General features: G+C 30.3%; 3 protein-coding genes across 3 annotated transcripts; 2 read left to right on the forward strand and 1 right to left on the reverse strand.

Moving 5' to 3' along the window:
- Positions 1–3,124: 3,124 nt before the first annotated feature.
- On the forward strand, positions 3,125–31,766 carry LOC145313504 (prolyl 4-hydroxylase subunit alpha-1-like). Its single transcript, XM_080152941.1, has 19 exons — positions 3,125–3,246; positions 9,953–10,074; positions 10,655–10,734; positions 12,055–12,144; positions 12,487–12,563; positions 15,487–15,585; positions 17,549–17,665; positions 18,039–18,077; positions 22,078–22,199; positions 22,881–22,965; positions 23,677–23,751; positions 24,615–24,710; positions 25,384–25,493; positions 25,824–25,896; positions 26,308–26,382; positions 26,843–26,911; positions 27,240–27,316; positions 27,620–27,699; positions 29,940–31,766. The coding sequence occupies exons 1-19, from the start codon at positions 3,196–3,198 to the stop codon at positions 30,023–30,025; spliced, it is 1,623 nt and encodes a 540-aa protein (XP_080009067.1). The 5' UTR covers positions 3,125–3,195; the 3' UTR covers positions 30,026–31,766.
- A 1,012-nt stretch (positions 31,767–32,778) lies between these two features.
- On the reverse strand, positions 32,779–74,362 carry LOC145313503 (mitogen-activated protein kinase kinase kinase 1-like). Its single transcript, XM_080152940.1, has 28 exons — positions 74,050–74,362; positions 54,429–55,034; positions 53,632–53,901; positions 53,241–53,303; positions 52,700–52,771; positions 52,196–52,281; positions 50,568–50,664; positions 50,053–50,253; positions 49,553–49,643; positions 48,724–48,806; positions 48,070–48,548; positions 47,248–47,418; positions 46,876–46,951; positions 46,704–46,757; positions 42,485–42,559; positions 41,612–41,716; positions 41,149–41,294; positions 40,642–40,776; positions 40,275–40,436; positions 40,027–40,108; positions 39,735–39,825; positions 39,399–39,478; positions 37,518–37,601; positions 37,010–37,099; positions 36,603–36,684; positions 33,953–34,045; positions 33,344–33,525; positions 32,779–33,039 (listed from the first exon to the last, which is right to left on the reverse strand). The coding sequence occupies exons 1-28, from the start codon at positions 74,206–74,208 to the stop codon at positions 32,887–32,889; spliced, it is 4,068 nt and encodes a 1,355-aa protein (XP_080009066.1). The 5' UTR covers positions 74,209–74,362; the 3' UTR covers positions 32,779–32,886.
- A 9,321-nt stretch (positions 74,363–83,683) lies between these two features.
- Positions 83,684–102,258, forward strand: LOC145313505 (uncharacterized). Its single transcript, XM_080152942.1, has 4 exons — positions 83,684–83,914; positions 94,245–94,398; positions 99,268–99,426; positions 99,903–102,258. Exons 1-4 carry the CDS (start codon positions 83,769–83,771, stop codon positions 101,517–101,519), a joined length of 2,076 nt encoding a protein of 691 aa, XP_080009068.1. The 5' UTR covers positions 83,684–83,768; the 3' UTR covers positions 101,520–102,258.
- Positions 102,259–108,161: the final 5,903 nt, after the last annotated feature.

Raw genomic sequence — 108,161 nt, forward strand, 5'->3', positions numbered from 1 at the left:
TTTAATATATTTTCATTCAAATAGATTGTTTAGTTTTATCTTATTTTGGTACATTAATTTACTTTTTGATTACACAGGTTTATGTTTGTTTACAACAGCGCAATTTGCCGCGGATTCATTCTGTAGTAAAATGTCGTCTTAGTTTTGCAAGTAAATTATCGAAAACATTCTTGCATATAAAAAATTGATAATATAATATAAATAATGTGATCTATTTCAATACTGTCCAAAAATATAAGTTGCTTACTTGTTAGCAAATGTGTTACTTTTAATATAAAAAATACAAATGCTCTCTATTATTCTAAAATAGAATTTCTATTTGTATAACTAGTAAGTCGCCCAAAGTGTGAGTTTCTCATCACATTTAATCTTTGTTTAAAATAAAAATATTTGGGAGGAAGGGGAGAATTGTTTCCTGTAGTTGTTGAGTCCCATCCCTTATATAAATAATGTATATGCATTGTTTGATTAATAGGTATATTGCCTGAAAAGTTGAGCTTTTATAGTACGTGGTATACAGAGATTTTACGCTTCACAATTTGCCGTGTTCATCTTTCTGCAAATTTTGAATATCTCTAAAACAGCTAAAAACAGGTGGTTAAGATTTTAATCTCATAGGAGAAAATTCGATGATATATTTTTTCAATTTTAAACAGAAAGTTCGGGTCATGTAAAGGATACGAAGTTGCGGGTTACGTCATATTTTCACAGTAGCTTTTCTCCTATTTCTAACCCCTGCAAGGGGGCCCTAACCCTGCGGGGCTAATTGCCTAACCTAACCAAAAATAACCTTTCAAAAGCTACTGCAAAAATACGACAAAACCCGCAACTTCGTTTCCTTCACATGACCCTAAAGTTCTTCTGAATGAGAAAAGGATTTGTTTCACATAAAACGCATTACTTTAAAAAAAATACAATAGACATCTAAAGCTAGGTATAGAAAATCATCAAACATAAAGGAAATAAACTAAATAGATTATAAAAGAAATGTTTAAATAAATATTCAAATGATACCACCATATTAACCTTTATAAAAATCTTGTATAATCTTTATCTACAATCTATAGAATGACAATTTAAAAGTTGAAGCAAGTCTTAATAATCCGTTTAAAGACGGATTTCAGGCAGTTATTTCAAAGAGGTTATTATAGGTGTTTACACAATACTGTCAAAAAATAAAAATTAGCCAAATTGTCATTTATATAGTTTAGGGCATGTAATCGTATTAACTATCAAAATAAAAACAGTTTTGCCTCAAAATGTTTTGCAATTAAATTAAATACAATGCATTGTTTGTTGATATTTATTATGTCATACCTGATACAATGTTCAGAAAACACATTTCAAAAAACATTGAAAATAATATAAGTAGAAATATCGAGGATAATATAGTTTTTCGTTTCTATTCTCTCAATTGTAAGTCATGATCCATGAAAATAAACTTTAATAAAAATATTTAAAAATGTGATGATGGGTAATTTAACATTAATTCATTTTTTAAAATCTTTTCTCAAATATTTTTTTTAGACTGTAAATAAATAAATATGAAATCATAAAATTCCTACTTATGTTGGTTTTGTCAGAAAACCGAATTTGTCCACACATGAGAAAGGGTAGCGATAGAGGAGACTAAACAGGAAGGGGGGTCAAAGCACCTGTAACAGCTAATATGCAAGTATAGGGGAAGGCACCATGATAAGCGAAATTTTCTCTTGGTTGTGAGGGAGAGATACATACTAGGATATACAATATTAACAGTAAGTTGTTGACAGTCGGTCGCAACGTTAACTTAGAACCAAGATGAAATTGCTAATTTAGTGAAGAAAGTTTTAAAACAGTTATATTGATATACAAGTGTAATTTTAAGATGTTTTTTTCTTTATTAACCATTAAAAAAGTTTACATTTTTGGAAAGAAAACTGTTAGGCTAATAAATAATGTTTTTCTTCTACTGATTTTGTCTGCTTTCTATATTGAAAGTGATTATCTTGGTGAAAGCATATTATTGATACATGATACTTTTAGAATTTAGAAATCTAGATCATTTGTCTTTTATATCGTGACATTAATTAAGTTTTAATGTTTTATCTTTCTTAATGTTTAAAACATTATCAAAATAGCTATGTTTTTTTTTCTAAAATATTTACATTTTTTTTTCAAGCGCAATAGAAATTCATAGCTCGACCGATTTGTTTGAAAAGAAATCTTCGTAATGATTTTGGTGGATATTTTTTGGCTGTTTCTCCTGAAATCGAGTTTTTATTTAATCAAGATTCTCTAAAACACTTAATTATTTTGCTAGTGCTCTGGAAAACTGGTATGTCTTAAGCTATTTAAATATTAATAGAGATATGGAGGGTTTATGCCCCTGTCTCAGTTTTAAAGCAATCCCATATATCTTCTGACAAAGAAATTATGATTTCTAATTTAATTATACCAAGAATAAGGTTAAGAAAATTCTAGGAAGTAAAAAATATAAATATAATTAGTTGGACTTTGTGTTTATTATGATGAATGAAATGGAAAGTAATTCAACAGACCATACAGTTTTAATCACACAACCCTGTAGGAAACCAAGTATATAAAGTGCAGTTACAATTTTGATTTAGAATTAAAGGCAGGTCAGATAAAATGCATTTTAATTGGTCTTATTTTTTGTATTTCACAAAAATATTATATCGAGGTAAAAAATGACCTACTTTTATGTAAGTCAGTGACCTCATATGAAAGAAAATAATAAATTGTGTTTCACAAAAATAGTATTCCTTGGTTAAAAATTGCCTACTTTTTGTTTAAGTCAGTGACCTCATATGAAAAAAATGATAAAATTGTGTTTCACAAAGATAATATAGCTAGGTTAAAAATTGCCTACGTTTAGTTAAGTCAGTGACCTTACATGGAAAAAATTATTATAATTGTATTTCACAAAAATAAAACCTTAGGTTGGAAATTACCTACTATTTGTGTGAGTCAGTGTCCTTGTATGAAAAAAATAATAAAAATGTTTCACAAAAATAACAAACTTAGGTTCAATATGACCTACTTTTTGTTTAAGAAATGAAAATAAAATTCCATGTTGTTTCTAAAATTGAATCATATTCCATAACTTATTTACATTAATTTCAGATATGACCTGTGAATTTAATGATATAAAATTATAGTAATATAAATCAAAATAAAGAAAGTATAAAAAAAATGATGAAAATGTTAATTCCTATATTTTTAATAGTGATAGTTGGAACCACACAGGAAAATTAATCATACTTCTTTTAATATTTTCACAACAAAAATTACCTTGATGCAGAGATTGAATGGATAAGACAATGGACGATAAATTGATGTATTGTACATCCCTAATGATAATACACAAAATTATAATTTAGTGTTTTTAAACTGTTTTTAACCTATTTTTAAAACATATATCAAAAATATACTATGACACCAGTAGAATTAAACTGCAGAGCCTAAATTTGAATTAAGTCCCCAATAAACTTTTTTGAGGGGATTTTAAAATTAATTTTACTGTTGCTGTGGTCTTTTTTGATCAGAGCAAAAGGTCTTTTTTTATTTGGGTAAAATTCGTAGCTTTTAGAGTGTTTTGCTTCATATATATAGTATTCTGGTATAGAGTAAAATTAGGCCTTTTGATTTCATCTAAATTAATTCATTAAAAACTTAATTCTTTACAATATATCAATGAATTAACTTTATCGTGCTTGTTTTCCATCACTTATTTAAAACACAAAAAAATTGGCTCTAAAGGGTTAAATAGTGAAAGATGACAACAAACGTTTACGCAATACAACAAATTTTTTTTTGTCACATATACAAATATGATAAAATATAGGATTATTTAAACTTATTTTTTTAAATATTTTTAAAAAGCATGTATCTTTTATGTGTATAGTTTTCATTCTTTTCATTTTAATTAAATAAAAATTATTTAACTACATTGGAAATAAGTCACTTTGTGAAAACACTCTTTTTTGAATTGTAAAAAACTGAAATGAAACAAGACTTTTAATTGGTTCAGACTTCAGAATAAAATGTTTTATTTTAATGTTAAATTTCTTCTATATAAATTATTGTTTTAGAAAAAAATTATTTGCATTGAACAGAGTAGAGTTTTTATTTTTGTATTGATATAATCTGAATCACATCAAATTGTTCTGTAAGAAACAATTTAACCCTAAACTAAAAAATGCTTTTGCTTCTATCAAAATGATCACAGCAACATATAAAATTGATTTTTAAATCCCCAAAAAAAAGTTTATTGGGGACTTAATTCAAATTTGGGCTCTGCAGTCTGATTCTACTGGTGTCATAGTATATTTTTGATATATGATAAAAAAATAGGTTAAAAACAGTTTAACACCAATCAAAATTCAATAACAATCCCTAAAGTTTTTAAACCTACAAATAAGAAAACATTAAATTATAAAAATTTGGGGAGTAGTGTAATAAAAAGCCCACTGTGCCCTCCCTCCATGACCTAAGTAGCATGATGTGCATGTGTATGTGTTTGTATAAAAAAAAACCTTTGAAATAGTAGGACCAACATGTTAACAATTGTCATGGAAGCTTAAAACTGGTTCATCCAGGGCATGTTTAAGTATATTTCTCCAGCAAGTCAATCTTATCAAAGTAATTTTATTTTTCAACTAAAAAAATATGTAAGGAAAAGTTTAACTAAGATTACAAATGCAAATTAGAAAAACTTTACAGCTTAAACATAAAAATACATTTTTTTGCTAATATCGTATGAAATAAGCTAATTACATGCAATTTTTAACAGATTATGATTAAATAAGTTACTCACAAGATTTTTATTTTATAAGGTGTCTTTCCAATATTACCATTATTTCAGTATTAAAAAATAAATTCCTTCAAGCCTACAACCATATTTTATATTGAAATATTTTACATTCATAATTTTTCTAAGTTTAGAAAAGCAGGGCTTCTACTTAACTAGGGGCTTTCCGTGAACAGATTTGATATATATGGTAATGTATAACAGTTGCCTGAACTTTTTGTTCATAACAAAATAATGACGACTTTAGTTCTATGAAGTTTATATAATCTTGAATATTTTATTATGCCTAAAATTAAAAATATTTAACGCTAATATTGCAATTGATGAAATTTTGAAGAAGAAAATATACTTTGCTGTTTATATGCATAAACACTAATATTCAGTACGCAGGCAATGATTTGCAGTTTTATACAAATTTAAATTTTTATAAAATGATTTATGTTTTTGGAATGAAGCAATTTTTGGTAATTTTTTAACATATTTGTGATTTTAAAAAAACTTAGCAATAATTATTGAATGACAAGTTTTAAAATAATTAAATTGTATAATGTAAAAGTAGAATTGAATTCGTTACTTTTGTTTTGTGCGTTATTCCTACACTTTTGTACTCATCTAGCAAAGAATCTTCAATGTACTTTAGAAATAGACCCTTAATGTACTTTTCTTCCATAAGTTACTAATTATTATTTCTATACCTATGGAAAAAACTGAGGTTTTATCAAAATAATATAAAAACACTTGATTTTTTCATGTTTTTTTGTTGGAAAATGTAAATATATTGACTATTCCCATGGAAACGACCTACAATTATAATTATTCAATAAATTCAATGTCAATAGAAATTGCGTACTATTTTCTAAAATAACTTCAAAAACTTAAATAGGATATAAATTTATGACAATTAAATGTAAAATTGATCGTGCCCAACAAAAAATTGTATATTTGAGTAAAAGAAATCGTATTAATCTTAGGCAGAGCCAAACGGTGGACGTTCAAAGTTGTATAATAAATACATTAGGGGAATATTCACAAGAAATTTAGGGATCCTGTAATGACAAACAATTTTTCAGAATGGCTGTTCCTTAAACTGATTTAGGTTGGAAAAAATAAACAGTTCTGATGCCAATAATGCTATCAATCTACTACAAAATGTGAACACAGTAATAGTGTCTGACTGATTGTGATGTAACAAAAAAAAAATTAGCCAATGAGAGGCCGTTATTGACCAATGGTAAAATTTATAGTGGCCTCTCATTGGCTAATTTTTTTTGTTACGTCATAATCAGTCAGACACTATTACTGTGTTCCAAAATGTCAATATAACAATTTTATCAACAATAATTTACATAAAGTAGGATAAAAATTATCGGGTATAAACCCATTCGTGACAACGCCTGTTAAGGGGCGTTTTGTCGTATTTTCACAGTACAAATGATAGCAAATCAATCCGCTAAAAAATTTCTTGCAATTTAAACGGCAACAAATTTTCTTATCTTTTAGACAATTTTAAATAGGACAGTTTTAGCTATTTTGTCATTGGCCTAAAAAGCCATGGGCTTATAATTTAAAAGGCTTGCTAAACTTAAGAAATACTTTCCATAAAAGTGTAACTTATTTCATTTTAAAAATTATTTTTAACTTCTTTTGCCAATTATTAACTATGGCAAAAATGCAAATTTCCTAAAAAGAAAATATGTTTATGTGGTTTGTTAAATTAGTATTTAGATAATTACTAAAACCATAGCGCACATGAACTATGTTTATGGAGTAAATTAAAGATGGCCATAAAGTCAACCTAACACACTTTTTAAAAGAACAAAAACATTATCATTGAGTGAAATGCTACTGTCAAATTACATTAAATAATTTGAAGGAAACAGTCCTAATAAGAAAATAGTTGCACAATTTTGTAACAATATGGTTTCTTTCAATTGTTCTCATCTAAACTTCATTTAGATTAAATTTTATATAGACAATGACAATATTTGAATCGATCAAGATATCTTACAAAAACAATTATCGATTATAAAATTGTGCTATATTGGTAAAATTGTCCGATTGATTTAAACTTTCATTTAAAATTTACCTGAAATTAAAGAACATGACAAGAAGATGGTTCACATATGATTGACTCCTATCCTTATAATAAAGTAACAGGATATGTGTCTGTCTTTGTGTGTGTACCGAAGGATCTCGCTATTCATTGAACCGATATGGTTCTCTTTTACAGGGTAGCCTATAACTATTATTAAAGGTTTATAACTATTTTTAAGAGGGTACCACCATCCTCACAAGAGAAATCGTCAAAAGAAATAATGACCCCACCCCACCAAAAAAGTTTTAAACTATTTCTTTTTAAAACTACAATTGAAAGTTGCGATCGACCTCCCCCCTTCCCAAGGACCCCTAGAGAGACCCCTAGAGCCGCTAGTTATATAAGAAATAAGATGGTTGGTTGAAAAGGTGAATCAATCGACCATTGCCTTTAATGTAATCCATGCATTGCTTTATGCAAAGGGACACATTTATAGTTATTAAATAAAGCTGGAAAGATAATGATTTTATGCGTGATATTTTTAGAAGTATTTATGCTTGTGTGATATTTCTAAAAATAAAATAAACGAGATAAAGAAGTTGTATCAACTTTTTTGCTTTTTATTTAAGATAGCTAGCCGGTTCTTTTAGTAAGTAGTAGATGTAAAATTTTTCATAGAATTCAGATATGCAATCGGTTTTTTTGTAGACCTCTTAATTTTAAAGTAATTTAAGTTTTTTAAAAAAATAATTAAGTCAGTTTTAAGGTACTTAAACGCAACAAAATAAAAGAAGAAAATGGCCAGTATGAACAAAAATAGTAAGATCTTTAATTTGACACCTTACTTTTAAAATTCTGTTGAGTAATTATTGAAAAAATCTATTTTTTTAACCTCGGTTTAATAAAAACTTTAGACCTAAATATTTTCTCAAACAGACATAAAAAACATGGGTTCATATATACCTTTAGAATCAGAAAAATATTACAAATTTATTCTAAGCAAGATTGAAAAAGTTTTATAAAACTATAATAAAAAAAATAAGTTTATTTTAAGAATCATAATTTTCGGCTTTAAAGGGTTAGCTTGAACCAAACCTGAACAGAACCTAAACAAAAGACAATGCAATGTAGCAGATATTTTTTAAACACAAAAAACAATAATGTATTTTTAACTGCATTGTTTTGAAGTTTATATACAGACTGATGCATATTTGTTCATAATTTTTCATTATTTACATGTTCTTTAATATCACTATATTTATTGTAGTATCTATTGTATATATTGTATGAACGTTCTCCTTTTTTTCTGGCAATTCTATAGGTTAATTTTAAAGTTTAAGTTTCCTGATTCGTCAATTTTTGCGATTTGTGATTGGCTAGTTTAGTAGTTACAATTCTTAAAATAAACTTTTTATTTTTTCTATTTTTTATTACAATTTTTTTAAACTTTTTCAATTTTGCTTAGAATGAATTCATATTATTTTTCTCATTCTAATGGTATATATGAACCCATATTTTTATGTCTGTATGAGAAAATATTTAGGTTTAATGTTTTGATTAAACCGAGGTTAAAAAAATAGATTTTTTCAACAATTACTCAACAGAATTTTAAAAGTAAGGTGTCAAATTAAAGATCTTACTATTTTTGTTCATACTGGCTATTTTCTTCTTTTATTTTGTTGCGTTTTAGTACCTTAAAACCGACTTAATTATTTTTTTAAAAAACTTAAATTACTTTAAAAATAAGAGGTCTACAAAAAAACCGATTGCATATCTGAATTCTATGAAACATTTTACATCTACTACTTACTAAAAGAACCGGCTAGCTATCTTAAATAAAAAGCAAAAAAGTTGATACAACTTCTTTAGGGATAAAAATAATAATTTGTGTAATTTATTTACTTCTCACGAGATCACATAATATTTCAAACAAAATATTATGATATAATAAGAATAAGGATTTCTTTAATTGCGAAGCTAACTCTTAAGTTTTAACAAAATACAATTACGTTCAATTGGGAGATCGACCATAAGATGTAACGTTTTTTTTAAACCTTAAAATACAAAGAGTTATAAATAGCTTCAAGCAAATTTTAATGTAGAAATGCACTTTAATTTAAACTTTTAAGACATAATTACAATTAATAATTTTGTCCTTGGAATTATATAATAATTATCTTTCTTTCTCTCTCTCTATGTAGATAATTATTATCTGATGTTCACCATAATTATCTAAAAGAATAATTAAACAAAAACTAGCAGATGCTTTTACATTACTATACAATTATTACAACATCTAAAAGTTTCTTACAGATAGACATAGAGACATGCAGATATAAATATTTGCTTTTCATTTATTTTTCTTTCATATACAGTGTGTTATTATTAAAAGGGAAAAATATTACTTGATTTAACCCACTTACCATTGACTGAAATCAATAATCGATAGTTATTTTTATTTCTTCATTGGCTTGGGGCATTTTGTATCAGAAGACCAAGTTGTGTGAAAATGAAAAATAAATTTTCTGATTCAAAATTCGATTCCCTACTAGTGTCTACATATATTTAATAGATTAACTCGTACTTGTTTGCCTAATTATATCATCTTTATTGTTTGTCCTGAACAGTCTTTGTCCACATATGCCGCTGTCTTCCAAAATTGTCCTCAATGTGCACTTGAGACAGGGAGGGCATTCGAGCCTCCACTTTACATTTATTTGTTTTAAAGAGAAAAAGTAAAAACATTAGGTGGGTGGGGGTTGGGGTTGGAGGGGGGGGGGGGAGGTTCTAAGGGCGATGGGTACCATAGACTTATAAGAAACTACACTGTAAAGGAGAACCACATAAGTGCAGAGATTAACGAGATTCTTTAGCACACACAGATAAACAGACACACAGAGATCCTGTTACTTTTAAATAATGACTAATATCCTTGTTTTTTTCATGTCTTTCTAAGATTCTTTTTACAGTACACATTGCTTGTCTTTGTATAGTTTTGTTTGTTTTGATCTATATTCTATTTTCAATTGATCCTTTAAACTTGCTTACATCTCTTTTTCTTTCTATGACACAAAGGAAAATATTAGAAGTATGAATTAATTTGTCAGGGTGAGGTGTATAGTTCAGTATCAGATATGACCCGAGTATTTCAGCTAGAGAGAGATCTCGTTACTGTTATGCTACAGTTCAAACAAAAAACTGAACAAAAATTAAATAGAATTAAAAAGTAAGTAATTTTATAATTTTAGTAAAAAAAGAACGACTGGCTTGCTTGCGATTTTGGCTTTAGCTGCTTTGAACAAAGTTATAGACAGTTACAATCGAGTTGTTGTCTTAAATTCTTATTTTTTGTCAGCGGCAGAAGAAAATTTAATGCTGTTGTACTTTCAGTGCCATAATACTGACTCACTCTTCTCTTTCTCTCTCTCTCTCTCTCTCATTAATTTTACTATTTTCTACTTCTCAACCATCTTTAAAAACATTAATGATCTATTATACTTGTTGACAAAAGCTTAATAGATTTAAGTACACAATGTATTTTTTTCTTACAAGATTAAGGACAAAAGACAATAAGTAGTCTATTGTCGTCATTATTGTGTTTTCTGGCTATCTTACGAAATAGGATAATTCATAATTCAATTTTTTACAATTTTTATTATAAAATGGCCTTGTTTTTTACTTTTTCTTATGAAAATATAATCAATTAATTATCCTCCATATTTTGACTTTTAATAAGCTAAGCTACTCTACAACTATATCTTTATTTTCCCTTTTTAATCAAAATATATTCATTTTCTTTTATTTAGGTATTTAAGTGAGTATTCATCAGTAACACAAGAACTATCAGATAAAACTTCTATAGATGAAAGGATAGAGGCATTGGCAGGTATCATCAATCAATTGTTTCAAATTACAAGGACGATTTTATCAAAAGTATAGTACGTTTTGTTAAGCGTCCTTTAAACTTTTCAGAGTTTTAATTTCTCTCTTCAAACAGAAAAGCACATTTTTAGATTTCTAATTTAATTACATATCAAGTAAACCGAGAATATTCCAAAGTTAAAAGTACAAAGCATATTATATACTATACAAAATCTGACCATTAATTATGCTATGAACAAATTACGCAACAAATAAGAGATATAAAGGATTCTATCAGACCAACTTCTTCACAAGAAAACAATGATGACAACATCAATAAAAGCGAAGTTCTGAAACGGTCCGTGGGACAAACGGACATTAACACTTGTATAGTGCCAGAACTGAATAATCAGAATGTATATAAATAAGAGTGAAAGCAAAATTGTGAGTAAATTTGTTGAAAAACTTCTTAATACAGAATAATGTTTATGGGCAAACTTACATTATAAGACTTGATTATAGAGTTGCTTTGCTTATAATATTGTATTTTGTTGTCCCAGGAATCAGAATACCAAAAATCAGAACATTTGTAAAAATAGATCACAAAAAATTTGTTTATAAAAAAAAATCAACATGTTTAAAATTGACGTACGGACATTCTGGTAATGATTATAGAGTTGCTACGCTCTCCAAATCTTACCTAACTACTGCAGGAATCACCATGCAAAGTTTGAAATTGATAGGACAATTCTAACATGCCTAAATTAACGAAAATAGCTATCCGTCTTGGACGTACAAACGGACGGACTGACCCTAATGATAAAAAAGCTTCGCTTTCAGAAGTGTATATTAAAATGAATTTTGGAATATATGTATTTAGTGATTTAAACCGGTGAAAGAACAGTATCGTTTCAAAAAAATCTAAAAGTCTTTCTTTCAGTCTTTTGATCTTTGATTGCATTATCAATTAGTCCTTTTTATTACCGAAGCTACTCTATAATTCAATATGTACGTCCGTCTGGCCTTCCGTCTACCCGTCTGTCTGTTAGAAACGGCGTGTTGGGGATAATTTTCTGATATTTTGTGAAAATTCTATTTTCTGATAAACATCCAGTATATAACTTACTTGGTCCGTCGGTCTGTCAGTCCTGCTGTAAACGATCAATACATATTTTATACAAAAGTTTTCGAGTTTTTTACTTTACAAATATATATTTTTCATGACAATAAATACCTGCTCTTAACACATATTGTCCGTTGGTCAATCTGCAATTTTGTGCTTATTTAAATATTGATGTTATCATCCTTGTACAAGATCTATTTTAATTTTTAATTTATTTTTTAGGAAACCCAGTGCATACATATAATGTAGTAAAGAGGCTTTCAGTAGATTTCAAGAGTATAGAGAAAGAGCTTAAAAATGATTTTTGGCAGGGTAAGTTTTTAACCTTTTTGGAAGCATTAGAAATCAACAATTTTTCTCTTTAGTAAGTTCAAAACACATAATTGATCTCAGGTCAAAAATGAATAATATCGGAAACAAACCTGATGCTTCTGTTTGATTAATCTGTGGCGCAGTTTTCTCATAACCCATTTGGACCAAAAACGTGTTTTTTCTCTCAAAAAGATTGTTAGTAGTAGGGGGGAAGGGGGGGGGTGGTTGAGGTATTTATAAAAAGTAGGTTTGAGTAAGGGTATATTGTATATTTAGCTCAAATGATGGCGATAGCCTTTAACAGTTTTTTTATCCTGTATTAACTTTAATAAAATTTTTAAGAGACTGAACGAGAAGTAGAAAGATTAAGATTGGATGGAGTAGTACCCAAAGAAAAAGATTTACATGGAGCCGCACAGGTGAACACTAACAGCTACAAACATTTAATGACAATACTTACCAAACCTCTCTGTAATTCTACCGAGTTGTTTAAGATGTTTAAATTATTTTGATCAATCCTTTCCAATTATTCCATATAGCCATTCAGTGTAGGTACCCCTCTTTTGAACATTTTTGTACTTAGATTGTTAAATATAACAGATTTGTTTTCCTCTTTGTGTAATAATGGTTGCTTCGCTTCTATCCTCTAGAAGGGGGAGGGGCGAGAGGGGGCGATGACTAAAATAGCCTAAAACCACCCTAAGTCTTCTCAGAAATGTACAACCAATTTGGACTGGTATTTTCCGAGATCTTTAGCTTCAGAAAAAAAACTTTCTTCTTTATATTATACTAGAGTTGGCTCGATATAATTATCTCCCTATTGGCTAGTTTTCTATATGCATATCTATTTCTCAATAAATCTATTTTCCTCACCCGGCATTACTATCTAAAAGAAAGTAAATATTTAATAATCTAAATGATTTTAAAAAGATTTTTTAAATTATATTTTTTTCTTTACATTACCATCACCAAAGGGTTAATGATGATGATTACAATTTTAGTTTAATATTTGAACACACAAAGTGTCGCCACAATCGAATTCTTTTAAAACAGAGTTTTCTTAAATTTATTATATTATAAATCTAAATTTTCTTTTTTTATGATTAGAAATTAAATACATTGATATAAGGTAAATAGCAACATGAAATTAAAAAAAAGAATTTATTTTTAATAAAGTAAAATAATGGGTCTTATCGTTCTGGGCAATGAGAGTTTATTATGGATTATTGGAGCACTATGAGTTTTAAACAAATATTCCTTGGAAAACTTGAGCTCGTTTATAGACATTTATTTCCTATATAGATCTGACATGGATCTTGAAGCCAGTGGCGTGCGAACCGAAGGGGGCATTTGGGGCAATCGCCCCCCCCTAGCGACCAAAACGCCCCCCCCTGCCCCCCCCTAGCAACCGCCCCCCCTGCCCCCCCCTAAATGTTAAAAAATGCCCCATTTTGCCCCCCCCTGGTCAACAAAAATGCCCCTTTTTGCCCCCTACCCTACAAAAAGCAAAACTATCCCAGTTTCCAAAAAAAAAGATCAAGAAATACTCCAAAAAAAAATTTTTGGCGAGTTACTATTCATTTAACCTTACCAAATTTTTTACTTAGTGTAGAAATTAGGTTATAATCTTTTTTCACTGAACATAACAAAACAGGTTATAGGAAGTATTTTATTTTGTATAATATAAACTTTTTACCAAAGAAATTTTGTACATCCCCAATGATGATACACAAAATTACCCCTTATATAGATTACAATTAGTGGATGAAATGTATGGAAACTCGACTTAATTAACCAACCAATCAAAATTCCATTAAAGTCCCCAAAGTTGTTGAGCCAACGAATAAGAAAATTTTATATGAAATTTGGGGACTAGTGTAATAAATAGCCCAAAAACCCCTTCCTCCCTGCATATTTGAAGAAAAAAATTTGCGCTTCGCGCTCTTCCAAATGGTTTCTGCTATAAAATATTGGGGACTAGTGTAATAAATAGCCCAAAAACCCCTTCCTCCCTGCATATTTGAAGAAAAAAATTTGCGCTTTGCTCACTTCCAAATGGTTTCTGCTATGAAATATTGGGGACTAGTGTAATAAATAGCCCAAAAACCCCTCCCTCCCTGCATATTTGAAGAAAAAAATTTGCGCTTTGCTCACTTCCAAATGGTTTCTGCTATGAAATATTGGGGACTAGTGTAATAAATAGCCCAAAAACCCCTCCCTCCCTGCATATTTGAAGAAAAAAATTTGCGCTTCGCGCCCTTCTAAATGGTTTCTGCTATGAAATATTGGGGACTAGTGTAATAAATAGCCCAAAAACCCCTCCCTTCCTGCATATTTGAAGAAAAAAATTTGCGCTTCGCGCCCTTCCAAATGGTTTCTGCTTTTTATCACAATGAAAGGACAAGTAATTTTTTTTATTTTTTACACAGTTCATTATATCTTTGGTTTTTATGGTACGATAAATTTTTTTGTGGATTATAATATTAAAAAAAAAAAATTTCTCGCTGTTTCGAGCATCCAGTATGTAATTTACTTTGACTGTCATCACACAACATACAGAAAAAAGGATTTGTGACTTTTCTACCTAAAATATATATTTATTTCAACAGATGCTCTTTAAATCTACTTGTCTGTATTCATATCAATGATTTTTTGTGCTTTGCTACTTAAAGATGTTGTCATCCTTGTTGTCAAACAATAAAGAAACATTTAATATAATTTTTTCATATTAGGTTAATTTTTGGTAAATTATTTCCGAAATGAGTGTTTTTATCTCCTCCCACCCAATTTTTTTTAATGGGGTTATTCATCCTTCCTGCTGAGATTTTATAACATCCCCTTCCACCCATTAAAAATGTTTTGTGGTGGAGGGGGGGGGGGAAGGTTAATTTATCTTCTGTACTATTTTTTCGAAGATGCTTTCAAGCTCCCTTCCCTTCGGTCATTACAGGGTGGGGAGAAGGGATGGGGGAGAAGAGATTGGGGGGGGGGAAGAGGTGGGGGATATAAATGGGAAATAGGGATGGGGGAAGGGATGGGGAAGAAGGGATAAGGACTAGGAGGCCCATAATCAAAGTATAAACGCCCTTATTTAAAATTAGTATATATAATCAAAATGCCCCCCCCTAAAGCAAAGTGCCCCCCCGGGGCACTTTGATTTAGGGGGGGGCAAAATTTTACAAAATCTTCAAAATGCCCCCCCCTAGACAAAGTGCTTCGCACGCCACTGCTTGAAGCAATTAAGCAGGCCGTTTTGTACATGTTAAAAATTGGAAGATTTCATTAAATAAAAGTTATCGCAAATATACTTAGTAAATGATATATTAATTAGGTGTTTTTTAGGCGTTAATCCGCCTGCAAGAAATCTACGAGCTTGACATATCAGAATTAGCTGAAGGAAATGTGGGCAACAGGAAAACTACGGCCAGATTAAATGCTCAGGTTAGAATAATTATTTACTTTCCGCGGATAGAAAAATGAAAAAATTATAAGATTAATTCCAGTTTGCTCCAAGGAGCCGTATACCAAGGTCAACAAAACTAGTATCAATTTAATGATATTTTAGAAGCGAAGCTACCCTATAAATCACTTTGTTTGTCTGTCTGTTCGTCCATCCAAGTAACGCAACTATAATGATAAACATATCACATAGAATAACAGCCAGCAAAGTTTGACTGGGTTATCAAAACTACATACAAGTACAATACAATGTACATTTTGTATAAGATTTTATTTTCTCGTATTCATTCGAATCCGGTGGATAGGAACCGGTTCTCATCCATACGAAAAAACTATGTCTAGCATCGTATTATATCCAGCTTTCTACGAATATAAAAATGTACAATCATAAGATTAAAACTAGTTTTTTTAGCCGGTGCCTTCGGCACCTCGGGGCTAAAAAAACTAGTTTTAATCTCATGAGTGTACATTCTATATCCGCGGAAAGCCATTTGTAATACGATACGAGAAATAACTATTATAGGCAACATTTTAGAGAAAAAAATAATTTATGACTTTTCTTGCAAATTTTATGTCTTATCATTGTATATACAATACATGCATTTTATATTAAAACAGGGACCATAAAACTATATGAAGTAATTCACAAAAAGTTATTTAGATATGGAATAATTACGGCTTACATTTTTTCTATGGTCGCCTATTTATTTTTTTTAAATTGATTATATTCAACTCGTATGCTTTTATTATTTGGCCAATCATAAAAATACAGACAGAACATAATGTAGAAAAGCATGTTAAAACATATATGTAGAACAACATTTTAATTACATACGAAGATTTTAATACAAATATTTTTTTTATTTCCGCATTTTTGTTGGTCTCTTATTTACTCATCCATGGAGATGTTTTTTGTTCTATCAAAACATTAAAAATGTGATTTTGGTTAACAGCTGCATCATCTGCAGAATATAAGCTGTTTGTCTAACTGCTTAATTAAGCTTGAAATCCAAAGCCCAAGCCGCGAAAAACCACAGCTAATCATAGATGAAAAATAAAAAAAGCAACTTCAGTCAAGAATTTAACTATCTACTAAATAGGCTTTTTGACAATTCTTGATTATAAGTTGCAATAAAATAAATTTTCTTCTGGCCCCCGGGTAAAAGATTATTAAACATTTATTTAAAATTAATCCTCTTTTTTCAACCAAAAAATATTAAGCATTACAAGAACGCAAATGCACTTGAAAAAATATATTGTATAGATTTTTTATGGTTATTAATTATCAGTTTTATAACCCTTGTCAAAATTGCAACAATAATTAAACCAAATGGCAATTTATTAGTATTGAAGCTACTCTATAGTTAGGTTATGTCTGTCCAATCAATTAAATGGCAATGAACAACAATACACCAACTTCTTTGTTCTTCGCAATCACAACACACAAACACTAAGCTTTGATGTAACTTGATATACTTTGTTTTAACGTTACAATTACTAATTATTCAACATTTTGTACAACTTAACTGTTCGCGTTTTGATTAAATACGTTAGCTTCGAGCTTTGCTATTTAAAAACTTGTATTTTATGAAAAGATAATAAAGAATGCGTTATATAAATTGCAATTTATTAAAGATGATTATTTTACTAAATTATTTAACGGATAAATTGTAAATGGTAGTTATGGTGCATTATTTTGTGTCATACAATTTCAACCAATTAGACAACATTATAAAATCAACCAATACTTTGATTGCACGACATGTCTGCGAGTCTAAAATGTAAAGACAGTGGGTTACACCTCCATGACAGCCATGGCATTCCAACTAATCTAACTAATAATGTCATACTTGTGACATATGAAGTGAAGAATGAATTTGGTTTTTTACTGTTTACTTTCTAAATACTTCAATAATATACTAAGAAAAAATTTGTATTTATTTAGGATTGTTTGTTTATTGGGAAGCATTGCTTTAACGCGGGAATTTTGTCCCGCAGCATAGAATGGTTTGAAGAGGCATGGCATTTGGCGGGAGAAGAAAATAATTCTACAGTTTCACAGGTATGTTTCTTATCATTGTATTTTTTTATACTTTCAAGATCTTCTTTGATATATTTATTAGTCTCTTTGATATATTTAGAAGTCTCTATTGAAAAAGGCACAAAAAAGATCAATCAATTATGACTTCAATTACAAATGTGATCTTATGTTGTATGTGTGTAATTGAAGGTAAGGGATTTGATAATGAAAGATAATTTGATATCGGCCCCAACCTAGAATACAAGTACATTAATTTTCTATACATACATTTTAAATTTTATCTTTTCACAAAGCAATTATTGAAAAAAAATTACAGCTTTTAATATAACAACGCATTTTAGTTCTTCTTAATTCAAAATTCACAAATACTGTTTATCATAAAAATCTCTTTCAGGATCAAGTTCGCCAATTTTTAGATCATGCAGCAAAAGAGGTAATTTATTATTTTATTTTTGTAGGCATACTCGGATAAAATTGGTGGTAAGGTAGATTTTCATCATTTGAAATATCCCCTCCCCCCTGATTATGCATCGAAAATGATATATATTTTGTTTACAGAAATATAATTTTCGCCATACTTTTTGCACATTAACTTTTTCTCCAAATAAGGTGAAAGTATATATATGTACTAGCATATTTGTCCGTCATTGCCAGCAAGAGAATGACATTATACAGAAAAAGATATTTATTAATGTTCATAGATAAATCCAAGATAAAAATCAATATTTCTGCCAAAATTTCGTCCAAACCGCATCCGCTGGTAATTTTTTATATGTATCTAAATCTGCAATGCTATTTTTTTTTGACAATCAGTAGTCACAAAATTCAACTGATACACCATTTGCTAGACACTCTGCAACCGACACACCTCAACTGCCGAGCCCTTGTAAATAAAAGCAGGTTTATAGTCAAGTCAGAGAATATTTTTCTTCTAAATATCTTTCCCTATTATTATTATTTTACAGCAACCCTGCAAATTATAATTATCTGCACATTCGATGCTTATAACAACAAGGATGATTGTGTTCAAAACTTCTGCAAAAAGTTGCTTTCACGTTTTCATGTTTTTCTTTGAAAAGATTATCCATATGGTTTGTTCAATTTCGGAAAACATTAAGTCATATACAGTGGTTCTATGCCATTTTTTCTCTCTCATCCCTTAGAACATTTTGATGTTTTGAATTATAAATTGATTTTACCTTAAGTAAATTTTGATTTTATATGTTTTAAATTATCAATTGATTTTACCGTAAAATTATTTTTCTCCTTGTTTTTAGTAGCGAAGCTACTCTATAATTCACTTTGTCCGTCCGTCAGTCCGTCAGTCCGTCAGTCCGTCAGTCAGTCCGTAACGCTATGGGGGAAATGGGATTTACTCAGCTCCTATAAATGATAGAATGCTGAAATTTTTTGACAACATTCCCATCATTAAGGAGCACAATTGATTATAAAACATCATTTGCGGTCGGACCGATTTTTAGCAGGTTTTAGGCTATTTTTATATTCTTCACATTTTTCTCCATATCTTCAGTGTTTATGGTCCGATTTTCAAAATTTTTTCAGTTACAGATATCAAAATTAAATTTCCCGTCGTTTAAAGGAACAACCATGAAGGCCAGACTGCCTTTTTAGCAGGTTTTAGGCTATTTTTATATTTTTCACATTTTTCTCCATATCTTTAGTGTTTATGGTCCGATTTTCAAATTTTTTTCAGTTATAGATATCAAAATTAAATTTCCCGTCTTTTAAAGAAAACAATCTTGACGGCCAGACTGCCTCTTTAGCAGGTTTTAGGCTGTTTTTTTTATATATATAACATTTTTCTCCATATCTTCAGTGTTTATAGTCCGATTTTCAAAGTTTTTCAGTTGTAGATATCAAAATTAAATTTCCCGTCTTTTAAACAAAATAAGCATAACGGCCAGACTGCCTTTTTGGCAGGTTTTAGGCTATTTTTATATTTTTAACACTTTTTTCCATATCTTCAGTGTATATGGTCCGATTTTCCAAATTTTTTAAGTTCAGGATTTAAAAATTAATTTTTTTGTCGTTTTAATAAAACAACCATGACGGCCAGACTGCCTTTTATCAGGTTTTTGGCTATTTTATATGTTTTACATATTTCCCCATATCTTTGTTTATTTTGATGCAATTTTCAAACTTTTATGGGATATCAGTATCAAAATAATTTTTCCCATTATTATGAGCATCTTAAATATAATTTACTTTGACCATCGTCATCATGCAAAATAAAACAAGGTTTCATGTTTATTTTATTCAATAAATCTATTCTTGATTTTAGTAAAAACCTTTGAAATCTACCTATACGTATTCCCATCGACGATTTTTTGTGCTTCGCTACTTATGGATGTTGTCATCCTTGTTACTATTTATTATTCAATTTCCTTGAACGATATGGGTAATTATGGAGTAGCTTCGCTAAGTGGCTGAAATGCAAAGAATTATAATTCCCGCAAGTCATTTTCTTGAATGCATAGCTGAATAAGAAAACCACGGATGTTGGGAAAGAACAATCGATGATAATAGTTATTTCTCGCATCGTATTATAAACAGCTTTCCGCGGATATAGAATGTACAATTATAAGATTAAAACTAGTTTTTTTTAGCCCCGAGGTACTGAAGACACCGGCTTAAAAAACTGGTTTAATCTTATGATTGTACAATTTTATATTCGTAGAAAGCTGGATATAATACGATGCTAGACATATTTTTTTCGTATGGATGAGAACCGGTTCCTATTCACCGGATTCGAATGCATACGAGAAATTGAATTAATTCCTTCATTTTATATGCCTCTAGATGCTTCTAGGAGCTTGCTCTTATTGAATGTGGAAAGAATGGGCTGTAGATTAAAAGTTCTTTCCTTCCCTTCAGAAAATATAATTTAGATTTACTCATTTGTTATGATTAATAAATTCTACACAAACAAAGTAGTTAATTTACGTATTCGCGGACAACTATCTGTAACATCAAGAGTTAAATATAGCAAATATTCATATTCTTCGGATTCTTTATAATTTTTACCCTTTTTTTAACTTTTTTTAAAATTATTTTCATTTACACAAGACCCCCCAAAATGGCAGAATGAAAACATACAACTGTCGGAAAGTCAACCCTACGAAACATTGACAATATTAGTGGTGGCCACTGTTGGCTTAAGCGTGTGTGCTAAATAATCCACAATTATTGCAAAAATTTGGCAGAAAAATTGAATTATCGGTTATTTTATTATCTTAACCATCATATTTCAATACACCATCATATGGCCTTCAATTTAAATTTATTTTAATCATTTTAGTGCATTGCAAAGTTTTGTTATATTTTACAGCATATTAAGAAATTAAAGAAAATTTTTTATATAAAAGTGCGCTGTAATTTTTAACCTAAGATTGAGCCAACATAACCCTCCCCTTTTTATTTGATTTCTAAAATAATGTTTCTATTCCTGAGAAACTTAATTCAGTTTGTCATTTAAAAACATTCTTGAAAATAAAAGATTAATGCCAAAGGTCCAATGGTTGTTTACCAATTATTAGGTATTCTTATAGATTCAAGATAAACGCAAATGTCCTAAATTTTTTTTTAAAAGTGCAGTGTCACTAAAAAGACAATTTGAAGGTTGAAAGTTTTAATGTTCTATGTCTTTATAGTAAAAGTTTTTAGAAATATTTGGGAATGGGGAAATCAATCTAATCACTAATTCCCGATAAAAAAAAAACAATTAAATATTTGTTGTTTAATTTAACTATTTAAGAATTTAAGAATTTTTTGTGATATTAAATTCATATCACTGTTCACTCTAGTAGCGCAGCTACTATACAAAAAAATATGAAGTACATTGAACTGTTAATAAAGAAATAATCATACCAATACATTTAAAAACTATTGGAATTACTAAAAGTTATAAGTTCTTGTAGAATATGTAGGTTTTATTGGCTCTGTATTTTAAATGGAAGGATGAGTGGCGATAGATTTGGATTCGCCCCTAGCCTCTGGCGGAGGGTATTAAGGGTCAGCAAAATTAAGTAAAACGAGCCAAATAAAAATCAATTATCAAAAAAATCAAATATTAACTGTATATCGTCTTTTTACAAAATATTAAGAAAGTTATAAGGATAATATTTAACAAAAGGAGGAGGGGAGCAGAATGTTACATAATCCAAAGATATTTAAAATTAAAAAGCCAAAATACAGTGATAATATGACAAAAAGTAAAATATCTATTTTGTCGTTTTTTCAATTTTTTTTTACATTTCACAATGTGGCATAGTTAGGGTGATAAAACATTTTTGCGGGTCGTCGCCATCTAGGAACTTTTTGGCTTACCATATACATAATTCATTAACATTTAACATAGGCCTGTTTATTAATATTTGCCCCACTGTTCATTGATATTATTATTCTTGTTTTAGCACGATGAAAGAGTTGTGCGGGGAGAGAAAGGAGAATATTTATTTCCACGCCCAGTTTATGAAGAGGCCCCGCAGGAACAGAGAAATAAATTGTATTCTACTAGGAAATCTAAAGTAGTCAGGTATATAGCATGTCTTTGTATTACATCAGTTAGTAGGATCGTGTGGTACAGAACAGACTCTGAGGGGGCGGGGTGGAGTTGACCCACCACTTTCAACTTTAGTTTTAAAAGAAAACGAGAAAAAATATTCAGGGGAGTTGTTTCTAGTTAAAAACTTTTTCTAGCCCTTGAGGAAGCTTTACGGTAGATAGGAATCATATTGGTTCATCGGTTTGCGAATCTTTTTTTAAACACAATTAGACAACCGGTTACTTTTAAAGGACATTAATTAAGGCCTGTCCCTTTATTTATCACATCAATAAATTAGGTTTAGTGAGTTTTTTAAGAAATAAATTTCTAACTCACTTTAGTGTTTTTAAAGACCTTCAGAAATTTGGTCAAATTATACACTAGACTTTTATAAATAAAATTGGTATAAAATTGAACTTACTATAACTGTATTTTCCGCAAACAAAAGAGATTATTAAGAGTAATTATTTGAAATTTATCTTCGAAGAAGCTTTACAAATAACTCTCCTTAAGGAGTTACAACTATTCAATAATAATAAAATACTTTGGTTATGTTTTTTTTAAATAGTTAAGAAGCATTTTTACAACCTTTACTGATGAACGTATTAACAAACGCTCTAGTGAGGACAGAACTTTTTTCCTCATAACTCTAGTGTATAATATCAATTTTAGAAACCAGACTGACTTGGCAAAATTCGGAGGGGATGATGATTCTTTCAATTTTGCGGCTCTCTGCAGAGGAGAGGAACTGAGACAGGTAGGCAAACATTTCAATATATTGTTAAGTATGCATTGCTATTAAGAAAAACCTAACCTACCTTTTTAAACATACATTTTAGATATTTCAATCACTTGTAAGTTTCTAAAATTTAAAATAAGGGGGGGGGGTTAATGCAACAATCTCGTAATCAATGTATAAATGGCACTTAGAATTCGAATTTTGATCTAAAATTCTGCATGAGTAATCCTTGGTAGGTCCATTTTCCCTAAATCGAACAAAAAATTGGAAAAATAACGGCTAACAGCTGGCGGCTCAGCAGTTTAGCCATTTTTTGGGCTATTCAATGCAAATCACTACGAAACCTATCTCCACATAATACTATTTTCTGCTCCAAAATGTTTTCAAACGGTTCTAGCCGGTAGTTGCTGGTACTAGAAATCTGAAAATGTTGTTTTTGTATCATTTCACATGATTTAAAGCAAAAATATGTTTCAAAAAGTTGATTTCTACGTAATTTATGACAGATTTGCCCTTAAAATAGCCAAAAAACGGCTAAACGGCTGAGCCGTTAGCCGTTACTTTTTCAACGTTTTTGTTCGATTTAGGCAAAATAGACCTACCAAGGATTACTCATGCAGAATTTTAGATCAAAATTCGAATTTTAAGTGCCATTTATACATTGATTACGAGATGGTTGCATTAAACCCCCCCCCCCCCCACTTTTATGAACCTTTATTCTTTTTTTAGGATGCTGTTGTGAAGAATCTGAAATGTTCCTATACCCACAGAGATGAACCATTTCTATATCTTCAACCAGTCAAGGTATTAGAATTTTTAGACAGTGACTTTATAATATAATTTTTATGCCTTTATAATACTCGATAGCTATAGGCTAAAGGCATAAAAAATGTTACCTACTTCCGCTTTGTCAACCAATAGGTCAACATATTAACTTTAAAGATATGGTATTCATAATATTGGCATGCAACGAAAGGGTTGTATAAAAACAAGGATGACAACATCCATAAAAGCGAAGCACTAAAACGGTAGGACAAACGGACATTAACACTTGTATAGTGTCAGAACGGAATAATCATAATATAAATTTATAAGAGTCAAAGCAAAATTGTAAGTAAATTTGTTGAAAAACTGCTTGATTCAGGATAATGTTTATGGACATACTTACATTTTTAGAACTTGATTATAGAGTTGCTTCACTTATTACATTATACTTTGTCGTCCCAGAAATCAATATACCAAAAATGAGATCAATTTAAAAGAATCACCATGCAAAATTTGAAATCGATAGGACAATTCTAACATGCCTAAATTAACGAAAAAAGCTATACGTGACGGACGGACGGACGTACGGACGGGCCGACCCTTATTATAGAAAAGCTTCGCTTTTAAAAATATATCTAACTGTATACCTAACACAACACATATGGACCTATGTGTATCTCAAATAAGCCTTTCTTCCTGAAAGGCTAATAATATGATATTTATATTCTAGATGGAGGTTGTTCATAATTATCTAGAAATATTATTATTTTATGAAGTTATTACTAAACCATTATCATAATAATATTGATATTCTAGATGGAGGTTGTTCATGATTATCCAGAAATGTTATTATTTCATAAAATTGTTACTGAACCATTGTGATAATGATATTAATATTTTAGATGGAGGTTGTTCATGATTATCCAGAAATATTATTATTCCATGAAATTGTTACTGAACCAGAATTGGAAGAAATTAAAACCCAAGCTAAACCTTATGTAAGTATCAGTGTTTTGATAGTTATTTATCGCAACGTAATATAGTCACCTTTCCACGGATATCAAAATCAAAACTGGTTTTAATTTTATGATTTATATTTTAATATTCGTGGAAGTGTGTTTAATACAATGCAATACATAATTTGTCAGTATGGCTGAGAACCGGTACTAACCCAGTGTATATCAATCGGTTTCAAAGCCACACTAGAAAACAAATTACTATGGTATACAGAAATTCTACCACAATATATTATTTTGTCGGAAATTTACGTCAACATTATGACCAAAATTATGCATTAAAAGTTACTAGGATCAGAATATTTAAAATATAGAACCTGCATGAAAGCTTCACCAAAAAGAACGGGAATAGTTCCTTTCGTGGTAACGCCCCTTAAAGGGCGATTCGTCGTATTTTTTTGGCTTTTGATAGGTTATTTTAGATTAGGTTAGGTTATATTGGGTTAGGTGATTGCCCCACAGGGTTAGGCATTTGGCCCGCAGTAGGAGAAAAGCTACTGTGAAAAAAAACGAAGAAACGCCCATTAAGGAGCGTTGCCACGAAGGGGACTATACCCGAAGAAACAAGTCTATCTAAATAGATATTTAGTGGTTGACAGACAGACATAAATGTAGAATTTTTACCCTTTTAAACAAAAGTATAATTTTTTTACAGTTGACAAGATCTCAAGTGATGGGCGGCCACAGGGGTGGAAACGAGGTATCCTCAACAAGGACGAGTAAAACTGGATGGCTGGATGATGCGGAGCATAAAGTTGTACAAAAGTAAGCATTTATTTGTTTCTTTTGCTTGATAGAGCTTTTATTGTATGTTTTACATGATTAAATTGAAGAACTGCTCTGCTAAATAATTCTATTTTTACTTATGACTTTTTAGTTTATCGCAGATGATTGTATAGAAATTGCTTAATTTTAATTTGATAATGTTGTAAAACTTTTTTTATGATAATATTTTCATTTTAGTTTTGTCTTTTTTGATTAAAGTACCTATAATATCTACCCTTTCTAGATAAAGTTATTGTTTCCCATCAATATCATCCTCTATTTAAAGTAAATTATTTCTAAAAAGCTGTTTACTTTCATATTTTAATTTAGGTTAGGGAAAAGAATTGCCATGGTAACAAAATTGAATACAGATACAGGCAAAGATGATGCTGAACTATTACAGGTTTATTTCATTCTGTTTTTTACTATATTTCACCATAATATCGTAATTACTTCTGATCAAGATTTTTTACGGAGGTTTTCCATGATATCAGCAAAGCATTTGATATACTTATCCTTTTATGTAGCTTTTTCAGTAGCTTTTGATAAGTTATTTTAGGTTAGGTTAGGAAAATGTTAATGATTGCCATGTAGGGTTAGAAATTTGGCCCCGCAGAGTTAGAGCCTCCCGCAGGGGCTATCAATAGAGAAATGTTACTATGAATATACGACAAAACCCCCTACTTCGTTTTCTTTCCACGATGATGTTTTATAATTTAATTCAGTGTTTTCTTAACCTATAAACCTTGAATCAAGTTTTATTGTTAAAAATGTAAATCTTAATTTTAACTTTTAAAAACTTATATTACTTTAGGTTGCTAATTATATGAATGGAGGTCATTACAGTCCACATTTTGATTATGTTATGAAGGATAAAGACCCAGATTATGTAAGTTTTTTACATTTTACTAATTCATTTATTTGTCAGTATTCTAATGCATTTTTATTTGTTCGCTGTTTAATTGTTTGTGGGGCGGGTAGCTGGTTCAACGATTTTTCATTGAAGGGGAGTTTGTTTCTGAAGGGGTAAGACAATGACCGAAAAAATAGATGTACATTGTACATCCACATTCCACAATGCTGATTCACATAATTACCCAATCTGTAGTTTACAATTAGTGGTTGAAACGTTTTAACACTCATTAATGAATTAACCAACCAATAAAAATTCAATATATTCCCCAAAGTTATCATAAACGTTGGGGACTAGTTTAATAAACAACCCAATATCCCCTTCCTCCCTGACTTGTTATGGAGATTCTAACGAAAGGACAGAGAGACACCTTACCTCCTTTAGTTGAGTATACCTACTCAGTAAAGTTTTTTTTAAATATGTTAAAATGTTTCAGATGATATATTCACCAAACAATATATTTATTGGAGACAGAATAGCAACATGGATGTTTTATTTATCAAAGGTAAGTTACTTGTGCTTGGAGGGGCCAAGGGGGTGAAGGGGTGATGTTAACTAGTTGTTCGTGTAAAAGTTAATGGATAAAAAATATTTTTATATATTAGATTTTTTAGCACTTTTTGGCGGCTGAAGGACACGTGAAAACCTACAAATTAAATCATTGTTAGGAAATTTGTAAAAAAAGTGAATTTTCAAATGTATTAAACAATATGAAATATACCTTTAATTTTTTTTAATTGAAGTGTCGAAAGAAGCTGTCTTTAAAGCTCCTTGAAAATATATGTAAAGGACCTCTTTAAGAGAATGGAAATAAATTCTAAATATTTGCTTAGGTTGGAGAGGGTGGAAGAACAGTATTCCCAAGAATAGGGGCTGGTATACAACCTACACTTGGCTCTGCAGTTTTTTGGTAAGTATCAGAGGAAAGTCAAACAATTACGCCTATAGGCTTTGTTCTTTTTAGCTTGTCAAATGAAATTTTAGTTCTTTTAGACAGATTTGTTAAATTGAATTAAAAAATTATTACTTATAATGAGAAAGCAAATTTTAGTAAAATTATTTACTATCTTTAAAAAGATTTTCCTTTAATTTTTTTCAGAATACATGCACAAGAAAAATATAGTATACCCAACCTTTTTGTTACAAATGAAAATAGTTGGTACTTAACCTTGCATAGCAAAATTAGTTGTAATATTATACTGTTTAAATTCAGGTACAATCTGCTACCAGACGGATCTCCAGACAGGCTGACCCTTCACGGAGCTTGCCCTGTACTCTATGGAACCAAATGGGGTAAGATGTTATCATAATGAGAAGTGTTATAAAAAGTAGTAAGGTTGTTATTTTCTGTCTGTTAATATCTCAATAATCAGTTGATTTTTCCGTTTTGAGGAAGCTTTTATAGATGTCTGAAGATGGTTTTAGGCTATTTTTCTTTCAAAATCTTCTTCATCGAATTCAGAACCGCAGCCGCTAGTAGCGAGATAAAAGTATTAGTTCTGTCTAATGTAAATGTCATAAAAAATATTAAACCAATTGGACCTAGATATGATGGAATGCTAATAAGTTATTTGAAGGGTGAACATTGTTTAAGCTTTTATAGGAAAACAAGTTAGACTTAAGATTTGACTATGTTTCAACCCTTTTTAAGTGCAAAAATTTTTAAAATTTAAGTTTGTTTTTGACAAAGAAAAATGATCTGTATGTAAGTAACAATGTCAGTATTGTGGCATGTTTGAAAAACTTTATGATCTGTGACCAACTTTGATGCTTTGCTTAAATTAGGACAATTATTAGACAATTTAATTCAAGCAGTAACAAGATTAAATTAGGTTTACAGGTTCTCAATAAAAAAAAGAATTTCAATGTTTTGTCCCGTTATATTAAATTTGTATAATAGATTGGGTGCCAAATTCTGAAGTGTTTTATTGATGATTTTTCCTTATTCTTGAATAAGAGTCATGAATCATTTAACAATTTTAATCTTATGATTGCTCAACTGTTGAAATAAATGTTCTTGTTCTTTTTCAAATATCCTTCAATTTTAACAATTAAGAAATCAACAAATAGAAAATTTAAGCTTAGAAGTTAATTTAGATATATGAGCCGTAACAAGGTCATGCATTTTTAAGTTTAATAACAGCAAAACAAAAAATTTAATAATTTGTAATCTGAAACTTACACAATATGCATCTAGTTTTCTTTCAATATAGGTCATCCTTTATAAGGGTACTGCAGCCCTTAAGATATTATCTAACACTTCTTACTAAAAGCCAAGCTTTTCTATAATTAGGGTCGGAACGTCCGTCTGTGACGGATAATTATTTTCATTAAATTAGGCATATTATTTTGATATTCTTCTTGATATCCAACTTGGCATGTACAGTTCATTTCTCTAACAGTAAGGCCTACAATTTAAAATGTAATTTTGGGGGGGGGGGTAAATACCCCCCCCAAAATAGAAAATCTCTAACAAAAAAAAATTTTTTCGCGCTTCGCGCGCATTTTTAATACTAAATTTTTTATAAAATTTAAATTACCCCCCCAGAAATTTTACCCCGGGGGTAAATTTTGGTGACGGATAATTATTTTCATTAAATTAGGCATATTATTTTAATATTCTTCTTGATATCCAACTTGGCATGTACAGTTCATTTCTCTAACAGTAAGGCCTACAATTTAAAATGTAATTTTGGGGGGGGTAAACAAATTTTACCCCTGCCAACAGATTTCATGGGGGGTAATTACCCCCCCCCCCAAGCAAATTTTACCCCCGGGGTAAAAATTTTTTTTTGGGGGGGGGAAATTTTCGGCGCGCTTCGCGCGCCATTTTACCCCCTCCAAAACCGAATTACCCCCCCCCAAAATAAAAACTTGGACGCCCCTGTTCCAACTGATTCATTGAACGTAACTTTTCTGGATGTTATCATCCTTGTTTTATCAGACTGCATGGTGTTTATAAATTGTATTTCTTACGGTTTCTAATTTGTGATAAATGATGTTAACACGCATCTGTGTAATATTTTGATGGAAGTCATTAATTTTAAAATTTATCATAATTATTTCAGTCTACATTTAAAAACTCTTTTGAAAAAATATGTTACGTAAAAATGTCTTCAGACAAAAAGAACATAGTACAAGAGTGGTTCTAAAGAGAAAACCTTTACCTAAAGCAAAGTAAAATTAAATGACCTCATCAATGAAAAGTAAAAAAAGTAGTAAAAGTTCTTATGACTGAAGCTCAAGCTTTTTATAACCATTTAACCGATTGATGGTTTTAGGCTATTTCTTGAAAATTAGTCTTAGTTATAGGCTTACTTTTGCCCCCTCTCTACCCTTAACAATAAAGAGCCTCTTGTCGCTGGGGCATAAATGCTTGTAATTATATTGTAGATCATGTAGAATTATTTTTATCATATCAACATAAATATTAAGTATGTTTTTAAGTACTATTAGTATTATGGCAAATGTTAGAATATCGATTAAAAGTTAATAATTCATTTTAATTATGATTTAATTTTTTTTTATTTCAGTTGCAAATAAATGGATTCGTGAAGGTTCTCAAATGTTCAAGAAACCCTGCCTACTCAAACCACAAGCTAAACAAAGAAGCCAATAGAAAGTTTTGATTTTGTAAAAAAGGATATATTTATAGTAATATTTAGAATTTGATATAGTTACTTAAACAAAAGACAGGTTCCCAATCTATAAGATAACTGTTTAACGTAAATGTTAGAAAAAATGAGTACTTATAAACGATGTATGTATGTATGTACGTAGGGGGAGTGCTAACACCTTAGAGTTAGAGTTTATGTGTCTTCACTTAAATTAAAAGTAGCTTATTATAACTTTGTATTTACACGGGGAGGACGAACCCCAAACTGTCCCAGTTTTGAGCAAGACAATTCCAGTTATGTCATATACGTTTCGGGAAAGAAAAAGGGAAGGGGGGAAGAAATTATCTTCAAAAGAGATGGAAGAAAAGGGAAGAGATTTTCTTCCCCCCTTCCCTTTTTATATGACGTCACAGGAATCGTCTTGCGCAAAACTGGGACAGTTTGGGGTTCGTCCGGGGAAGTAATAAGACCAACCACCCTCCATTCCTCATCAAAGACAAAAGACATTGGACTATATAAAACTTTATGGAAAAAAAACCTTAATCCTCCCTTTTATTATTAATTAACTAGCGGCTTCGCCCTTCTGTGCCTGTGCTTTTCCCCAAGAGGTGATCAAAAAAAATTAAGGTGAAATCTCCTGCAAAAAAAAGGACCAAGGAAATCTTCTGCAATAAAAAAAAATGGGGGTGCGAATTTTTTTGTCTTTAGGGGGGGGGATTGGGTTTGTCCCATCCCCCAAAAAAATAGCTTAAAACCATCACAGGACCAGTAGGTATAATCCCTGAAAAGTAGAGCCCAATCGGTTCTGCAGTTACTGAGATCTTAAGCTTCAGACGGACAGACATCAAGCTACTTTGTATTATAGATTACCTAGAAAATTTCATGGAAAATTTTAAAGCTTAAATTATAGAAATACGTATTATCTATATCTGTGATAATTAAAAATTTAACTGTTTATACCATCTACAAATTTAATTAATAAACAATTATTAAATGAAATTTGATTTTTATTTTAAAAATGGCGATTACAATTCTAAATTTTTACATTTTAAAAAAAAGCTTAATAAAAAAGATAAAAGATTAATGCTCAAATTAAGTTTATGGCACTTGGTTTATTTTTTTAGATTAGTGTTAGAAAATAAATAGATAATCAAAAGCTTAAAATTGAGATCAAAGGTCAAATAAAACAAAAAAGGTAAAACAATAAAAATATTTTTTCTGTAAGAATTTTTGTTTAACTGCAAAATACGGATTTTTAAAATAACAACTTTAACTATATTATACATTATACAATATTAGCATAAATAGTAGATACATGATAATACATAATTATTGTATAAAAGTTACATTAATGTTATTATTTCTGAAAATTCAACAGTCTTTAAAGTTCTCACAGAGTGATATGAAAAATATTTTATTTAAAAACCCGAGAAAAATTGCATTGAATTAATTTTTTAAAATATTAAAAATGATGCATATGAAAAATGTGATTTTTAAAAAAAATATTCGGGTGATTGTTTTAACGCGGACGGCAGATTATATTTTGATTACTTTATAAGCACTTAAGTTTACATACTATAAATAATGTATATAATATACACATTTTAATAACATAATATGTATCCATCAACAAAAATTTAATTTTGACTACCCGTATACCCTGATTTACATATCTTTTAGATAGTCTTAAGCTCTAATTTATAAATTTCTAAAGTTATAGTGGTAAGATTTTCTGGAAAAAGTTTATCGGAGTAAAAAAAACTAAGATTGTTTTGTTAAGTACTTTGTTGAAGTTTAATGTACTTCAAATCAACCAATTATTTTCAGCACCATTAAGAAACCCATAATATAGAATATAATCAATGCTTAGATGGATACAATTACTAAATATTACTACATAATTATAATATTTACAGTATACAGGGTGTAATGGTAAAAATGTAAATTGTAAAATCATCAAAAATAGGATGAGCAATCTTTATTCTAATAACAACAAAGAATAATTGAGAGAAACAGCGTAAAATGCCTCCACAAAAATGACGTTATACAATAAAAATGACCAAAGAGAGGCCCGTATAAATTTTACCATTGGTCAATTACAATGTATACTGGCCTCTCATTGGTCAATTTTATTGTATGGCGTCATTTTTTGGTGGCACTGTACGCTGTCTCTAATTGAAACATTATGATAAATATAACTAAATTGCTCATTTTTGACAACAGAAAAATTCAAGGCTGGTAAGGTAAATGTAAAAAATCTCTCAAACAAAAAACCTCACAAAATGAGATAGAGAGATAAGTAAAAACTATATCTTATAATCAAATCATTTAAACTATAGCAACAGAGTAGAATTATAATCGTTTTAATCCAAGAATGTAAAAATAGAGAAAATTTGATAATTCAAACGTTACAAAAGTTGCTTTTATGAGACTGTAGCTCGTCTCAATAATTTGATTTGAATATTGCTTATAGTTTATAATTATTTACAGAGTTGTATATTGTACAGCTAAATATGTACAGTGCACAACATCTAACATTAGGACGTTCAAAAAAAACTTGACAATTTAAAACTTCTGAATTATTATCAAAAATATTGAATTGTTAGCAAGTTAAAGTTTGAAAGCTCTAGATGTCCACTTATTAAAACTATCCTTACATTACTGTACAGCTTTTTTTAACGGACAAGTAAAATTTTTAGATACAGAGATGCAAAAAAAGCACAACTTATATTTTCCTTAAACTATTGTTTTTAAAAAATTTCCGCCTGTAATCAAAAAATAGTTTTTGCATAAGGATTTATTTAATAATTAGTTTATTGGGGATTTTTTTTTAAAAGGGAAACAATTTTTAAGGCACTGAACTTTAATCCATCGACTGGTTAAGCAATGGATGTAAAAGTAAATCTATAGAGGTTGGTCTGTTAGCTCCATCTATCTCCAAACATCTCAAGGTTATTTGTTTGAGGTCAGGTGATAAGTTTTCTGGGATACTGGGCGGCTCTTTGGAGCACGCAATCTAAAATATATATAATCAATAGGTAGTATTTTTTTCCTTCATTTTTTTTCTCATGATCAAATTACTAAATCTAGCAATTACCAAAAATTTTTAACACAATTAAAGTAAGGCTATTTGTCATGCATAGTCAAAATTAGTAGCGTGCACAGCAATTCACCAGGGGGGGGGGGGGAGTGTGTGAAACATTAAGAAGTTAAAAAAAAGAGGAAGACAGGCCTTCCCAATTTCAAATTTAAGGGGGGATATTGGCAACATGTTGACTGTCATATTACAAAGAAAATAACAATATAATAACAAAGCTTACCATAAATATAAGCGTGAGATGATTAGAAATATCCGCCGCACCCCAGGGAGGCTTCCCTGTCGCCATCTCTATAACTGTACAACCCAAAGACCAGATATCACAAGCCCTACCATACGAGTCTCCTCTCAGCACTTCTGGTGCCATGAAGGCAATGGTCCCTTGGAGGTCTCCTTTAAACTGGCCTGAAAAAATTATTTGTTATTTTAACCCTTATAGCAAAAGTATTGATAGAAAGGAGCAAACTAAGACACCGGGATATAATATAAGAGTCTACTAAAAAGACTTTTGGTGCCATGGAAGTATATTTCATATAAAATAAGCAAACTTCCCTTTTCTCAAGAGAATTAATTAAGATACAAAAGGTTGGTTTTCTACACCATGAATTGGATATTAGCATCAGCAGTCGTTTAACTTGTCTAAAACCTTGAATATTGTGATACTAAAATAACAATACCCCCATCCACCCCCTTTACCAAATCCTCTCTCCTCGTACTAGTTGAATAAACTGACCAATAAATGAGGTCCATATTTGCAACCTAAATTAACGACAAATTTTCCCCTATCAATATATCCACGTATTATATATATCCATCCATTTATAACTCCTACCTTGAATAGTATTATTGGCAATCATTCTGGCAGCAGCTCCGAAATCCGCAATTCTGAGATTGTGGCCAGACGTATCTACCAGCAAATTGGCTCCTGTAATAAAGTAGACATGTACTTAGTAAGAGCGATAGTCTACACAACTAAGTTAAGTTGGTAATTACGCTACTATAAAAAAAACTTATTTGCTTTTCAAGGTCCTGTTATAATTTTGTGTTAATATGAAGTTTTTGCGGAATTTTTGGTTTTGATGTGAGCTACAACACAACTATACAATTAAAATCGTCTTTATGAATGTCTTTTTGTCATACTCTCAAATGAAAAAAAATCTTTAATTTAAGTCAGAAATTAATCTTCTTTTTTTTTCAAAATATAACACTATTTGATATAACCAGTTGCTTCTCCCATAGTCTCCATGAAGGTCTTGGTCAGTGTAATAGCCTAAAACCATCCAAGACATTTATATACCTTTCTTGAAAAGAACAAACAATTCAGATCAATATTTTCCGAGATCTTTAGCTTCAGATAAACAAACCTTACCACTTTATAATATAGGATTTTTTTAGTTATCCTATCAAAGTTGTTCAAAGTTGATTTTTCTAATACCAATGGAATTTATGCTTTCGTATATCAAGAAATAAATTAGGTAAGTAAGTGTCTACTGGCATTCAAGTTACACTTATTTTTTAAAAGCCCTGATTGTAAAATATGGGGAATTTTTAAGGAGAAATTGAGAGTGGGAAAAAAGCTATTTAATGCCTTGTGTCTTGAATAAACAAATATTTGACTCTACACACTTAAAACACTCAATATACAAGCACTGTAAAAAAGATATTTCAACTATAAAAATTTCATTAAACAGTTAAAGGAAACCTTCACCATACTGAAAATTTTTATGATTCTCTTTAAGTTTAAAATTTAAAAATTTCTAGACTTTCTTATTGGATCTAAAGTTCATATTTAAAAGTGTATGAGAAACTTTATATTTGAGTATGGATTTTTACAGTGTATAGACATATTAAACATACATACAAATATATATGTATAGGTTCTCATTCATTCAATAATACAAACTATATTTGAAGCGAAGCTTTCTACAATTAGGACATGAGAGTAGGACGTGAACAAGTCATAGATAACTTTGGACTAATTTTAACATAGAATAGTCAGTGTATATGTTCAATTAAAAACTTTTTTGTCAACATTTCTGGTTATTTAAGCTTCGCTCTATGGATGTCTTCATCTTAAGTTTGGCTTAACAGATGTCGATTTCTTAGAAATATGCATAAGAGTTCTTTTTATTTCAAGATATAGAGATTGTTAATTAAAATTCTATTCAGGCATTGGAAAGGATTGTATATCTAATAGGTAAACATTACCATTATATGAATCAGACTTCTGGTTATAGTATAAGATTATTAAGTAGATGTTTATCTTGGAGTTTTGGAATAAAGCATATTACCCCCCTTAAACATTTAAAAATCCTGTCATCCCTCCATGGTTACCATTTCAGTAAAATTAGTTAAAAAAGATGATTGTAGCTTAATATGTAATTAATAAATAGTTATGCCTAAATAGTGGATAAATATGTGTATCTGTATTGGAATGTATAAATAAAAGAAATGATTATAAATTCTGGGCCTTTCCCCTGTGATACAAACTTTATATGCAATCCTTTTTTTGTGTTAAGAGGCTGAATTAAATCCTCCATCGATGCATTAGTACACTAATTTTCTTCAAAAAAGAATTGATCAATAAAGGCATGAAATGTTTTAAACGAAATGAAAAGCTTAATTTTATCATATTATTTCGACGTAAACATCAGGAAATGTAGATTTTATAACAACATTTCGATATATCACGACTTTTTTGTTATTTTGAGTAACTCATATTTCTATCCTCTTTGGGGTCTAGGGGAATAACATTGAAGGGCTCACAAATTAAAGTAAGGTTTTAATGATCAAGAATTTATTTTTTGTGGGGGGGGGGGGGGGGAGAGAAAGGTGTAGTTGCGACCCATTTAAAAGAACCGAGATTTTAGGGCCTTGTTAAAATAAATATCCTTTCCATGCAAATTTGTCTCTAAATACAACGCAAGGAACAAATATTATACAAAAATATTTCAGATTAATAAAATTAGTAAACTTTTATTTTCTTCTATACTTGAATATTCATTTCTAAGATAATCTCTTACTGAAAAGTGAAAATAAAACTTTCCTCTAACTAAAATCAATCCACAAACAAACTTTATAGAAAATAAAAATTTTGAAGGTTAGTCTTGGTAGACACCGGATATATAAAGCCCTTAGGGGTTAGAGATACATGCATGACTAAAAATAACTTTTTAGGTAAAAAAAATGAATGAAACAGGAGGGATGGGTATCTCTTCTTATCGATTCATTTTTTTAAAATTTTAAAGTATTTAATAGAAAAACATACATCAACGTAAACTATTTTTCAAAAAAAATGTTCCAGTCCGAATGTAACTAAAGCTATATGTAGATATTATATAGGTTATAGTGTAAATATTCTAATACTTTTATGTATGTTTCAAACGTTTAGGCATCATGTAATTATTTCTATTAATTACAAAGCTTTTCTATAATTATCTCCAACGTATGTATGTCCATTAATGATTATGAATATAAATTACCTTTGATATCTCTATGAAGAATACCATTAGAATGGAGATAATGGATTCCGTGCAGGATTTGTCGAGTGTAGCTTATGATGACCTATAAAAACATACCTATATTATGTTGATATAAATATTATATATTATGTTGGGACAGTGTTAGTTTGCACAGCACAATAAAAAAACGAAATTTTTTTACGCCCATAAAATAACGAGGTTATTAAAATTTGTTGAGGACAAGCAGGTATCTAAAGGGATAAGACTGTGGATAATAAATTGATATACATAAATCCCCAGAGAAAATTATCAAAATTATTCCTACTGTAAAATAAAATATGGTTGAAAAATTTGGACACTTATCCTATCTTTTAAAACATTTGTAGTTTTCTTGAAGCTAAGGCTGTTCTGAAGATCGTAAAGTTTACCTGATGTGTAAATGGACCATGCTTATCAAGTAGTCCAGCTATGCTACCACCAGGCATCCATTCTTCAAATACGTTGATATAATCTCCTTCCTGAAAGAATAATAAAATATATTAAAACTTTATATTTTTCCTTTTCTATTTTTACAATCAAGATTCAGGCTTCTTAAATTTTCTCAATATTATTGGAAGCGTTCAGTGTTTTTTTTGTTGATAATATTTCTTTTTCGATCAAACTGACAAACACATAAGGCTAATACCTATTACATTATTTTATGAATTATTAGGTATGCATTGATGAGTTTAGTAAACCAATTATTTACAGTAGCTGTAGTCATAATGGTCACAAAACGATGTGAAATAAGTCAAAATTATTTGCTAAATACATTTCTAAAAAGCAATAGATTATATTTACAAACAACAGAGAATCGCTTAGTTACATAAATAGTTACAGGCCCAGTAAGAGAAGCAAAACTTTATAGAACAGGGTATGCATGTACAATATAATTACCTGAATTGCCCCAAACATTCTCACAATGTTTGGATGTTGAAGCCGGGACATTAAAGATATTTCTTCTTTTACCAACTTTTCTATCTAAATAATAATAGCCGGGACATTAGAGATATTTCTTCTTTTACCATTTTTTCGATCTAAATAATAATAGACGGGACATTAGAGATTTTTTTCTTTTACCAACTTTTCTATTTAAATGATAACAGACGTGAAATTAGATGTGCATTGTATCGGTTATCCTGACCAATAAACATTTTCAGTACTTAAAATTTTTAGTGTATATTCAATACAAAATTGATAGTGTTTATTACAGAAATTTCACTGTAGGAAAAGTTTTAATAACATATTTTTTTCAACGACTGTTTTCTGACTAACCGTCAAATTCAAAGAAGGACGTGCCATATTTGTAGAGCTGATGCGCTACAAACAAAAAGCTGCATAGCTCATGTAAAATGTTGTAACTGAATATGTTTAAATCTGATTAACCATTACCATTAGAATAGCATGCACAAAAACAATCTAGGATAGTGACATATTTTCTATAAAAAAAAACTACGAGGGGGGAGACTGCCTTGGCCAATTGACAGATACAATCATTTACATTCAAAGCTAAGACCTTCTGACAAAAGGTTGGTTGTCTACAGTACATTTGGTCGCATAAAACTTATGCTATCATAATCCATATTTTTATTCATCTTATTCATATGTTTTTTTTAAATTCCCCTCTCTGATCAAAAGTAGTGCAAAAAGTTGTGTTATTTAGAAGGCCTGCAAGGTAGGGTGTTAACATTAGACTTATCAGCAATTGGTGTCTTTGCAACTACTTTATTGTAAAGAACTGTCAGTATGTCCGAATTTCTTTACTTTAATTTTTTTTCTAAAAATGTTATATTAATTTCATTTTTATTATAACAAAAAACACATAACAGTATTTTTTTTATTGATAATCTTGCTGCGTTACTTACTATTAAAGTTGAAATATACACTTTTCGATTTTGTGATTTGAGATTGATGTGAGTTCTATCTAAGCTCTGTTATAAAAAAAAAACAATACACACATCTAGAATGTAAATAAGAAAGAAAAGTAAAAGAATGCGATCTACACAAATTGATTTACTTTTTGTTGAGTTAATAGTGCTATTTTTTTATGTCCATGCATTTAAGGTATTTTAAAAAATATAGCAAACAATCTTAGAATGCTAATTTTTAGAACATGTAATATAAAATTTTACGCATTAGAACCCAAGTATTTAAAGAGATAAGCTAATGGCCTATAAATTGATGTACATCCCTAATGTTAATACACAAAATTACTCCTTCTGTTGAATGCAATTAATAATTGAAACGTTTTGACACTCAATAAACCAATCAAAATCCATTAAAAGTCCCCAAAGTTGTTTAGCAAACGAATAAGAAAACGTTATTATAAAACTTTTGGGACTTGTGTAATAAACAGCCCATTGTCCACTCTCTCTCTCTCTGATTAGAACCAACTTACAACTAATTATGTTTCAACACTAATTTACCATCCGTTTTATTTGTGATGCTACTTTCAATGTAGATTTAGTTAATTAATCTGAACTTAAGCCCTAAGGCGCAGTTTTAAAGAAACGTCAGTTTAGGACCATGTTATGGAATGCCTATAAAACCCAAGTTTTTATCATATCTTGTTTAACTGTAGTAAGAAAATTTATAATTTAGATAGATAGATGGATTCTTCAAGAACAAGTTTTACAAATGATTATTTTAAATAGAATAAAGCAATTAAGCACAGTTTGAAATGCTCATTTTATCTCATTTAAAAGATCATAAAATTAAAATAAACTAATTTTGATACCCTTAAGTTAGGTTAAGTAAGGGTTAAATAAATATATTTACCTTTTGTTTTTCCTCGTCTGAAGTTCTATTGAAGGAAATCTGTTTGGCCGCCATTAATGTTCCAGTGTTTACATCCCTCGCCTAGAGTTCCAATGTTGTTCATAATCAATAAGAAGGGTCTTAGATGTTTGTTAGTCAGTCAAAGCCATAGGATCTTAGCTTATAATGGACCGATTTGGTTCTCCATTTTAGAGAAGCTTTTGTCATATAATTTTTAATGGTTTTTATGAAATATTTTTTTTAAGTTGTAAACTGAATCTTTTTAATTATTCAGTGTTTATTGTCCCTAACAAAATTAATTTTCTATTCAGTTTTATCATTTATTATGAACACGTTCCTGATAGCAAGTTGAGAAAGCTCCAGTGCCAAGAACATTTCCTTTAGTCCAGTCAATACCTTCCCTGTATTCTCGTACACCCTCCATATTCTAAATAATAAAAAAACAGGGATGTCAAAATAATTTAAAAGCTGTGCTAAAAAAAATATAGTTTGAGATCTAATGTATAATTTGTTAGTTAAGCCTATAAAGAAAAACATATTTATATGAAAAGTAATTGAAGAAAGGTAAAAACATCATAAATGTTTAGATTTTGAATTATTTAAAAACAAATATTATGTTGATATTCACCTGTTTGTGAGGGTTAGATGCATCCAAGGGTTTGCTGGATAATCCAGGTATAACAGGCAGAGGTATCTCTTCTGATGAAGATCTAAATACAACAATTTATAATAAGTTTTGCTGTATATTTCAGGAATACAAGTTAGCTGCTTTCAAATATAAAAGGAAATAAAAATAAAATAAAAATAAATAGTTTTACTCTAGGATTATAAAAACTATTATTTAAAATATTTCTCTTGCTATTTGTAAAAACCCACCTTGATAGGAAAGCTGTGAAGGCAAAGTTGTTCTGATACTCCATGAAATCCTTGCAGGATCCAGATTTGTAGAGACCCTGCTCCAGTTGGCTGCTCCGTGAACGAGTCATTGGTCCACTGAATTTGGGTGCTCCGAAATGAGCGGCCATTTGCTCCTCCATGTCCTTTTGAGTTAGGCAGATCAAAATATGATCCTTTCATTATTATTTATTTTTCTAACAAATTATAGAGAAGGGACCCATATCATGCTCCAATTTTTTCAGGTTAGTGAAATTTTGACCAAACATAAAAAAATTGGGGAAGATTAATTTATTGTTTATTCCCGTTGTTCCTATTTTTAAGCAAACTGTTTTAATATGCGCAACTTTCCTGATCAACATCCATCAATGAATCCCCTATCCCATCACTGAGTAGAGAATATTCAAATTTCATTTTCATCTTGTTGTAATTAGTTGTGATAGAGTTGGTTGTTAAAAGTGGTGGACTTCGAGCCTTGGCAAACCTAAAATTTGAAACAGTTTTGACCCAGTAACCTTGTAACAGGAATCATCTTATAGGGCCAGGGGGAGGGTACCTTAACACTCCCAAGAGAAATTGCCCGTAAAAGAATGACCACCGCTTTATCATTTGGCATGTAAGTAAATCTATCTCTACCAGGAGTCGATTTACGGGTATATTTATGTAAAAAAAAAAGGGGGAAAGGAAGCAAAACTAGAAGTTACCCATATAGGGATTATAAAAGGTGGTCGCATCCCCCCCCCCCCCAGACCCGGATCTATTAAGAACTAGTCTTGGGCCCAATTATTGAGGGTTACAAGATTAGCAACATGACCCAAAATTTTTTTAGGTTCACAATTTGGAAATAGCTCGTCACCTGTGCTGGCCATCTGAGGTAGACATGGAAATGGAAGATTGAATCCTGCTGGGGCTGTGAGAGGTACTGCGCAGGAGTGGCGGCCGGGATCTTCCAGATTTTAACGAGTTTTCTTGGAGAGAGGCGGCACAATGTTTGTTTGAACACTGGGGCAAAAGATTGATAGAAATATTCTTTAAAGAAACGAATAATAGGTACAAAGAGGTGTTTAAATTTTAGGATAAGTTAGGTTAAACTTAAAGCTTTTCAGTTAGGCCCGTGCAGTTTTGTAGCTTCTAGGAGGGACAAGAGACACGTTTGTTAAAATCATAAAGGTTGTCCTTCTAGCTAAATAATAGATTTTCCAGTATGGCTCCAAATCCTATGCATTTCCGATGGAATAATACCGGTTTTGAGCCATTCTTTTAAATCTTATGGGAATAACTCTATTTTACTATATGCGGAAAACAATATTTCGTGATCCCTGGTTGAAAAACGATTCGAGAAGAACTGCCTTGTCCTGTGCATCTGGGCTTCCAGAACTAGGACTGGAACTCGTGCTGGAACCTTGAAATGTTCCATACTGCTTCTGAAAATAAGTAGTAAGCTTTTTTTTATCTGTAACAAAGGTTCTCGCTAACTGCTGAACCAATATGGTTCTCCTTTACAGCGAAGCTTCTGATAGGTTCAGGGAAGGTTCATAACTATTTTGGGGCAAGGTATCTCCAACCTCCCAAGAGAAATCGCCCCCCCTGAGAAAAAGAACCACCTCCCAAAAAAAAAATCTTTCCTTTTCCTTTTAAAAACTAAAATTAAATGTGTATGGTCAATTTCCCCACCCCCCATTCCCTCAAGTGTCCCTAGAAGCCTCTAGAGGCGTAGGCGCTAGTATATACATTAAGATATATAATTTTCCGGAATTTTAATGTTAGGGGGAGATTTGAAATCTGCATTAAATTTTAAGGATTTTTTATAAAATTCGTTTTTTGTATAATTCTTTATCTAAAAGCGGAAATGCATTTTAAGTTAATTAATTGTGACCAATAGGATAGATGGATTTTAAACTACCTGCGCTCTAATTGGTTGAATGATGTACGCAATCCAATCAGAGCGCAGATTTTTTAAATCCACCAATCACAGATGCCAAAATTAATAAACTTAAATTGCATTTCCGCTTTTAGATAAAGAATTATAGAAAAAACGAATTTTATAAAAAATGCTCAAAATTTGATGCAGATTTCAAATCTCCCCCTAACTTTAAAATTCCGGAAAACTTAAATATCTCAATGTACATATAATATAGTATAGCCTAACTATCCAAAAATTCTAATTGTTTATTAGACAGTTCATGTCTTACCTCGAGTGCTGAAGCAATATTCTTCTTTATTTTCATTTCAAGAGAATTATCCAGCACTTCTAGGGATCTCCAAACCTAATAAAAATAAATTAACCTCTTGGGTATAATAAAATGTAATTAAAAAGTTTGATACTGTAAAAAAAATAACTAGAATATGAAAATAAGATCATAAATTCCTATGAAATTCATCTATCAGTATAGTTTCAAAGGAAGAAACAAATATTAGAATTGGAAGGTAAATAAGAATTCAACAAAAAATGTTGACCCCTTAAAAAAAATGGCCGAACTGTAATGAATTGTCCCTGTTTCTCACTTTACTACAAGATAAGCATTGAGATAATGTATTGGTGGTCTGTCCTCAATAAGTGTCCACAAAATACAACAATATTATGAAGGGTCAGGTAGCTAATGCCCGTAAAAACTTGAATTGTAACCTATTCGCCCAAAAAAGTGGTGGTTTGTCTTTCCCCCACCCCCCTCCACATTTGTTTTTAATTTTAAATAAAAACTTTTTTTGTAGAGGATATTTCTCATGATCAAGGGGGTATCAACTCCACCCAACAGCCCACAACCTTCCAATCACCCCAAAAAAATTTTAATGCTCGTTTTATCCAATACGAGATCTTTATACTACTTTATATTTAGAGTGAATTATATTAAAGATCGTTTAGGATTTTTTAAAATTCTATTTTTGTGTATATGCTCTGCTAATTAGGTATGCATTTATCAATTTTTCAAACAATCAATACAAAAAAATATTCATTGATTGTCTAATTAAAATAAGTAAAAATTTACAGTGTTGTATGAACACATGGCTTGTGAATGTATGAGAGTAGGAGTGTTGGGAAATATAAATATTATTCACAACAGTGACATCAGTACGATTAGGTATACACTGGAAATTCGTTTCTTTAACTCTTCAAAAATCATACAATCTTGGCCTATATGATTTTTGTATCCCCCTTTCTCTATGTATCCCCATTTTTACACTTTCAATAGAGAATAAATAAACTATCTTTAATTTCATGTTTACATAAAAGCTTTGAAAAGTTTAATTATAATAGATTTAAATGATGATAGTTTAGTTTATTAAAAGTGTAAAGGAGTATAGCAAACATCATGTTGACCAAGATATCTTCATGAAGAGAGGGAAAAATAATACTATTTATATTGTCTTTTGGGAGGAAGGTGTAATAGTAATACCTATGATTCATGTTTTAATATAAAGGCTTCCCTGGTTATTTAATTATTTTTTTTTTATTCATGAAATTCAAAAAATTAAGTAATTAAACTTTTGTTTTATTAAGACACTAATGTGGCATAGGCCAAACAGAATAAAGCGTAAATACACATTACACACACACACACACACACACACACGCAAACAACATATAATATAGTTTGTTTATTTATAATCAGACAAGCAGTTTTGTCCAGCAGATCATAGGGCTCTTTCACATACAGGGCTTTTCTATAATTAGGAACTGTATGTAAGTCAGTATAAAAAAATATTGGGTGTAAGTTCAAACAAGCTGAAAACGTTCAATAGCAGCTGTGCTATAAATATCTAGGGACTTTGTCTTCAATGTGAATAATAGGGGCAGAAAAATAGCCTAAAACTGTCAAGGCTTAAATCTTAAATCTGTGAAGTTCCCCTATAAGAAGTCTTTTAGTTATCGAAGTCTTAAGCTTCAGACAAAAAACCTTTCTACTTTTTGGATGAACCCGCATTAAAACATAATAAATCAAAAGGACATATTCTATGTTCTTCCCATTCATGAATGATGTCATCCTTGTTAAGGAAATCATGAATATTAGCTATCAGCAAACATTTACAAAACACGCGATAAATAGACTTCCTACAATCGAGTTATTTTTTAAACATTCTTCAAGTAAATGTTATTTTATTTTATCTTTTTCAGTAAACCCATCTTAAAGTTAGGATTATCCATGAATCTAGAAGATTAGGATCTACTGCAGTTCACGGTGAAATATTGCTGGTAACGAATATTGCCAACAATTTATGAATTTAAAAGGCTGCTAGCTGCCAAACGGCTGAACGTACAGATCATGCCCGCACACTGTTTTAGGCAGCATAAGAAGGCCTACAGATAATCTGGAATAGCCATAAATCAATAATGCATAATCATCTCGCAGTGCAGAGAAATGCGCAAAAAAGGCCTATTTTACGCGTTTTTTCTTTAGTGAAGCTTCCCCTGTGCATCATTGGATCTTGGCTATTCCAGATTATTTGTAGGCCTTCTTATACCGCTTAAAATGGTGTGCGGGTATGATCTGTACGTTCGGGGCTATAGCACTTACACATCCAGCAAATTTACAGTTGATGTATTTTTGGCAAATTGTTTTCTTACTTTTTCTCATGCCATAAATACATCCAACACAGGCAAAAATACATCTAATATTTTTATACATATGTCAAAAATACATCTGACACTGGCATTTACACATCCATACGTTTTCAATTATATGTCATAAGTACATCCAACAATGGCAAATATACATCTAGATTAATTTATAAGAATATTCATTTATATACAATTAATTAGATTTTGTACAGAATGTATAGGTTTTTAATTTTTGCCCTATTTTTGATACTTTCCCCCTATTTACATACTTCCCTTTTTCTTTAGATGCTCCCTACAAAACATCAATACATTTATAAGAACAAGATGAACAACTTCGAGCTATATTGAAGTATTGTTCTTTATTAGGTCTAGCTTAAAGCATTTTAAGATTTAAATATATCAAGTTATGCTTTACTACATTATAAGTTCTTAGTTTCATTAAATTACAATTCAGTTAAATAACTAAAGATAAAATAACAGATTTCATTGTTTCAATAAACATTTGATAAAATAAATCTTAATTAAAATGTTGTAGATATGACTAAGCCTTGTAAATTTTCTAGAAAAATTATAAAATAGGGTTAATGTGAGATTTAGGTAGGGTAAGGTTTAAGAAAGGGATAAAACATAGAATTTTTATTATGTTTAGAAGAATATATAAAATATAACTCTGCAGTGTATTTTAAACACAAGGATTAATATTCATTAAATGTACATTATGCTTTTAAATAATCAGACCTATATAGCTGTTGCTTAAATTGAGTTTATCCTATATTCCTGCTTATTTTGATTAGATTCAAAATGATGTGCTTTTTAAATGAGCCTTATTACATCCATTCCCTAATTACTAAAAAAGATATCATTAAGAACATGTCCTTTTAAAAAAAGACATCCTGACATATTTATTATAATTTAAATCTTTATAATGCTTTTTATTTTAACCTGACAATATTATAACTCAAATAATATAAAAGTTGTTTTCTTATTATTTTAAATTAAATTTCTATGGATGTATAAATGCCAGTGTTACTGTTGGATGTATTTATGACATATAATTGAAAACGTATGGATGTGTAAATGCCAGTGTCAGATGTATTTTTGACATATGTATAAAAATATTGGATGTGTTTTTGCCAGTATTGGATGTATTTATGACATGAGAATCGATTTTACTGTCATTTATACAGTAAAAATTCAGTTTGTCATAAATACATCCATTGCACTGGCGAAAACACATCCACTGTAAATTTGCTGGATGTGTAAATGGCAGTCCCCCGTACGTTCAGCCGTTTGGCAGCTAGCAGCCTTTAAAATTCATAGTTTTTGGCAATATTTGTTACCAGCAATGTTTTACCGTGAACTGCAGTAGATCCGAAGATTAATATAAATCTTACTTATATGATATATGCAATGACATAGGTTTAGTAGGTAATCAAAATAGATTTATTACCATAGATGGGCTATCAGACCCAATAATCCGTCGAAATTAAAAATTGATTTTTGTTTATGTTTAGTCAAATATGTGAAATGTAAAAATAACTGCCCTTTTGTACCAGAATGTTTACACGTTTTAACCAATAATATTACTGGATTGTTTCTACATAGTGTTCTTAATGGTCTAATTTAATGATTAGAGATCTAGATCTTCTACTATATTTATTGTAATTAATGTTTCAATCCAACCAATTACATCTTTAACATAAGACCATGATTATTGACTAAACATGCATGTCACTGCATCTAAGTTTTATAAATGTATGATTTACACAGCTCACATCTAATGTTACAACCTTTCTCCAATAAATTCAAATAAGTCAAGTTGAAAAAAGACCGAAATTTATAAATTTTGATACCTGCTGAAAAGTTGTGTTATCATCGAAGGTAAATCTGGCCGCCAATGTCATCACCTAAAATACATTGTTAAAAATTACAGTTTTCACAAATATATAGAGAAAGATTATAATAAAATGGCTTAAAGACGCATTAAATCTTTGTCTACCTTGTAACGATATAAAAATAACTAACCTTATTTGCCATCTTAGCAATCTTCAGATGTGAATTTGTGAGCTTTTGAAATGTGAAATGGATTATCAACATCAGCCTGAAAATAGGGCACAGTTTAATACGGACAGGAACATTCTATCATGCCAAATGTGGCTGGTTGACATTTCATTGTAATGATGTACCGCAACTACGTCTATGATCATCATTCTTTTTTGTAATTAAAGTAGATGAAAAAGATAGACGTCTAACGTAATGAACATCATGATCTTCTCTAAATCCTACTTTCTCTATTTCCTACTCTGTCTGTCTGTCCATCTATTATGCTATGAAGGTGATAGGATCTCGATGGCGTTTTTTTTCTTATTAGCTTTTAAAACAGCATGAAACATATACCTGTTAAAATTAGCTTGAGCATTGGGGGATGATTCTAGCGTGAACTTGTCCTGAAATCTTTCTAGAATGTGCTCCAGGACAATCAGCCTGCCGAGGGTCCACTGAGCGGTAACTAGCTGGGGGTCGTGGTCCTCTATGACAACGTCAAGAACCATATCAATACCAGAATACCTGATAAAATATATTTTTAATGATTCTATTTAAGCATAATTAATTTAAAATTAAAAGTAGAATTTGTAGTACAGTTATATCTTTTTAAAAGAAAGCTATTTCTATTTATAATACTAGCGGCTATGCCCCTAGCATCTAGGATTGTTGAATTCGAAGGGATAGATAAAGAGGATAAAAATAGCATAACCAATTCCCTGACTTAAACTTAATAAGTATATTTAATAGCCTAAAACCATCCCAAGATCTTTGTGAAGCTTCCCTTAACCGGAGAACCCAATCGGTTTAGTAGTTATCGAAATCTTAAGCTACAGACAAAAAACCTTATTACTTTATATTATAGGATAATAGCTCTCAAATTGGTAGGTATGTTTATATACTAAATTGTTAATCTGTTTTAGTAATTTTTTGTTTTTATATCTTAGAATATCTCTTTTTAAAAGTTTACGGGAATAGTCCCTTTCGTGACATCGCACCTCAAGGGGCGATTTGTCGTATTTTTAAAATGGCTTTTTATAGGTTAGGTTAGGTTATATTGGGTTAGGTGATTGCCCCGCAGGGGCTAGAAATAGGAGAAAACCTACTGTGAAAAATACGAAGAATCGCCCCTTAAGGTGCGATGTCACGAAAGGGACTATACCCAAGTTTAATTACCTAATATTAGTTTGAGAAAACTTTCCAATGCCCATGTCACCATCACTTCCCTCTATGACCCTAACAATTGTATCCAGGCTAACTTCACCAATCTTCTTGTTGGCATCTCCACACTTGACAACAATCACATCAAGAACCTGTTTCAGTTGACCACGAAGAACGTTAAACTGTGTCTCATCTCTTATTGGATAGAAATTAAGTAGTGCTCCAAGGGCTTTGATGGCAGCAACATATACTTTATAAACTTTATCTTCAAGTAAAACTTGTAGAATTTCAATACAGCATTTACATTGGTCAATCTTATCTCCGTTTTCAATTTTAAAATATTTGAGATAGGTAACTATTTCTCTGGCCAGGCGTCGGAGGCCTGTCTCGCGTTTCAACCATTCTCTGTTCAGCAGGCAGGCCACCAGATCTCGGCTGAAATGTTGCATCCAAATACTGGCCATCTGGTAGTCTGATTGGGATATTGATTCATTCTGAAAAAATAAACAGCCATGCTTATAGTAAGAAGTTAGAACAGAAATAAAAAGCTAGATATATTTTAGTTAAAAAATACAGTAAACCGAAAAAATTTTAATTATCTCCTTTCCAATTTCCAATCCCCAATAATTTATCCCAAAAAAATATTAAAAGTTTAAACGGCGAATTTACCGTAGGAAGTGGTATATCTTCTGGGCAGCCATTTTGTTCTATCATATGCATGGTATCACTAGTTCTTGAAACACACCAGTATCCTAGATAGATATGTAGATAGATAGATATATTTTGTTCTATCATATGCATGGTATCACTAGTTCTTGAAACACACCAGTATCCTAGATAGATATGTAGATAGATAGATATATTTTGTTCTATCATATGCATGGTATCACTAGTTCTTGAAACACACCAGTATCCTAAATAGATATGTAAATAGATGGATCTATTTTGTTCTATCATATGCATGGTATCACTAGTTCTTGAAACACACCAGTATCCTAGATAGATATGTAGATAGATAGATATATTTTGTTCTATCATATGCAAGGTATAATTAGTTCTTGAAACACACCAGTATCCTAGATAGATATCTAAATAGATGGATATATTTTGTTCTATCATATGCAAGGTATAATTAGTTCTTGAAACACACCAGTATCCTTAAGATATATAAATAGATGGATATATTTTGTTCTATCATATGCAAGGTATAATTAGTTCTTGAAACACACCAGTATCCTTAAGATATATAAATAGATGGATATATTTTGTTCTATCATATGCATGTTATCAATAGTTCTTGAAACACGCCAGTATCCTAATAAGACAGATAGATATATTTTGTTCTATCATTTGCATGGTGTCACTTGTTCTTGAAACACAACAGTATACTAGATACATTAGACAGATATTTAGACACTTATATATACCCTTTTTAGAATCCTTTCTTTCACCTTAAACTTTTTAGAACCTATTTCTAATTACGCAACGAATGCGTTACCTGTCCGTTGTTGCTTGCCAGGATGTCCATGGTTGCTCCAATGTGACCGGCACAGGGGGCATAGAACGGGTCCTAGCTGGCTTATACATTCCTAGATAGATAGAAAATTTTAATATTTATATTAAAATATAGAATTTATAGATAGATAAAGAAAGAAAATTTGTTTTTGAATAAAAGTTGTTTAAATAGATTGACAGAAACACTGACAGAACTATAGACAGAAGGACAGACTAAAAGAAAGACAAAAAGGTAGACTATAAGATAGACAGAAATAAAAAATGACAGAAGGACAGTCAAAAAGACAGACACAATGACGGAAAAAAGAGAGTAAAAAAGACAGACAGATAGACATACAGAAGATCAGAAAAGGAAAGGGAAAAAATCAGAAAGACAGAGAACAAACAAAAAAATGACAAAAAAATTACAAAAAGACAACAGGACAACAGGACATACATTCAGAGAGACTGTTAGATGTAAAGATGTAAAGAAAAGGATAATACCTGGCTCCAAACGTCCATACAAGGTCTATGCAGATAATTATTACAAGCAGAACAAGAACACAACTGTTCACTGATATCCATCTCACTCAAACATATTGGACACAAAGCATCATCATTATTATTGGTATGCTTGGTATTGTTGTTGTCATCGTTTAGAGGACGATTTGGAGCGGATTGTTCTATGTGTAGATGTTCCATGCTCTGGGTATTTTTACAATTTAGAAAACTTCAGTCCCATAAACTAGCTTGGTATTTGTCAATGGAAGATCTAGTAATCAGACGAACTTCATCTCCTTTCTACAAAACATGTTTTTACCTTCATTTCATACAAAAAAAGGTAATTTTTTTTTAGTTTAGAAGAAACCGCAACCACTCAATACTAAGGGCAAAGCCACCAGTCTAAAACAATAGTACACTTTGGAGAATAATTCTTTTTAGAAAAAATATACGTTTTACAGCCCTATCTAGAGATAGATATACCTAAATAATTTTCATATTAATTTCTAAATTGTTTCCTGTGCTCTGCTTCGTTGGATTTGAATTTTTCTTCGATCTTCGAAATTTCGAAAGAGTGTATCGATTTCGTATTCTTTCAAGACCTTCGCAGTAAGCCTAAAATTAGAAAAATAATATTTTTTGTGAAGATTCTACAGAACAGCTAGCAATTAGACATTTGGGATTGTGTTTTTCTCAACTGTATCAAGTATAGCACTGAAAATGACGATTTCCTTACCCGCTCAAATTATGATCTAAAACTCACTTTGTTCGTTCGCATGTCCATTATTTTGTGCTTTGTGCTGCTTATGGATTTTATCATCTTTGTTTATATGCTATTCAAGTAACATTATTGGAAAGAGGAAATCCGAATAATTTTCATTGTAAAAGATTGCAAAAAAGTATGTATATTAACAATGTTCGTTATTTTCCTTTTGTTGATGAAAACACAATTTTAAAAAAAATTATATGCTACTTAAGGGTCATGGGTCATGTTTCAAGAAAATAGTCCATTGCATAAATAAAGCACCAATGAAAGCAAAGCCAATTTGTCAATTGTCAATTGAGGAGATCTTTTGTTTCAAACCAAAATGATAATAAAAATACTGAACAGAGCTAATAAACACATTAATTATAAAAACAGAATCAAATTTCAAGATAGCACTAGGCGCCTCTAATACATTAAACAAATTTGAAAATTGTAACAGCTAAATTTAAATGACAGATGGTTATGATTTGGTTAAGAATTATGCCTTCCTAATGAATTTAAATCTTTTTTTAACCTTAGAACTGCCCTGTAGTTATATCTACTCATTAAACCAAATTAAGATAATTAAATAAAACTTCTATAACAGTTAAACAATACCTTTGATTCTGCTTTTATTATTAGTTCTTTGGTATAATATTTTCTTTTCTCTAAAAACCCAATAATTCCCAAATAGATTGTAATTAAGGGTGAGGTTATGGGTGTTAATTAAAGTACAATTAGCCAACAAGAAGGACCCAACTCAATATTGTTTTTTAGAAACTCCCTATGGGTAATTATCTACTAGTTTGCAAGAACACCTTGCTGAAATATTTGCGGATATTAAAGCAAATAATAATTTGCATTTTTGGATTAAATTTCACTACTTTGATACACTCAAACCTTAACTTCATAAAAAATTATATAAAAATATAAAAAGTTTTTTTTCATTAATATTTTTATAAACAGCAACAAATTTATAATTTTTAACCAGAGAATATTTTTTTTTTAAATTTCTATAGTAGGTTAACGCACCTACTCAAAGAAGCTAATATATGAGTAGTGTTCTACTTTGATAAACAAAGTTAAAATTTGGATCATGGAAAGAAAACGAAGTAGCGAATTGCGTCGTATTTTTACAGTAGCTATTGTTAGGTTTGGTTGGTTTAGGAAATTTGCCCCGCAGGGTTAGAACCCCCGCAGGAGCTTGAAATAGGAGAAAGGCTACCGTGAAAATACGACAAAACCAGCTACTTTATTTTTCTTTCCATGATCCTAAATTTCATATTAATCTATATGCCATTGTTTAATATCAAAATTTCTGCTTGTGATTTATGGTAACTATGGCCTATAAAAATTTCCTTTAAATCCTGCCGTTTCTAAGATCATAATATACACACTTACCTTGAATCGTTGATAGGAACTTTGAAAACTCTGATCATAATGAATAGTAAATGCAAACATCCAGGACCCTTACGACAACTGCATTTCTAAATTACAAAATAAGATTTAGATTTAGAAAAAATGTAGGTATAAGACCAAATCCTTTAAAATTTTTTAGGCTAACCTCTGAGTAATGGATTCCTATTATCTACATAGATCTTAACAAATATGTAAGACTTATGAAACCCTAACTTCAAGGCCTACCTAAAAAATTTGATAGGATTTAGCCCATTGTCTGCAAATTTAGTAATAATACTATTTGCTTTTTTCTAAAACTAATAAAAGAATCATACTTTGTAAAAAAAAGTTCTTTAAAATAATGGCTATAACAATACAATAAAAGACCGCATTGATTGTTCAAATTGTTTTTTTTTTGGTAACATGATTTCTGATGTAATAAGTATATGTACTTTTTTATAAATAAATCTAGGTGTTGCCAAAAATAAAATAATTATATCTGTATACCTGGGGTCCGATGTTTACTTTGTATTTGTAATTTGTATCTTCTTCTGCTACCAAGAAGGAATAGGATCCAACCTAAATATTATACATTTAGCTTTCGCATGGTTTTCCTGAGGTGGTGAAAAAGGAGGAAGACAGGTGTACCCAATTTCAATTTTAAGGGGGTGTTCATATTTCGATCCAAAAACCCCCTTCCGAACACTAATTGTTCATAGACACTACTTTTACATTTAATAACCTAAAACCTGCCATTATAATTACAAAGTTTTTATAACAGCCCAACGATAAACAAAAAAAAATTCAGAATAAACGCTCATTGGTCACATATATCTTTTACAAGAACGTCAGTCCCAATAAACAATAATCTGACGAACAACCGGACAAAATAGCTTCTAGAGTAGGTTCACTAATAAAAAATTTCTATTTGCGAATGTTTTTCAACTTATTTCTATCAAAAATACACTATATTTCTAAGACATGAAGATATAATTCGATTTTCATTTTTCATTTAAGTTTGATCGTTTTTAAAATATAAAAATATTACCTTTTGTAGAAGATATAGTCTTACTTTACTCAACTGTCCAACTCTTTTGCGCACACACTCAGCCTATAATATTATTTATTTTTATATTGTTTTTTTTTACTAAGTCTTTGTGCTTTTATTAGGTCCCTTTTTGAGAACTGACCCCCCCCCCCCCTATATAAAATAAAAGTAAGGAATTCGGTTATATTTGGCACATCAGGTAAAGGTTCTGCAGGGTTAGGTATAGGAAAAACTGACTAACCCCCCCCCCCCTTTCTTTTTTCAATTTATTATAAAAATAAGTCTAGACTTGAAATCAATGTTACATACACGTTCCATAAATAGGAATGGATGTTTTACAATTGAATGTAAATTAACCAACAAGCTTCCTACTACTTTGTGAAACTCTCACCTGTTGAGGATCCAATTGGCTTGGAGATGGATGCCTCTTTATGGCCGCAGCTGACCGCGGGCTTGGCGGGCGGCTACCCCTCCGAGGACTTGGCGGCCTACTGCCTCTACTGCTCATGGGGCTGGGTGGTCTGCTGCCCCTGCTGCCATGTGCGGGGGAACCTGGTCTCACAAAGGTCCGTCTTCTGGTGCCTGGACTCGTGGTCCTGGCAGGACTTGGAGGCCGGCAGGATAGGGGACTCCCAGCCCGACCACTTGGACTTGAAGGACGCTGAAATTAAGGTAGAGTAAGGAACAATAGGTCAAATGACGGATGATTTGGCTTTAATCTCTAAGGACAATTGTATCAATCATAACAAGAAAGTATTGTGTAGTTAGCTCACAGGATAAGAATAAAATTTTCATTAGCATATTTCGATCAAATTTTGTTATGGTAATCAACTTCTATCCAAAATCTACTTTAAATTTGTTAATAAAATGTGTATATAAAATGTACTTTAACTTAAGCATAGTGCAGAAAAACGCATGTAACATAAAAAATGTGCAAACTCATGTCACATAATTTTGTCGTACTTTAACTTTGACGTAAATTTTATAGACTTTTTATCTTAAGTTTTCAAATTTTTATCTACATAACACACCTTTCTTTAAGCATTAATTTGTTCAGACGTTACTTTGAAATCTTAATATACTATTTATCTCTTTGCTTTAATTTTTTTTACACAATAACCCAAATTATGTACTAAGTACTTTATTTGGTTAAATCTTTACTTAACATATAAGTATGTAAATTCTTACCGATCTTGAAGAACTAGGAGAACGTCTCCAAGTCTGTTGTGTGGGCGATGGCACTCTGCGGACATCTCCACGTTTAGGGGAGCCTGACCGACCATTAAACGGCGACACCCTGTGCCTCATCTCCTGCTTTCTCGCCAACTCAGTTGGCGAGCCAACGCCAGCAAGATCAGCTGACGTCTTGCGGATTTTTTTCGTGTCATGGCCGGGTTGCTTTACGCCACCAAAAACAGAAACAATTGGCAGCTTTGATGGACGGATTGTCTGGCATGTTTTCCCCAGGTTGGGTGACTTTTCTGGAACGGCCGGCTTCTTTGGAAGGTCGGGAGATGACGGGTTGGAGCTTCGCTTACGCGACGGCAAAGCAGGGCTTCTTGGGCCCGGGGTTGGGGACGTGGCAGCATTTTGCCCCCCTATCCCCCTGGGAGGATAAGGATTAAATGTTGACAGCACAGGAAAATTTCTTGATGTTGACTGATGTTGTAGAAATGATGTTGTGCTGTTGATGAGAGGTGAGGTGGGACGGATAGTTTTGTGGCGGGACTGGGTGGTCATTTTACCCCCGCCCCGGTATTGTTGGGTCATGGGGTGTATCCCAGTTCTACTTGCCTGAAATTATAAAATCATAATTAGTTTAACATTCCTTATTTGTTTTTTAAACATTCCAACTATAAAATATTCAGCTCTATGATCAATTTTAATATTTCTTGTACAACAATAAGTATATGTATGTGTATTGAACATTAAAAGTATTGTAACTCCTTTCTATTTGTAGAATTGAATAGGTACTGTAAAAAAATATTTCCTCCTTTCATTAAACTTTTATTGCAACTTTTTAATTTACAGAACTGTACTTTATGATTGTTAAAAAAAAGCTTTAATTTAATTTTTTTAAAGTGCACGCATACATTGATTCTCTAGTTTATAACTCACGATTTTTACAACTAAGCTATAGACAGACTTTAATGCAAGCCTTTTTTGGATACAAAAAGGCAATCAGAAAAAGTATTCTGGAATACAATTTATCAAAAAGTTTTGAAATTATAGGTTTTGATTGCATTTTTTGGTTGAGTGGTAACAAACAGAGGGAGGAAAAGAGATATAGAGAAAGAAATGATAAATAATAGAAAATCACAAAATCTTGAATCCTTACAAAAAAGAACACCCTATCTTTAATATTAGTTGAGAAATCACATTTTTCCCGTAGCGCTCTGAGCTGACACCGTGACTGGCAGGCTTACGGCCATACAACTAGAGTGTATTATAGAGTAGATTTAATTCTTCAAAAGCTTTATGTACCCCTAAAATAAAAATCTATAAAATTAAGACATTATAAAAAGCTATGATACACGCTTTATATCTTCAAAGTACAGGGGACTTTTTAGATTTTATATTTGTAACTTTCATCATTAAACATGTGTAGAAGCTTTTGAAAAAACAAGGATGACAATATACATTACAACAAAATCGCAAAATTAACAAATATATTTCTCTATTGAACGGGGGACAGATAGAACATGGAAGTAGATATAATAGTTATTTCTCGCATCGTATTATAAACGGCTTTCCGCGGATATAGAATGTACAATTATAAGATTAAAACGAATTTTTTTTAACCCCGAGGTGCCGAAGGCACCGGCTAAAAAACTGGTTTTAATCTTATGATTGTACATTTTTATATTCGTAGAAAGCTGGATATAATACGATGCTAGACATAGTTTTTTTCGTATGGATGAGAACCGGTTCCTATCCACCGGATTCAAATGAATACGAGAAAAAACTTTTTCTTTCTTATAATAGTTTTATCATTTCCTTGATAACTATCTAGACAGACACATGAGTTTATTATAGAGTTGCTTTGCTCAAAAAATACAATTTGATCCATCATATGTTAAAACTTTGTAAGGGTTGAAAGAAATAATAAATTTTTAACATCTGTTTCAAAACGAATTTTTTTTAACCCCGAGGTGCCGAAGGCACCGGCTAAAAAACTGGTTTTAATCTTATGATTGTACATTTTTATATTCGTAGAAAGCTGGATATAATACGATGCTAGACATAGTTTTTTTCGTATGGATGAGAACCGGTTCCTATCCACCGGATTCAAATGAATACGAGAAAAAACTTTTTCTTTCTTATAATAGTTTTATCATTTCCTTGATAACTATCTAGACAGACACATGAGTTTATTATAGAGTTGCTTTGCTCAAAAAATACAATTTGATCCATCATATGTTAAAACTTTGTAAGGGTTGAAAGAAATAATAAATTTTTAACATCTGTTTCAAATTCTCATATTACTCAAAAAGGACTTTTTGTTTTAGTTTAACAACTTTTTATAGCCTTTTGACCTATTTTAAAATTTTAAAATTAATGACTACAATAAAATATTTTTAGCCTAAGATAAGCATTACAAAATGATTTTTGAAAAGGGTGACATGTATAAATCAATAAAAACTTAAAATGCTTTGGAAATATATAGAATTTATAGAAAAATAATACATTATGTATGAAAAAATTTAAATCATGTTTTTTCATATAAAATATCTACGATTTAAAAACAAACTTCTCCTTCTGTGATAGAGACATTATTAATGCTTTAAACGAATTGGCCATTACGCCCAAAAACATTCATGTAATTGCTACTACAAATATTTTAAACAATCTAATTGTAGGAACTAGCTTAGCAGAAGGAATAAGTATTCAGTTAAACAAATAAAACTACAGAACATTTGTTTTTAAACTTTACTGGGTAAATAAACAAAATTACCACTTTTTTTATATTAAAGTTATTGGTTGAAAAGCTTGGATATTACTGCTTTGGAACCAACCAAACAAAAAAATTGGTTTGACCAATTTTAACAATACTTTATTTGGTGTCAACTTTAAATTCAGATTGCAAGGTCTGTATGTCAATTTTAAACTAACTTTTAAATCAACAACCAACGTTTGAAAACCCCTAACACATCATATCCAATTTTAAAAGTATGGAAAGTTAGGATATAAAATATTTATATAGCAGAATAATATTAAAATCACTAAAATCTTTTTGTGAAATCTTATCCCTTTTTATGAGACAAAAGAAGGGTTAAAAATGTATGTTATTCTTATCTGTTCATTTCATATTCCCTGAATACAAAGAAGGGGAGAGAAATTCAGGTTACCAGACCGAAATATACATTAGACTGGACTAAAAGAATATGACCACATCAAAAGTAAGTTCAACACATTATAAACTTAACAGTATTCTAGTCAATCCTAACATACATATCTGTCTTATATAAAGATGATTACAGTACCTTAAGATATTATGACGTCATACGATAAAATAACCAATGAGATGCCAGCACAAATTTTACCATTGGTCAATTACATTGGCTATTCTATTGCATGACGTTATAATCTGTTGAGGGACTTTAATCATCTTCGTCTTATATTTAAACTAGTGGCTTCGCTCATGAGTTAGTGCGAAGTCCCCTCTACTTATAAGCTTCAGCCGGACATACCAACAGACATCGTTATACTTTGTATTATATATTTTTTGTTATGCATACTTACATTTTACAATATTATTTTGGGCCATGCTAAATTACATGTCTACCTAATATTTAGATTATTTCGGGCCATGCTAACATACATATCTAACTAATATTTAAAGTATTCCCCGGGCTTTTTGACATTTATCGCCGCTTTTCAATTCTTGGATTTAAACATCACCCCCATAGGTTCCGCACAAAAGACTTTTTTAAGACAATAATTTCCCCAATAAATGTTCCATAGCAAAGGAAAGCTTTGTAAAGCAAATATCTTTTATAGTGCTTAACCGACGGGTACTTTATGCTTTATTCTGTTAATTTAATAATGTCTTTTTTAGTTCCTATATCAAATGAAAGTATTATGGTATTTTCAAAGCTTCTTTCCTTTTAAAGGAGAATTTCTTAATATGCAGATTTGAAATGTTTTTTTCTTCTTCTCAATTCTGTTTTTTTTAGTGAGTCTGTTAAATGCTTTCAATCAATTTTCAAATATCTTATTCGTTTGTATGGATACTGTCAATCTTGTTTTTAAACAAAAAAAGTTATCTTATTTCCCCAAAAATCTTTCAGATATTAAGGGTACATTTGTAGTTTTTTATAATTTACAAAAAAAATCCCCTGAAACTTCTGCAATTTGCAATAATATTCAAATATATTCATAATTTAATTCATCTGCAAATGTATTATCCCTTCTGCTTAATGCTAGGATTTAAAAAAAAATACTTTTACATTTCTGAAATCTTAAAAATATTAACCTTTGACATCATAAAATGATTAAATTATTTATCAATGTATAATTTGTCATTAAAATCCTTTTTTTTATATTTTTGCACATGTGAAAAATTTGGGTTAGGGATTTGTTTTCTTTGATATCTTTCATCAACATAATTAATTTAAACTTTGGTAGATCTAAACTTAAAAAGAAAGATATTAGCATTAAGCATTTAAAAGATATTGATATTAAACATTTATCCCCTAATTTAATAAACTTATTTGTCCGCCCGTTCACATAAACCTAAACATTATTAAAATCTTTACATCCTTCTAATTCTAGTTGATGGTTTTTCAAAGTTTACAAACATTGATTGCCTAAAATTTCGAATATAGCAAGTCTGTGAATTATTGACTACTTATGGATATAATCGTCCTAGTTTATTATTATACTTCTCAACTCATGATGGTGCTTGAGTGTAGTAGCAGATTTTATTTACATGTATAGTATGTATAAAAATGTATAAAAACTTGTTATAAAAAGCCTCTTAAAGTTAAAATTTGTTTCCTACAGATTAATGTAGATATACACAAAAATACGTCCACAACAGGGTGTATTGGAAATAAAGGCAATAAAAAAGATTTGTTCATAAATTTATTTAGCAAATTCCTGTAGCAACGCAAATCCAAGGGTTTAATAAAAGGTAACCATTTTGAGTCTTAACGTTGCAATGTCTGATATTTTACTTTTTTCCCCTTTTTTATTGACATTTTCAGATTTAATTATAATCAAACTATAATTTACAAAGCTTATAAGATTGTAACACTTTAAACTTACAACAATTGAGCTATCACCCTGTAAGATGTATAAAAGTTAACCTTTTTATTTGAATCCAGGCTTCCTAAGCTAATCTATGTTTTTGACAAACTACTCAAAACACTTTTATTTTACACAATTTTCTTAGAAGCGATTTACAGAAAAAGGGCCTTGGATTGATGAAAAACAATTTACCGATATTTAGTGGGCTTGAATAAATATTGAAGTATAATTAAATCAAATTGTGGTAGACAAAATTGTTATCAACATAACTAAACAAAGTGTTTTAAAAATCAGCCATGTGACGTCATAAAAACGAGGGATTATCCATCTCTTTTTTAAGGGTTTTCTCCTCTTATCTCCTTCATTTTTTTATGTCACATGGCTGATTTTTGAGACACTTTGTCCAGTTACTTATCAACCATTGGTTTGGTAATTTACATATAGCATTATCTTTGTTTGCCTATCCCTCTCCTGAGCGACGTCGAGAGTCTTTGACGCACATTTTTGCGTTTTGGAACATAAAAAAAGATTACATTTGATCTTCTAAAAATATAATATCTTAAAAACAAGGTCAAATGAGTCCAAAGACAGGGACAGATTACAAAATTTCACGCAGTAAGAATATTTATCTCCCTTATTCTTTAGTTTTAAGTCATTATATTAATTATTAAAACACAGCAGACAATGTTTAAGTAAGTATAAATGAGTTTAGTCAATCAATTATTTTCCTTGAATGTGTGTGCCCTGTTTATCCACATCTACAACCTAAGCATTAAATTTACAGAAACCCCTAAAAAAGTGTATGTCACTATTTGCCTAAATGAATGCTTAGATTTTTTACATTTGTCTGGAAATCAATTTGTATTTACTTAAGCATTGTGTGTATGTGTCCTTCTCTTTAGTGGCCCTTAGCAGGTTTTAAGCTATTTTTGTAAGATAAGAGGAAAAGTCATTTTTATAGGTATATTAAATCCTTTCTTGTCCTCCTCTCTAATTTGTTTATCAAAATTCCCTTACATAAAAAAGTATTTTGACAAAATGTGTAAAAATTCTTTGCGGATTTAGAGCTTTATATTTAATGTTTTTAATTTGTTTGTGCGGTCTCAAATTTATTCAAGAGTAAACTATTCTACAGGCTATTACCCCAGATTTTGGGCAGCGTAGCTGATCTTCAAATCTGTATCTTTTCGGTAACTAAAACATTTAAAATATTTTTTTTGGTAGGTTCTCTACAAAATTGAAAACATTTCGAGAAATTATGTGTAATGAGAAGCCTGCGAATTACTAACAGTTACTTTCTGGGAATGTTATGCCAAAGTCAGCCTAGTTTAATGGCATCTATATGCATCAGTTTAGGCAGCCAAAAAGTTCAAAATTGGCAGTCTGTTAGCAGCTTACACTTTGCTACCAAGCACTGGAAATTATCAATAGTATAAAATGAAATAATAATCTTTTCAATGATGTAAGATAATTTTTTCTAAAATTAATTCATATGCTTATCCCCCAAAAATTCTTTAATTTTTTTGAACAAAATTATTCTTGTTCATATTATGTTCACCCTTAGAAATCCACATTTGACAAACAAGATTGCCCTCTTATCTGTTTTTCAGATAGGATAGTGTATTCTCAAAACTAAATATAATAATAAAGATTTGCAACTAAAATAATATCCTGAAAATTTCTGCAATTAGCAAGAGATGGAATAACCTTTCTATGGATTCTTCTATATGTTTGATATGTAGTAATACTTTTTAGAATAGATATACATACATGCAGGTGCTTTCAATCTAAATAACATGTTTCTTTTACAGCAATTTGGTGTGTGTCTTTGTTTGTTTTGTTATGTAAGATCTCAAAAACACTTGTACACAACTTTCTGTAAGCTGATAATTAGCCCAGGAAAGGTTTATTTGAGCTTAATTTTGTTGATTGAAAGCTTGATTCTTGAACAAAAATTAAAATATAAATTTTGATACAAAGATTGTAGCATGCAAATAAAAAATATTAATGAAAATATTTGCAGAATGATATTAGTGTGCTGAAATTTAAAAAGCTCCTTTGGGAATACCTGGCCTAATTTTCATTTAAAAAAACAAGGAGAAAAAATTACATACCTAGATAGTAATTGTAAGACAAACGAAAGCTTAAATGGAAAACAAAAAATGCAACCAATAGAAAAAGAAAACAGTATACTATGCTTTGATGACTAGTTTAAAGTTTAAAATTCTATGGCAAAATAGGGAAATAAATTGAGGTTATAGAATAGGAAAAGATAACACTTATACATAAGCTGCGCTTTTCTAAATACCAAGGTTTTAATTGTTGAAATATTTATTAGACTGTTGCTAAATTTAATCACCCAGTAAATCTTTGCAAACTAAACTTTCATCTGTAGATAAACAATTAGGAAAACAGGGTATCCTATTAAACTTTGATATTGTTATTATATCGGAATAGTACTAGTTACTGGTATCTAATAATTGCTTCCGCTCGTCGTTGAGAAGGTGATGGATGGGTTCGAATTTCAGCCTAAACGTTGTACCAATTGCTGGTTTGTCAGATTCGCGACATTAAAAGTAAGAATATGAGGAATGCCGTATCCCAAAACAGGGGCAACATTGTAATGCACAGTTAGGACTTCCGGAAAATAGTCGTGCAATCAAAGATGATAGTACCTTTAAACCTAATAAAAAAGTTGGTCCTTCGTTGTTATCAACCCTTATGATCACTTAATCAGAGGTATCATCATTACCAGAAAATCGCTACATTACTAAATTCCCCCAATTTAGTTATCTTAACATAGAAAATAGGTAGGTTTTAAGCTATAATGGTACCAACTTCCTCCCCCATTCGAATACAAATCCCATATATTCTAATGAAATTAAAATCGATTGGTTTGATTAACGGGCGCGCCGTTATAATATTGCTAAAGAATATACATATGAGTTTGTCCGTAAGTCGTAAATTTATGTTCATTAGGCCGTTGGCAAAATTAAATGAGCAGTTGGCAAAGAATGTCGACTGTGATCTTTTTCATTAACAAATATTTTCTTCAAATTGTCTTGCTAATCAACTTCTTTTTTTTTATAAAAAATGATCTTAAATATATATTATTTGCGTCTTTGAATATATAGACTAAGTAATGTAGCATACACATAGCATAGCTTGGCTAATAGTTATGCCAATTATGAAGCACAAATACAAATTTCTTATGCTAGCCAGGATGGAATGGGTATTCTAAATTACAAATAGTCAAACTTATTTTATTAAACGTCCAGTAAACTTCTAAGTTTAAGGTCTTTGCTAAAGAAGACTCAAAAGATTAGGAATGAAAAAGACTTCTATTGCCGAAACGCCAGACGCATTTCAACAGAGAGAAAAGGTAAGACTGCATATAAAACTGGAAAAATTATGAAAGGCTTCCAATCTAAAGGTTGCTTATCTAATTGGAGATGCTTTTCAGATATGTGACAGAAAATAAGAAACTGGCTTAAGTGATTTACATAATCAACAGCACTTTCGCTTTTTCATAATTATAATCCTTGTTTCTAATACTTGTATTTAATTGTATGATCAAGTTTTTGCTCAGGTCTTTTTCTCTTCAAGTATCAAAACAATGTAACTAAATACCTCTTTTAATATTTTAGCAAAATTTACTACTTAAAAATATCTATTTAATAGCTGATGGAAAAATTGTATGGCTCATGAAGTACAAAATTATCAAAGAATTCCCTATAGAGTCAAGGAAACGATAAGCAAATATTCCATTGGTAAAAAAAAGAATGTTGGGTCTTATTAGCAATTTTGATGAAACGCCAATTTCTTTTTAAGATAAGCAGGACATTTACAAGGGCAACAATTTATCTTTCAACAGCATACACAGAACTATCTAGGCCATACGCTATTCCACAAAATGTCGGAGAGGGAGAGGACAAAGAAGATTAAAATAATGTACAACCCTTTCTTCTTTCTAATACATGAAAATATCCAAATATTGAATTTGCAAATGATTAATTTATGATCCCTTATCCTATCTCTTTTTCTCTAGTTAAATGTGTATTTAACTAAAAAGTTATTTGATAACGGGTAATGGAATATAATCAAAGGATCTCAAACGTAGTAAACAGGTAAAAGAACCACGATTCAAAATAGAATTTTGCATTAATAATCATCATCGATTAGCTTGCAGAGAAAATCAATTCTTATATTGTACTTATTTTAGAAAGTCCAGTGGATGTACTGATCATCTGAACAGACCTATCAAATTTTCCTCATGGGAACAGAAAATCTTCACACACAAAAATTAATGCAATACCGTCTGGGGTGGACCGGCAGTAGTTGAGTAGCATCTTTGCTTCTAAAAAACACAATTAAAAATAACATTTTTGTTTATTTTCTTGGCTTTCAATGTCATTTCTTGTGCATCAAATATAATATTAAGAAAAAGGGTAAAAATTATTAATCTTAACATTTGTTAAACATAATTTATAATGCAAATATATTATCTTAAAATCGACAACATTTTAGCATTAAAATTAATTTTTCAATGCAATATCTCAATAAAGATAAAATATTAATCTTTTGTGAATAAACAATAGAAATGCAATTAATTACTGCCAAAATATTCACATTTGTTATTATCAACCTGCTCTCTGTAACAAGGGTGATTATCTTCATTGGTGGTGAAAGATTTACTTGGCTATGTTATTTTGTGAGGATTCCCTTGAAGTTGTATGGGCATTTATTGTAAAATGAAAATTTTTCAGAAGGAAACCTGATTTAAACGGTATGTAGGTTTGTTGCCTTTTGGTTACATCTTTTAGATAGAACATGTTATAAACACATTTTAACAAACCACATGTAAAGAAGATTCGCTGCTAAAATATCCTTCTATATCATGTTGAAAAGCTATTAAATAGGCGCCTGTGTGTTGGGGGCCAATTTTTCTTTATGCTAGGCAGAGAGGTAGGGGACATTGGGCTGTATGTTTCACTAGTCCCCAAGGTTTTATCAAAGCGTTTTCTAATTCGTTGTCTTAACAATGCTGAGGAATTTTATTGACTTTTTGATTGGTTGGTTTATTAAGTTGAGTGTCCAAACGTTTCAACCACAAATTGTTCTTTAGAAAGAGTAATTTGGTGTTAGCATTTGTACCACATACAGCCGTAAGAAAATTTAATATGTGTAAATCTTTAAAGACATTAAGGATATTAATGTCTGCTGCTATGTTATGAAGGAATAGAGTAATGGCTTAAACCTTAAACAGGGATAATGATTCCCAACAAAGATCTTTAGTAATTATATTTTTCAACAAGGAAAATGAAGTAAAATTAAAAATAAAGCAAATTTGACTGTGTTGTTTTATTTGGTGTTTACTTTCTACACCACTCCTGTACATAACAGTAATATATTCAAAATTTTATAAAGCTTTTTTCCTGTATGTAATTATTTTTTTTATTTTTGCAATAAAAAGTTTTATATCCAATGATTTTCATGTAAAAATTTATTTGGAATAATCTATTACAATTAATTTACAAATAAGAAGAAATAGTTTTCAAAATATATATAATATTATTAACAGCCCGAAAATTTAAAAGTACAAATTTAAAGCTTCGTTTCCAAAGAATATTGTCATCCTTGTTTAATTGATTAATTAAAATGTGTAAAAGTACGGAGAGAGGGCAACCCCCAATAGTCCAATATTAATTCATTCATTTGATGCATTTTTAATTTGGAATCAGATAATTCTCCTGTGTATGAAAATGTCGCCCACATTTCAAAACCTTTTTTAACAGTTATATTGGGCAGGAAAGGTATGAATATTACAAAAATATATTTTTCTTTACAATCTTGATTTAATGTGATTGGCTGCAGCTAGACAAAACAGAATCTGCTTGCCCATTTGTCGACGCCCAGTAGCTAGTAAAGACTTCAAAGAAGTGTTTACCCCATAAAACTTTGAAAACTCAAATGTTGAGTAATAATTTATTTTACACCAATAATTTTTAAAATACATTAGATTATCCCCCTCAAAAGTCTGAAATCTCTTATTTTACCCTCCTCAAAAAAGGCTTGGACATCCAGGAATAATCCAACTTATTTGAATATTTTAGTCAAATTATCAATATCAGTTTTTTTAGAATCTTAAAATCTGTTCTCAGCTTAGTTTTAAAAATATATGCCTACTATTGCAGACATAATTAAATGCTTAAAATTTGCCTTTCCTGTTATATTATTTGTCTTTAAGAAATATTGTCCTACTCCAATATAAAAATTTGCAATTGGCAAATTGAAAGCGCAAGTATAAAGGATTGATTATAGTGAAGCTGCTCTATAAATCAACATAAACGTTATACAAAAGATGTCATTATAATATTTTTTTGTCATAAAATATATTCGTATATCTGCACAATATCAGGCAAAATTTAACCTTATAACGCCGTTTCAATAATATGAATTTAATTCAATGTTCATAAGTCATTTTTAGTCGTTATAAAACAGGGATATGATAATGAACTATAATTAAATCTTCCTTGCCTCAAATTCTAATTTTAAGCTTTACTTCTTCAGTAATGGCAAAACCAATTTATAAATTTGGGAGAAAGATTTTGAAATTTCAATTGTCCCCCTCTAACTCTTTTATGAATCATTGAAACACTGAATAGTTATTTGTTTAAAAAATTCAATAACTCCTATCATAACAGTTTTATTAAGGAAGCTATTTATGTTTTCAAAGCTTTTAAGTGGAGGTAAACTAATAATAAGATTTGCGAGGTATTTAAGGGCTTAATATAAAGTATTAGACTGGAATCCTTTTATTGTGTGCCAATATATATTTATCTTTTATGGATAAAAGATAAATAAATAGACTACAAATGGATAAAGATAAGAGGGATCGTAAAGGACAAGTCAATGGACGGAAATTTAAATACATCTTAAGTGATGAGAAAAAAATCTGTAGATTAGAATTATATGACAGATTCTATACTCTGACAAACCAATAAAGATTTATTAAAAGTACCAATAGTTTTTAAGCCATCGAATAAGGTAACGTGGTTGATACAAGTGTAATTCACAGTCCAATGTCTCTTTCCACCCAAATAAGAGCTTTTTTTCTTTTTAATTCAAGGCCTAATCATAGTGTGTTGCCGAGTCTTGCGGCTGCAATATTAAGTTTTAGAAGATTTTTCTATCTATTTATCTCATGACTTTTTGCAAGGCCTGATATATGAAAGCCAAGTTCTTATGTTTGATTTAATCTTGCCAGGATAAAGATTAAATAATGGTTGGACAGTTGGCATTACCCAGTTAAGATAAGGACCAAAGCTGAAATCACATAAATTTACCCTTAATTCTTAAGTACAAGTGGCTTTGCAACCAAAAAAGTCACATAATAAATAATATTAAGGTATATCTTTCTACACTTAGATATAACTATGTTTTACAAATCTAAGGTTGACCTTTCTTAATATAGTATTTTACATCTTTTGTTGTTGATAATTTTCAATCAACGGGTAGGAATTCTGCATAAGTGTTACTTGTGATCTCAAAAACAGAAGAAAATAAACATTAGTACAATTTTGCAAGACAAAGATAAAGCTTATCTAAAAAGCATTTACTAAAAAATAATATTTTATGCTCCTCAAACTTAAAATGAACGCCTAAACATAAATCTGCTAAAAACCCGCGAAAAAGAAGCATACAACACCTCACGATGCATATACCAAACCGTTTGCAATTTACCTAAATTGGCCCCTTAAGCCAGGGACAAGGAAGTTAATTATAAAAAAGAATTGAAATGGAAAATGTTGATTTATCTAAAGAAAATCATATGCAAGATTTTTAATCATTATTGCATGAGACAAAAAGTAGTGTTTTCAATATAAGAACAATACTAATATCAGTGAAATTTAAAAGAATAAACTAACTTAAAACTAGCAGAAAAGTTAATGGTAAAAAATGGTTAGTAACTAAAACAAAAGTACTTATGATTGTATCTTGTTTTATATTTAAGTAATTTCAAAGACTACTTGTCCCCTATTTACATTTATCATTTCATTTTTATAGTTCATTTAACTTAGAGCAAAATAAAAGCAAGGATGATAATATTCATCAAATTAATTTACAAATCCCTGTAATAACAAGAATAGAGTAATAAGTCATTGTATATTAGGGTCATATGGTGTATTCTAAAAAATATAATAAAAAATTGACTTTATTGTAAAATGATCAAAATGCAAAATACTTTAAATTTGGTGTGACATATAGACGAACATTCGAATGTTAAAACAATTCTTACTTTCAAGAGTCCAACTCATTAAGACTAAAAACGCTAAAATTTACTAGAGCTACCCGTTATTGTTTACGGCTAGACTGACACCTCTTAAATATCGAAAAAGGTTCGCTGCAAAAGAAACGTTGGAAAAAAACTAAAAGCTTCTAAAATTTGGTGTAAATTTCACACCACAAACCTTTTTTTGATGAATTCTAGGCAAAAATTAGAATTGTTTTAGTTGCTTGTTATCTTGAAAGATCAACAACTGTTTTTCAACGCGCATTGTGTGTTCTAGAATTGTATGCTTTCCCCACTCTGTTTTTTACAGTTTAAGACACCATCGTAATTTATTTATGTTGTAGATTCATGTTATTGGGACTACGACTTCATTTTAATTGCAAATATTTTGATTTAAATTCAAAAATAAAATTAAAATTTTAATTCTAGAGTAAAATACGTTATAATTTATTATTGATCAAGTTTTTTGATGAACAGAAATAATCATAGGCAAAATAGTTTTTCTTCAGATAATTAATCCCTCCCTGATTGAGAGCAAATAATATTCAATTTTTTCAACAAGAATTCAAACGTCTAGAATGCAGGCGAAGCTAATTAAAGAACAAATCAATAAATGTAGAGTAAATTAAAACATAATCACAAACGATTTGATGATTCTTTCACATACAAAAACTGACCCTATTGATGTGATTTGACGTAGTACTGACGTAAAAACCCTACATAATAAAGCTTCGCTGTATAAAAATGAATGTAATTTAAAAAGGTATTAATTTGCTCTGCTATATAGAGGTTGTAAAATGCGCACCTTCTTCTAACATTTGATTGAATTATACACTTTTTAATATAAACAATTCCACACACTATACGGCAATTTCCTTGCAATTGCTTATAGACAAAAATAAACACCCTCTTACCCCCCCCCCCCCTCCCACCCTCTTAACTTTTGATGATTTGTGGTGCTTTGTTGATGTTAAGGATATTTTCAATAAAGCCCAACAGTGCTAGAAAATCGAAGGAAGGGCTAAGCTTTTTCGAAGGGAGAATAAAAGATTTTTTTTTAAAAATATTGAAAATAAAAAAAGGAACTGGATATTTTTTGTTCTCGTGCCGATTTGAGGGGATTCTACCCACTAAACTTAAGTGGGGGGCCTGGGCCAGATAGTTAAACTCAGGATTTAATATTAAGGGATAAAATATCAATATATTTTAGAAACAAATATTAATCCAAAGCAGATTCAGATTAGATATATGTAATTTCTCCATTACTTCGCATTTGTTATTTCTCCAATTCAACTAGTAAGAACTGTGTTGACTGAAAATGGTAAAGGTTAATTTAATGACAATTGAAAGGAAAGTAATCATATCATTTTAATGGCTAATTTGTCAAATTACTTTTTGCTAAAAAAAACTGTAACGCATAAATTTGGAGGTTTGCCCTATTGTTCAAGCCATTAATTTTTACAAATTAGTTGAATTTTAGACATTTAAAGTAGATATTTTTATATTTTGTTGTTAAATTAAAACCTTCACTCTTGATAATAAATTTAGTTTTAGTTTTATGTTTTTGATTCATAAATTTGAATTTTAAAAATGCTGAATCCATGGTTAATTATTTGTTGCTCTCAGGGCCACTTACTACTTATACGCAACAGAGAAAGAGAAAGAGGAAGGAAAAAGGTATACACAAACACAGAGAACAATATTATAAAAAAAAGATATTAAAATTTTTGAAAATCTATAAAAAGGGCAAGACGCTGTTTTTTGCCGGTCACCGTCAAACATCACCATTTTCGAGATAAAATATTAGTTCAAACTCATTAAAAAAAATTACTTAAGTAATATATTTATATTTATACAGAACTTTTTGACTGGCAGATAATTTGGAGACAAAAAGTTTTCATATGCCCCTAGTCTATATCTTAAAAGGCTAATTATACCCCTATCTCATTATTACAATAGAACATATATATTTTTCAGAAAACGTGTCCCTTTCGCTGAATATATACCAAATACTATTTCATATGTGATACTAATAAACAGAAAGGCTTTGACAATTTTTTACCCAAAATAATAATTACAGATATTTGAATATTAAGAGAATGTCTATGATATCGTCTGTCATTAATACTCACGATAGCCACGTTTTAATTCAATTAATGATTATTTATATTTGGAACTTGATTCGAATCTTAAAGGGCAAAACTCCGATATTTAACAACATTGGAATAAAGAATTGATTTAAACGAGAGAACAAATAAATGGGTGGGGGTAAAATTACCAATCCCCTGGGTGGAAAAATGTCCAATATGAATAATTAGTCATATCATGATGAAATTACCTTTAAATAGCAATTAAAGCTACTCTATCTGTCACTTTATTAAGATACTAGTGGCTCTGTATTCGAAGTGAAGAAGAGGGCAAAAATAGCCTAAAACCAGGAAATGCTTTTAACTAAAAATTAAAATCAGCTCTGCAGTTATTGGAATCTTAAGCTTCAGACACAAAAACCTTACTACTTTATGTATTAGGATAAACAGCGAAGACAAGTTATGTTTTATCAATTTTACTTAAAAATTTCTTTTGTTCTTAAATATTTTTTTTTTGTTTTTATGTTTTTAATTTAATAGAACATAACATCCCACTTAAAACAAAATATTATTAATGAACATTTTATCAAAAAAGATAATTAGTAAATTTGAATTCCAAACTACTAAAACAATTAAAATTCATAATTATGCCCAAAAAATATGAATCTAAGATTTTACTACAAAGATGAAAATTTTCATTAAAAGGGAAGAACCAAACTAGATTTTATTGAAATATTAAAAGCAAATCGAACATAAGAGTTTATACCTAAGGTAGATGTGACCATTATTTATTTAATGGAACCAAATGCAAATCAGTAAATCATTAATAATTGTAAGAAAATAAGTTATTATCACTATCTTAAACAGCAGTTAAGAAAATTACATTTAGATCAAATTATAGGATAGCTTCGCTGTCCGATTTAAGATTTAGTGTCAGATGCCTAATAGCTAATTTATATTAAGCTAAAGAATTGAATTTATCACTTATTCCGAATAAAAAGTGCTCTTAAAGGCTTGTTACTTCCTAAAATATAAATAATTACCACTACAGTAGTTTATTGGCAAGTATTTTGTCTATTGCCCCGTTATGAAACCTAGCTTGCCATAATTTTGATATAATTAATGTTTTATCAATTATGGACAATACTAATTAACCCTTATTGGCATTCAAATATAGACTCAAATGAAAAAGGTATAGGAATTGCGAGAAAAAAAATTAAATTGAAGGTTTCATTTCATATCATAAGGATTATTAACAAAAAGAAATTAAAGGTTAAGGGAAGTAATGTCTTAAAGTAGCTCATAACATTTTCATTAAAAATAATACGACTGTTAGATTTAATAGACATGAATATCTTTAAGATTAGTTTTCCCTTTCTTTGGAAGACTATTTGATACTATACCTAAACTTTATATGTGTATGTGCGACTTTTAAAAATAAAATTTATGATCTCCTGTGACCAAAAGTTTTGGTTTTAAGATAGGAATATCAGTCTGAAGATCTTACTGTACATATTCTGATCATTAAAACTTGCACTTTCATGAGATATTTAGGAGCACAGCCATCCTATAATCACGCTATATCTGTATGTTAAAGAGACAAAAATAAGAACTAACTGGCTCTTTAAACAAAGGGAAAATTGCCTAAAACAAACTCTAGGCTTAAATATAAATCAAAATAGTCTAAACCAATCTCGGGACCTATGTGAAGCTTCATAAAAAAGGAGAACTAAAACGGTTCAGTTGTTATCAAAATCTTAAGCTTCATACAACAAAACCTTACTATTTTATAATAAGATATCAATTGATCCAAACAGTTTCCTATTTAATGAGTTGTAGAAAATGACTTCAAATACATAATATTTTTAAACTTAAGAACTTTTTAAGAAATAAGCAATATTTTTGTGTGCATTTCCTATTAAAGATTGAAAATTATATCGTTCTGATCAGAATGATCTGATTCGTTACGCTACTTAAAATATTTTTCTCTTTTTCAATAATTAGATTCTAAGTAGGTCAAAGGAGTAGTTCTCTTTTATATTATATAATTAAAATAATCCCGAGCATAAATTTCAAGTCTTAATTAAAGATAATTTAGCACTTAAATTTGCATATTTGTATCTTTTATTTCCTACGGAAGGAATTATTATTGTTTTTAAAAAATTACACTAAAAGTGATATTTTGGTATTAACCATATTTTACCAATATCTATCAGCATTTCTACCCGTAATTGCGCTTGCTGATCTTTTTTAATTTGCAATGTTATATTTGACTTTTTAGAGTTTATGTTTTGACTAGTTGTAATGTTTTTAATGAATCGTTTATACCTTGATTTATGATAATGATATCCATCCCTTTATAAAATCAAAATCAAAATAATTAATTAAGCTGTGTAATATAGGCAAATGGCAGGTAGACATAAAGATTTTCTAATTAGGTTTACCTCTTTAAAGATAGGTATGCCTGGCTTTAATGTAATAGCACCATATGATTGTGGCCTTTGTATCAATGTATTTTTGATTAATAGACTTTAAAAAGATTTTATCCTGGGACATAATTATTATGCATGTATGCATTCCATGGGACAGTGACAATAGATTAGGAAAATACATGCAGAATAGGTACTAGTTACACAGAAAAGAACAATTGAAAAGGAGTTGATATATTTCTAAATATTATCTGTATTATCCTTTTAGTAACCTGTAAAAATTGTGGGGGAAGGGGAATTTTGTATATTTACTCCCCGAAAACAATTTATTTTGGTAATATTTTATGCGTCTATTACATCAACTAGTGATCAACTCCAAACAACCTTATGTCAAGTTTTGCTAAATTGTTCACCCATTGTTCCTTCCGTTTAGGTAACCTTTCATAGCACTTTATTACCCAAGATATTATATTAGAGTTAGAATGGTTACACGTTATATATAATCATATATATGATTATATCTATTATTGGACATAATGTCGTTGGAATTATTAGGAAAAATTTGTTTTTTTTAACTGCCTGTCGAAAACTTTTCTGGTAACTCATCTATTTTTCAGCATAAAACTCCCCAAGTTTGCATATGTAAATATTATCAAAGCACTTTTCTTGCAAGACAAGAAAGGGTTTAATTTTACATGCAGATAAACAAGATAAGGCTACTCAGAGGGTAGGCTTGGATTCCGGCGCATGCACGAGAAATGACACCCACCTCCCCTCAGATATAAAAAACCTGCAGGGGTTTACTTGTAAGGGCATAAACAAAACCCTTATGGATTTGTGATTTTTATATTGGAATAATGCAACTTGATTTTTTAGCCTTCCAAAGTCCATCTTCATTTTATCTGATGGGATCGATTATCTCTTAAACAAAATATGATCTTTAAAGGCTGATAACTGACAAATGGATGAACATATGTACATGTTATGCCCGCACAATTACATTGTTATGAGAGGCCAGCATAACCATGCCTATAACTAATTTGTAATAGTCTATTTTCAATGTAATGGAACATGGACAGGGCAAGCGAAATACGTATTTTTCCCGCATTTATGTGCGCTGCGAGATAACTGTGCATTATTGAGTATTGACTTTTCAGATTATCTGTAGGTCAATGATTATCTAAAATTTATCTTATAGTTTGAGTTTAATAATCCATTAAAAAGCTAAAAATATTCGATATTTAACTATGAAATAATTTAGTAGTAACCAACCACGAAATAATGATTTTAAATATATAAGGGCTCTGTAAAATAAAGTTAGTTTAATATAGAAAACATAAACAAAATTAGTAAATAAGTAAGAAAGGACCCTTTCAAAAAAATCGTAAAATAATTACAAATTAATTAAAAACTTATGCTACATGACCACATAGACGTCCAAGGGGGGGGGCACCCCCAAAATTTTGGATTTTCAATTTTTACCCCCCCCCCCCCCCCCTAAAAAAAATTGCCTCTATGAAAAAAAGATTACCATCCCCCAAAATGAGCTTATTTTCAAAATTTTACCCCCCCCCCCCCCCCCAAATAAAAAAGCTTGGACACCCCTGCATGAAGAGATGATAGGTATCTAAATCAGACATAATTAATTAATTATAATATGAAAACAATTATATAATTGTCAAGCCGGCAAAAAGAAAATACTATTCAGATTTAAATTTGGAAAAATGAAGATTTTAAAAAAATCTTACCGTCGAATCTCTCTCATTTCTTATCCCTTTTCTAATCCTCTGCGGTCCAGGACCCTGGCCGCATCCCCCAGCAGCTCCTTGGCCGCCGCCAAGCTGAAGCCAGTCCCTCGGGGCGGCCTCGTGGAGCGGGGACCGTTCCCTAACGTCATCATCACTCATGATGTGACCGCCGCTGACAAATATTGTAACTGGGTTATTGTCACCATGTACAGGCAGTAACCTATATGTGCGCCAGATACATACAAAAATATTTAAATTACAAGAGTTTCAGAGCTTGTGAACAGTTGAATATTTGAATTTTACTAAAGGAAAAGTCGCGAAAGGAAAGGGTGTAGAGATAGATATTGAGAGAGGGGGTAGGATAGGGAAGATGTTAGAATAGGGAAAGTCGCCCCAGCTTCTTGACTTATGTTCAAGAGGGTAGAAAAATGCTATAACCTTCCCCTTTCATAGCTCTCACATATAAAAGTAAGCCGAGTAGTCTCCAAAAATCCCCATTCTCTTAGATTTTAGGCCATATAAAGCTTAACCCCCTTTTCTCCTAAACTTGTAAATAAATAGCAATTTCTAGAGTCGTAAATTTACATTTTTAACACCATACAACTAGCCTTACAATGTCTAATGTATACTCTAATGCAAGGTTATGAACAGCTACAGGAATACCCAAAAATGTTCCCCTCTCGCCGGGTACACTCAGTTGAAAAGTGTGGTAAAAGCGGGAACAAAATAATTTAGGGGAAAGGTTTGTCCTAACATGTGTGTATGTTTATGGGGGGTAAGAATAAGATATTTTAGGACTTTTCACTTTTTAAAAAATACTCAAATAAAATATTCAAAGATTTAAGTATTAGAAAGAATTTGAAATACTAAAATTTTACAGTTATTATAATGAAAAATAATTTTGTGCCAGGAAGGTTTTATAGTCTAAAACCAAAGACATGCTCTGTAAAAGAAACAATATGAAGCTTCCCAGACAATTAAATAGTTACAGCCATTATAAAATCGCAACAACTAAAATATTTATATCAGGCAAAATCCAATAAAAATTTTAGGAATTAGGTTTCCCAGGTCTTACATATTCCTTTTTATATTACTTCTAAACTAAGAAATTTTATAAGATTTGGCCTATTCTTAAAAAGTTGAATTGTCCGAAACAATAAAGCACACATTTTAGGTAGTTTTATATCAGGAGTTAAAGATAAGGAGAGAGAGGTGGAGAGAGAAAGAGAAAATAAAAATAATAGAGAGAGAGAGAGAGAAAGAGCAGGAGTAAGGGTGTGTCTTTGCAAAGGGGTCTGGGGTGTAAACACGCGTGTAGGTGCAGTAAATATAGCTATATTTTCACAAATGTGTTCTTCAAGCTTTTTTGGATATTGACAAAAATAAGATGAGTATCTTTCTGATGATTGCAGTCTGCAGAAGCATGAAACTCTGAGTAAAACAAAATAAAAATTAAAGATAAAATGTTGTTTCACTTTTAAGTTAAGACAAAAATAAGATGTATATTTTTAGCTTAGATTTAGTTAGGTCATCAAAGGTCCTAAGGTTTATGCCCTGTAAAGTCAGGGTCCTCTACTTGTTTTAATGATATTTGTATAACAGTATGATAATTTTTATATATACTTTTTCTTGCTTTATAGAAAACAGTCATATCCCCACACCCGTGCATAAATAGGAGGCCACCACTATATATATTCCTCAAATATAGGTGCCTTAATGTATGTTTGTTTGTTTGTCTGTGTTTCAATGTGTATATGTAATCTATGAAGGATAGGTTTTCTGTAAAACAAATGAATGTATATAAATTGAAAGAATCTGTAACCTACCCTTGATCTAAAAGTGAGTTCTAATGCATTTTTTCCTTATAATACTACCATAAAACTATCCTATAATAAAGATCGTAGTAAGTTGTATGTGTGTGCAAGTATTTCGTTAGATCCTTATCATTCCATAATTGTTAAAAAAAAATTAATACTGGTCAAACGAGAGGTTTTAGGCTATTCCATGTAGGGGGGGAAGGGTTATGACACATTCACGAAAACAAAACCACTCCATAATTTAAAAAACATTTTGGGCTAATTCTTCTTATCAACATAATTCAAACTAGCAGAATCTATACTTTAACTACAATTTTAATTTATTGAAAGGGCAATTTTGTTTATCATCATTGAAACTACGAATAAATTATTTTCTACGATCCCAATTATTTTGTGCAAAACTACAAAAACTGTTTATCTTTCACTATATAAATCCTTATCCCGTGCAGGGGGTATAAATTTAACATATAAGAAATATGCAAACTAACCCTTGTATCATACTTTCTTATTAAAGTTCGGTTCTTCCACTAGTTGTTTGGTTGGTTTTAAGTTCGTGTAAGTTTTACATTGCATAAAAAATTACTGCCGCTTTGTCAGACGCTTAACTGTTCAGTGTTCAACGATGGTAGGTTGCGTGATTATTTTTAATTCGCAAATTGTTGCTAGATAGATTCAGATATTCGAAACCTTACGAGCTGTGAAATTTCTTTAAACAAGGATGACAACATCCATAAAACCGAAGCACTGAAACGGTAGGACAAACGGACAATAACACTTGTATAGTGTCAGAACTGAATAATCAGAATATTAATGTATAGAATCGAAGCAAAATTGTAAGTAAATTTGTTGAAAAACTGCTTGATACAGCATAATGTTTATGGACATACATACAATTTTAGGACTTGATTATAGAGTTGCTTCGCTTATAACATTATACTTTGTTGTTCCAGGAATCAATATCCAAAAATCAGATCAATCGGATAATTAGATCACATAAAAATTTGTTGTTAAAAAAGTACAAAAATCAACATGTTTAAAATGGACGTACGGACATTCTGGTAATGATTATAGAGTTGCTACGCTTTTTAAATCGTACCTAACTACTAAAGGAATCACCATGCAAAGTTTAAAATCGATAATTCCTTGGAGGAAAGCGTTAGGTTACTTGATTTTATGTGTTTTCTGATATCAGAACTACAAACCATAAAATTAATTTAACAACAACAACAACAAAAAAGCTAAAATTTAAGTCAAACTTAACAAACTGTTCTATTAAAACGATTTTTCATCCTTTATCTTCCTAATAAAATAGTTTATTCCTATAGTTAGCATCGGTTCTAGTGACCATAATGATGAATTATCATTAACCTCAATGTTCTAATTTTTCCAATACCCTTTCTATGATCTATTTGTAACCTTGTTATTTGACAAATTAAACATAGACTAACCATTTTTCATTTTAATGGTTTTAAAAATTATAATGATTTATTGATAATACCTACCAATAGTGTTATGTCAATGTTATTGTCAATGTTATGATTGAAAATAATATATAATCAGAATATTATTAATATATGAACAGAAATAAGAAATACTCTATTTAACTCTATAATTAGACTAATCCCATGAATTTGAATTGGGGGAGGGGCTACCAAAGCAATTCATAGAAATAATAGTGGTAGTAATGGTAGGGTTAAATAAAAAGTGTTTTCTAAAAACATAAAATGTTTAGTGTAATTTTAAGACTAATTTTCAGCATATATGTGAGTCCATATTTTGGTTCATGAAAGTTAAGCAACTTTAAAACTTTTTGATTGAAATATAATCAAACTTTTTTAGAATTATTTGATTATTTATTTACTTATGAAAACACCCCATAAAAAAGTCGGTGGATGTAAAACCATGAATTAATGTCGACAATAAAGTTAACTGTGTCATCAGTCTATTTTTAAACACAGCGATTTTATACAATTTGTGACGGTCGGTTTGTCCATTGCATACTTTCTAGCTTCAAAAAAAAATTGAAGAAAAGTTCATTAAATTTAGCCAAGTGTTTACTTATAATTTTTATAAATGACTAGCGGATTCTAGAGGCACTTAAGGCTGGCGGAGGGGCGGGGGGGAAAAGTGGACACGCAACCCATTTTCATTTTAAGATGAGGGGCGGTTCATTTTTAATTGGGAGGGTGGAAATAGCCTCCCCCAAAATAGTTTAAAACCTTTTTTGGACCTATAAGAGAAGCTAAACTGTAAAGGAGAACCAAATTGGTTCATTAGTAAGTAAACTCCTTCGCTACAGACAAAAAAGGCTGCTACTTTATATACTAGGATTTTTACGTCATGAAATTTGCTTTACATTAACCCGTAAAGTCCTACCATTAGGGATATTGTCATCCTTGTAATTTATGAATAGAAATAAGAAGGAAATAGTTACAAAATTATAAATAAAGAGAATATACTTAAACCTGACTTTATTTTAATATTATTTTAATGTTTACTTTAAAACCTAAATATCCTATCTTATAAAGAAGTGATGGATTTTTTGTCCAAAGCTAAAAATCTCAAAAACCACTCACCTGATTGAGCTCTCTTTTTTAGGAAAGTTTTTTCATGGTCTGGAATTGTTTTCATCTATTTTATTTTTAGATTTAAGCTTTGGGATGGTTTTAGTCTTTTTTACTTCCCCTCTTATACTTCTTTGAATATAGAGCTCATAGATACTAGGGGCGACGTCATTAATTATCTTCAAGATAGAAATACAGAAATTTTCGGAACTGTTTAAATCAATTGAGATCAATTCTAACAACATTTTAATGTTTCGGGAAAGAAATTTTTTTGTCCAAATATATCTGAGGATATTAAGTAGAACCAAAGTGTTTAAACTCTTTTCATTTATAACTTTACATGTGAAGATAATTTGCAAGATAAATTTAGAAATTCATTTATGAAATTCATTAATACATCATTCTATCCTTCAATAAGCCAGAATATAAATTACATAGACGCACATTAACACTTTCTTAATTATATGAGCGAAGTAGATAATTATCCTAGGATACAGACAAGTTTTATCAAAACAAGGACAATTTTATCTATTAGATGAACAGCAATAACAAGATTACAAATTTAAAATAAAATAATTATACAAATTTTGAGGAGATATCAAAAGTTAGCATACAGACTGAAACTTTTGTAGATGTAAATTTGAAGTGTAGTAAAATTTGTTAGATAGATAGATTATGTACTTTAACATAGGGATATAACAAGTGAAAAAATTATTCAATTTAATGCAATGTTAAACACGAACAACTGGGGTAATGTTCTTAATGAATTAAACCCACAAATTAGTTTTGAAAACTTTCATGAAGTATTTGATTGTGCTTTTAATTTACATTTTCCCATCAAAGAAGTTAAATTTAATAAAAATATTCATAAAATAGAGGGATTTATGACGGGAGGGCTTATGATTTCTAGACAAAAAAAACTTGAGCTAGGGACAATTTATTCAAAAAATAAAACACCAGAAAATAACATTGCATATACAACATATAGGGACATTTACAATAAGGCAATAAAAGATGCAAAGAAAATTTTTTACAGGGAACAACTTAATCAAAATAAAGAAAATCTAAGAAAAACCTGGCAAACTTTAAGACAAGTAATCTCAAAATCAAATGACAAGACATCGTGTATAGATGAAATAATTGTCAATGATACATCTTACAGTAATAATCATGATATTTCTAACAAATTTAATACTTATTTTACTTCAATTGCTGATGAAATTGCCAGCCAAATTAACCCTTCCCCACTTAATCCGTGCGACTTTATTCCTGATACAGACAGTGTATTTAAGCTAAGAGAAATAAATATTCATGTTCTTTTTAATTTAGTGAAAAAAATGGAAAATAAAAAGAGCTCTGACATGTTTGGATTATCAAATTGTTTATTAAAACAAATTATAAATAGTATTGCCGTACCTCTTGTTCACATTATTAACCAATCTATTAAAACAGGTCAAATTCCTTCACAATTAAAAATTGCTAAAGTTTTGCCAATTTTTAAATATAGTAACAGCTCTAAAATGGATAAATGTAACCCTGGCAATTATCGTCCAATAAGTTTGCTACCTATTTTTTCAAAATTGTTAGAAAAAATTGTATCTGAACAACTCACAAGATATCTTGAATTTAATCAAATTATCTATGAACATCAATATGGATTTCAAGCAAAAAAATCTACACTACATCCTATGATCCACCTTTTGAATTATCTAGGACAAGCAAAAAATGAAAATTTAATTACTATAGGGGTATTCTGTGATCTTGCTAAATGTTTTGATACAATTTCGCATACAATTTTATTAAAAAAACTTAAAAAAATTGGTATACATGGATTAGAATTAGAATGGTTTAAAAACTATTTAAGTAATAGAAATCAGTTTGTTTATACAAATGGCGAAAAAAGTGATTTATTAGGAATCAGCAAGGGTGTCCCACAGGGAAGTATTTTGGGTCCAATTTTGTTTCTAGTTTATATCAATGATATTAAAAATTGTACTAGCTTAATGACACTACTCTTTGCAGATGACAGTAATTTTTTGATATCAGGAAAAGATTTGAATGAGATAATTGAAATACTCAACATTGAACTTAAAAATATCTGTGATTGGTTTCGTTGCAATGAAATGTCTCTTAATCCAACTAAAACTAAATTTATGATCTTTAATAAAAGGGAGGATTCCATAACTTGGGAACAAATTAAAATTAAATTAGATTTTAATAATGAAAATGAGAATGATACAGATAAAATTAGATATTTGGGTTATATCAACCAACAGAGTGAAATTCCTGCAATTAAATTTTTGGGTGTGTTTATTGATTCTCAACTTAACTTTAAATACCATATTGAATATTTAAGGAAAAAAATATCTAGAAGTTTGTTTTTAATCAATAGAGTTAAGCATATATTATGTGAAAAATCCTTAGTAACTCTATTCCACTCTTTTATAAATAGCCATTTATTGTATTGCTTGCCAGCATGGAGCTGTGGCTTAGAATCATCTATTAAGCCTTTAGTAGTTCTACAAAAAAAAGCTATTAGAATTATACACAAATCCGCTTATAACAGCCATACGCCACCTTTGTTCAGGAAAATTAATGTTTTGCCTATTAAGGAGCTATCTATTTATACAAAACTACTATTTTTTTATGATTTTATTCGCTGGAGGCTACCAAATTCTTTTGATGGTGTATGGATTAGAAATAATCTAAGAAATCAGAGACAACTAAGAAATTCTAGTGAGTTTTATATTCCAATAGCCAAATTTAAAAAAATTGAAAGGTTTCCATTCTTTTCATTTCAAAGACTATGGAATAATTTTTGTCATGAAAAAGATCTTTTAAATGAGAATATTCCTAAAAAAACATTTGCATTAAATCTTAAAGATGAACTTTTTAAATCTATATGTAATATTGAAGAATGTAATGAATGTACTTAAAATATATTGATTTGCCTGGATTTATTAAAAACCTTACATTATTGATTACAGAAATGATTTTAAAATTTAAGAAAAACTAGCCTTAGAATCTGTTGTAACCCTTCTTTCCTTCTCTTTTTCCCCTGTCCATTTAATTTTACCTACATTTATTTTGACATTATTATTTCTTATTTTTCTTATTAACTTAATGCCAACCTAAAAAAGGCAATGCAAACATCTCGGATACGCATATTCCTACTTTTAGGGAAGCCTAATCAGTGCCACACATAACATCTAGTGTTAGTCATGCAATTTAATTTTATAAATATTATGAAAAATTGTAAAGTACACCTGGTACTAAGCAGTAGCTTGGTGTACTATTGTATGTACTGCTTCGTAAGACGGGGCGTAATCTGTCACTGAATAAATGTTTTTTATGTTTTTTATGTTAAGAATACAAAAAATATAGGTATTATTGAAATTGAATTGACAGTTCTAACATGTCTGAATTAATGAAAATTTAATAACATATTTTAGCCAATAAAAAATATAGTGATTTTAGAGCTTCGCTTTTATGGATGTTGTCATTCTTTTTTACATTTTTGTATAATTGTTCCCTATCTCTAACTCTAAAAGTTGTTGTTAATTATCATATTCGCGCGATACGGATAGGCTGCTAGAAGGACGCCTCTTTAATTCATTTCGGCAACAACTATGTATTGATTTCCTTACAGTACACAGCTACTTTATAACTAGGGTCTAATCGGATGATACGGCTATACGTATAGAAAGACGCCTCTTTAATGCATCACGGCTGTATGTATTGATTTCCTTACAGTACACAGCTACTCTATAACTAGGGTCTAATCGCGCGATACGGCTAGGCTACTAGAAAGACGCCTCTTAAATGCATAACGACGGCTACTACAACTATGTATTGATTTCCTTACAGAGCACAGCTACTCTATATCTAGGGTCTAATCGCGCGAAACGGCTAGGCTGCTAGAAAGACGCCTATTTAATTAATCACGGCTACAACTATGTATTGATTTCCTCATAATGCAAGCAAAGCTACTCTATAATAGGGTATAATCGCACTATACGTATAGAAAGATGCCTCTTTAATTCATCACTGCTACTACAACTATGTGTTGATTTCCTTACAGAAAGTAAAATAACTAGAAAGTATTGTTTATCAATCATAATCATTCAGAAAGAAGTCTATTTAATTTTTAAGCGGCAAAGCTAAAAAAGAACAAGAAATGAATTTCATTAATTAATTACGATTTGTTCTGTATTATTGAATCTCTGTAGCTTTTAGGAGTGCAGCTACTATAAAGTTAAGTTCGGTCAGATGTTGGTTATACTTTGCTATTACTTCACATAATTTTTTTTTCCAGGGGGGGGGTAATTTTTTTCTTGGTGGGATTTCTCTCGTGAAGATAGTTATGGACTTATAAGAAGCTTCCCTGTCAAAAAAACATATCGGTTCAGTGGTTAGGCAGTTTCTTCATCATGCACACATCCCGTTACTTTCATAAAGGGATGCAAATCAATAAACCTTTTATTCTAAAGCTTTATGACAAATCTTTATTATTTGATTAAAATCTTAAGTTGAAATTATCTTGAAAAGTTAACCCTAGTCATACCAAGCAAAATTATTCCATTTTAGCTGGAAATCCCCCTCACCCTTTCCCCGCAATTTTCCAATGACACCCCTCCATCCCCCGCCCTTTATGACCACCGTTTAATCCCATTACCATTGCAAGGGGGGTTTAAGAAGAAGTGTTTCGGGGGAAGGGTCGATATTGGGGAGGGTGTTTATTCAAAATACTACAAAAACAACGGAAGTTGAAAGAACATTTATGATTAATTCATTTAGATATGTATAAAGAAAAAAATATCAGAAAATGCTAATTGATATAAGTTAATTTCTCATATGAACACGAAAATACAATTTCTTTAAAATATCCACACTTGGTTACAACAATTTCAATAACAGTGGACAAAAAAACTTGCATAATTTTGTTTTATAAACGTATTTGCTTAAAATGCATAATGTAAACTTCTCATCTTTCTTTTCAGAGCATAATGCTACAATTAGTGGTGCAGCTACTTAAAATCTAAAGTTTTCTTTTCTATTACTAAATTATGATTTTGTAATTCAACTTTAATTTAAAATCTAGTTTTCTTATATTTGCTGCTCTATTATTGTCGTATTTAATTTGATACTCTTCAACTTTAATTTCTAGATTTATATATTTCTCATCCGTTATGTATAAACACCATGAGGGGGGGGATGGGAGGGGTTAGAATAATAATAAGAATAATAAAGCTCAGTTGGTTAAATGTTGACGTGGTGAAGTGAACATAAATTGCATACTAATACGATTCTAAAATAAACAAAAGTGATCAAGACCCCCATGGAGGGTTTTATTCATATATTGCTGTTGCTATGCCCCTTGGAAGGGTTGGTGGCCGGTGGGGGAGGTAGGATGTTGGACCCGCCGGGCAGAGGGTCACTCTGGAGGGCGGGTATCAAGTCCAACCAGGATTATGATGATCACAGGTACGCTTTTGTATGAATAGTAGTGAAGCTACATATTAGTCATTGGTGACAAGTATTTTTTTATGACTCATAATGCATAAAATCAATGAAATATTATATAATTTGTTAATGCATCTATAAACTCTGTAAATAGGATAAGTGCATATTCATTCTATTCTTTTATTAAAAGTTAATATACTGCCATTTCATTTAAGGTATAAAAAGTGGCAATTATTTATGAACTTATTTATCCTAATACTTAATGTAAAAGTTTAACATTTCCAAGATAAATTTCAAGGAGTTTCTGTGCATATTATTGTATTCTTCATTCTTCTGTGATAGCTGTTCTACGTACTGACAAATTTATTCTTGTTAATTTCTTGAATAATACCATCAATTTGTCTAAATCCTTAGTAACCAGTTTCTAAGTGATCTTTCTTCAATAATAGTTGTACTCCTTAGGAACAAAATTGTCCTTGTTAAAAATTATTATAACCTGTTGTATCAACCTGTCTAATCCCTTTAAAAACCTGTCTTGCGGTGCTCTTATTCGTTGTTCATTAATCTTTTATTGTTTTGTCTTAAATGGATCATATTTTATTAGCTAATATTTTTATATTAAGTTGCATGGGATAATAATCATAAATCATGTATAGTTAATAAGATTAAATCCTAATTTGTTTGTTTTTGTGGATCCAATAATCTGATTAGTACCTTCTAGAATTGTTCTTTTCAGTTGGTCATACTCGTAAGGAACTTGTTTTTATTCCATCTTTTAATATCTTAAGTGACTGTGAGTCCCAACTTGTACCTGTTATGGGCTATTGCATTCTTCCTACTTTTACAATGATAATGTCGTGTATCTGACATAACAGCAGTTAATGCTTTATAAACGTCTGTAAAGCTGAGATTCAAACCAATTACTCCATGGAAAACAATTAACTCAATAGTTGTACGTTGAAAATTAAATAAATCTTATGAAATTTATTTGCTCATATAAATAGTTAATAAATCATATGTATTAATTTATTAAATCTTAATTTTATATAAATAATTATTTTTTAAGAACCATTGTCCTATTCCCATTTATCTGTATGATTAACTATTATTATCAATAACAAGGATATAAGAAAGCGGAAAAGCAAATCAGGCAATTGTTAATTTAATTTTATATTTCCTTTGTTTTTACAATTATTTACAATTACATTATCAAGCCAAATGGTTGGAGAAATCAATAAGCATGTACTGTACTTATTTCATCCCAATTCATAAATGAGCAGGAAAAAAGTTTACATGGTTAATCTTTAATAACAAAATTCTTGTCAAACCAACGCATTTTATATTCCTTTACATGCCAACCTATTTCTAGACTACCCCTCCTATTTTCTTTAATTGGTTAAATAGGATAGAGTTATGGGAAATAGACAAATCAATATTGTTTGCCAATAAATATTAATTTCCCAATTGTCCTGTTTGTTTTTATGCTAGGGAAATGGTTCAAATGAAGGAATAGTTATTTCTCGCATCGTATTATAAACGGCTTTCCGCGGATGTAGAATGTACAATTATAAGATTAAAACTAGTTTTTTTAGCCCCGAGGTGCCGAAGGCACCGGCTAAAAAAAACTGGTTTTAATCTTATGATTGTGCATTCTATATCCGTAGAAAGCTGGATATAATTCGATGCTAGACATAGTTTTTTCGTATGAACCGGTTCCTATCCACCGGATATGAATGAATACGAGAAAGACGTTTGTCAATCGCTCCTATTTAGGGAGGATATTGGATTAAATTAAATACTCTTAAAATCCTGTGAATAATAATTAAGAAGTCCAATGAGTACGGTTTGTTAAAAATGAGTGATATTATAGATTTTTCTGCAATAAACAGATTGTAAGAAAATTATGGAAAAAAAATAAAAATATATCCTATTATACAAGAATATTTTACGTGTATGTGTAGCACAACCATTAAGTCCATAAGGTACCTCCTTCCAGGAGGCTAAGAGCAGGCAGCTACTTGTATCATATTGAAGTAGTAAGTTTTTTTTTGTCTTTAGCTTAATATTTTGATAACCAGTAAACTGATTTAGTTCTCAAATTGTTCTGCCCATTTCTATCCCATTGAATGTAGAGTCTCTGCATAGATGCTAGGGGCCTAGCTGCCAGTACTTATTGTTACATTACATTTACATTTAAAATATTTATTTCATTTTGAAACAATATACAAGAAAAAATTAATAGTAAGGTTATAGATTTTGGGTTAAGTTAACAAGATAGTTTTACAAATGGTAATTTTAATAATATAATATTATGACTTATGCAGTTAGGAATTTTGAAAAATTGGATATGAGATCGTTTTCTAGGCCTGCTTTCTCAAGAAGTTTAAAGGTAAATTGAGTTACTAACAGAGAGTGTGCAAACAAATTATTTTCATTCCAATTTAAAAATTTTTCTTCTTTACTGATTTTCATTGATCTATCTTTAGCAGCTAATATAAGGTGTGATAATTGAATATACTCATTGGTTGAAAAATCTTCATAGTACATATTATACAGATAAAATGTATCTTTAAGAAATATAAATTCTGGCCTGCTTTCATTATATTTATCGTCAAGAAACAGTGCAAGTTTATGGCTAAAAAATTTTGGAAACAGGCATTCAAAAATTTCGTGTTCAGTTGTGCTTTCTGTATTACATTTTAAACATAAGTTTGTGCTGGATAATTTAAATTTGAAAAGTTTATTTTTACTTATTAAAGTACGGCTGATTTGCTCAATAAAAAAATTTTTATAATGTAACAAGATAGGTAGGTTGATGATTTTTTTAAAGCTCTTCGTCAAAAGTTCTTGGTCAGGTACAAATAGATTATCTCTTATTCTTGTTTTGAGCGCAGGGTGTTGTTGGCAAATTTTCTCTCTGTTTATTTGTTTGAAGAATAGAGAGTAGATACTCTTGTTCTCGTTATGGATGGCACTCAAAGGTTTGTTCAATTTCCGGATGTGGTTTTTTTCAAAGCTTGTAAGTGGTACCAATGATCTGGCAGCTTTGACAACTTCGTTCAACTTATTTATTAGAGCTAGGTCAGGGATTGTTTGAAATAGATTGGCTTTAAGTTGGGGCAAAAAAATAGTTTTGTTGTTAATTTCGCGAGTCTCAAGAATTGATGCAATGGTTATTTTGTTGGCCTTTTCTAAGATATTTACATCTTTTTTATTAAAAGGAGTTGAAATATTTGAAAAGTGTGAAGTTAAAATTGGGGAATGAAAAAATGTTTTTTTATTTGTTTCAATGTCGTGGAAATATGCAATTGCCTTTTCAAAATATTCTCCACCATTACAGGGGTAAATTGCTTTAAATATACTCAAATGTTTTAATAAGGTTTGGTAACTAAAGTTTTTTAGCAGGGAGGAGATAGGTAAATGTTTATGTGCAAATAAAATTCCAATTGTGGTATCTTTGTGTATGGCAGAGTATTTGAGGCAATTCATGAAACTGTTAATAAAAATAGAAAAGGACTGTTGTTCTGGTCGCAGCATTTTTAGCCCACCATTAACCAAATCTAGCTCTATCCTGTGTGATGCTATCTTGTATCTAAATGCTAAACTGCCATCAGGTTTCTTGATACTCCATAAAAATTTATTAGAAATTTTCCAAATTTTTTGGCAAATTTCTTGTCCTGGTGGAAAAACTCTATAGATGTGAAATGCCAGGGAGGATAGTAGGGAGTTACACAGGTTGCGACGTTTTAAGATGTTAAATCCAGATTGCATAGGCATACTGCAAGCTTTTCTCTCAAGTTTAATGCATAATTCTTTGTAAGTTTGTTGTCTTGCATATTCAAGGTCAAAACTTAAAAATATTCCCAAGTGTTTTATTTTGTCTACAATTTGACCGATTGAAGAAAGGTTTTCTGGAAAAGTGCCAAAAACTAGGATTTTGGTTTTGTTAAAATTAATACATAGACCGAGACCTTTTTCTAATTTAGAGAGTAAACACTTGAGTTTTAAAACATCTGTTGAAGTTTTAATTTGAGTAATTGCAAGGTTGTCGTCTGCATAGCTTTTAGGCCTTAAATGTGCATTGCCAATTTTAAAAAAAATATGTTTCAGACTTTTGCTTTCAAGTAATGCAATAAATATATAGTTTAGAATTATGAATTTTGACCCTGATGGTGGATCCCCTTGGCTAACTCCACGTTTGTACTTAATGTACCCTGAAAAAAAACCATTAATACAGGAACGAAACCGGCCGTTTTTTGTCAAAGTTGTAAAGGCTTGAGCGAAATTACCTTCAGGGAATATAAAAAATAGAATGTCATCCATGACACAGTTAAGAACTGTGTCGAATGCACGATGAAAGTCAAAACTTATTACTTGGGCATCTTGTTTAACTTTGACAATTTTATTAATAGCTGTTGTTATATTTAATGAAGCATTCGCCATATTTCTCTTAGGAACGAATCCAAACTGTTCACTGTGCACAATTTTATCTAGATGCTTACAAAGTTTCTTATTTAAGGCTTTAGAAAGAATTTTGTAAATTATTTCAAGCAGGGCTATGGGGCGAAAATGCTCCGGTAAAGATAAGTCAAAACCTTTTTTGGGAATATAGATTATATTCCTATCCTTAATGTATTTAAATGGACTAGAATCTATATCTATAAGATATAAATTGTTCAGTGCTTCAGTGATAAATTTCGGCAAAAAGTTGATTAAAAACCAAAATAGTTGTTTTGGTTCAGAACTATTACCAGGAGCTGACGTGCTTTTCATGGAATTTATGCAATGTTTAAATTCTGCAGCATTAGAAAAAGGATTAGTTAATGATTTAATTTTAGGAAAAATTTTGTCTAATGAAAGGTCATATTCATCCAAGAGTTGTTCTAAATTTGAGCTAGGCAAAGTTTCTGGACTTACAATGTTGGCATAGTTATTGGCAAAAATTTCAGAAATTTCTTTAGGACATGTAATATTTTTACCATCAATTTTAAATTTATAACTTTTTGACCTATTTTTCCTAATGTGCCTGAATGTATAGCTATTATTTCCGCCGTCTGACTGAATTCGTTGCATTATTTTAAATTCTGAGTTTGAATATACTAGAATTTTAAAATATTCCTGTTGTTCTGTTTTAATATGTGTGATTTGTTCCGCTGTTATGCTGCTTGGATTGCATTTGATTTTGTTGATTAGCTCATCGATTTTTTTCTCAAAATTTTGGACTTTTTCACAATTTGCAAGTTTATGTTTAGAAAAGTATTTATCATGTTGTTTTTTTAGATGAACTATTAAGTTAAAAAAAGCAGAGGTTTCATGATATTCAAGATGTGAAAAATCTAATTCATTTTCTAGTAATGTTGGATTATTGAGATAAAAATCCTTGCTGTTTGTAATTTTTCCAGGCTTAGCATTATCTATGAGAAAGGATATTGTTTCTTTTTTTAATAAATCAATAAAATCTGCTTTGTTGAATAAAAACGTCTTCCACTTAGGTGGACTATAAATAAATGGCTTTTTAAGGAAAACAGTTGCATGTTTATGGTCAGAGAAACTATTGTGTTGAAATTTGATAGTTGAGAAGCCATCAATGTTAGTAAAAAAATGATCAATTGTACTAGTATGAAGCTTTCCATTGCGTACGGCATGCCAGGTGAAATCTGGTTTGCAATTTAGTTTTTCTGTTAGATCAAAAAGTCTGAATTTTTCAAGAACTTTAATTAATTTTTTTGCTTTTGTTATGTGATTTTTAGACTGAAAATCGATATTGAAATCGCCATACAGGCAAAAAGAAACAATATTCTCTCTATCCAAGAATTTTTCAATGTTGTGTAGCACTTCTAGACATTCTCTTATATTATTAGGTAGATAGACTATTACATTGTTTATGACCCTGTTTTTTAAGTTTAACTTAACAAAAACGGCATGTTTAGAATGAATAACATGAAATGAGTTAAGATCTAAAGTTTTGTGTCCATACAATAGTATGCCTCCATTAGTGTTGCTTGTTTCTCCTACATACTGAATGTGATTGGGTAATTTAGGGGTTTTTTTGTCAGGTTTTAATTTTGTCTCAAGTAATGCATACAGCGTAGGGGTTCCATAATTATTGTAATAGTCTAGCTCCTGAATTTTGGATGATACTCTGCTTGTTCTGTAAGATCCATATGTCTGCCCTAAAGAGGCATTCAGGCCTCTAACATTTCCAAAAACAATGTTAAAGCTAAAATCCTCAGTCATAATCTAAAACAAATAGAATTAAATATATATATACAAGATATGGGGGGGGGGGGAGGGGTGAAGCACACCCCAGAAAGGGTTATAGAAGCCTAACTTCTATTTTTCTTTGCCTGAATTTTAATTAGTCTATGGCTTCAGACCAAGCCAAATACACAATTGTTACCTAAAAAAAAACACCAATGAAAGATTTCCCGTACATTTGACATTTTTAACACTTTGTCTACAAATTATAGTATGCAAGGGTTTCTTACTATCATTATCTTTTAATAAAAATAGCTGTAACGAATTGTTACTATTTGCCAAAAAAAATTAGCTCTCTATTATAAAAATAAGGATGTTAACTTCTACAAGGGTAAGCTCTAAATACATCAGAAAGGGTAAGTGAACAATAACTCTTGTAGAGTGTCAGAACTTAATAGTTGAATGTTATTTTTTAAGACTGAATTTTTTAACTAATTTGGAATTCCAAATAAGTAAATGTACGTTCTTACCATTTAGGATTTGATTATAGAGATGCTACACTTATAATATTGTAGCTATAAGTCATTATACAACAAGGATGACAACATCTATAACAGCGAAGCTCTGAAACGGTCATACAAACAGACATTAATACTTGTATAGTGTCAGAACTGAATAATTATAGCATAAATGTATAGGAGTCAAAGCAAAAATGTAAGTAAATTTGTTGAAAAAAACTGCTTGATTCAGGACAATGTTTATGGACATATTTACATTTTTAGGACTTGATTATAGAGTTGCTTCGCTTATTACATTATACTTTGTTGTCCCAGGAATCAATATACCAAATATCAGCTCAATCAGATGATAAGTTCACATAAAAATTTTTTGCTAAAAAAAACAACAAAAAAATCAACATGTTTAAGATGGACGTACGGCCATATTGGTAATGATTATAGAGTTGCTCCGCTTTCTAAATCATACCTAACTACTAAGGGAATCACCAAGCAACTTTGAATCGATAGGACAATTCTAACATGCCTAAATTAATGAAAAAAGCTATCCGTGACGGACGTAAGGACGGACCGACCCTAATTATAGAAAAGCTTCGCTTTTAAAAATGAATGAATAGTTTGTTATTTTATGTGAATATAGCTAATAGTTTTTTTACACGTCTGAACTGAGTAGGGGTGTGTTTGGGGGGAATGGGACGGGGTGGGAGGAAGAAATTTGTGGGTAAGTTTGATAAGGAGATTGGAGGATGGGGAAATTACTGTTATAACTATAAATATAAGGGTCCGAAATAATCCCTGTGTGAAGAAAGCTTGGAGTTGTAATGGGAGGAGGAATTTGGGATTGGATAAAACCAGTTGGGGGGTGGGTTGGGGTACATGTGGTGTTGGGTATATGGTTTGATGGGGTGGGGTTGTTGTAATTTGGCTCATTTGTGGTGTTAGGAAGATGGTTTGAAGGGGTGGAGTTAATGTGACTTGTCCCATTTGTAGCTGGTTGGAGGGGGAAAGGAGGGGGGATTTTAGGCAAAGTCTCATCTCTCCCTTTGAAAGCTGAAATAAAAGAAGAATTAGGTCTGGGAATTTTTTTGCCCCTTTCCTGATTGATATCTTCTCTTTGTAGCGGCCTCTTTGAAGGAGATCTAGTAGTCTCTCTATTTTGTGTACATCCTGTGTTGTCCATGCTCTTAGCATTGTCTCTTTGCTCTTGTCCTGCCAGCTTATCTGAAATCAAATTATGCAGGGTTATTTTGGGGGGAGGAGGAGGAATGCCTTCGCATGCCTGGATCTTTTTCACATGTTCTTTGATTAAATCGGCCAGGGATGGGACTTGTTCTGAGTTTTCTTTGGCAGAAATCTCGGAGCTAAAAAAAGAAACTGTTTTACACTCTTTTGTTTTGCTCCATGAACTGTCATTCCTGCATTTCACCTGATAAAGAGGGATAATTACATTATCTGATAAACAAAAGTTCGAAATACAATATTTGGAGATTTCGTTGTTGGCCTTCAGATTGTGTAGGATGCTAGTTGTCTGTTTAACTCTGCTTTGTACGTCTGGAAAACCTGAAAGAGAAAATTGTATATTAGGCTGTTGAAGTCCATTGGCCTTGCACTTGTTGCGTAAATAGCTGACGGCCTGGCTTCTGTGAGTTTCAGAGCTGAAATAAATGTTAATTGGGTAAGATGTATGTCCTGAACCATTTATTTTGGACTGTAGTTGGACAATCTTGACTATGCTAGAGCTATTGCCAAATACTTTAGCGATGGAATCAAAATGTGAATCTTTGAATTTCCATTCACTTTCTAGCACAGATATTCCTAGGTCAGATACATTAGGGATGTGAGCAGATGCACCAATTCTGGCAAGCAGGGGGTCCAGTGAGTTACTGTTTAGATTTTGTGGTTTAGGTTTTTCTTGAATATTCAAAATTTTTTTCACTTTTTTCACTTCCATGGTCGATGCTTTGTTCTTCTCAATGTTATCAAGAAGAGCTTTGTTAGCTTTATTTTCTGTTTCAAGTTTAACAATTCTGTTTTCGAGATTTTTAACTGTTAGTGCCAGAGCTTCAAGCTCAGCATTTTTGTCACTTTTAGTGTCATTCGTTTTGTTGTTTTCACTGTCCATGTTCATTAAAAAAAGTCTTTCCTCTCTACCGAAAAGAGGCATTTAGGTAAAGAGGGGGGGGGGGGGGGGGTAGCTATTATAAAAATGAGAATTCTGGATTAAGTGGCAAAAAAAAGAATTCATATATTTCAGATGGGAAAGGAGTTGTTTAAGTTAATAGAAAAAAAAAACTGCATTTAAGTTAAAATTGTTATGTAAGATGTATTATGATAAGACAGGTGATAAGTCAAATGTAGGGGTATTTAACCCTTTATTCACATAATTTGAATATAGGTCAAATATCACACTTCAAGGACATGTTTCTTCCTCAAGGTCACAATTGGAACTGATCCCAGTACTTATTGTTAAAAGGATAAAACGAAGGGAGACAAAAGGAAGTGTAAGAAAATGTTGAAAATATTTACGTTGTTGACACTGTTGTGAATATTTTGTAATATTTCAAGTGTTTAGAATTGTAATGAAAAGTAAACATTAACTACAGGACTCAGAACATGCAACGTGTCGTTCTTTCAAAACAACATTAATAGTTTAGATTTAGCTATATATATCAGATATTGAGTCATGCTTTAATTTTATAATGCTAGGCAACGCAGTAGGTAATGCGAAAATTCTTTGAATCTTTACCAAAAAAACAAAATAATCATGACAACAATCGCAGACACAGCAATCATTGTTACTGTTACTAAAACAATAAACTGTTCATAACTTCATAACATATACTTAGCAAAAGGGCAAGTAATTTTAACTTTACACACCCCTTTACTCAAATAAAACAAAGCAAATCAAGATTTAGATTAGCTATAATTTTTTTTACCAAATATGCTAAATTGTATACACACTGTTTTGCGTATTTACACGAAGCAATTCTTTAGAATCAAAACATTAATTCAATTTTTCAAATATTCACATTTTTCTCAAAGAAATAATTAACACATACTTTCATTATTGAGTGTTAGGATTTTCATAATGTTAATTGATTTATTTATCAAAATCTCACTTAGGGCATTCATACACATAGCCAGTATGCTTAGAAGCGCAGCTACTTTTGGCAAATGTCTGTTCGTCTGTATGTCATATATAGTTAGTTTTTTTACTGAGACCTGCATTACCAACACAAATATTATATTTCTTAATATAAATTACATCCCATGAAGGCTCAAGTTTCAATTCTATTGACAAAAACATAATTAATTGATAAAATCCTATCCCTTTGGCTTTTAACTTACAATATTTGGTTGTTAACAAAATTATTATTTTAATTCCATAAATAATAATATATTATTTAGGCTGTCGATAATGCGACTCTTTCCTCTATACTTTAATGTTAAGATCTCTTAAACGGATGGACAGATTATTCCACAATTTTTAGGAAATTTGATTAATTTTCATGGGCTACACAAAACTTTGTTCAAGGCAGGTTTTGAGCTATTTGGAGGAGGTGTAGTTATTATGTCACTACTCCCTACCCCATCAAAATTAAAACCCCATTAGAACTTAAGTTTTTATTTGATTTTAGGTTGAACTGCGGCGGGGTTGACCGACAGCATCGGCAGTGGTCCAACAAATGCGGCGTGTGCGGCGATGATTATGGCCTGCCCATGCCAAGACCTCATGAAATTGGAGGAGAGTTTGGTGAGGGAATCATCTCAAGAAATTACTCACAAAAGCAGGTACAACTTAGACAAAATAAAATATTTTAGAGGGTAAAATAAGAATTTGATTGTCCTGTAATAGGAATTAGTCCCTAAAAATAATTATTTTAAAGGATATCAATGATCTATCATACAGTAATTCAAGGAAATGTTTTATACGTAGCAGACTAGCTTTAGCGTAGTTACGCTATTCTTGGTGAAAGTTTTAGTTATCCTTAAATTTACACTTTAAATTTCACATGTGCGTTATGATCATTGCATATTAAAACCATAAAGGGAGATGTTTTCATCAATAAAATTATAATAATGGTTTTATCACAGTTTAGAAGGTAAATTATTACGTATATTTTTTAATACAAAGTAGATTTATGCCCTCCTGTCTATATGTATGTTCGTTTGTCCAATTGAAATTTTGGCTTTGCTTTTTAGGTAATATACCAACTGTTCATATCAAGGATTTAGGCGAAGGTCCTAGAGGCAAGGGAAAATCCACTAGTATATCTTTTAGGACAAATTGATTATATTCCTTCAAGTTATTGCTTTGTTGAGGGTTTCCTGATTCAATTTTCAGAATATAAGAAACTGTCTCTGGTAATTTTCATTGGAAAGATATTAAACTATTCAATCATATTTGGGAAATTAAGAAAATTTTAAAATTGAAATCTGATGGGTTATTCATATATATACCACTGCTGATTTTAAAGTGTCCACACGTTTCAACATAGATAAGATAATCTTATTGGCAATGCTCTTATTAATAGTATATAAAAGTCGTGCCGAAAGTGCTCCCTTTTTAAAAACACAAATTACGCGGCTTGTGTTAGTGGTAGAAAAATACTACGCATACCGTTAGAACCACTCTGAGCTCTATTTTTTGCAGGTATAAATACCATCTTTATGCTATTTTACTTTAGTAGCGACGTTGAAAAGTGTGAGGAAGGTTGGAAAACGCAAACTTGTTAGATTTGGAGTTTTTTCGAACAAAATCTCTTGTTAAGTCAATACTGTTTACCAGAAGACTTCATTAAATGTTCTGCCTATCAAATTCTTATTTTCACACATCTGACGAAGCAGAATTAAAAATTAATTAGATGTCTTATTTTATGAGGTTGTTTACGCCAAGATTCGAACCCATAACCTTCCTTACAGATAAAAGCCTTTGTTTCTATGAAAATTTACTGTATTATGTAAACACCGAGTGCAATGGAAAATATGTAAAGTCAAGTAGCTTATCCCAGTAGGGGAGCTACATATATGAGCCAAAGATTTTACTCTTATGCCAGCCCTTTAAATTAAAATTCCTAAATATCAACAATTAAATATTAGTTAGAACTTTTCAATGCTTTGCATATCAAACTTTCTGCTTTCCAAAGATGTCCTAATCATTTTAGATGGCATGTAAAATTTTAGCTAATTTTTATTAATCATATTTTTGATCATTTAAACCCATGTACTACGTAGCTAATCCATGATTTGCCCTATCTTTTGTAAATCTTTAAATATTTTGACATCCTACTCTGTCATATGACATTTAGGGAGAGGTACAGGTAAAAATTTTCCGAAATATTTTTTATTAAAATGGAAGAAAGAAATATATATCTCGCAATACTAGTATATTTTTACTAGGGAACAGATTATACAAAACCAAATTTAAAAAATAATAATATAAGATTTTAATCGTTATAAAACGTCACTTAACGGGTTTTGCAAGTTACTCAATAAACAAATGTTTTAAACAGGAAAATATGTTTTAAGGTTTATGTAAGATATCTATTCTATATTGCTACCATTTGTTCTAAAAACAATTTAAGTTTTCTGTGCATGTTTAACGAAATCGTTAGAACAATTCCTACCCCCCCCCCCCCATATTACCTCATTTGGTGATTTTTATGCTCATTGCTTAAATCGTATTAATTTTGCTATGGTTTTAACGTATTTTGTTATGATGCTATTTAGAGCCAAACCCTCAGGTTTTGTTTATCAAAAGACTTGACCATGTCCTTGATGACATTGAAATCTGTTGAGTATCACATTCTTAAGATAAAAATCTGAATTGTTATCAGTTATTGTAAGGATATAAACCTATGAATATTGCAACGAATAAAAGGATACGAAAATGAACTAGAATTTAATTGTCTTAAAAATTAGATTCTGCCTTAAGGATTTAATTTGTCTTTATTGATATTATGACTATATGATCAGACAAATATATTTTATTTCTCTATTTGTTTTCTATTATAGATTCTCTGTTATAGTTATTTATTCACAGTTATATAAATGTTGATTTAGGTAGCGAATTTTGCAATGTTTAGCCCTATTAAGACACATTAAAATTAGTTTCAAGTGTTCATTAAAAGTAATTGTTTCAAAAAGGTAGATAAAAACCCTATAAGAAGATATGTATACCTACAGCTTACAGGATTTGGGTTAAACTAGGTAAATTTATCTTCCTCAAAGTGTCGTTTTATTGCCTCATATAAAAACTATTAATACATGTAATATAACCTTTAGTTTATCTCTATATCTTTACTGTTCGATACTTGAATGGTTTTATTTCTTCTAGAACTTTAATAGTCATTTATTTTGACAACAATCCAAAGACTTTTTAAAATAGCTTTAAACCATTCAAGTACTTATCTAAAGCTTCCTTAAAATAAGAAAACTGATTGGTTCAGTGGTTAGAAAGATCTTAACAGACAAAAAACCATCTATAATACAAAGTAGAATGATATCTGTCCGTCTATCCCTTAAGATCTCGGTAACAACTGAACCGATCGGATTCTACTCTTCAGGGAATATACCTACTGATCCTGAGGTGGTTTTAGGCTATTTTCTTGGGGGTTGGGACTCCCCCAACCTCCCTTAAAAACAAAAAATCCTCTCACCATTTTTTTTTCTTTTTAATGATTTAAAATATTGGTGGAGTGGGGGCTCTCCAGGTAATAAAAGATTTAATTATACCTCTTGGGGCAAAGCCCCTAGAGACTAGGGGCGAAGCCGCTAGTATTATATAATACAATGGAATTAAATTAATTTTTCTCATTTAACAACAATAAAGACTATTTTGTCTCAAACTTTTCCGATAGCAATAAAATTAACATTTAGAAAAATGAATTAATTCAAGTTATATCTTGATCTAGATAAAAGTTTTCAATTATATAACAGTATGATGATAATAACAATATACAATATATACATCTGTTTTATAGACTAGCTCTATTAACTATAGTATAATCAATATATAGAAGAATGGTCTTTATATATTAGTTCAAATGTTATTAGCCAAAAAGTTTCCAAATATTACAACAAAGTAAATTATCTAAATATAGCGAACTTGAAATATTATATAACTTATATTATTGCGCTGCAATTATTTTAGCCCGCTAAGAGTTTCACTTTTTTAGAGAACATATAAATCTGCTGTAACATCCAATGGATAATAAATCCATTATTGTCGACAACCGTGCTACTTCAGAATATTAATTACACCACATGAACACTTATTATTGAATGCCCCATTGAATTTAGAAATGAGAAAAGAATAGTGTGTGCTATGTTCTAGTACTATGCAGGGAGGGAGAGGATAATTACTGTTAAATAATTTACAACCCTTTCCCCCCCTTATATTAACTAACCATTAGAAAAAAATCGAATTTGGGCGGAAGATTTCCTTGTCGTCCAATGATCTATCCCTTTATCCCTGGTAATATGTTCTGGTGTTATGTATATTCTAATTTATTAATCGATATTTCAAGTCTGTTTATAAGAGCGAAACTACTTTATAATTTACAGATACATATTAGCTTAACAGTTTTGCTTTCCCTTCGTTTTAGAATTGTTTTATATCATAAAGTGGCAGACTTTTCTTATTTAATGATTTATTCCTTTAAGAACAAATTATACATAATTAAATCACATAGTCTTGAAAGGGGGAGACTAAGATCAAATCTATTAGATTAAATTTTCAACTATTCATTTCAAGCAAACAAAACTGTTCTTGTGTATTTTTTTCTATTTTGTGATTCTTACCTTTTATTAAAAATAGCTATAAACCTGCCCCGATCACTTTTAAGCTTGCTTTCTATAAAGTTTACCTAAAAATCGCAATCCTCAATATTTATTTTCTGAAATGGTAATAATTGTATGAGCCCTAATGTTTATTTTGTAAGAAATACAATCAATATAACAGTCTATTTATCTACCATTGTCAGGATGAAGGGAAATAATATTTATTTACTTTATTTGTTTTTCAGAATATCTTTTGTGTAACTGCAAAATTCTAATACAAAAGTTTTATGGGGATATAGGTATTAGACCAATTTTCATAGACTCATTTAAAACTAAAATATGTTTTTGATTTATGAAATAGATTTTATTATCAAGAGATAAAAAAAAATTCGTAATAGCAACATAAATATTATTTAGTCACTGAATTATAAACTTTAAGCGGTTGAAGTCTGAAATTTTTTATCCTTTTGAATATTTTTTACGTTAGTTTTGAGGTCTATTTTAACTCTATTGTATATTTGTCCATCTGCCTTACTTGTATGGGCACAAGTGTAAATGTAATTTATTAATGATTATCTTTAATCTATCATAGATTATATATTTCAATTTTCTTATTCATAGGGGCATTCCATTATTATTAATTAAGTATTAAAGGCCAAAAATATTAATTTTATTTACAGTTTTTTCAAAGTAACCCTCCCCCCCCCCCCCTCCCCAACTAAATTACTTGTAGTAGCGGAGTTGTAGAGTAGCTGTAGAGCCGAATATACAGCTTAACATTTGGAAGAACAATACAATTAAAATAGCAAACTATTGTTATTGGTGCTCTTCATATGGACATAAATCAACTTGTTTAGTCAATTTATTTTTTTATTTTAGAGGATCGAGACACGATTTCAGCTGGTTGGAGTCCAGCGTGGATCTTTCTACCTGGAGCTTTGTAACCTGGATCCGTTCCTGGACATGGACAAACTCCAGGAGAATTCAATGGCTGTACAAGATTGTTTGTCTGAGACGAAGTTGCAGTTAATTGGGCAGGTGTAGATTTATAATTATTCTAGAGCGTATGATTTGGGTTTTGCTTTTTTACATGCATACAATACGCCGTGAATACCATATTTTCTTGCTAATAATATTAGTTTCTTTGTAATCTATTTTTGTTTTTGAAGCAACAGGCATATCTTAAATCTAAATTTTAAATTTATAAAGAAATATTAGTATCAAAGCTACATTTTAGCTCGCGATGTCCGTTCATGAAAAGGTTGGTTGCAGAAAATAAGCAATTTTGATCCTATCACTCAAACATAATTAAACACATACACAGAAAAAGTAATGGCACTGAAAAGTTTCATGTGAGACGTCATAAAAATACGTCTTAATCTATCTCTTTATTAAGGGTTTCCTTTCCCACTTCTCTCATCCGCCCTTTTAGACATATTTTTTTATGACGTCACACATGACATTTTTTTAACTTTAAGTTTGTTTTGATATTTCTAACATATTTTTTTTTTCAGGACGACCCCTACCTGTTTTATCCAACTCCAGAGAACTCGGATGGAACAGACCTGAGGTTGACCTACCAGCTACCAGACAACCTGTCCTGCACCCACTGCCTACTGCGCTGGAGATATCTGACCTCCAGAACCTGGGGCAAACTGGAGAACGGAACTGAATGCCTTGGCTGTGGCCCGCAGGAGGAATACAGAGCTTGTGCTGATATTTCTATAGCACCAGTAATAGACCTTCAAGATACCTCTACTCCAGACTTGTCAATAACAAACAAGGACAAAATATTCTTTAAAAATTCTCACCAAGAAGATTTTAATACAATTGACAGATCCAACACAAAGGAAGTAAAATCAGTTCATGGTTATATCATATCTAGACCTGATTTAGCTCCCATTAAATTAGAAGATCTTAATCCTGAGGTAACTGATATCAAAGATGATATTATTGTCAACAATATAGCCAAAGACACAACAACAAACAAGAATATTGAAATTACTGATCACAAATCTCCTGAGCTGACTGTAGAAGATTTGATAATCAATGATTCTGAATCAATTGCACAACCCATAAAATATTTTGATGACTCGACTTACTCAGATGCAACTATATCTTCAACTGAAAAAATATTAGAAGCTTCAACTTCTCCAGAAGATCCATCTTCTATAAAAATGTTTTTTAGTCCTGTTGTACCATTGGAAACAATAGCAACAGAATCAACTACTGTAGCAATTGAACCATCAACAATTCTTACTACAAAATCCACTATAGTTGAAACCACAACAATCAAAACTACAACCTCTACAAAAGTTTATAAGATTGAGACATTTTTCAACAATGAAAAAACACTTGAAAAAAGTTCAACTGAAAATATGTTTTATCATAAAAATATTGCAAATGTTGAGTTAGCTACTGAAACCATTACTGAAAACAAGCCTGATGACAACAATAATTTTGTTACATTTTTTGATTCAAATGACTTTTATACCAAAGAAGACTTGGGACTGGATTTATTTGACGTTAAAAGTGCACCCCAAAATAATTATGAAACATATAAACAAGATGATGAAATCAACTTCAAAGAAGACAGATATTATGGGCCCACAACTATTGGTCTGGGAATGTTTTTAAGCATTCCGTTCACATTCTTTTTCTTTTTCATAGGGTTCATATTATATGTGAAGAAAACCTCATCAGTAAATAATGAAAAAGAAAAAGAGGACATATATCAGACTCCAAGAATAGTAACTCACGGAGGGTCTGCTCCTGCTTTATATGCCACTCTACCTCAAAAGGAAGATAAACATGTCAGTGATGATATGGTAGACTATGCCGTAGTTCCTGATGTCATACCTCAAAATTCCAAATCCATTCCTCAATCTCCAAATCTATCACATTACAGTCTGAATAGGCTAGAAGATATTAAGGTAGAAAATGGGGAGGAGGATCCAAAATGTTACACTCCATTATTCCAAAGAAATTTGGCCTCCAATAAATCCATGAGAAGGAGTAAAATTGTATCCAGTAAGAGGTGGGGTAGTGAAGATTTGGACGATGCCTTTTTCACCCTCCTGGCGACTAGATTGGCGAGAAAACAAAGTAAACCTGAAATTACTGAACTTTGAGACATTTAAGTTTTGAACAATGTTTTGTGAAAATAAACTAAACAGTGAGGATGTAGGTGGACACCTGTCTACTTAGGTGACGAAACTTCTTTACTCTAATAGTTAGGATTTTAATTATATTAATAAGAATCTTTTTCATTCAAGTTTCTTTGTGATTATTAATCTTTATTTTTGTTATAAAGTAGGATATTATTTCAACCTATATATTTCAAAATTCTATGAATTTAAGATATCTTTAGCTTTTAGCAATCATTTTCAATTCATTTGGTCCTTTATTTAATACAATGTAAAAAATGCTTAATCAAATAATTTAAGCAATGGGGTAGTTTTATCTTTAAATCTGATTCTCATATACTAGGTAGTTTTCTGAATCTCATATTTATTTAAATAACACTATTATAGTATGTTATTCACTTTTGTTCACTAAAATCCATAATAAACCCAAATAAAAAAATATAAACCAAAGATGAAAGGTTTCGTGGTTATTTTTAAAAATAAATAAACTATTGATAGAATCTCTTGTCCAGTACACTATCATTTAATTTTTCCAAATTAAACAATAATTTAAACTTGTAATTAGCCATTTTTAAATAAAACCTATCTTAACCTTAAATAATAATCATAGGGTTCGCCAAAGTTAATTAATTTTTGTCAAAAATGTTCAAAAAGTTTTAAAAAACTTTATTAGGTTTATTAAGGAAGATGTCAAACAATTATTAAATTTTATGAAATAAAAAAATATAATGTTAATGATCTACTTATCCTATAAGGGATATTATAATTCATTTTTAAAAGAATAAGAGCGGAAGGGAGGAGGGGTATTTTTTATCCAATTTTCCTTTAAATATTTTTAATATTTAAATGAATTTTACGTGTCATATTTATATTTATATAAATTGTCAAATATACTGAACCTATTTGTGATGTTTTGTTAATATCCTGTTTTATAGTATTTTATTGTTCGACATAAAATACAAAATTGTAAAAAAATTTACGTTTTTATTTGTTTTTCTAAAATAGCGTGGTTACTCTATAAATGTTAGTGTCTGTTAATATGATTCCATTTTCCTATTTTTTTGGTATTAACCTTTAATCATATACATCTATAATACAAAGTAGAACGATGTCTGTCCGTCCGTCTGTCTGTCCGTCCGTCCCTTAAGATCTCGGTAACCACTGAACCGATCGGATTCTACTCTTCAGAGTATCTACCTATTGGTCCTGTGGTGGTTTTAAGCTATTTTCTTGGGGGGTGGGACACCCCCAACCCCCCAAAAAACAAAAAAAATCCCCCCCATTTTTTTTTTGAAAGAAATATCCTTGGTCCTTTGTAGAAGATTCCTTTGTGGAAGATTTCCTTGATCCTTCTTATTATTTTTTTTTACAAATTTCATCTTTTTTTACCATCTCTTGGGGCAAAGCCCCTACTAGACGCTAGGGGCGAAGCCGCTAGTAAACATATAAAGGGTGTGCAAATTAGATTTTAAAATTCAAATTGGGCGGCTTGTGTTAATGGTAGAAAAAAGGTACGCATACTATTAGAACCGATATGAAGTCTACTTTTAGAAAATTAAAAGAACCTAGTAAAAATGGCTGACTCAGATTATGACGTCAAAAAAATAAACCAATGAGAGGCCACTATTAATCTTACCATTGGTCAATTACAGTGTATACTGGCCTCTCATTGGCTAATTTTTCTACGTCATAATCAGAGTCAGACACTTTTACTAGGCACATATCATTTTTGGAAAGTATATACTTTCCGGAAGCCAATCTTTATGAGGAAGGTATTTTTAGAAAGGGGAAAATATGTAGAAAACACCCATGTGAATTAGAAAATCCGCAGAAATCATTTTAAAAAGTTATTGGCAAACATTTGCAATGTTAATTTGCAAAATTAATTTTATGCCCTAAATGACATATTCTGAAATAAATCTTTTATGAAAGTTTATTATCTATAAGTTTAGGACATGCTTAAGACATAAAAAATATTTTCAGTGTTACTTTTTTCGCCCTACATGTGAAAAAAGGCATTTCTCACATTTTATTATAGAAAATTGCATATAAACAAAATAATTTTTTTTTTCTACAGTCAACATAATAATTGGGATAAAATCTTTCATTTTAAATGTAGAAGTCAGATAAAGAATCCTTTTTAGAGCAAATATAGTGCAAAAAGTAACCAAGACGTTTTAGCAAAGTATGAATATCTAATGAAATAGATACTTTTAAATTTTGATATACATATCAGATAAAAATATATAAAAAAAAGAGATCAAAAACTATAAAACAAGGTATATATTTTTTTCACTCTGTCACTGAATAAAGAGCACTTTTAGGTTTGATTTTAACCAATGCAGCACTTAAACACTCATTTTTCAAGGTAAATAAACAAAATGAATGCAATTATACAATTAAGTCAGTTTAATAATACAGTAAGCCTTTTTGTAGCAACTTTTTTGTTGTTGAAATTATTTTTATTTCTATAATAAACTGTATTAAAATCTAAAGATTTGAAAATTCGTAATTAAGAACTTCATTTTTACACTGTTTAGACATATAAATTACAAAGAAAAAGATTAAATCCTTTAAGTTTGAATAATACTTTATATATTAACATAATAAAAACATTAAAATTGTTAAAGATTAAAAAAAAAGATAAAAATAAGTAATTTTTAAAATCATTTTGTGTCGTCTTCATAAACTATTTCCCCTTTTATATTTTAGTCTGGTAGAATTCATAATTATAAATAACCTTTCTTGAGCATATATATGTTTTATTGAAATTAATTATAAGAATGTAAAACATTGTATTCTAATCAGGTATTTTATTTGACTAAATTTTTTAAAACTATACAGCATGCATGTTTGTGTCAATAATGAAGACATTACGGGTTTTTATGTACAAAAAGTTGTTTTAAAGCAAGAAAAAAATATAATCTTTCTAGTAACTAATATACAATTTCGTAGTTTTAAATATGTCTGTATTTTGGTTTCTAAAAAAAGTACTATACCAACAAACATGCATGCCTGAAAATTAGTTTCAATATTCGAATTAAACAGGAAAAAGAAACTAAGTCGTCGTTATAATTATTGTTTGTTATTTTTGGTGTAAGGTTTTTTTAATGAAACTTTTTTGGATCTCGTTAATTCGATTTCTGCGGATTTTCAGAAATGAAATCTACGCATCTTTTTTAGCTAGATGGCATTTGTCTGGTTAAGATTGGATAAAAAATTCTTTGGTTGGTTAAATTTAATAAGTGTGTAGGTTCAATAAAAAGCGATTCGTATGCTACATAGTTTAGGAGCTTCGTGTTAGAATGGCCCAACTAACTTTAAACTTGACCTGCAAATAAATTCTGGGACATTTTACCACCTAGCTCCTAGATTATTTGTACACAGGAACCGTTCTTATATTTCCTAAAAGTAGACTTCATAGTGGTTCTAACGGTATGCGCAGCGTACCTTTAGTTACAAAAAAATATGCGGAGTACCCAATCGACAGAGGGAGCATCAAAAGTACGATGGATCAAATGTATTAAACAGGATAAGAGGGCCAAATATCGATGCCTTTTGACCTCTCGCTTTACTTTAGTAGCTGAAAAGTCGAATAGCCAAAAGAAAACACAAGAACAAAACTAAATTTCAGCAAATGATTACATTTAAATATTGAATACGACTTTCCCAACCTTCTTTTGTCTACCTGCGCGTAGTGCAAAGTCGCGCGCGCTCCCTGTTTCAGGAACCTTTATGCACGCGCGTCGCACTAAAGAACAAAATTTGTTGTCAGCGTGTAGTCCCTTATTTCCAAATATTTTTACAAGTTGGGGATTTCCCACTCCTCTGAGAATGAACATTCTGAAGCAGAAACTTTTGAAAATTGTAAACATGGATCTATCACCATCCGGGATTAAACCCAAGGAAATTAAATTATAAAATAAGATATTTTTGCAGCAGACTCATTTTTTTCTTGGCTGCGCTTGGTTATGGCTATTCTTGACTAAGGGAACTCTCAAATATCTATAAAGGAAAACTCAATTGCTGTTTTAACTTAAGGATTAGTATTTGAAACGCGAAAGGTATCAAAAAGTTTAATTATCCATAATACTTTTTATAATTGTTTTGATATTTTAAGCACAGTCTCATGAACTTTCTTTAAATTCTACAAAGAACAAATGTATGCAAATACATCCCTGAAATAGGTTTACAAATGTGGTAGATAGGCATACACAATTATACATTTAGGGAATATACCTATAAAATCAAAGAAAATAAAAAAATATATATAATTTTTATCGCATCGTAGTTACTTTTCTGCGGATATTTAAAATAAAAATTATTAGTTTTGGCCGCTTGGGGCTAACAAAACGGTATTAATTTTAAGATTTTTATTTTACTATTCGTTGAAAATTGTCTGCAATTCGATATAATACATGATTTTTCAGTTTGGCTGATAACTGGTCCTATCGGTTTCGAAGCCACACTTGAAAATAACTTAAAAATCCTAAACTATCAACAACAAAAAAATCCAGGAATTAAAGTAATAAAAAGTTTCTAACCATTTGTATTTTGTTGATCTCTGTAGCAGACAAGTTGTATAGACAAGTTTTTTCATTATTTATACAACATTCTCTATATGCTTATATATGATGGTTATAAAGCATGCTCTTTCAAGGATGTTATGTGTTACATTAGTCATAATTTTTTGTGATAACGTTTATTAATTTCAAGTTTTATGTTAAATTTAGTGATTACGTGATAAGAAAATCAGTTGCTATGTGAAAAGATACATATAAAAGGTTAAAATGAATTATATTTCTCAATTTGTTACATTGCTATTATTGGTTTTATTTTATTTTTCTCATTGGTTTTGTTCATTTATAAAAATAGGTAAAAACATTAGTCAATTATTACTATAACACAAAAAATTCAAATGTCAAAATTTCAGGCATAAAAATAAAAAAATATTCTTTTTATAATGTTAATCGTTTTGGTGAAAATCTATCATTAATCACAATTGTCATAGGTTTTTAAATTACAATGATACCTTCCATTTTATAGACATACCTATCTTGTTTGTGATTCTACCAATTATTTTGCTATAACAACTCTCATATAGTAATCAATATATTATTACTTGGATGTTGCACCAGATTTCCATGTACTCTGATATAAATTGTTGCTCGTAGCTAGTTACAATAACGATAACCCCCATCCACTACTTTTACCTCATCCCCTTCCCTTATATTGTATGAACGAACTGACCAATAAAAGAGGTCCATATTAGCAAGTTAAATTGACGACAAATTTTCATTTTCATTATTTCCAAGTATACCCATTTATATAATGGTTTTTATACATATATCATAATTATGTTTTCCTTTTGTTATTTATGTCTAATTTTGTTTTCGCTGCGCTTTTTTGTTTGAATATAATTGTCCTTGTAAATGATAAACAAGGCACAGTTTTGAAATATTATTTAATGGTATGTTTAATTTTTGCTGCACCTTAAAACTACTTTTTATACATATATATTCAAAAATACAATGTTGGAATTTCTATACTTTAATACCAATGTACTTCACAAAAGATTGAAACATTCATTACCGGTAATGGATTTATTTTTAATTGGATCTTACACCAGATTATCAGGTGCTCGAATAAAGTGAAACTTGTAGCTGGCTAAAATAACGAGATCCCTCATTCACCATCTTACCCCAATCTTCTCCTCTACTACTGGACGAATGAACTGACATCTAAGCAACCTAAATTGTCGACAATTTTTCCCTGTCATAATATCCACGTACATTCTATCCATTTCAACAGTTTGTAATTGTATAATTATTTAGATAAACAGACGTACCAGTATACACAAATTATTTTTATTTTAAATGTAGTGTTTCTTTAATAATAACAAATGTTCTTTAATTCTATGTTAGTTAAGAATCATGCTAAAGCTTTTCTTTGAGGCTATTGAGTCCTAGTAGACCAAGAATTTACGTAAGTTTAAAGGTACAAGGGCAATTAGCTACTGATTGTAAAATTTAAATTAATATTTGCTTTTAAAAATCTATTTATAATGTAAATTTTAGTCAAAAAACTTTTGAAAAATATTTGAAAAAATCTTCCTCTGAATTAACCTCCCTCTTTGAATGTATTAACAAAATACTTGTTTCTGTGGATTAAACAAATAAATTGTATTAGTAAAACAATGAATATTGTGTCCATAGGGAGTACAGCAAATATTTGATAATATATAACATTAACGTGTTATTATGACCTAATACTTTAAATATACTCGTTGAACTGCCCTTAGCCTCTAGGGAAGGACGATGAAGTATTACCAATTCAGACTGGTATGTTCTGTGATTATAAGCTACAGACAACAAAAAGTGTGTTACTTTATATTATAGGATTTTTATAATGTATTATAATAATAATTAATTATATTAATATAAATGTATCTCCTTATTATATAGCTTGCATAGTCATAGGTATATTTTAGTAAATTTCTTTCTGTCCCCAAAAACAGGCAAATGTAAATTTTCAAAGGATTTTTACTATGACATACAGCTACTTAAAAAATATAATTAAGCTATAAAGTAAATATAATTAAGCTATAGTTTCGCTGTGCTTCCAAAA

The sequence above is a fragment of the Acartia tonsa genome, chromosome 3, assembly GCF_053477335.1.
Source record: "Acartia tonsa isolate MP-2025a chromosome 3, ASM5347733v1, whole genome shotgun sequence".
In the NCBI taxonomy this organism is placed as follows: domain Eukaryota; kingdom Metazoa; phylum Arthropoda; class Copepoda; order Calanoida; family Acartiidae; genus Acartia; species Acartia tonsa.

What these genes read in the sequence shown, in the direction of transcription:
- LOC145313505 (XM_080152942.1), top strand. Translation starts at nt 83,769, where the DNA reads ATGGAGGGTTTTATTCATATATTGCTGTTGCTATGCCCCTTGGAAGGG. An exon ending in CAGGATTATGATGATCACAG is followed by an intron (nt 83,915 to 94,244) that starts GTACGCTTTTGT and finishes ATTTGATTTTAG; the next exon opens with GTTGAACTGCGGCGGGGTTG. An exon ending in GAAATTACTCACAAAAGCAG is followed by an intron (nt 94,399 to 99,267) that starts GTACAACTTAGA and finishes TTTTTATTTTAG; the next exon opens with AGGATCGAGACACGATTTCA.
- LOC145313503 (XM_080152940.1), bottom strand. Translation starts at nt 74,208, where the DNA reads ATGAGTGATGATGACGTTAGGGAACGGTCCCCGCTCCACGAGGCCGCC. An exon ending in TGGCAAGCAACAACGGACAG is followed by an intron (nt 48,807 to 49,552) that starts GTAACGCATTCG and finishes ATATCTATCTAG; the next exon opens with GATACTGGTGTGTTTCAAGA. An exon ending in TCTTCATAGAGATATCAAAG is followed by an intron (nt 34,046 to 36,602) that starts GTAATTTATATT and finishes ACTTTATTACAG; the next exon opens with GAGCCAATTTGCTGGTAGAT.
- LOC145313504 (XM_080152941.1), top strand. Translation starts at nt 3,196, where the DNA reads ATGATGAAAATGTTAATTCCTATATTTTTAATAGTGATAGTTGGAACC. An exon ending in AAGGATAGAGGCATTGGCAG is followed by an intron (nt 10,735 to 12,054) that starts GTATCATCAATC and finishes TTTATTTTTTAG; the next exon opens with GAAACCCAGTGCATACATAT. An exon ending in ATGATGCTGAACTATTACAG is followed by an intron (nt 25,897 to 26,307) that starts GTTTATTTCATT and finishes ATATTACTTTAG; the next exon opens with GTTGCTAATTATATGAATGG.